The following is a 121,896-nucleotide window of genomic DNA, read 5'->3' as shown; positions in this document are numbered from 1 at the left end:
GCCAGGAAGTCCGGTTAAACATTGCCTGAAACCACCGGAACTTGGACCGCCCCACATGGAACTTATCCTGAGGCGACCGTTCGGACTATAGACGGGTCAATGAGGAAAGGAGAACTAGGAAACGTTCCAAGGTAGAGCTGAAAGCTCTGCTTGACTGAGAACAGGTCCTGCGACTCTCCTCAGTCTTGCCAGTCAGCTGAAAGGAAGGCTCGGAGGATGTGGCAACAGAATCTGGCGTCCCCAGGTGGTCACCAGAATCTGGCGTCCCCAGGTGGTCACCCATCCAAGTACCGACCAGAACCGACGTTGCTTAACCTCGCTGGACGGACGAGAAGCGGGGTTTCCAACGTGGTAAGGCCGTTGACTCAATATCATGGCCAGATACTCCAGATGTTGAGGCAGAGGAAGAGAAGGCTCCAAGCAAAATACCATGAGCCCACACTCATGGTAAGCATCCGGAAGCTTGTCCCGGCGCTGAAGAAGGTCGAACCAGAGCCTACTGGAGTTGACCAGCCCTCCAAACAGCAGAGGAGGCGGAAGCCTGCACCTGAGCGGCCAAGAGGAAGGCAGGGAGAGTTCTCTGGGGAAACAAACCTGCTATGCCACGGCAGGATAGCCACACTGCATCATAAGCAGGAATACTTACAGTCTAGGCTGAATTCGACGAGCTCCCTGGAAGATGGATGGAATGGAAACTGAAAGTACCCGTCCTTCCGATCCAGGGTTTAAGGAGTCCTGTCGCCTCGTTACCAGTCTGATCGATTCTGCTGTTCTACGCTGGCCGAAGTTTGTTCGACAAACTTGATCAGGGCTGAGAGGTCGACTACGGAACTCCCCTCTCACATCCTTCCCTACAAGAAAGGATCGCCTGAAGAGGCCGGGGGTGAAGCCGTCGATGATCCTATGGAGGACCTTCGCCTAAGGTATGGATCATTCTCCCCAACCGGGCAACTCTTGCCGACGCTATGGCATAGAGGTTCAGAGACATTGAATTCGCTGACAGAGACGGCAGGCGCGATATCCTTGGCTGATCACAGAGATTGTGCGGGAATGGGCATCGGGAAGCTGTCATCCGGATGAGTAACCTTAAGCATCCTCCCAGCGAGAAACCTGCAATCCTAGAGTTCGTGAACTCTGCCGCTCCTTTTAGGACTATGCCCCCCTGGGGGAGCCTCCCGTGCCATCTGTTCCTGACAGGAGGAAACTGCAATTGGACACCTTGTCCCAGTTGTCGTAGCCGATAACTTAGGCCGACGTGGTTGAAAGAAAAGGGCGCTGGAGCCCTGCAGAGTCTGGAAGAAAGCGCCTTGGAGGAGTGAAAACGGAAGTCGATTTCCTCCGCACAGCCGCTGTCTAAGTCTCTGTCCTTGGGCACAAACAAACTCTTCTCAAGGATGGAAGGGTGTCTGAGGTCGTCGACCTCCACAGATGAGACACCCGAAGGAAGCCCTTAGTCAGCGCCTCCAGATGGTACAACATCGAGCTTGTCCGCAAGTGAGATACTTAATGACGAAAGGCCAAGGTGCCTGAGCTCGAGAGGAGGAAAGTACCCATGATCTTCCTGTAGCTTCCTTGAACCAAACCTCGGGCCGTAACCGAGGAGGGAAAGAACCTGGTAAGCCCCCAGAGGAAGGGGTAAGCAGTCACCCCTTGTCCGATGGAGAAATTTCGAACGGAAAGCCACCCCCCAAAAATCCTTCCAGGGAATGACGGGGAAGGGCTAACCCAGGTTCTGGAAAGAGGAGTGTTGCTCAGACCTCCCTGAAGTTTCTTCCTATTCTTGCAAGTGCCATGCTCTGCGTTTACGGGGTGAGGCCGTGTTCTGGAAATACGCTCCAGAAGAACTCGCCAGGCTGTGAAAACCCCAATGGGAATCGCAGTCGCAATCGCCCTGGAGCTCGCGCGATGGTAATTCAAAGATTTGCGCGTGGGCGAACGTGGAAGCGCCCATGCGCGGTCACGCAGGAACGCAAACGAAGGTGAGCGAAGGAGCGCAGAAGGAGGGCGAGCGTGGTAGGAAGGGCGAGAGCTGGTGGTCGGCGAGCGATAACCCATAGACGAGCAATGGATACAGCAAGAATTAAGCCGACGTTTGTGCGAAAAAACACCGTCGGTTCGCGCCACGGAACACCGTCGGGCCACGCGACGGAACACCGTCCGTCCGCGCGATGGAACACCGTCGGTTCGCGCGCGGGCGAACATTGGAGAGCATGGGTGCGGACACCCATGAGCGTAGACGTGCAGGCGAATGATCGCGCAGGCGCACAGGCGCACAGGCAAGCGGTCGCGCGGGCGCACAGGCGAGCGGTCGCGCGGGCGAGTAGGCGAGCGGTCACGCAGGCGCGCAGGCGAGCGGTCGCGAGGTTGGGCAGGTGAATGAGCGCGAGTCCGAGGCAGCGAACGCAAGCGATGGCGAGGAAATGCGCTGCCGTGTGGGCGAGGAAGACCGCTGGCGATATGGATCAACAGGCGATCGGTGGTGAGCTGGTGAGCGCTAACGCGCAGGTTGGCGATGGCGCGTTGTGGCATGTTGACGCGTTGGCGAGCGATGGCGAGCAGCATGTGCAGGTGAGCGATCGCGCGATGGCGAGCAGCATGCGAAGGTGAGCGATCGCGCGATGGCGAGCAGCATGCGCAGGTGGGCGATCGCGCGATGGTGATCAGCATGCGCAGGTGGGCGGTCACGCGATGGCGATCAGCATGCGCAGGTGGGCGGTCGCGCGATGGCGAGCAGCATCCGCAGATGGGCGGTCGCGCAATGGCGAGCAGCAGCCGCAGGTGGGCGATCGCGCGATGGCGAGCAGCATCCGCAGGTGGGCGATCGCGCGATGGCGAGCAGCATCCGCAGGTGGGCGATCGCGCGATGGCGAGCAGCATCCGCAGGTGGGCGATCGCGCGATGGCGAGCAGCATGCGCAGGTGAGCTAGTAGCTGGCGAACCATGTTCCTTCAGAAGTGTTGGAGAACGTTGGCGTGCCGGCTGTAGCACACGCGGGCGATCCGGAGATCGCCGAGAGGCAGGTGATCGCTGGCGAGCAGAAGGCAACGCATGGATGCCTGCGCATAGAAGAAGAGTCCTTGACCCAGACCTGAACCGAAGTTCTAGATCACGAGGGCGAACGTAGGCGCATAGGGCGCGTAGCAGGAACCAACAGGAACAGCAGGGATGATCATCATGAGAGCGCTGACGAACAGGAGAGCGCTGATGAGCAGGAGAGCGCCTGTGCGCTAACACTGAGCAGGAGCAGGAGAGAACACAGCAGAAGGGCGCGCAGGGGAACCCTGACACGCAAGGGAAGAACCCCCGTGGGAGGCAATCCTTAGTCCCGAAGGGATCGTTGTCCGTCGGGAGACTGATGTCCGTCGGAAGACCGTTGTCTGTCCGCTGGGAGACTGATGTCCGTCGGAAGACCGTTGTCTGTCCGCTGGGAGACTGATGTCCGTCGGAAGACCGTTGTCCGTCGGGAAGACCGTTGCCCGTCGGAAGACGAGATCAGACTGCTGTCCATCTGCACCAAGGCGGGAGATCAAGAAAAAGGAGTTGTAGGCTGCAAACAGAGATTCAAAAAGGCGCCTCTTAGCACCCTTACAGGGAGATGAGAGGCCCTTACGACGAGGCGGACGGTGAGCCTTACGGCGAAGGAGGCCAACAGCAACAGCAGCAGAAGAATCCTCCGAAGAGGAGTCTCTATGAGTGTACTCTCTCGTGAACGAAAGAGAAACACTTCGTAGAAGAGACTGGTCAGCCAGTGACCTAAAAGGAGCAATCCTCCGAAGAGGGGCTCCTGCAGTTGCCCAGCCCCTTGAGCGAAACTGCAGGTGTGACCGCTCAGCACCAAGAGCATGGTCGCACGAAAAAAAGGCAAGAGAAGAACCCCCCAAAAGGGAAAAAACTCAAGCCTGGACAGGAAAAACTTCCCTCGGAAGGAAAGTTACCCGCCCAAGGAGGCAAGCCTCCTGAGTTCTAAAATGAACTGGAGAGCTGTCCGTCGTCACGGGAGTACTTCCAGTAGAAGGAGACACGCCCCTGACGAAAATACAAGGGGGGAGGCAGCAACAGCCGAATCCCCAGGCCTCAACAAGACAGCTCACACCGTTGCCATATTACATAAACGAACTAGATCGGTAACTGTAGAAAAATAAAACAAAAATCATTAGTACACATTCATTCCCCCGGGAAGGCTCCGAAGAGGAATCCCGAGGGAAAGGAAACAAGAATTACACAACAGGCATGTGCCCTCACAACCACTTACACTCACGGAAGGAGAGCTGTAACCAAAACAGAATTATAACAATTATAATTATGTAACTATGTAATTATGTAATTTAAAAATGAATGAACACTAAAGAAAGAACGAATACCCGGAAAGGAATCGTTCTACAAGCTGAAAAAAAAAAAAAAAAAACTACAATTAGATTCATAAACTAATTGAGACAAACGTACGGCGTAGCAACCCCCCCACACTGAAAGGAAGCTACAAGGGCGTAGTAACACATAGTAAGAGGGTGAACGACCTCAAGAGAGAGAGAGAGAGAGAGAGACCGAAGTCAAACTCGATCGCCACCCATAAAATACGCCGTGGTGGCCAAACTGCCGAGGACACCACGTAGATATCGTACACTACAAACACAACTCTGAAAAGGAAACTTACTGATTTTTATACTCAAATATATATACAAACATGAAAACATGTTAACATATATATTGAGTAAAAGAAAAGTAAGCGATTAAGTAAAGACAAAACAAACAATGGCTGCCAAGAGAGGACCAAGACAGAGACGTCTGTCACAGGCCGAGCCAAAAGTGAAAGTGAGCATTCATCTGTGTGTGAGGGGGGGAGGGGTAGCTAGCTACCACTCCCCTACCCCCCCGCTAACTAGCGCGGGGGTAATACACCCTCGTTAAATTCCAATGGCTCGCCATTTCAGCTGCGCTAAAAGGTAAACCCTTTGTAAATAGCGTGGTTTGTATTTCGGTTACGGAACAAGTATTATCTTTTGTGGATATCTAATTGACATTCTTTGCAGATATTGACAAATGCTGTACCAAATTCTCTGAGAATTGAAATAATAACTCAAGTTGATCAATAATAAGTCTAAGTGGAACAACATGAGTGAAGGGAGATCTGCCAGGAAATAATTAATGTGAACAGGATATTTCACAAACAATAACACATTAGAACGGGTAATGCAGTAGTGCCCTTGTACTTGGGGAAAATGGTCTAGTACTTCAAGAGTCCTATATAGGAAATGTTCTTTACAAAAAGAAAGATATTAATTTCCTATTATGGAGTTGTCTTCTCCTAACTTTTGAAAGAGCGATAATCAGTACCTGTGTGTGCTATTCTTATGTCCTGTCAAGATTCCTTTGTAAGTGATGGAAAATTTAAAGCTTAAAGAAAAGATTTAAGATGGAAGATGTGACCAGACAGAACGTAACTCAAATCCAATAGAAAAGGCTTTCCTTTTCCTAACTTCTAGCACATACTATTAGTCAATGTTTGTTCAACTAACCATCTGACTTCTTTGACAAAGACAAGCTTGATAGAAGCTGAACGGTATTTTGAGGCAAAAGTAAATAAATATGCTTATTGAACTCTTGTATATACTGTAATATTATCTTACCATCCTTTTTTCCTAGGGGAAACTACGGTCTTTATCAACAATGTCTGTATTAGCACAGGGAAACTAATGTATACAGTAGACTTGCCCAACTGAACCCTTTTCAGAGTGAATCTCCTCCAACCTTCTCTGCAGTCTAATAGCACATATATCTTCAGGGTTTAATCCTGTTTACTAAAGGTAGTTTTTGCCATTTCATCTATAATCCTCATCTACGATTCCTTGACCCTGATATATTCTCTCTCAACTAACAAGTTCTGTAGGTGAAGTAGCTCTAAGGTGAGTTTCTTCCTGTTGAGGTGCTCATGAACCTTCCACTTGAGGACGGGAAATAATGTGGCTCTTTGAATTCAAGTTTTGTACCTGAAAGATACAAGATCATTATACAAATATATTACAAAGTTATTGTACCTCACAACAATGTAAAAGTTCTTGTGATATTGAAGAGTTTACACAAAAACACTCCAAGATTATTATCATCATCATCATTATTATTATTACTAGCTGAGCTACAACCCTAGTTAGAGAAGCAGGATGCTATAAAACCAAGGGTTCCAACAGGGAAAAATAACCCAGTGAAAAGGAAACAAGGAAAGAAATAAACTAAAAAGAGAAGTAATTAACAATAAAATAAAACACTTTAAGAACAGTAATAATGTTAAAATAGATCTGTCATATTATATAAACTATAAAAAGACACTTCTGTCTGTTCAACAAGAAATCATTCGCTGCAAGTTTGAACTTTTACTTTAGACATAAGTCTTCTCAAAACCACAAAATCATATTTTAAGGCTGATGAGATTTTCCTAGACTGAAAATTGGTAAACAAAGCAACATGAAGTGAGAGAAGGTGAACATCTTGGAGAGAAGACATCAAATGATGAGGTTCAAAGGCACAAGATAAGATTCTACTGCCAACTGCATTTAGTGGCTTCTACAAATCACTGGACTAAGATCATTTCTTGTAGTTCCCCCTTAGAGGATAAAACACTTCTAGAATCTCTTCATAATACTAATCTGACAGTAATCAAAATACTTTATAAATATAACAGACACAAAGTAAGCAGACAGACATTTCCTATAAGAAAGGCTTTGATGCAGATGAAAGGTTATAAAGAGACTCAGTCTAGATTTAAGAATATCTTTTAGATCTAGATTTGATGGACATTTTTCCGGCTGGATGAAACTCAATATTAGATAACAATTTCTTACTCTAAATAATTTACATAAAGAGAGAGAGAGAGAGAGAGAGAGAGAGAGAGAGAGAGAGAGAGAGAGAGAGAGAGAGAGAGAGAGAGAGAGAGGGGGGAGAGAGAGAGGGGGGAGAGAGAGAGGGGGGGAGAGAGAGAGAGAGAGAGAGCCTTATTGCCTTATTCTAGAATGTTTGGGTTCCCCCAGGTCCCTCAGTGTGAGGCACATCGTACAATATACATAGCCATTACAATTACATAAAAATACTTTGGAATAAGAATATACAACAATATTGATAAAAGTAATTAATTACTGCATCTTATTGCATAATTAAAATCACCCTACAGAGTCAGTTTTTATCATTCACAAACACCTGGTATTTCATATATAAATGCTGGTATATATAGGTATTTAATAAAATGACCAATTCGTAGATAATTTGTATTTTTCCTAACCATACAAACCTTAGCTATTTAATATGGGTATTACTTTCGGCATAGCTGAAATGACGAGCCATTAGAATTTTAACGAGGGTTTACTACCCCCTCGCTGTTACCCTCCCCCCCCTCACACACCTGTGACTAGCTCACTTTGCGTAGAGGTAGGAGTTCCCGGGGGACAGGGCTGGCGGGCAAGTTTGATTAAATAGCTAAGGTTTGTATGGTTAGGAAGAATAAGAATTATCTACGAATTTGTCATTTGTTCCGTAACCGAAATACAAACCACGGTATTTACATTGAGTGACTTAATCCTTAGGTAGGGTGGTAAGTCCCAGCCGTTACTGGCTTTTGGCTTTTTGCCCGGGGACTCAGTATCTGAGTGTTTCAGTGCTCAAGATAAGGAGTCCCTGCACATCGCAAGTGCCTTGCTCTGCAAGGACCGCAGCCTACATATGCTTGTGTGTGAAGGAATGAAGTGTGACTCGTCCTAGGAAGTTGACCTGAAGCCATTTAGATGGAATTCTAGGATAGGACGTTCCCAATACCACCTTGTAAGGGTATGGGGACGTAACAGTATTATCTTAATACTAGGAACACAAGGAAACATGGGTTACCTGCAGTGGTTTGAGGTCAGCTGTGCAGAGAACCCAGGATGCTGCTTTCCCCAAGAGAAGGGAGGATGAAGAAAAGAATAAGGGCCAGGCATACCTTTTCATTCACGCAGACTAAAACCGGGTAACAATGCCCTCAACCTTCTGCTACTTGTCCATTAAGGAGCCTGAGGTTTAAACCAGCTGTTGTGCAGCCACCACAGGGCCGATAGAGAACGTATCGAGCCTCCTGTGGTTCATGTCTTGCAGGTAGTGGGCTGTGAAGGTCGTTTGATGCTTTCACCTGTGTCACCGAGTAATTCTTCTTGAATGCCAGGGACGTAGCAATGCCTCTGACATCATGTGTTCTAGGGCGACGTGACGGAGGAGGGTCGAGATTCAGGGAATGAGGGATAACCCTGCGAATCCACGCTGAGATTGTATTCCTAGTGACCCTCCTCTTCGTAATTCCCGTGCTCACGAGCAATGCTTGCACCCGAGGATGAATTGCAGCTGTTCTCTTAAGATAGTGCCTCAGACTCCTTACTGGGCACAGTAGGAGATGGTCTGGGTCATCTGTTACAGAACGGAGACTCGAAATCCGGAAGGAGTCGAACCGAGAGTCCGGCAATCCTGGATTTTGAGTCTTATCAACAAACTCAGGGATGAAACTGAACGTTACCTCCCCCCATCCCCTTGAATGGGCGATGTCATATGAGAGACCATGAAGTTCGCTGACTCGCTTGGCCGAGGCCAAAGCAAGTAGGAACACCGTCTTCCAAGTCAGGTGGCGATCAGAAGCCTGGCGTAATGGTTCGAAAGGAGGTCTCTTAATAGACCTGAGGACTCGAACCACATTCCATGGAGGAGGTCTCACTTCCGACTGAGATCAGGTAAGTTCATAACTTCATACGAGTAGAGAAAGTTCCAGCGAAGAGGAAATGTCCATTCCTTTGAGCCTGAAGGCAAGACTTAGGGCTGAGCGATAGCCTTTCACTGCCGAGACTGAAAGGCGCATTTCTTCCTGCAAATACACGAGAAACTCCGCTATTGCTGGAATAGTGGCATCGAGTGGAGAGATACCCCTTCCACGACACCAGCCACAGAAGACTCTCCACTTTGCCTGGTAGACCCCTGCGGATGACTTTCACAGGTGTCGAGACATCCTTTCAGCAACTTGTTGCGAAAAGCCTCTCTCTGTGAGGAGACGCTGGATACTCTCCAGGTGTGAAGCTGCAGCGATGCTACGGCTTTGTGGAAGATGTTGGCATGTGGTTGTCTGAGTAGCTCGTGTCGAGGAGTAAGTTCTCTCGGGAGTTCCGTCAGGAGCTGCAGAAGGTCCGGGAACCACTCTGCATGATGCCATAGCGGAGCTATCAAGGTCATCGAAAGGTTAACCGATATTCTGGTCTTGATGAGTACCCTTCTCATCAGACAGAACGGGGGAAAGGCGTAAACGTCGATGTTGTCCCACCGTTGTTGGAAGGCATCTTGCCAGAGTGCCTTGGGGTCCGGGACTGGGGAGCAGTACGGCGGAAGCTTGAAATTCAATGCTGTCGAGAACAGATCCACCTTCGGGGAACCCCACAAAGTCAGGACTTTGTTGGCTACTAGACGATCCAAAGACCACTCGGTACTCACTATCCGAGATGCCCTGCTCAGACTGTAGGCGAGCACATTCCTCTTGCCTGGAATGAAGAGAGCTGATAGTGGAATTGAGTGGACTTCAGTCCATCTCAGTATCTCTACTGCAAGATGGGATAGCTGCTCTGAAAAGGTACCTCCCTGCTTGTTGATGTAAGCCACTACCGTGGTGTTGTCGCTCATCACCACCACGGAGTGACCCGCCAGGTATTGTTGGAACTGTTGAAGTGCCATGTATACGCCCTTCATTTCTAGCAGGTTTACATGGAGGCACTTTTCTGATTCTGACCAGAGCCCTGAGTTCCTGTGGTTCAGAACATGGGCCCCTACCATTTTTTTAGGCGTCCGAGAACAGCATCAAATCCGGGGGGAGGATGAGAAGATCCACTCCCTTTCGTAGGTTTTCATCCGCCAGCCACTACAGAAGGATCGTCCATTCCGCAGGACCCATAGGGACCAAGACGTCCGGGGAATCGTGTCCTTGATTCCACCGGGACTTTAGTCGCCATTGCAGGGATCTCATCCTGAGGCGACCATTTGGAACTAGACGGGCCAGTGAAGAAAGGTGACCGAGGAGACATAACCACGATTGGGCTGGGAGTTGTTCTCGTCTGAGGAAAGGATCTGTGACCCTCATCAGCCTTGCTATCCTGTCGTCTGATGGGAAGGCTTTGTGGATATTGGTGTCCAAGATCATGCCTAGATATACCAGTCGCTGAGTTGGAAGCAGAGAAGACTTCTCGAGAATTACCATGATCCCAAGATCTTGGCAAAGTCCCAGAAGCTTGTCTCGGTGTCGAAGAAGGGTCGACTCTGAGTCTGCCAAGATCAGCCAGTCGTCCAGATAACGGAGGAGACGGATGCCGATCCTGTGTGCCCACGAAGAAGTCAGGGTAAACACTAGTGAATACCTGAGGTGCTGTGGAGAGACCGAAACACAGCACCTTGAACAGGTAGATCTTGTTGTCTAGGCTGAATCTTAAGTACTTCCTTGAAGATGGCTGGATTGGGATCTGGAAGTACGCGTCCTTCAGGTCCAGTGTACACATGAAGTCTTGTGGTCTCACTGCAAGTCTGACCGTGTCCGCTGTCTCCATGCTGAACGGGGTTTGTTTGACAAACTTGTTCAGAGCTGAGAGGTCGATGAATGGTCTCTAGCCTCCAGACGCCTTCTTTACAAGAAAGAGTCGACTGAAGAAGCATGGGGAACCGTCGACGACCTCCTGGACAGCGCCCTTCTTTAACATGGTCTAAACTTCTGCCCGTAGGGCTTGCCCCCTTACTCTTACTCTGGCAGCAAAGTCTCCAGTCCCCAAAGGCTCTTCTTGGGGGGACACATGGATGTTCTCTGCGGGTCTTGTTGGCTCTGGGCGAATTCTTGAGGATGACTTGGTGACTGTCTTGGAGTCCTTAGGTTCCCTCCTGGGAGGAATACAAGACTCCAACAACGATGTCTGAGGGCTCTTCTCCACCCCAACCGGGGACGATTCTCCTGTGCGAGGCGGGGTTTCTCCCATTAGTGCGATGAGAGAACGCCTCACCTCGGAAGATTCCCGAGGACGGAAAATCTTCGTCCACAGGAGAGGGAGAGAAAGTCTGGGGGGGTAAGGAAGCCTTCCTCAAGGATGTCTGAGGAGCCAGCTTGACCCTTGGAGAATTTACCATGACTTCTACTCCTCTCTTCCTCTTCAGTGGGGTCAGATCCGCCATTGATTTGAGGCCCATCTCAGCAAAGGCAGGTTTGACAGCCTGCACGACAGCTATGATGAGGGACCCGAACCATGGCTGCTCACAGACAGCTGTGCTGTCAGAGACTCCCTCTGAAGGGAAGGGGATCAGGCGATCCTTCGGAGAAGAAACGACAACTGGCCCTGCCTAAAAAGAAAGGGAAGAAGAAGAAGGTTGGTTCCTGGACCTATATGGAGACTTCCCTCCCTCCTGCGAGTGCGCTGGTCTGCGCTTGCAGGGGGGGGAAACGTGAGGATGACGACCAGGCAGTTCTCGTTCCTGTAGGCTCGCGCGGTGGCTCGCGTTGTGCCTCCCTAGTTGGCCAGTCATTTTATGGATATACCCACCACAAATTGCAATAGTAATGAAACTTTGGATTTTTGCTTCTTTTGACCAATGTAATAACATAGTAAAAGTCAAGGAAATTTGAGGCATTGGAACACATTCATTTCGAGCAACCACTTTTTGAAAGTTATGCACGAAAATACGCTAATAGAAATGGCATAACATTTTTTGTTATAACAGTGCTTTTGTTATTTCTTTCACATTTCTCAAAAGATGTCAAACATTTTTATTATTAAATAAATAAATTGAGGTAATTAACGTCTAGGCCTAATAGCCCTTGTTTTTTTTTCTTTTTAGGTTAACCAGTAGCATGGACGATTGCGTTTTCTGCAGCGAGTCTCTCGGCAACGGCGAACAAACCACGAAATTAGGTGCCAAGGGGTGTGATGGAATAAACAAGGCAAATGACCTACGGCAGGTTGATATCAGTGTCGCACCTGGACAAGTTGTACACACCAGATGCAGGAAGGACTTCTGCTCCCAACTGTCTATTGAGCGAGACATCAGAAAACGCAGATATGACTGTACTGGTGGTTTCAGCGGCACTGTGCGTGCACGTCGATCTGCCAGTTCTGCGTTTCACAACGGCGAACACTGTTTGTTCTGTGGAACACCAGACAAGTACCAGGGCAGACAAAAAACGCATAAACTTATACCAGTCCGAACAATGGACTTCCAGAGGAAGGTTACAGAGAGCTGTGTTGAACGCAATGATGCATGGTCAGAGACAGTAAAGGCTCGAGTAGAATTCGTCCAGGACTTGCATGCCGCTGACGCAGTCTATCACAATATATGTAGCATAAACTTCAGAACTGGGAAGCAGATTCCACGCCAGTTCCTTACAGTGCCAAGCAAGCGACCTAAGTATGGTAGACCGGCTGATGACACACGGAATGATGCATTCATAAAAGTCGCAGAGTACCTCAAAGCCAATGACGAGGAACAGGCAACGATACCGGATCTCATAGGAAAAATGGGGGAATTTCTTCTTGGAACTGATTGCACACCTTATGGATTCACCTACATGAAGGAATGTATCCAAAAGCACTTTGGTCAGGATATCACCATCGCAGAAATAAATGGCCAAGAGAATGTTGTGACCTTTCACCACAGGGCCTCTGCGATCATTCACGAATTCCATCAAAGGCCAAAGGAGACATTATATGAAACTGAGAAGATGAGACTGATTAAGACGGCAGCAAAACTGATCAAAAGTGATGTGAAATCTAAACAACAGTCGATAGATATGTACCCATGTACGACTGAAATGTCCTCAACAGAAGAAGCCATGTCGTTCCTACCTGAATAACTAAAACTCTTTCTTCAAACACTCTTTGTGGGCCGAGATGCTGATAGAAAAGTCGGTTCTCTAGGGCAAGCTATCATGTAGGCAATTCGGCCCCGAGTGCTGCTGGCACCCTTACAGATAGGACTGGGTGTACAGATGCACCATCATTTTGCATCAAAGTTCTTGATCGACACGCTCCATGCCCACGGATATTGCAGTTCTTATCGTGAGATACAAAGGTATGAACGGAGTGCAGCAGTTGTACTAGGGACAGACATACCAAACTACCGGCCAGAGCAGTTCATCCAATATATGGCGGACAATGTCGATCACAACATCCGTACAATAGATGGCCTCAACACATTCCCCGGGATGGGAATGATTGCGTCTGTCACTCCAGGTACCAGGACATCAACAAGAGTGCCACGTGTGTCTGTGACACTGAAGGATGTTGTAGCTGTGGGCCGAATAAACATCCGACATCTGACAACACCTTGCGATGGGCTAGATACTCTGAGGTATGAGGTTCTACAAGATGAGATGGAAAAGGACAGATCTACCAACCTTGACCTCCTCTGGAAGCTGTCCCTCACATTACGCTCACCACGACCAGCATGGTCTGGCATGATGCAAGCCGTGCACACTGGTGTACATCCAGGTCAGTCTACAGTCTTCCTGCTTCCCATGATCGACATGAACAGCAGTGATCCAACTTGCATCTATTCAACATTGACATTTCTATCTGAGCACGCCAAACAGTACAACGCAAAGGTCATCATCACATTTGACCAACCACTTTGGTGGAAGGCGCTTACCATCATCGAAAGTCAATCGGAGGGCAGTGACTTGCCTAAGATTGTACTGCGCATGGGGGGCTTCCACACGTTGATGAGCTTCTTGGGGAGTATTGGAAATATCATGTCAGGATCTGGACTGCGCTCTGTTCTGGAACTGGTGTATGCCGAGAACACTGTAATGCACATGCTGTATGGCAAGGCATATGACCGAGCTATCCGTGGGCATCTCTTGGTTGATGCAGCACTGAACACTCTCCTCGCAGAAAGGAAACTTGGTACGCTAGTGCCTATTTGTTCGCAGGCTAAGAATGATGGTCCTCAGGGTATTGTAGAAGATGACGAACCAAGTGAAGACGAGATAATGCAAAGCATAGATGATGCACAGGCAGCCATAGATCCACATGATACCGAGTCAGGGTCGCAAAGTGTGGGAGCTGGACCAATTGACCTGTGTGAGCTGCGAGACCTGAATGATTCATTGATGAAGGGTGAGTGTTCTACTGAAGATATCCTTTCAGCCCCGGTTCTGGACTCTGTTCGTGACATCATGAATGTTGCCCGACACTCGATGAAGGATCTACGTACTGCACAGCTATGGCTGCAATACATGGACATGATTGACATATTGAGGACATTCCTGAGGTCGGAACGCACTGGTGACTGGCGTCTGCATGTACACGCTTTGCACGACCTGTTGCCCTACCTGGCAGCTGCAGGCCACAATCTCTACACCAAATCTATTTACGTCTACCTGCAGCGACTGGCACAACTATCTATTCAGCACCCCGAGGTCCACCACCAGTTCCAGAATGGATATCACGTAGTGCGGCGCTCAGATCGGTACTGGGCCGGCTTGTCCACAGATCTTCTGATCGAGCAAGTGCTCATGAGAAGTGTGAAAACCACAGGGGGACTGACAAGGGGCCATGGCATGAGCGAGTCGCAAAGGATCACGTGGCTGCTGTCCACCCCCATATGTGCAGAGGTCAACATGGCCTTGCAAGACTACACATCAGTGCCGTATGAGACCAGTGACCAGCACAAAGAACAAAGAGCAGCTCGACAAGCATGGGACACAGATGACACGCACAAACTCATTGGCTACCTGTCATCAAAGGATCCCTTTGGAAACGATCCAACTTTGCAAAGCATTGACACTGGCATCACAGCTGGAGATTCGGTCAATGCTGACCAAGCAGCGTCAGTGGGCAGGAAGATCTTAGATGGAATGGTTGGCAAAAAGGTTCTTGATCACACGTTCAAGAAAAAAAATCAGGTTGTGACTTTAGACACACGTTCATCAGTGAAAAATGGCAAAGAATCTGTTCCGATAGATCCACAACTGTTGTTCCAACGTCTGAGTACGGCAGGATCACGCTGTGATGACCTCACTGATGTCTTCAAGTACGAACTATGCAGTTACCCACCAGCACTGTTTCAGACCATTGATATCCTGCTTGAGGCCGACAAGCCAGCGCTAGCCGAGGCCATTTGGAAACAACTCCCCCTTGCCGTTCGCAACACAGTGCTGCCACAGAATGTGCAATATGTTCTGGATGGTGGGGCATTGCTACACAGAATTCCTTGGAATTTTGGCGAGACCTATGAAGGAATCTCCAGTCACTACATACGATATGTTGGAGACAGGTATGGTAAAGCTGTCATAGTGTTTGATGGATATGTGAGCGCACCCTCCACCAAAGATGTAGCGCACAGCAGGCGCGTTCGATCTCACAGCAGTCCCCTTGTCAACTTCACAAAGGACATGGTATGTACTATGAAGAAAGATGACTTCCTTGCCAACCAAACAAATAAACAAAGCTTCATCAATCTACTGAGTGATGACCTTCAACGGCAGCACAACGATGTTCTTCATGCCAGGGCAGATGCAGATGTCCTCATAGTGGAGACAGCCATTGCATGTGCAAACACCAAGGACACCGTGGTAGTTGGCGATGACACCGATCTTCTTGTTCTCCTATGTAGTCATGCAGGGCCCACATCACACAACCTGTTCTTCCGACCTGAGCCTAAGCTGACGTCAAGGAGGCAAGCAAGATGTTGGAATATCGAGCAAGTGCAAAAGACACTTGGACGCCTTGTGTGTGACAAGCTCCTTGTGGCACATGGACTCCTGGGTTGTGATACCACGTCAAGACTGTACTCCATTGGCAAATCAGCAGCTTTGAAGAAGCTGAACTCCAGTGCGTATTTCTCTGGGCTTTTGGCAACGTTCAACACTCCTGGAGCGTCGAAAGAGGATGTCATGACAGCTGGAGAGAATTCCGTGGTTTGCTTGTACAATGGCCAGCCCTGGGAAACACTGGACATACTAAGGCTTCAGCGCTTCTGCCAGAAGGTTTCAACAAGCACTGTCAGCGTTGAGCCTCGTACCCTGCCCCCTACATCAGCATCTGCAAAGCAACATTGCCTACGGGTGTATGTTCAGGTTCAGCAGTGGCAAGGAGTTGGCATGGATGCCAATGGTTGGGGATGGGCTATCCGTGACGAGAGAATGGTTCCCGTTATGACCGAGATGAAGCCTGCTCCAGATTACCTGCTAGATGCCATCCACTGTGGCTGCAATACAGACTGCAGCACCCGACGATGCAGCTGTCGCAAGTACAACCTGGAATGCTCTCCCACCTGCAGTGAATGCAAAGGACTTCACTGTTCTAATGTGACCTTGCCAGAACCAGAAAGTGATCCAGAAGAAGAATGCGCTCTTGCTGGTCCTGAAGATGAATAAACATTTGTCAGTGTGGTCTGGTACATGGAGATGTCTTGGCAACATGATTAGACTTGACTCTCAGTTCATTCAACTCTTGATCCTTGGTCATGGTCATCTTAATTTAGCTAAGGTGAATGCCGGTGTCGTAATGTAACATGTATACAGTTGTTTGTCTAGACTCTAGAATATACACTGAAAATTTTATGCAGATTTTTTTTCTTCAAACCTTCTCTTAATGATTGCAAAATTTGGAAATGTTCCAATGCTTCGATTTTCCTTGATTTTTAGTATGTCATTCTCCACTAAATTTGACATTGAAAAATGCATGTTTCATTACTATTGCAATTTGTGGTGGGTTCGACCCAAAAATGACGTAGAATGACTGGCCTAAAATATAACCCAGTGAGGAAAGGAAATAAGAAAAGATAGAATAGTGTGCTCGAGTGTACCCTCAAGCAAGAGGACTCTAACCCAAGACAGTGGAAGATATGAAATTATTTGGTGGTCTCTTAATTAACTGTTTCCTCAACAAAGATTTTCATCTTAGTTCCCTGTCTAACTACTGAATTCTTCTTTGTCTACAGCCTTTACTCCCTTTTTTGTATAAGCCTTCTCCATGATCTTCTATCCAGGCCCTCCCATTCTCTTCATCCCTTTTCCCGCAAATCATTTGCTACTTTATCCTCCCATATCTGACCTTTGCCCTTCCCCTCTTCCTTCCCTCATCCACCTCTCTTTCCACGACCCTTTGGCACTCCTAAATCCATACATAAAATAGTTGTTGTGTTCCAAGCTAGTCTATCATCATCTTACTGAAACAAGCAAAGACGTTGATGAAGACTGACAGCGGACTTCTCTCCTCTTCTTGAAAAGACTCTCTGAGACGGATACTGACTGCTGTTCAACTACAGCAGACTTATAGTTGTTGCTCTACTTATTCATAGGGTTAAGATCTTCAGTTATTGAATATTTAATTTACTGGCATTAACATTACTGTCTGACGTCAACAAAGTTAAGGGTTGAAACTGTGGCATTTTATATTTGATAGACTCGGATACCCCGCTACCAATATCGTAAGAACGATTAGCCACACACTATTGAAATTATAAATCTTAAAAGTATTTTGTGTTTTTCCTCATTATACAAACACAAGTCGTTTAGGTGGGATGGCCGTTGCATCTTTTAACGGGCAGTTAAGCAACGAGTGGGAGCAGACCGAGGTGCTCTGCCCCCTCACCTGTGGGAGTTTCTTCACTTATGACCTCTCGGCTCAGAACTGAGAGTAGCTGAGGAGGGAAGTATAATCTAAAGGACTTACATTTGTATAGTTAGGAAAAGTAACAAACTTGTGAATAAATTGTAATTTTCCTAGCGATAAAAACCTGGAGCTCTTTACGTGTGGGTGTTTATTTCCGCGGAGCTGAATAGGGCTGTTAAAGCTATTTCGAGGTGTAACTACCCTCCGCTAGTTAGCGTGGGGGGTGGAGGGGATAGTGGGGAAAGCTAGCCACCCTGCTCTCACTAGCACTAACGACTGACTGTCACTTTTTATTTCGGCTCGGCAAAGACGTAGTCTTTCTCACCCGTCAACCATTTTAACCGGTTTATGAATGAAAGCAACTAGCCTAAAGATTCATACAATGTCTTTTTCTCTTTCAGAGCGACCTTCCTTAGGGCTCACGGGTTTCCCGTGCAAGGCAGGATAGCCAGAGGCCTTATGGTTGGGCACTCGAAGGGAGCACACATCCTGCCTAGACCAAACCCCCGGCGAGAGTTTGAAGGTCTTCGACTAAGAGTATTGCGCCCGCTCGACTGTTTCGGCCTCGGCTACTACTTGCCACGACGATCGCTCTGCTTCGGCAGGCAGGTGGGAGCAGTCACTGACAAGGACTCCTAACAATATCAGTTACAAGCACTCGGAAGAATTTAATTTACAATTTACATAATTCAACTAACAACTTATTACTCAAATAAACAAGAAATGAATATGGACAGTCAGAGATGTATCATATCTCAATGGAAAAGGGATCAAGTGTTGATCATATGTGTACAGTATATGATCAGGCTCTAGGACAGTCTCGTCCCTTGCCCCTGCCATTCATGAATGACTTTTAAACCTTTTAATTGTCCTTTCAATGTCCTTAGATAAACAAAGAATAAGTTCTTGACTATTTAGCATCCAACACCACCTGGTCATTTTGCTCTACGATGTCCTACCTTCCTGGCTGATGTCTGCTCATGATTACCACCACACAGATAAGGCACTGTTTGTGGAATTCTCTGTTGATGCAACTCTAAATTCAAAATAATTAAATTTCAACCTGAAGGCCCGCTCGTAAATACATTAGTCAATGCAGGTATTTAAAACTGAAAAATAACTAAAACATTCAACAGACAGATAATTGACATGTTTTTGAGGATGCCAACAGCAAGGAAAATCTGAAAAGCATTTCAAACCGCAGTAGAACTTCAAAAGTTCAAAGTTGGAGCAAATGTTTTTATGTTGACCAGGCTGACATGAGGCTTTTTATAGTTTATATAAAACATATCTGTTTTTGACGTTATTAATAGTTTATATAGGGCATATCTGTTTTGACGCTGTTACTGTTTTTAGAATGATTTATATTGTTAATTTATTCTCATCTTTTATTTATTTCCTTATTTCCTTTCCTCACTGGGTTATTTTTCCCAATTGGAGCCCTTATAGGGCTTATAGCATCTTGCTTTTCCAACTAGGGTTGTAGCTTGGCTAGTAATAATAATAATAATAATTCAAAAGTCCATTAAATACATCGAGGTCAATCAATCCAACGTATTTAATATATCTTAAAAAAGCGATAAAAAAGTTCTAACAAACTTAAAAGTAGCAAATCGTAACTGATATTGCGTACAGAAATCCTCAACTAACAAACTTAATAGGTTCAAAGAAGATGTTTACAAGTTGACTTTTGTTAAATTTCGTCCTTACCCCTGCCATGAGGGAAACGTTCAGATGGAAGTACCCATGTCCGGAGATCCTTATAGAGGTGAGTTACTTAGACACTAAATAGTTTTTTGCGTAGTTTTCTCCAAGTCTCATATTCCGTTTTGGGTCAGGAGAACCTAGTCTCCTATCTAGGTACGATCTTATTATCCAGCCGGTCTCTTGGCCCGTAAGACCACCCCCGCCTCCTAAAGTATAAGTCTCCTAAGAAAGTAGTTCGAGGTAAGTACTCCGTGTTGGAACAAATCACAAATTTTAAGTAATTTGTATTTTTCCTAACAGTACTTACCTCGAACTACTTTCGGGTTATGGCCTGCCCATCCTTCCCCGAGTGTCTTAAGGGACTTTGATACCATTTCTATCATAAACATATCATAGACATGGCCACGCGCGCTCACTGACCTGGGTCGCCTCAAGGCGCGTATTCATCCGCTACAGAGGGACCCACTATAGAAAACGGAGACAGGGGAAACTACACAAAATTCTGGTCGGTTGGGAGGAGAATCCCAGATACTCCTAAGAAAGTAGTTCGAGGTGGTAAGTACTCCGTGTTGGAACAATTATAATTTCAGTTGGATTTGTGTTTGTATCTCCACATGTTTTAAAAGCTGAAATTGATTGATTGAATTGAAGTTCTCTGGCATCTTGACATCGAAGGTCATTGACGCCGATATCCTTTACTATAAATACAGATTAAAAGAATATTCAATTAAAACTGGAGAAGCAAATATGTAATAAAAGTTAAATAGCATTAAGTTGAGAAACATCTACATTATTTATACTTTCAATCAAGAATTAGAACATTACATCTTCAAGTTTCAAACGCAAGAAGCACTCACTGCCAGCTGCTTCCCGAGCATTCGCGTGTGCCGATTCAAACTGCGCATGTCCAGGTATTCCACCCGTGGGGTCGTCTACGACTATGTGCGGAGTGGGGACCATCACTATCCCCGTTGCTTTCGTGGCCTTCGGACTTTCAAACTCCCCGTCGAACATCGTCCTCGCCTGACGAGAATTTGATGTTTTAACTGTGATATCTGAAACAAGATAAAATCACAAACTGCTGGTAATAAAACCATCACTTATTTAATCATATAAATTGAAATTTAACTTACAGTGACATCTACAAATGATAAATAAAATTACTAACTGCTGGCAATAAAAACCATCATTTTTCTAATCATACGTATAAATTGAAGGTGTAAGTATCCAAAATCCAGGAATCAAATCATCCGTCAGATAATGTTTAATGACTGGTATCTATAAGAAAAGCTACACAGTAAATACATATGCAATATATGATAAATGTTAACCCTTTTACCACCAAAGGACGTACTGGTACGTTTCACAAAACTCATCCCTTTACCCCCATGGACGTACCGGTACGTCCTTGCAAAAAACTGCTATTTACATTTTTTTTTGCATAATTTTGATAGTATTTTGAGAAACTTCAGCCATTTTCCAAGAGAATGAGACCAACCTGACCTCTCTATGATGAAAATTAAGGCTGTTAGAGCAATTTAAAAGAAAATATACTGCACATTGTGCTTGAAAAAAATAAACCCCTGGGGGTTAAGGGTTGGAAAGTTCCAAATAGCCTGGGGGTAAAAGGGCTAAAGTACCGCTGCGTACTATTACTTCGATGTACTTTATCTAAAATGTCACAGATTCATCCTTGGGTCATCCCAAACATGACTACCAAATTTGGCCAAAATTGGTATGACAGTTTTTGTGTAAAGTTGCTTACATACAAACAAACAGACAGGAGTGACTGCATAACCTTCGCAAAATTTTGGTGAAGGCAATTCATCTGCAAGAAATTCTATTTACCAACATCTAAGTTACATCATTCAACCATAAGCATCGATAAAGCATTACTGTACTAATTCAATTAAAAGAAATTATATACATGTATAAAAATCGTCTTGGGTTAGAGTTCTCTTGCTTGGGGGTACACTCAAGCTCACTATTCTATCTTATTTCTCTTCGTCTTGTTTTCTTAAAGTTTCTAAAGGAAATATGACAAATTCGAAGATAATTTGTATTTTTCCTAACCATACAAACCTTAGCTATTTACAAAGGGTTTTACTTTTAGCGCAGCTGAAATGACGAGCCAATAGTTTTTAACGAGGGTTAATTACCCCCGCGGTAGTTAGCGGGGGGTGGGGAAGGGTAGCTTGCTACCCCTCCCCCCTCCACACACCGGTGACTTGCTTCACTTCACTTAGAGGTAGGACTTGACTTGGGGGTCAGGGATGGTGGGCACATATGTGTAAATAGCTAAGGTTTGTATGGTTAGGAAAAATACAAATTATCTTCGAATTTGTCATTTGTTCCGTAACCGAAATACAAACCACGCTATTTACAAAGGGTGACTTACCCCTTAGGAAGGGTGGAAAGTCCCCAACCTTACTGACTTCGGCTTGCCCGGGGGCTCGATCCCTTAGTGAGCAGCACTAGAGAGAGGGAGCCCCTGTACCTCACAGGTTCCTAGCATCGCTAGGAACGAGTGGCCTACATAAGTAGTGTGAGGAGGAGAGTGTGACTCGTCCTATGAAGTTGACCTTGAGACCTTCAGATAGGAATTCTAGGATAGGACGTTCCCCATACCACCTCGTCAGGGTATGGGAGACGCAACAGTATTAAGCTTAATACTAGGAGCACAAAGAAGCATGGGTTACCTGCAGAGGTCGAGGTCAGCTATGCGAGGACCAGGATGCTGCTTCCCCAAGAGAGGGGAGAATGAAGAAAGATGTAAGGGTCAGACATACTCTTTCATTCACACAGACTAAGACCGGGTATCAACGCCCTCAACCTACTGCTACTTGTCCAAAAAGGAGCCTGAGGTTAGACTAGCTGTTGTGCAGCCACCACAGGGCCGATAGAGAACGTATCGAGGCTCCTGTGGGTCACGTCTTGCAGGTAGTGGGCTGTGAAGGTCGTTTGACGCTTCCAGACCCCAGCTTGAAGTACCTGCGTCACAGAGAAGTTTCTCTTGAAGGCCAGGGATGTAGCAATACCCCTGACATCGTGGGCCCGAGGGCGACGTGACGGAGGAGGGTCAGGATTCAGGGCATGGTGGATAACCCTTCAAATCCAAGCAGAGATGGTGTTCCTGGTGACCCTCCTCTTTGTCCTGCCTGTGCTCACAAACAAAGCTCGCACATGAGGACGGACTGCAGCCGTTCTCTTCAAGTAGTACCTCAGACACCTCACTGGGCATAGTAGCAGCTGGTCTGGGTCGTTTGTTACAGAACGGAGACTCGCGATCCTGAAAGAGTCGAACCGAGGATCCGGCACTCCAGGATTCTGAGTCTTGGCCACAAACTCAGGGACGAACCTGAACGTTACCTCCCCCCATCCCCTTGAATGGGCGATGTCGTACGAGAGACCATGAAGTTCACTAACTCGCTTGGCCGAGGACAAGGCGAGTAGGAAAGACGTCTTCCAAGACAGGTGGCGATCGGAGGCCTGGCGTAATGGCTCGAAGGGAGGTCTCTTGAGAGACCTGAGGACTCGAACCACGTTCCAAGGAGGGGGTCTCACTTCCGACTGGGGGCAGGTAAGCTCATAGCTACGTATGAGTAAAGAGAGTTCTAGCGATGAAGAAATATCCACGCCCTTCAATCTGAAGGCGAAGCTTAAGGCTGAGCGATAGCCTTTCACTGCCGAGACAGAAAGGCGCATTTCTTCTCGCAGATACACAAGGAAGTCCGCTATTGCTGGAATAGTGGCATCGAGTGGAGAGATACCCCTTCCACGACACCAACCAAAAAAGACTCTCCACTTCGCTTGGTAGACTCCCTCAGAGGACCTACGCAGGTGCCGAGACATTCTCTCCGCAACCTGTTGCGAAAAGCCTCTCTCCGCGAGGAGACGCTGGATAGTCTCCAGGCGTGAAGCCGAAGCGAGGCTACGGCCCTGTGAGGGACACCGGAGTGGGTTGTCTGAGAAGCTCGTGTCGTGGAGGAAGCTCCCTTGGGAGTTCCGTCAGGAGTTGCAGAAGGTCCGGAAACCATTCCGCGTGATGCCATAGCGGAGCTAATAGAGTCATGGAACAGTTGACCGATAGTCTGGTCCTGTTGAGCACCCTTCTCATCAGACAGAATGGTGGGAAGGCGTACACGTCGATGTTGTCCCACCGTTGCTGCAAAGCATCTTGCCAGAATGCCTTGGGGTCCGGGACTGGTGAGCAGTACAGGGGCAGCTTGAAGTTCAAGGCTGTCGCGAACAAGTCCACCGTCGGGGAACCCCAGAAAGTCAGGACTTTGTTGGCTATCTGAGGATCCAAAGACCACTCGGTACTCACTATCTGCGAAGCCCTGCTCAGACTGTCGGCGAGCACATTCCTCTTGCCAGGAATGAAGCGAGCTGATAGTGTTATCGAGTGGGTTTCGGTCCACCTCAGAGTCTCTACTGCAAGATGGGATAGCTGTTGCGAAAAAGTGCCTCCCTGCTTGTTGATATAAGCCACTACCGTGGTGTTGTCGCTCATCACCACCACGGAGTGACCCGCCAGGAACCGTTGGAACTGTTGAAGGGCCAGAAAGACGGCCTTCAATTCTAGCAGGTTGATGTGTAGGCACTTTTCTGATTCTGACCAAAGGCCTGAGGCCCTCTGGTTCAGAACGTGCGCCCCCCACCCTTCTTTTGACGCGTCCGAAAACAGAGTCAATTCCGGGGGGAGGACGAGAAGACTCACTCCCTTTCGCAGGTTCTCGTCGGCCAGCCACCACCGCAAGTCCGTCTGTTCCAGAGACCCCATTGGGATCAGAGTGTCCGGAGAATCGGATCCTTGATTCCACCGGAACTTGAGCCGCCATTGAAGGGATCTCATCCTGAGGCGGCTGTTTGGAACCAGACGGGCCAGGGAGGATAGGTGGCCCAAGAGACGCAACCACGATTGGGCAGGGAGTTCTTTTCGCCTGAGGAAAGGTTCCGCCACCCTTCTCAGCCTTGCTATCCGGTCGTCTGATGGAAAGGCTTTGTGGAGATTGGTGTCTATTAGCATGCCTAGATAAACCAGTCGTTGGGACGGCTGCAGAGAGGACTTCTCGAGGTTTACCACGATCCCCAGATCCTGGCAAAGATCTAGAAGCCTGTCTCGGTGTCGAAGAAGGGTCGACTCCGAGTCTGCTAGGATCAGCCAATCGTCTAGGTAACGAAGGAGACGAATGCCGTTCCTGTGCGCCCAAGTCGAAATCAGGGTGAACACTCTGGTGAACACCTGAGGAGCTGTGGAGAGACCGAAACACAGCACCTTGAACTGGTAGATCTTGTTGTCTAGGCAGAATCTCAGGTACTTCCTGGAAGACGGATGGATTGGGATCTGGAAGTACGCATCCTTTAGATCCAGTGTACACATGAAGTCTTGTGGTCTCACCGCAAGTCTGACCGTGTCTGCTGTCTCCATGCTGAACCGGGTTTGTTTGACAAACCTGTTCAGAGCCGAGAGATCTATGACGGGTCTCCAGCCTCCAGTAGCCTTCTTTACAAGAAAGAGTCGACTGAAGAACCCTGGAGAGCCGTCCACGACCTCCTGGAGAGCACCCTTCTCGAACATGGTCTCGACTTCGGCCTGAAGGGCCAGCCCCTTTGCCGATCCCATGGCATAGGAGCTCAACGACACTGGATTCGCTGTCAGGGGAGGTTGAGATGACGTGAACGGGACGCGATCAACTTGGCCGATCACTGAGACCGTCCAAGCATCGGCCCCGAGATGTTGCCACCTGCGGACGCAACGCTGAAGGCATCCCCCCACAGGTGGACACGCAGGGGGACTGCCACCCCTAGGGCTTGCGGCCGCCACCCCTAGAAGTCTTGCCTCCCCTGGAGGACTTACCACCCCTCTTGACCTTGGCTGGAAAGGGCTGGGGCTTAGACACCACTTTCTTAGCTGCCGGTGCCTGTTTGGGAGCCTTACGAGGCTGTTGCTGCTGTTGTGGCGGGGCTGGAGGCTTATAGGGCCGAGTTGTAAGGGCCCTGTGGAGGAGGGAGTCCGTGCTGGATTTCCTCCACCTCTCAGCCGTTCGCTCCAAGTCTTGAGGCTCAAACAGGCTCTCCCCCAGGAGGGAGGCATGTCGGAGCCTACACACATCTACGGCGGGGACCTTCGGATGGAATCTCTCGGACACAGCATCGCGACGCTTCAACACCGAGTTGGCCCACAGGGTGGTAACCTGGTGCGCCAAAAACTCGATGGAGCGGGTGCCCGAGAGCAAGAAGGTCTCTAGGGCCTTCCTATTGGTCTCCTTGGACAAGTCCTCCGATCGCAATAGGATGCCCAGAGATCCTAACCAGAAGTCCAGCCACGAAGTGGCCTACATGGCACACTTAGCGACCTTCTCGTGGTTAAGGATCTCTGCCGCCGAGAACGACACCTGCCGGGCAGAGTTTTTCTCCAAGGGAACTCCCTTCGCCAGCTCCTCCACAGTGATAGAGAGGAAGAGCGAGGTTGTGCTCACCCAGGATCTCGAAATACCTCCTCTGCTGAAGGCGAGGAGGAGGGATGAGTTTGTTCCCGGCAGTGGAACGACTGGAGGAGGCAAGAAGTGCGAGCTGAGCATTGGCCCTAGCTCTGGCACTCTTCAGCCCCCGAGACCAGGGCAGAGCTGCACTGGTCTTAGGGGCCTTCCGAACGTCAAACACTTCATCCAGAATCGTGTCTTTGCCTTCACGGGGGGGGGATGACTGGATCCGTAAGACTGTTAAGTTGCCTTATCAGGCTTAGGACCTACCAGAAGGCATGTTCGGACTCTTGCTGTTCTCCTCCCTGCGGGCTGGCAGCCAAGTCTCCTGCCCCAGGAATCTCTTCCTGGGGTGATACGTGGACATTCCCCTGGGTAGTCGTGGGTTCCTGTCGAATCCTTGCAGAGGATTTAGGGATGGTCTTGGAATCCTTGGGTTCCCTCCTAGGAGGGATACAGGATCCCAACAACGAGGTTCGAGGGGCCCCTTCCTCACGAGACGATTCTCCTGCCTGAAGCGAAGTCTCCCCCCCTGGTGCCGAGGGGAAGACTACCGCCCCACTGGACTCACCTGAGGACGGAAAGGCCTCGTCCACGGGAGAAGGAGAGAGTACTCGTGCAGGAGAGGGGACCCTCGAAACCGACCTCTTGGGAACCAACTTCGCCCTGGGGGAAGTCACCACGAAGTCCACTCCTCTCTTTCTCTTCAGCGTAGGAGAGACAGCCGCTGGTTTGTTACCCTGGCCGGCGAGTGCTGGTTTCATAACCCTCACTAACGCCCGTGCCAGCGGACCAAACCAAGTCTGCTGCTCAAAGGACACAGAGTCCGAAATCCTCGCTAAGGGGAAAGGGATCGGGCGATCCTTTGGAGTGGACACGACGATACCTGCCTGAAAAGAAGGTGGGGAAGAATGCTGTACTGACCTGTCTTCGTCCTGCAATACCAACCTGTGCTTGGATGGAGGTGATCCCGAGTGCCGTCTAGGAGCACGCGTCCCTGCTGCTACCACCGGCTGTGGAATTCGCCGCGAACTATGGTCGCGCGAGGGTGAACGGTCGCGCAAAGGCGGATGGTTGCGCGGTCGCGCGGGCGAGCGGTCGCGCAGGCGAGTGGGCGTGAGGGTGGGCAGGTAAATGAACACGTGTCCGAGGCGACGAACGCAAGCGATGGCGCGACGGCGAGGGATCGTGCTGCCGCGTAGGTGAAGAAGATCTCTGGCGATAATGACCACGTGATGGTAAGCGATGGTGAGCAGCATGTGTAGGTGAATGATCGCGTGATAGGGTGCGATGGTGATCAGCATCCGCAAGAGGGCGGTCGTTCAGGGTTGTGCGATGAGGAACAGCATGCGTAAGCGGGCGATCGTGCAGGGTTGTGCGATGAGGAGCAGCATGCGTAAGCGGGCGATCGTGCAGGGTTGTGCGATGGCGAGCAGCATGCGCAGGTGAATGATCGCGTGAAAGGGTGCGATGGTGATTAGCATCCGCAGGAGGGCGATCGTTCAGGGTTGTGCGATGAGGAGCAGCATGCGTAAGCGGGCGATCGTGCAGGGTTGTGCGATGGCGAGCAGCATGCGCAGGTGAATGATCGCGTGAAAGGGTGCGATGGTGATCAGCACCCGCAGGAGGGCGATCGTTCAGGGTAGTGCGATGAGGAGCAGCATGCGTAAGCGGGCGATCATGCAGGGTCGTGCGATGGCGGGCAGCATGTGTAGGTGATCGCTGGCGAACTGGTGATCGCTGGCGAGCAGAAGGTCGACGCGTGTCCTGTGATAGGACAGGTGGAGCGGCGCGTTCACGAGCAGGAACGGGAAGATCGCTGGCGCGTTGGCGAACATGTGTTTCTGACACACGCGCAGCACGATGTTGCGTAGCCACAGGACCAGGTGGATGGTGAGCAGGGAGTTCAGCAGGAACTATAGGGTGGTCAGAGACCGCAGGGCGATGGTCCTCAAATGAGCGCTGACGCTCGGAAGAGAGCTGACGAGCAGGAGAGCGCTGGCGAGGGGGGCGAACATCAGGAGAGAGCCGACGAGCAAGTGAGCGTCGGCGTGCAGGAGAGTCTTGGCGAGCAGGAGATCGCTGGCGAGCAGGAGAGCGCTTGTGCGCTGGCCCTGCTCGCGTAAGGGAAGAATCCCTTAGCCCCAAAGGGACCGTTGCCCGTCGGGTGACGAGTTCTCCAGTAGGCGAAGATCCGGCAGGAGATGGTGAGCGGTCTGCAGAGAGGTTCAAGGAGGGCGGAGCAGTCGGTTGCGGCAGACGAGGAGAGTCCCCCCCGGAGGACGAAGACCCAAAAAGGCGCCTCTTAGTCCCCCTGTAAGGGGAAGGGAGGCCCTTGTGGCGTAGAGGCCGGAGAGCCTTACGGCGGAGGCGGCCTCGGGAGAGATCGTCGGGACCATCGGTCCTCCGAAGGGGAGTCTCCGTCAAAACACTTCCCTCAGAAGGAAGCTGGGCAGCAGTCGAGACCGAAGGACTCACTTCCCCCTTCGAAGGATGCACGGAAGGAGGAGGAGAGCCTAGAGCACCATCACCAGCAACAGCACCTGCGTCGGAAGGCCCAGCCACGTCGGAGGCCTCTGTCACCACGACGTCGACAATAGACAGAGGGTCTACCTCCGCTACCACCGGCGACTGTTTAACAGCGGCCCCCAACGAGACAAGGTCAATAAGAGCGACCCTGGAGGGCAAGCCCTTAAGCCCCAGGGACGACCAAATCTGTAAAAGATCATCACTGGATAAGGCATTACTATCAATAACCTCCCCCGGAGGAGGAGGGGGAATCGCCTCGCTATGGGAGGCGATGCCCTCTCCCCCACCGAAGGTAGGGAAACAGAACAAGGGCCTGCGCTCCCACTCGGACGACTCTCCTTAGGAGGCGGACGAGGGGGAGCTTCGGAGGAGGTTTGGGCGGCGGAAGAAGAGTCCCGAGAACCTTCCTCCTTCAAGGCTAACCCCGGAGGAGAACGGTCTCTCTTGGACTTCTTCTTACGCCGACGGCCAAACCTCTCCCACTGGGAGGCAGACCACTCCCTGCACTCACGGCACATGTTATCCTGGTCGCACCGTCGGCCCCAACATTGAGGGCAGAGGGTGTGAGGATCCGTAATCACGTCCGACATGAAAGTCCCACAAGGACGGCCGGCAACTCCAGGGCATGTCCGCATATTAAATAAAAGAAAATAACTGAAGGTCAACTTCCAACCAATCACACAAGCTGAAAAGAAAAAGAAGAAAATTAAAGGCTGTCACGAAGGCGATGAACAGACACGTCTGATCACCGCCGAGCCAAAAGTGAAGTGAAGCAAGTCACCGGTGTGTGGAGGGGGGAGGGGTAGCAAGCTACCCTTCCCCACCCCCCGCTAACTAGCGCGGGGGTAATTAACCCTCGTTAAAAACTATTGGCTTGTCATTTCAGCTGCACTAAAAGTAAAACCCTTTGTAAATAGCGTGGTTTGTATTTCGGTTACAGAACAAATTTATTTTAATGTTGTTACTCTTCTTCAAATATTTTATTTTCCTTTCCTCACTGGGTATTTCCCCTGTTGGAGCCCATGGGCTTGTAGCATCTTGCTCTTTCAACTAGGGTTGTAGCTTAGCAAGTAATAATAATAATAATAATAATAATTTCTTTTTGTCATCCGAGATTTACTAACTCACAGAAAAGGTTCCTATGGCATACAGTATTATTATTCAATGGCCGCCAATATACCCGTAAGGGAAGGCATCATGCAGAGCGGCCGAGACTAATAACAAACACAATTATAAAATTAACGTGTGTCGCTACCAAGAATTATGAAAAACAGACAATTATAATACTCAACTTGGGAGAAGGGATCTCCTAAACGACTGACATCTTCATAAACATCGAAACACAAAGCTACGTAAGCAACACGTCCGAATCTCACTGGCGCTAGAAAAGGAATGAGGGAAGTGGTAGTGGTAGTGGTAGGGGTGGGGTGGGGGGGAGAGGGTAGTCGTAGTAGAGGGCAGTGGTTGGATATAAAACGGCACCTCGTAGTATCGGGGGATATTGAGGAAGGAGAGGACTAATTGGTAAGGGACCTCTGGTAGTGGTTCTAACACGCCCCAGTTACTATACCGACACTATTAGAGTGAGCGAGCTGGGTTTATTCCTTGCATTTCATGCAACTTTTTCTCTGGTATATTTAGCAGTATTTATAACTTAGAAATGGTGCTATAAGGAGCATTTCCCGGAGCGACACAGGTCGAACCCAGAAAAACATTTGTTATTATCATTCCTTTTCTGTACTGCATTCTACTTTTTATTATTCATTTAACTATAAATTTCTTATCACATCAATCAAAACCATAAACCCCATGCATTTCAAGTAACCCCTTTCTTTTTCAATGAGATTTTTTCACCTTTCTATAGATGTCTCTTTCCAGCTATTCTCTCAAGGGGTCAACTACTGCACTGCAATCGTTCAGTGGCTACTTTCCTATTGGTAAGGGTAGAAGAGACTCTCTAGCTATGGTAAGTAGCTCTTCTAGAAGGACACTCCAAAATCAAACCATTGCTCTCCAGTCTTGGATAGTGCCATAGCCTGTGTGCCATGGTCTTCCACTGTCCTGGGGTAGAGTTCTCTTGCTTGAGAGTGCACCCATAAACACTATTCTATTTGTTTCCTGACTGAGCTATTCTTCCCTAATGGAGTCCTTGGCTTACAGCATCCTGCTTTCCCAACTAGGGTTGTGACTTAGCTGGTGGTAATACTACGGCTATTCAGATAAACTAGTCTTCCTCCTTTGCCCAATATTCTTGAACATTAAAAACCGGAGGAATTACAGATGAGGGAGAAATTATATATAAAACGAGCCTCTTCGGTCCTTTCTAAGCTATAAAAATAGCACTACCAAGGAACATGTTTAAAACATGTTAAGAACTTCCTCAACAATAGCCCTACTGTCATCACTAACCTGATCTTAAACGAACTGCTCGTAAGTTTCGTAACTGTTGCTTTCCCATCAACCCATGCCGACTGACTTCAGGGCCCTGACCTTATCTGCTGCCCATCAAAAGTTTCACTTGAAAATGGGGAACTAAACTATATAATCTTCGTACTGACAAATAGATTCAAGTCCGGGATGACTTAAAGGGAGATATTTCTTCATCACACTGTTAAAAAGAAAGAAAAATGATATTTTAATTATAAGATAAATTTTTGAATATATAATAGCTGCTGCTCAGCGGCTCGACAGAAAACACACTCAAAAACTCGCGAGCGATCGCTATGAAGGTTGCGGGTGTGCCCACCAGCGCCAACTATCGGCCAGATACCACTCTTGCATGTAAACAAACCCTTCAATTCTTCTCATCCCGCTGCGTCTCTATTGGGGAGGAAGGGAGGGCCTTTAATTTATATATTCACCGGGTAAGTATATTCAAAAATTTATTTTATAATTAAAATATCATTTTTAAATATTTAACTTAGCCGGTGAATATATAATAGCTGATTCACACCCAAGGCGGTGGGTAGAGACCAGAGTTAATTAAGTTTACAGCATATATGCTAAGAGTTTTTGACAGTTATCAATATAACAAAACCAAAATATATAGGTACCTGGTAAGGAAGTTGACTTGGACGATTACTCTGCCTTGTAAGTCTGTCTTCCTCACGAAGCCCAGCGATCCTCTTAGGATGCTGAAGGACTCCCAAGAGCTGAAGTATGAAGGGTTGCAACCCATACTAACAGGACCTCATCAAACCCCTAATCTGGGCGCTCTCAAGAAATGACTTTGACCACCCGCCAAATCAACCAGGATGCGAAAGGCTTCTTAGCCTTCCGTACAACCCATAAAAAACCATATTAAAAACATTTCAAGAGACAGATTAAAAAGGATATTGGAATTAGGGAAGTGTAGTGGTAGAACCCTCACCCACTACTGCACTCGCTGCAACGAATGGACCCAGTGTGTAGCAGTCCTCGTAAAGAGTCTGGACATCTTTCAAGTAAAATGACGCAAACACTGACTTGCTTCTCCAAAAAGTCGCGTCCATGATACTTTGCAGAGATCTATTTTGCTTGAAGGCCACGGAGGTTGCTATAGCTCTAATTTCGTGCGTCTTAACCTTAAGCAAAGATCGGTCTTCCTCATTCAAGTGGGAATGAGCTTCTCGTATTAAAAATCTGATAAAATATGACAAAGCATTCTTTGACATAGGCAATGACGGTTTCTTGACTGAGCACCATAATGCCTCATATTTACCTCGTAATGACTTAGTACGAGCTAAATAGAACTTAAGAGCTCTAACAGGACATAACACTCTTTCCAGTTCGTTGCCTACGATCTCTGATAAACAAGGAATATCAAAAGATTTAGGCCAAGGATGAGAAAGCAGTTCATTTTTGGCCAGGAAACCAAGTTGAAGAGAACAAGTGGCTTTTTCTGTAGAAAAGCCGATGTTCTTACTGAAGGCATGCAGTTCACTGACTCTTTTAGCCGAGGCCAAGCACACTAGGAAAAGTGTCTTGAGAGTGAGATCCTTCAGGGAGGCTGAATGTAATGGCTCAAACCTGTCTGACATGAGGAACCTTAGGACAACGTCTAAGTTCCGTCCAGGAGTTGCCAAACGACGTTCCTTAGAGGTTTCAAAAGACTTATGGAGATCTCGTAGGTCTTTATTGTTGGAAAGATCTAAGCCTCTATGCCGAAAGACCGAAGCCAACATGCTCCTGTAGCCCTTGATTGTGGTAGCTGAAAGGGAGCGAACTTTTCTCAGGTGTAAGAGAAAATCAGCGATCTGGGCTACAGAGGTACTGGACGAGGATACAGATGCTGACTTGCACCAGTCTCGGAAGATTTCCCACTTCGACTGGTATACTCTAATGGTAGAAGCTCTCCTCGCTCTTGCAATCGCACTGGCTGCCTCCTTCGAAAAGCCTCGAGCTCTAGAGAGTCTTTCGATAGTCTGAAGGCAGTCAGACGAAGAGCGGGGAGGCTTTGGTGTACATTCTTTACGTGGGGCTGACGTAACAGATCTACTCTTAGAGGAAGACTCCTTGGAAAGTCTACCAGCCATCGAAGTACCTCGGTGAACCATTCTCTCGCGGGCCAGAGGGGAGCAACTAACGTCAACCTTGTACCTTCGTGAGAGGCGAACTTCTGCAGTACCTTGTTGACAATCTTGAATGGTGGGAATGCATATAGGTCCAGATGAGACAAATCTAGAAGAAATGCGTCTATGTGTATTGCTGCTGGGTCTGGGACTGGAGAGCAATAGATTGGAAGTCTCTTGGTCATCGAGGTTGCAAAGAGGTCTATGGTGGGTTGACCCCAAGTCGCCCAAAGACTCTTGCACACGTCCTTGTGGAGGGTCCATTCCGTAGGAATTACCTGACCCCTCCGACTGAGGCAGTCTGCTAAGACGTTCAAGTCGCCCTGGATAAACCTCGTTAACAGGGAGATGCCTCGATCTCTTGACCAAATGAGCAGGTCCCTTGCGATCTCGTACAGTGTCAGGGAGTGGGTGCCTCCTGGCTTGGAAATGTATGCCAAGGCTGTGGTATTGTCGGAGTTGATCTCTACCACTTTGTTTCGAAGGAGATTCTCGAAGTTCATCAAGGCCAGGTGGACTGCCAAAAGTTCCTTGCCGTTGATGTGCATGCTCCTCTGACTTGAGGTCCACAGACCTGAGCATTCCCGACCGTCCAGGGTCGCACCCCAACCCAAATCCGACGCGTCTGAGAATAGTACGTGGTTTGGGTTCTGAACTGCTAGGGAAAGTCCCTCTCTCAGACTGATATTGTCGTTCCACCAATTCAGGCATGCCTTTACTGGTTCGGAGATCGGGATTGAGACTGTCTCTAACGTCTTGTCCTTTTTCCAGTGAAAGGCTAGATGGAACTGGAGAGGTCGAAGGTGTAGCCTTCCTAGCGAGACAAACTGCTCCAGGGATGATAGAGTTCCTACTAGACTCATCCAATTCCTGACTGAGCATCGTTCTCTCTTCAACATCAGTTGGACTTTGAGCAGGGCTTGCTCTATTCGGGGGGGCAGACGGAAAAGCCCGAAAAACTGGACTGCAAATCTCCATCCCTAAATACAGTATAGTTTGGGATGGAATCAGCTGGGACTTTTCTAGGTTGACCAAAAGTCCCAATTCCTTGGTCAGATCCAATGTCCAATGAAGATCCTGCAGACAGCGATGACTGGACGAGGCTCTGAGAAGCCAGTCGTCCAAGTACAGGGAGGCTCGGATTCCCGATAAATGGAGGAATTTCGCTACATTCCTCATAAGCCTCGTAAACACGAGAGGAGCAGGACTTACGCCAAAGCACAGGGCCCGAAACTGGTATACCACATTGTTGAAAACAAACCTCAGAAACGGTTGGGAATCTGGGTGTATGGGGATGTGGAAGTATGCGTCTCTTAGGTCGAGAGAGACCATCCAGTCTCCCTTTCTGACCGCTGCTAAGACTGATTTCGTGGTCTCCATGGTGAACTTTGTCTTCGTAACAAAGACGTTGAGTGCACTGACGTCTAGCACCGGTCTCCAACCTCCTGTCTTCTTCGGTACTAGGAAGAGACGGTTGTAAAACCCCGGTGATTGAAGGTCCGAGACTTTCACCACCGCTCCCTTCTCTAGCAAAAGAGACACTTCTAGGTTCAGGGCTTGTCTCTTTGACTCCTCTCGGTACCTGGGAGAGAGGTCGATGGGGGAAGTCGCTAGAGGAGGTTTGCGTACAAATGGAATTTTGTACCCCTCTCTGAGCAACCTCACAGATTGTTGGTCTGCGCCCCTCTTCTCCCAGGCCTGCCAGAAGTTCTTCAGTCTGGCTCCTACTGCTGTCTGAGACTGCGGGCAGTCAGACTCTGCCACGAGAGGACTTGGCTCCTCTCTTCTTTCCTCTCTTTCCCTCGGCACGAGTACTTCCCCTGCTGGGAGCTCTGCCACGAAACGGCAGAATAAATCTGGACGCCGGAGTGTCTATCCTAGGTCTAGCAGAAAAGGATGTCGAAGGAGTCCCTTTGCGAGCAGAGGACGCCACCAAGTCATGGGTGTCCTTCTGCACGAGTGAAGAAGCTATGTCCTTAACCAATTGTTGCGGGAACAAAAACTTTGATAAGGGAGCAAAGAGCAGTTCAGATCTCTGACAGGGAGTAACTCCTGCCGACAGAAAAGAGCAAAGGGACTCTCGCTTCTTTAAGACTCCCGACGTAAAAGAGGAGGAGAGCTCATTGGAACCATCGCGGATGGCTTTATCCATATAGGACATAATCAGTAAGGAGACATCTCTATCAGCTGATGAGATTTTCCTACTTAAGGCTCCCAAACACCAGTCAAGGAAGTTGAAAACTTCAAAGGCTCTGTAAATGCCTTTCAGCAGATGGTCAAGGTCCGAGGAGGACCAACTAATCTTCGAGCGTCTCATGGCTAGGCGGCGGGGAGAGTCTACAAGGCTTGAGAAGTCACCCTGGGCAGAGGCAGGGACTCCCAAGCCGAAAACTTCTCCCGTGGCATACCAGACGCTCGATCTAGACGAGAGTTTAGACGGAGGGAAGGCAAAGGCCGTCTTCCCCAAACTCCTCTTGGTTTCCAACCAGTCGCCTAAAAGCCGTAAAGCTCTCTTGGAAGAGCGAGAGCGCACAAGTTTTGTAAAGGCTGGCATGTTAGCAGGTACGCCTAGAACAAACTCAGACGGCGGCGAACGAGGAGCAACAGCGACGAAGTGATCGGGAAACAACTCCTTAAAAATTAACATGACTTTCTTAAAGTCCATTGATGGAGGAACTGTTCTGGGTTCGTCTACATCCGAAGGATGATCATCATGCTGAGGGTCAGCAACGTCCTCATCTGAAGGATCCTCATCTGACAACTGCTGAGAAACAAGCAAAGGGGTTGGCAATGCTTGACACGCAGCGTCCACACGCACTGGTGCATTAGTAGCGGACCAGGACGCAACGTCATGTAACTACTTAACAGTCTGTGAACTGTCAACAACAACAGGTGTGGGAGGACGCTCGGCGTCCACTCGAGACTGTTTTGACTGCCTAGTCTGAGCAGTCAAAACAACTCTAGACTGCGGTGGTTGACGCTCAGCGTCAAAACAAGTCAACTCCGCTGGTTGGCGAACGTCCTGAACGTCAACAGGAGCATTAGGAAGTGGCCTAACGTCCAAATGCGGCTGAAAATCAACACGTGACCGCATCGAGTGAGGCTCTACATATCGTGACTGACGTGACTTAGCTACGCCAACGTCAACAGGACGCACAAAGGTTCGTTTGGGCGGCTGAAGGCCAGGATCTCGATGAGATAAACGGCTAGGCTCAACGTGAACCTTATCGGCAGAAAAGTCTTCCATAAGGGAGGCGAGCTTAGTCTGCATGTCCTGCAGTATAACCCATTTAGGGTCCACGGGAATGGGTGCGGTAAATGACGGGGTTAACGTCTGAGACGGCACAACCTTGCCTACACCAAGACTCTCTGAGCCTGTGTAACGTTGCTGCTTAGGTGGCGAGCAGTCATCCGTTGACTGCAACGGGTCAGAACTGTCCCAATGACTACATCCAGGACGCTGGACCTGTCCTGAAGGGACCGACTTTCGCTTAAGGGGCCTAGAAACCTTGCTCCACGGTTTCTTATGCGAAAAGCCTTCGGATGACGAGGAGAAAATGGGCTCTCTCTCGTCTTATGGTAGGGGCGATCTTGGTGAGATACGCCTGATACCATAGACTCAGAGGGAACGTCTGTTCGCTGATCAAGGCCTCTCGAACCCATAAGTCGTACGACATTACTTCTCCCCTGGGCTTGGGAGCTTGCAAGAGGTCTCGGACTAGGTGAACGACAGGCACGAACAGACGAACCCTCGGTCGCAACACTGTTCACAACACTTTGCGCACTAATCACTTTCCCACTATTTTCCGCTGTGGCACTCTGACACTTGAGCTCTTTAACGTCAGCCATGAGTTGATTACGATCAGTTGCTAACGCTTCAACTCTTTCACCCAAGGCATGAATAGCACGTAACATGTCTTGCATAGATGGTTCCTGAGTTCCAGAAGGGGGGTTAGGTACAACCACTACAGGGGAAGGATTAGGGTCAGGGGCATGTGAAGAGGAAAAATCTACTGACCTAGAGGAACTCCTCCTTACCCTATCTCTCTCTAGCCTACGTGCATACTTATCGTATTCGAGCCAATCGAATTCCGAAAGGCCCACGCATTCCTCACACCGATCTCCCAATTGACAGGTTTTACCCCGACAATTGGAACACACAGTATGTGGATCGAGAGAGGCCTTTGGAAGACGCCTATTAGAGTCCCTAGCATTACACTTACGAAATCTAGGGGCTTGTGAAGCGTCAGCCATTTTGAATTAGTCAAAGAAAGTCCAAAAAACAATCCAAGTCATCAACAATTAAATCTGTCCAATAAAGAGTTCAAGAGTTTAAGTTGAGGAAAAACACCTGCACTGCAAAAGCTCAAACCAAAATGAAGTACTTCACTAAATATGTTGAGTAAACTCCAGGTTATACAGCGAGTATTGATACGTCTTTTCGTCAAGGTCGACAGAGAAGAATTGAAGGGTTTGTTTACATGCAAGAGTGGTATCTGGCCGATAGTTGGCGCTGGTGGGCACACCCGCAACCTTCATAGCGATCGCTCGCGAGTTTTTGAGTGTGTTTTCTGTCGAGCCGCTGAGCAGCAGCTATTATATATTCACTGGCTAAGTTAATATTTAAAAAAATATATTTGTAAAGGTATGATGGTATGAAAACTGTATATACGCAGCAAACACAATTTGACCTACATCTATAGTGTACTTTTCTGTACTACACCATTAAGTAGTAACCTCTACGTGGAGTCAGACATACAGATTTTTTTCACAGCTCACTTGAATTCTAGGCAATTTCAGCTTAGGTCTTCATTTCAACATGAAGTGATGAGTCTGTCCGTTGTTTGCCCCCTCAACGCTTTCCAGTCTAATTCTTCTTTCCTTCTTTTGTCATATGTCTGATTCAAGCTCTTGACTTATAACAAATCAAAAGATAATGGTCATGTGTGTGTGTGTGGGGGGGGGGGGAAGTGCAGACAAGGGGAAGTGTGGTGAAGCACAACTGAAAATAATATGGACGACATATATATTCCAAAAATTGAGGTGATTAGGAAATTGGATAAGTCAATGAAGTGGTTCAAATGGAATTAAGCGGTGAATAACTCATATAATGGCTCAGAAAGCAAGGTAGAGAAGGGACATGTTATTGAAGAGAACTGTAACATAACTCGTTCATTTGAATCACATATAATTTATCAAAATACCGTTTGAAAAGACATAAGGATGAAATACCTTTTCCACGTACAGTACTAGAAGATTTTATATGAAGGAGTTAACGTACTTCAAATGCTGTACCTTTTCCTTGGAGCTTCTCTTCAGATAAACCTTTCTGTGATCCGCCTTATACACTTCCCCCTTGTTGATGCACCCGCCTCCAGTCTGACCAGTGGCGACGAAGCGCGACGTCCCCAGAGCCTGGCGTATGGCGTCGTACATTTTCGATGCCATGGCAAAAGCTCCTGAAATTATCATGGAGAATATCAGCACATAATACAGTACAGTAATCAATAAAATCTAATGTATTAAATACAGTAATATATCTAAACATGTACTAGAGCAATGTATAAGCATAATGAATATCAACATCTTCAAGGTTTTAAATGAATTTGTCTAACCCAGATTGAAAATGAAAAATTTAAAAATTTGTATTTTCCTAATTATACAAACCTGAGTTCTTTACTCACTGGAGAAGGATAACATCAAAGCTGGGATACGGCAGTTAAAACTTTTAACCCTTTTATCCCCAAAGGACGCACTGGTACGTTTCAATTAACTCATCCCTTTACCCCCATGGACGTACCGGTACGCTCTTGCAAAAAACTGCTATAATCTTTTTTTTTTGCATATTTTTGATAATTTTTCGAGAAACTTCAGGCATTTTCCAAGAGAATGAGACCAACGTGACCTCTCTATGATGAAAATTAAGGCTGTTAGAGCAATTTATAAAAAATATACTGCAAAATGTGCTTGAAAAAAAAAATAACCCCTGGGGTTAAGGGTTAGAAAGTTCCACATAGCCTGGGGGGTAAAAGGGTTAACGAGGTATAAACACCCGGAAGGTAGTTACCCTGAAAGGTTGTCTCCCCTTTAGCAAACTGTGACCTCAAGTAGCTGCGGAAGGTAGTTACCCTGAAAGGTTGTCTCCCCTTTAGCAAACTGTGACCTCAAGTAGCTGCGGAAGGTAGTTACCCTGAAAGGTTGTCTCCCCTTTAGCAAACTGTGACCTCAAGTAGCTGCGGAAGGTAGTTACCCTGAAAGGTTGTCTCCCCTTTAGCAAACTGTAACCTCAATTAGATTGCAGCCGGCAGAAGAGGCGGGGGCTTTCCCACCACTACCCAGTATCGACCGCCTACTGCTAACATCTATTTGTACGTTTTTAACTCCCAAGTTCATTATTAAAAAACGAAGGTTAGTGATTGCCTTGGAAAAACTACAGGTTTCCACCAGTCCTCTTTATCAAAATCATTCAAATCTCCTTAAAATACATCATTTAATAGTCTCTTGTTTTCTCCATGTCATTGTACTATTGTATAGTTTTACCATAAATTGTCATCGACGCAGAGGCACATGTATATAGAAGGTCCAAACTTACAAATATTTGGTGAAACAAACAAACACAAATCTAACTGAAAATAAGAAAGATAAGATAGAGAAATACCGTAATAAAAAATATTATATCCTTTAATAGGATAAAAAAGAAAAAACATTTATAATAACCTGATATCTATTTCATATGAAACCTACTTACACTGCCGTATTCTAAGTTAGACATAATACATACAGGTGGCCGCTATCGTACATACACCCCAGGCCAAAATGTAATGAAAATAGACTCAATAACAGCTTCTTGGTACCAATTAAGCTCAAGGGGTGTATGTACAATAGCAGCCTCCTGTATTATTATGCCTTAGTTGGAATACGGCAGTGTAGGTAGTAGGTTGGTCTGGGCACCAGCCGCCCGTTGAGATACTACCGCCAGAGAGTTATGGGGTCCTTTGACTGGCCAGACAGTACTACATAGGACCCTTCTCTCTGGTTACGGTTCTTTTCCTTTGCCTACACAGACACCGAATAGTCTGGCCTATACTTTACAGATTCTCCTCTGTCCTCATACACCTGACAACACTGTGATTACTAGACAATTCTTCTTCAACCAAGGGGTTAACTACTGCACTGTAATTGTTCAGTGGCTACTTTCCTCTTGGTAAGGGTAGAAGAGACTCTTTAGCTATGGTAAGCAGCTCTTCTAGGAGAAGGACACTCCAAAATCAAACCATTGTTCTCTATTCTTGGGTAGTGCCATAGCCTCTGTACCATGGTCTTACACTGCCTTGGGTTAGAGTTCTCTTGCTTGAGGGTACACTTGGGCACACTTTTCTGTCTAGTTTCTCTTCCTCTTGTTCTGTTAAAGTTTTTATAGTTTAAATATGAAATATTTATTTTAATTTTGTTACTATTCCTAAAATATTCTATTTTTCCTTATTTCCTTTCCTCACTGGGCTATTTTCCCTGTTGGGGCCTCTAAGCCTATAGAATCCTGCTTTTCCAACTAGGGTTGTAGCTTAGCATTTAATAATAATAATAATAATAAAGGGGGTGGCATGGGACGTTAACTCCCCCCGCCACCACCCAGTTAGCTAAGTAGGTAAGGACACGGCTTGTAGGTTAGATTAGGGGGGAAAGTTTAAGTACGTTGATGTCCAATTTTAACGAACGCGTGAGGAACTGGCCACTGATGTACAAAGGCTCCAAGTTCAAGTTTAGGACCTTCTGTATGTTGCAATCTCGCTTTCTAACCCAGTCTAATCCACAATATCTTTGCCTGTTTAGGTATTGCGCTTCTGTATCCCACTTACCTAACCTAATCTAGGACGGACGTACTTTCTGAAAGTGATTCGCGGAATCTACGCAACGCGTAAAAAGTATCATCACAAATGAAAAACTTACAGGACCAGAAGTTCATGTTACTTCCAATAAGAGCTAGTTATAAATACTAAGGTACAGCTTAATTCCTAGGTCCTAGTTAATATCAATTTTCAATAGCAAATATCTAAATTCCGAAATAGCTTAGGCTAGCCTACGCTAGTCTCGGCCTTCACCTAATTATAGCTATTAAATAAAATTATACTGTATATCTACAGGTATTTGCTTCGTAAAACATGTATAATATATATTAATTTCTTATAAATATCTATATTTAATTTAAAAGTCTCAGTTCAATTTAAAAACACGTTATGTATGTAGGAAGCGCCTCCAATAACATGCGAGAAATCGTGTTTCAATATCGGTTAATATCTCAATATATAATTAAGCTTTCATGCTTTTAATTAATATAATGACACCTATAACAGTGAATAAAGCTTTAGCTTCATTTATTTTAATTTGACATACTTACAGAACGAAGTTAAATGAAGATAAACATGATAGAGTTCCTAAACAGACAGACATGGCTGCCACTGTGTATTACCACTGGATTATCGTACATGAACATTATAATTGTCGTTTTTTAACCAAATTCATCGTATACACTTTCAACATAATTATTAAGGAATTATATGATTGAATTATTCCAAAATATTTTAGTATAAATGTTTTATTGAACACATACGCACACATATGTATAAACCTAATGTATGTATCATAGATCAAACCGGACCTAAAAGAATCGCACATGTATGATAATTATCGTACAAATAACACCCCTGCGGTCTTGTTTACAAGACATCTTCTTCTACTTCTTGGGGCGAGAATTGAGAATCCGGGTCTATGGAATTTTCAAAATTATCCTCAATTTTACCTAAAAAAAAAAAAAGCAATAATCATACACAGTAACTCTGTGTGGAAACGTATTTAGCAAAGTTATAAGATTATCCATACCATTTTTTACGATTTGTGTGAAAATCTATCAGATTATTGTCTAAAATTGCTACTAATATTACGGTCCTTCAAGCATTTGACTATCTATAAGATTGTTTGATTGATAGAAAATGCTGTGTAAAAAGATTGGAAACTCTCATTCATTATATGAATAATTGAACAGAGGGGGTACCCCTGGGGAGTTTACTGGACCCAGTTTTATTGTGTATCTATGTTATTAGTCTATCAGAAGTACTACAGGAGCATGCAGTGAAGTTTAAACTATTTGCAGACCATATACAATTTTGATGAAAAGGTGGACAAGCTGATAAACATTATGGAATTAATTAAGTTAACATTTCAAACACTGATGGACCCAAACATGAGAAAATGACATTGGCTGACAAAGGAAAAAATCTACTGGTATTAAATTTGTAGATAATATACAATTTTACTGAAAAAGTGGACAAGCTGATAAAGATTATGGAATTGATTAAGTTAACACGTCAAACACTGATGGACCCAAAAGTATAGAAAATTATATATACTGATAAAGTCAAGGGAAAAAATCTACTTGTAATTAGATAAACTAGAATCACTAAAAGGGAATATGATGTTGAACATGCACTGAAGATTAAACCAGTTCTCAATACGAGGTCAACATCAAATGGAATTGCTGGTGAAAAGGTCAGCGAGGAAGAAGTAAAACAAGTTCAAACTATGGTGGCCAACACAGAGATGATAAAAATGGGAAAATGAAACCCTAAAATAATGATTATGCAATGTATACAATGATGAAGATGAAGTGGTAAATTCTTTTATTTTAAAGTGTTACCTGGGCCAGATTTTAATTATGGAAGAGAATATAAGTCTGGTATTCAAGAAAAGTGTTGCAGGTGCCACATAATCACCTATCCCTCACAAAGATAAGGACCTTTTAGAAAAAAAAAAGAGATTGCAAGTTCAAGACTAATGACAAATAGAATATATTAACAACACTAAGTTGAACAAACCTGATGATTATATATTGAATTTAAGAAATTGCAAAGCATATGATTTGGAATTGAAGAAATTGGTATAAAATACGGACCTTGGGACACTATGAAAATATTTAATCTGTTATAAAAACAATTCATATTGAATGATAAATGATAAATATCTCGTTCAAGAAGAAACTGGGGACTTTCTTGTTCTCTTAAGTGTTACAATAATGTGGATTCGACAATAAACGCCAGTTTTGTAGTGTGATATGCAAATTACCTAAGATTGTATACAATAAACTGATTTTATAGGACCTATAGAGAGTAGAGTTCCTCTATACGATGGGAACAGAAAATCAGTCAGAGTGAATTAAGTAAACTTTCTTATTACCAGGATTGACTACTGCAACTCCATTTACCACAAGCTGTACAAAGTGCAACTTGGGAAATCAAAAAACAATAAACAGAGGAGTATGACTGATAAAAGGTGTCCCACACCGAGAAGGATCACCCCTAGTGACCCCTATACTAATTGATTTTCACTGGCTGCCTATTAAAGCCAGAATAGAGTTTAAAATATGTACGATAACCCATCAAGTTATAAGAACCGGACGTCAAAAATATCTAAGAGAATTGGTACATATCGTAAAGCCAATAAGTCGAGAATAGTTACAGATGGTTTCAAATGATTAGAACTTAGATATATGTCTACTTTAGGCTCTAGATCCTTTTAAATATACGGCCACGAGATTATATAATAAGCTTCCACTAGACATTCGAAAGACGGAAGACATTAAGGCTTTCAAGAGGAAACTGAAGAAGTCTTTCTTGTTCTCGAAGTCTTTCGATAGTGTAAATTTGGCAATAAACGAGCTATGGGAGATGAAATACATACGATAAATGATACTGTGTTATCAATGTTGTTACAGTTATGTATCATTGTAATAATGTACTGTAATTTCAAGTGTTACATGTACTGCGCAACATTGCATCATATTGCATGAATAAAACGTTATGCTTTGTGTATAAGTGAAATGATTTATTTTGATATTAGGATTCAAGCATTTATTAGTTACCTCAAAGATAGGATGTAGTTCTTTATAGTTAGTGTACTGGAGTAGGATTTAAGTCATTTGAGAGCGATACTCTTTTGTTATTTAGCAATGTTTTGGTTTTGTCCGATTGTTTATAAGTTATAACGCTCCACAGTCCACACACACACTTGGGAGTTGCCTGTCGTAGAGCAATGTTGTCACAAGCTTTATTTAAGTTGTATTTTAAGAATACAACTTGGTCAAAAACTATTAAAACCTTCTAATTAACTGAACTGTCCCTGTTATAGACTTTAACTCTGATTTCTCTTTCTCTCTCTCTCTCTCTCTCTCTCTCTCTCTCTCTCTCTCTCTCTCTCTCTCTCTCATGTTGGAGCCCTTGCGGGGCTTATAGCATCCTGCTTTTTCAACTAGAATTGTTCCTTAGCTACTACTACTACTACTACTACTACTACTACTACTACTACTACTAATAATAATAATAATAATAATAATAATAATAATCATAATAGTAATAATAGACGTTGAGCCTAAATATCCTTGATCAAAAACTTACATTAAAACTGAAAAAGTAAAACGTAAAGCAAATTCAAAGATTGTTATAAAAACAAATTCAAAATACAGTATATACTCTTGAACATTATCTGTTTAATGGAATGAATTAGCTGGTGGTGTGTGGCATACAATTATGGGTAATGACTTGCCCATACCCATACGTTTGTGAGGAGGGTCGTGAAGACAGGACAAACAGATGAATAACCCCTTTTTTTAACACCGTGACCTTTGACCTCTCTTGATAGCACTATACTTTCAACTACTAAGTGAATTATAAAGCGTACAATGAGACTGAAAGAATAGAAGAAATGATTGAAGAGAAGAAGAAGACGATGAAAAGAACTGCATAGATAATGTTTGTGACTTATGCAAAGAAGGTAATAAGGAAGTTTTGCTTTCACGGAGTTAGGAAAGGTAAGAGAACGAGATGAAAGAGGGGGTGTGGTGTAAATTCCTAGCAGAGAGAGAGAGAGAGAGAGAGAGAGAGAGAGAGAGAGAGAGAGAGAGAGAGAGAGAGAGAGAGAGAGAGAGAGAGAGAGACCATTATACTCTCAATTACTACTAAGCCACACGTAATATAACGCATTCACTCATTCACAAAGAATTACTTTTATATATAAATGAAATTATTGCCTTTCTGTCTGTGAGCAACTTTACTCAAAAACTACTGTACCGATTTGGACCAAACTTGCTAGTCACGATTCACCCAAGGATGAACCTGTAACATTTGCAGATAAGGTACATCAAAGTACATATAAGAAGAAGTACTTTGAATGTTCGTATGTTAATCTTTTTTTTTTAACATTACGCAAAAACTAATGAACCAATTGCAACCAAATTTGGTGGACGTGTGGAGCATGAATAAAGGACAAATCAATTAAATTTAGAAGAAAATACACAGAAATACAATGACGTAGTGGATTTAAGATCAAAATAAAGACTGCTTGACGTGGAGAGGGTATGCTCTCTACTGAGTGGCCCCTCTAGTTATATTTGAAATGTCTACTGACGTAATCAGGCAGAAGAATATAAGAATATCTGTCTTGAATTATATGTGGGTCTCTAATTATCATCATCACACATTATTATCTTTATTATTTTTACTTGCTAGGCTACAACCCTAGATGGAAAAGCAGGATGCTATGAGCCCAAGGGCTCCAACAGGGAAAATAACCCAGTGAGGAAAGGAAACAAGGGAAAATAAGATATATTAAGAACAGTAACAACATTAAAATAAATATTTCCTATATAAACTATAGAAACTTTAACAAAACAAGAATCCCTTCTACCCTTACCCTTAAGAGGAAAGTAACCACTGAACAATTACAGAGCAGTAGTTAACCCTTTGGGTGAAGAAGAATTGTTTGGTAATCTAAGCCTTGTCAGGTGTATGAGGACAGAGGAGAATCTGTAGAGAATAGGCTAGACTATTCGGTGTATGCGTAGGCAAAGGGGAAAATGGGCCGTAGCCAGAGAGAGAGAGAGGGATCCAATGTAGTACTGTCTGGCCAGTCAAAGGACCCCATAACTCTCTAGCGGTAGTATCTCAAACGGGTGGTTGGTGCCCTGGCCAACCTACTACATATAAAGGACTGAAATATTTCTAAAAAATTCCTGCCTGATATTTCGCAATGACAGATCAATCAATTCTATAAGTCAGACAAGAAATAGATCTTTGGGATAGAAGAGAATGTACAAAAATATCATATCGAGTTGTGGTGAGATAAATATCTCAAATAAAACATGTTTTGAACGTGTTATCAGACAGCTTGAAGGTTTAAAGACCTCTCATGAATGACAGAGGCGAGGGATAGTGAGCGAGTGCCCTTAGATTGCAGGACAATACCCTAGAGACTGATCCTCTTACACTTTATTATTATTATTATTATTATTAATTGCTGAGCTACAACCCTGGTTGGAAAAGCAGAATGCTATAAGCCCAGGGACTCCAACAGGGAAAATAGCCCAGTGAGGAAAGGAAACAAGGAAAAGTAAAGTATTTTAAGAACAGTAACATTAAAATAAATATCTTTTATAAACTATAAAAATATAACAAAACAAGATGAAGAGAAATAAGATAGAATAGTGTGCTCGAGTGTACCCTTAAGCAAGAGAACTCTACTCCAAGATAGTGGAAGGCCATGGTACAGAGGCTATGGCACTACCCAAGACTAGAGATCAATGGTTTGATTTTGAAGTGTCCTTCTCCTAGAAGAGCTGCTTACCATAGCTAGAGAGTCTCTTCTACCCTTACCCTTAAGAGGAAAGTAACCACTGAACAATTGCAGTGCAGTAGTTAACCCTCTGGGCGAAGAAAATTGGTTTGGTAATCTCAGTGTTGTCAGGTGTGTGAGGACAGAGGAGAATCTGTAAAGAAAGACTATTCGGTGTATGTGTAGGGAAAGGGAAAATGAACCATAACCAGAGAAGGATGCAATGTAGTGCTGTCTGGCCAGTCAAAGGACCCCATAACTCTATAACTGTAGTATCTCAACGGGTGGCTGGTGCCAGGGCCAACATACTACCTACATATCTACTTGATAGATCGATTAGTAAAGTCAGCCCTGTAGGCATTGTTTCGGCTAAGAGGTATAGGTTCGAATCCTTGTCCAGCCCAAAAGCATTTATCATAAATGAATTTCCAGTGGATATATATTCCCAATAGTGGTTGATATTTACATGAATAGAGACATGGCTGAGGACTTTGTCCTGCAGTGTAGGAGTACCGGCTGCATTTGCTGTTGTTGTTATGTGTGTATATATACAGTATATATATATATATATATATATATATATATATATATATATATTTATGTATATATATAGATATTTATATATATATATATATATATATATATATATATATATATATATATATATATATATATATGTTTATGTATATATATATATACATAAATATATATATATATATATATATATATATATATATATATATATATATATATATATATATATATATATATATATGTATATGTATACACACACACACATATATATATATATATATATATATATATATATATATATATATATATATGCATCAACAAAAACAAATACAGCCATTTCTAATCCATTGCAGGACGAAGGCCTCAGACATGTTTTTATTCATATCTAGGGTTTGGACATCTTTCATCACCACGGTGGTCCCTGCAGACTGGTGATGGTGGGAAACCTCACTCTGATCCCTCACAGCAAACCAACCTAGTATGGTTGGCCCTAACTAGTACGACACCTTTCTTTTAAGCATATTATTGGTATTATTAGCATAAATGCCATTATTAGTAACATAACTAATACCAATATTATCATTAAAATTTATTGAAACAATTCATGACAGTTTCCCTAATCTCTTCTGCCATTAACAAACCTCAACATGAGAATTGATTGACAGGTGGCCTCCCTCCCCCCCCTCCCCCACCCCAAGACCGTGGGAAAAATCGAGCCCATATTCCCACGGTCAGAGCTCAGAGGCAAGATAGGGCTATGCCACGAATTGTGCAAAAAGGAAAAGATTGGGAATGAAGGAAAGGTGACAAGAATAATTGACAGAATAATTGATGGATGATGAATAAAGAGTGATAATACAATAGTTATGTTAGACAATTTGAATTTATATATATATATATATATATATATATATATATATATATATATATATATATATATATATATATATATATATACACTGTGTATATATATGTATAATACACTATATGCAGTATATAGGCCATATATATATATATATATATATATATATATATATATATATATATATATATATATATAAATATTTATTTATTTATTTATTTATTTATTTATTTATTTATTTATTTATTTATTTAGAGAGAGAGAGAGAGAGAGAGAGAGAGAGAGAGAGAGAGAGAGAGAGAGAGAGAGAGAGAGAGAGAGAAATGGTGAAGACTTTTAAAAGATTAATTATTATTATTATTATTATTATTATTATTATTATTATTATCATTATTATTATTGTTGTTGTTGTTGTTGTTGTTGTTGTTGTTGTTGTTATAAAGGAAAAAGAAATAAAGCAAATATGAAAATCGAAGAATTTTTTTACTCCAATTCTTGAAGTCTTCGCTGAAGACATTTGGAACTTCAAGAAGGAACATCTTGAAATTCTAAAATGTCTGCAGGAATTATTTTGACTACGATCTACTTCTTTATTGATTTTCTTCGTTTTTTTATTGATTAAATGATTTATATTAATAATTTATCTTTTAGTAAACCGTAATACATAATAATCATTAATTATATTTAGCCAAAGGTGTGATTAATATGACTATTTCTTATGTTAACGCCGTCTTCCGACTGGAGAGAAAGAATTTGTCCTGGAAATCGATCGATAGAGTCGGTGTCTCCAAAAAGTCTTCAGAAGACTTCTCTGCCGAAGACGAGATTTTTTTTTCTTCAAAATAATGCTGATATGGACCTTCTGATCTGCATCATTTTGATTATGAACAGAATCATGGCCGTAATCAAAGCTTTCAGAATGTTTGGAGGAAATATTCAGCGGAATGCAGAGTGTGGTGAACAAATCTCGAGGATTCAGGAACAACTTCAGAATCTGAAGGAATCGTTCGCCTTCCGATGGTTTTCGTGGGCCCTGCCGGAAGCACCGCGCTTTGAAGAGTGTGCCGTTGCCGCCCCGCCGGACTCCTTCCTCGGAAGGTGGATGAAAAGACTTCCTATAGTTGGGGGCTACTTGAAAGCCTCTGAAGAAGTACAACGGTGCGAACTTGCTTTGGGCCAGATGGAGAAAGCAGCTGAGACGTTCAACGATCAGTTGAAATCTAACTGGTTCCTTCGCAAGATTCTCCCGGAATTTAACCTTGGAACACAAGTGGACAATCAAGTCGTCTCTCAAGGAAATGGTAAGTTTGTTCTTATGGGAGCAGCGGCTTTTGTCGCCTTAGCTGGTGGAATCTATTGGGCTTTCGGTAGAAAGTCATCAAGTGACGAGGTAGGAACAGAGGACAACATCTCTTCAGAAGAAGATTGCATCGAAAACGAAGCTCTTCAGACCGAAGAGATAATTGATGGTGTTGGTTTCGAAGAAATAAATGACGAAAATTGCACAGATGAGGATAATCTCTCTAAAGAAGAGGAAAACATTGACGTCGAAGAAGATCTCCAGAGCAAAGAAATCATTGATGGTAAAAGTGAAGAAAAAGACAAATCTCAGCTAGAAATCCTAGTTAGTGAAAGTGTTCAAGAAATGGAGAATGAAAACGGCAGATCAGAAGAAGATGGAACTGATAAAGAGCTACAGAGCCAAGAAATCATTGATGGTAAAAGTGAAGAAAAAGACAAATCTCAGCTAGAAATCATAATTAGTGAGAGTGTTCAAGAAAAGGAGAATGAAAACGTCAGATCAGAAGAAGATGGAACTGATAAAGAGCTTCGGTGCGAAGAAACGCCTGAAGCCAGTTGTGTGGAAACAGCGGAAGAAGATCTTGCTGCAGAAAAACGTGTTGAAGAAAAGACTCTGGAGAGAGTAGGACCTAATCGGTATGAATTCAAAGTGTCAAAACTTGAATGGCAGATTCTAAACGGACGCCAAAGACGAGAAGAAGTTTCAGAATTTTGCCAATTCTACAACGTGAAACTCATTTTCCCTGATCAAGGAAAGAAAGGAGTTGGCTTGTTGGAAGGAGCTGCTAGTCGAGTCAAGAAGGCCTTGGATCACATGCAAGAAATTCTCAACGAAGACAAGATGGATTATACTAATGAAGAAGAGCAGGACTCAATCTTTCCTCAACTGGAATCAGAAGGAGAAGAAGGAGAGAATCCTGTGCAAGATGTTCAGGAAGAATTTGCAGCAGAAAATACAAGTTTTGCTGCGATGCTCAAAAAGAATCTGGATGAGGATCAGCCTGGACGAGTCTTCCACTTTGGGATAGTGAAAAGAACAGCTGTGGCAGAAACACAGCTACAGGGAGAAGAAGAAGAAGAGGAGATGATGCAGCGGCTGTGGGAGGAGAAAATGGAGCTGTGGGAAGAGGAGATGCTGAGGGGAGATTATGAGATGGATGATGTAAAAGTCGAATATGGCAGAAGGAACACGTCAAAGAAGATTGTCTTCTCTGGGGTCCAATTTGTAAGGGATCTTCAGGATAAGGACCATAAAGGAATGACTCTTTTGCCTCTCAAGGATGAAGAAAAGTTCTTCCTTCAAGAGGAGTAAGGAGTGAAAGTTCAGTGAAAAAAATAGAAAAAAAAATAAAAAAAGAAAAAAAAATAAAAAAAAAATAAAATAAAAAAAAACAAAAAAAAAAATTAAAAAAAAAAAATACAAAAAAAAAATAAAAAACAAAAAACCCAAAAAAAATGTATATGTATATATATTTTTCCACTTTTGATTTGAAAAGGATATTTTTTAAAAGGAACATAAGTTGTGTTAAGTTCAATTTCGGTTTATTTTGTGAGGAAAAAGAGACCCAGACAAGTTTTCCAAGACCAGAACTTCAAGGACGCTTGGATGGACCGCCCAGCTTGAGGAATGCAATGCCTAACTCTCCAGCTTGGACGATGCTTGGAATAATCTGGTGGACTGGTGCTGCTGATGGAAGAAATCTGGCTGATTTCAGAATGCTCTGTACCTTGATGGGGTGTACAGGACCTTTGTCAAGTGTACAAATGGTCGGATATCTAGATCTATTCTTTTGGATACCAACCTTCGGGTGGTTCTGGGGGAATAATCTGGAAGACCGGCTCTGCAGAAAGATGAAGCTGGGTTTCTTCTATTATGCAGTCTTGTCCTTATAGGTTGGCCCAGGATAGTTCCACTAGGGAAGGAAGCTGCGTCTCTGGTGAGGTGCTCATCCGATGGCTGCTGATGGAGGACTGGGAGCAGAGCAAGTTCTGGTTCTGAGGATGCTTGGCTTAATTGTCCGGTTTCATGTTTCTTTGATTAAAGGCTTGGCTTAATTGCCTGGTCTAATAAAGCTTGGCTTAAATGTCTTGCTTCATACTTTTTAAATTTAAGGCTTGGCTTCATTGCCTGGCCCGAAGAAGCTCGGCTTCATCGTCCGGCTTCCTGCTGCTTAGATTTTTTTTTCAAGGCTTGGCTTCATTGCCTGGCCCGAAGAAGCTCGGCTTCATCGTCCGGCTTCCTGCTGCTTAGATTTTTTTTTCAAGGCTTGGCTTCATTGCCTGGCCCCAAAGAAGCTCGGCTTCATCGCCCGGCTTCCTGCTGCTTGGATTTTTTTTCAAGCCTTGGCTTCATTGCCTGGCCGTAAAGAAGCTTGGCTTCATCGCCCGGCTTCCTGCTGCTTGGATTTTTTTTCAAGGCTTGGCTTCATTGCCTGGCCCCAAAGAAGCTCGGCTTCATCGCCCGGCTTCCTGCTGCTTGGACTATTTTTCAAGGCTTGGCTTCATTGCCTGGCCCCAAAGAAGCTCGGCTTCATCGCCCGGCTTCCTGCTGCTTGGATTTTATTGAAGGCTTGGCTTCATTGCCTGGCCCCAAAGAAGCTCGGCTTCATCGCCCGACTTCCTGCTGCTTGGACTATTTTTCAAGGCTTGGCTTCATTGCCTGGCCCCAAAGAAGCTCGGCTTCATCGCCCGGCTTCCTGCTGCTTGGATTTTTTTTCAAGGCTTGGCTTCATTGCCTGGCCCCAAAGAAGCTCGGCTTCATCGCCCGGCTTCCTGCTGCTTGGACTATTTTTCAAGGCTTGGCTTCATTGCCTGGCCCCAAAGAAGCTCGGCTTCATCGCCCGGCTTCCTGCTGCTTGGATTTTATTGAAGGCTTGGCTTCATTGCCTGGCCCCAAAGAAGCTCGGCTTCATCGCCCGACTTCCTGCTGCTTGGACTATTTTTCAAGGCTTGGCTTCATTGCCTGGCCCCAAAGAAGCTCGGCTTCATCGCCCGGCTTCCTGCTGCTTGGATTTTTTTCAAGGCTTGGCTTCATTGCCTGGCCCCAAAGAAGCTCGGCTTCATCGCCCGGCTTCCTGCTGCTTGGATTTTTTTTCAAGGCTTTGCTTCATTGCCTGGCCCCAAAGAAGCTCAGTTTCATCGCCCGGCTTCCTGCTGCTTGGATTTTTTTTCAAGGCTTGGCTTCATTGCCTGGCCCCAAAGAAGCTCGGCTTCATCGCCCGGCTTCCTGCTGCTTGGATTGTTTTCAAGGCTTGGCTTCCTTGCCTGGCCCCAAAGAAGCTCGGCTTCATCGCCCGGCTTCCTGCTGCTTGGATTTTTTTTCAAGGCTTGGCTTCATTGCCTGGCCCTGCTGCTTGGATTTTTTTTCAAGGCTTGGCTTCATTGTCTGGCCCCAAAGAAGCTCGGCTTCATCGCCCGGCTTCCTGCTGCTTGGATTTTTTTTCAAGGCTTGGCTTCATTGCCTGGCCCCAAAAGAAGCTCGGCTTCATCGCCCGGCTTCCTGATGCTTGGATTTTTTTTCAAGGCTTGGCTTCATTGCCTGGCCCCAAAGAAGCTCGGCTTCATCGCCCGGCTTCCTGCTGCTTGGATTTTTTTCGAAGGCTTGGCTTCATTGCCTGGCCCCAAAGAAGCTCGGCTTCATCGCCCGGCTTCCTGCTGCTTGGATTTTTTTCGAAGGCTTGGCTTCATTGCCTGGCCCCAAAGAAGCTCGGCTTCATCGCCCGGCTTCCTGCTGCTTGGATTTTTTTCGAAGGCTTGGCTTCATTGCCTGGCCCCAAAGAAGCTCGGCTTCATCGCCCGGCTTCCTGCTGCTTGGATTTTTTTTCAAGGCTTGGCTTCATTGCCTGGCCCCAAAGAAGCTCGGCTTCATCGCCCGGCTTCCTGCTGCTTGGATTTTTTTTCAAGGCTTAGCTTCATTGCCTGGCCCCAAAGAAGCTCGGCTTCATTGCCCGGCTTCCTGCTGCTTAGATTTTTTTTCAAGGCTTGGCTTCATTGCCTGGCCCCAAAGAAGCTCGGCTTCATCGCCCGGCTTCCTGCTGCTTGGACTATTTTTCAAGGCTTGGCTTCATTGCCTGGCCCCAAAGAAGCTCGGCTTCATCGCCCGGCTTCCTGCTGCTTGGATTTTATTGAAGGCTTGGCTTCATTGCCTGGCCCCAAAGAAGCTCGGCTTCATCGCCCGGCTTCCTGCTGCTTGGATTTTTTTCAAGGCTTGGCTTCATTGCCTGGCCCCAAAGAAGCTCGGCTTCATCGCCCGGCTTCCTGCTGCTTGGATTTTTTTTCAAGGCTTGGCTTCATTGCCTGGCCCCAAAGAAGCTCGGCTTCATCGCCCGGCTTCCTGCTGCTTGGATTTTTTTTCAAGGCTTGGCTTCATTGCCTGGCCCCAAAGATGCTCGGCTTCATCGCCCGGCTTCCTGCTGCTTGGATTTTTTTCAAGGCTTGGCTTCATTGCCTGGCCCCAAAGAAGCTCGGCTTCATCGCCCGGCTTCCTGCTGCTTGGATTTTTTTTCAAGGCTTGGCTTCATTGCCTGGCCCCAAAGAAGCTCGGCTTCATCGCCCGGCTTCCTGCTGCTTGGATTTTTTTTCAAGGCTTGGCTTCATTGCCTGGCCCCAAAGAAGCTCGGCTTCATCGCCCGGCTTCCTGCTGCTTGGATTTTTTTTCAAGGCTTGGCTTCATTGCCTGGCCCCAAAGAAGCTCGGCTTCATCGCCCGGCTTCCTGCTGCTTGGATTTTTTTTCAAGGCTTGGCTTCATTGCCTGGCCCCAAAGAAGCTCGGCTTCATCGCCCGGCTTCCTGCTGCTTGGATTTTTTTTTCAAGGCTTGGCTTCATTGCCTGGCCCCAAAGATGCTCGGCTTCATCGCCCGGCTTCCTGCTGCTTGGATTTTTTTTCAAGGCTTGGCTTCATTGCCTGGCCCCAAAGATGCTCGGCTTCATCGCCCGGCTTCCTGCTGCTTGGATTTTTTTCAAGGCTTGGCTTCATTGCCTGGCCCCAAAGAAGCTCGGCTTCATCGCCCGGCTTCCTGCTGCTTGGATTTTTTTTCAAGGCTTGGCTTCATTGCCTGGCCCCAAAGAAGCTCGGCTTCATCGCCCGGCTTCCTGCTGCTTGGATTTTTTTTCAAGGCTTGGCTTCATTGCCTGGCCGTAAAGAAGCTTGGCTTCATCGCCCGGCTTCCTGCTGCTTGGATTTTTTTTCAAGGCTTGGCTTCATTGCCTGGCCCCAAAGAAGCTCGGCTTCATCGCCCGGCTTCCTGCTGCTTGGACTATTTTTCAAGGCTTGGCTTCATTGCCTGGCCCCAAAGAAGCTCGGCTTCATCGCCCGGCTTCCTGCTGCTTGGATTTTATTGAAGGCTTGGCTTCATTGCCTGGCCCCAAAGAAGCTCGGCTTCATCGCCCGACTTCCTGCTGCTTGGACTATTTTTCAAGGCTTGGCTTCATTGCCTGGCCCCAAAGAAGCTCGGCTTCATCGCCCGGCTTCCTGCTGCTTGGATTTTTTTAAAGGCTTGGCTTCATTGCCTGGCCCCAAAGAAGCTCGGCTTCATCGCCCGGCTTCCTGCTGCTTGGATTTTTTTTCAAGGCTTTGCTTCATTGCCTGGCCCCAAAGAAGCTCAGTTTCATCGCCCGGCTTCCTGCTGCTTGGATTTTTTTTCAGGGCTTGGCTCCATTGCCTGGCCCCAAAGAAGCTCGGCTTCATCGCCCGGCTTCCTGCTGCTTGGATTGTTTTCAAGGCTTGGCTTCCTTGCCTGGCCCCAAAGAAGCTCGGCTTCATCGCCCGGCTTCCTGCTGCTTGGATTTTTTTTCAAGGCTTGGCTTCATTGCCTGGCCCTGCTGCTTGGATTTTTTTTCAAGGCTTGGCTTCATTGTCTGGCCCCAAAGAAGCTCGGCTTCATCGCCCGGCTTCCTGCTGCTTGGATTTTTTTTCAAGGCTTGGCTTCATTGCCTGGCCCCAAAAGAAGCTCGGCTTCATCGCCCGGCTTCCTGATGCTTGGATTTTTTTTCAAGGCTTGGCTTCATTGCCTGGCCCCAAAAGAAGCTCGGCTTCATCGCCCGGCTTCCTGCTGCTTGGATTTTTTTCAAGGCTTGGCTTCATTGCCTGGCCCCAAAGAAGCTCGGCTTCATCGCCCGGCTTCCTGCTGCTTGGATTTTTTTCGAAAGCTTGGCTTCATTGCCTGGCCCCAAAGAAGCTCGGCTTCATCGCCCGGCTTCCTGCTGCTTGGATTTTTTTCGAAGGCTTGGCTTCATTGCCTGGCCCCAAAGAAGCTCGGCTTCATCGCCCGGCTTCCTGCTGCTTGGATTTTTTTTCAAGGCTTGGCTTCATTGCCTGGCCCCAAAGAAGCTCGGCTTCATCGCCCGGCTTCCTGCTGCTTGGATTTTTTTTCAAGGCTTAGCTTCATTGCCTGGCCCCAAAGAAGCTTGGCTTCATTGCCCGGCTTCCTGCTGCTTGGATTTTTTTTCAAGGCTTGGCTTCATTGCCTGGCCCCAAAGAAGCTCGGCTTCATCGCCCGGCTTCCTGCTGCTTGGACTATTTTTCAAGGCTTGGCTTCATTGCCTGGCCCCAAAGAAGCTCGGCTTCATCGCCCGGCTTCCTGCTGCTTGGATTTTATTGAAGGCTTGGCTTCATTGCCTGGCCCCAAAGATGCTCGGCTTCATCGCCCGGCTTCCTGCTGCTTGGATTTTTTTCAAGGCTTGGCTTCATTGCCTGGCCCCAAAGAAGCTCGGCTTCATCGCCCGGATTCCTGCTGCTTGGATTTTTTTTCAAGGCTTGGCTTCATTGCCTGGCCCCAAAGAAGCTCGGCTTCATCGCCCGGCTTCCTGCTGCTTGGATTTTTTTTCAAGGCTTGGCTTCATTGCCTGGCCCCAAAGATGCTCGGCTTCATCGCCCGGCTTCCTGCTGCTTGGATTTTTTTTCAAGGCTTGGCTTCATTGCCTGGCCCCAAAGAAGCTCGGCTTCATCGCCCGGCTTCCTGCTGCTTGGATTTTTTTTCAAGGCTTGGCTTCATTGCCTGGCCCCAAAGAAGCTCGGCTTCATCGCCCGGCTTCCTGCTGCTTGGATTTTTTTTCAAGGCTTGGCTTCATTGCCTGGCCCCAAAGAAGCTCGGCTTCATCGCCCGGCTTCCTGCTGCTTGGATTTTTTTTCAAGGCTTGGCTTCATTGCCTGGCCCCAAAGAAGCTCGGCTTCATCGCCCGGCTTCCTGCTGCTTGGATTTTTTTTCAAGGCTTGGCTTCATTGCCTGGCCCCAAAGAAGCTCGGCTTCATCGCCCGGCTTCCTGCTGCTTGGATTTTTTTTCAAGGCTTGGCTTCATTGCCTGGCCCCAAAGATGCTCGGCTTCATCGCCCGGCTTCCTGCTGCTTGGATTTTTTTTCAAGGCTTGGCTTCATTGCCTGGCCCCAAAGAAGCTCGGCTTCATCGCCCGGCTTCCTGCTGCTTGGATTTTTTTCAAGGCTTGGCTTCATTGCCTGGCTCCAAAGATGCTCGGCTTCATCGCCCGGCTTCCTGCTGCTTGGATTTTTTTCAAGGCTTGGCTTCATTGCCTGGCCCCAAAGAAGCTCGGCTTCATCGCCCAGCTTCCTGCTGCTTGGATTTTTTTTCAAGGCTTGGCTTCATTGCCTGGCCCCCAAAGAAGCTCGGCTTCATCGCCCGGCTTCCTGCTGCTTGGATTTTTTTCAAGGCTTAGCTTCATTGCCTGGCCCCCAAAGAAGCTCGGCTTCATCGCCCGGCTTCCTGCTGCTTGGATTTTTTTCAAGGCTTAGCTTCATTGCCTGGCCCCAAAGAAGCTCGACTTCATCGCCCGGCTTCCTGCTGCTTGGATTTTTTTTCAAGGCTTGGCTTCATTGCCTGGCCCCAAAGAAGCTCGGCTTCATCGCCCGGCTTCCTGCTGCTTGGATTTTTTTTTCAAGGCTTGGCTTCATTGCCTGGCCCCAAAGAAGCTCGGCTTCATCGCCCGGCTTCCTGCTGCTTGGATTTTTTTTCATGGCTTGGCTTCATTGCCTGGCCCCAAAGAAGCTCGGCTTCATCGCCCGGCTTCCTGCTGCTTGGATTTTTTTGAAGGCTTGGCTCCATTGCCTGGCCCTAAAGAAGCTTGGCTTCATTGTCTGGCTTCCTGCTTTTTGGATCAAAAGCTTGGCTTCATTGCCTGGCCTAAAGAAGTTTGGCTTAATTGTCTGGCTTCCTGCTTTTTGGATTAAAGGCTTGGCTTCATTGCCTGGCCTAAAGAAGCTTGACTTCATTGTCTGGCTTCCTGCTTTTTGGATCAAAGGCTTGGCTTCATTGCCTGGCCTAAAGAAGCTTGGCTTAATTGTCTGGCTTCCTGCTGCTTGGATTAAATGAGGTAGTGGTGAGGAGGGTCGTGGGAACCTTGCTGGCTTCTATCTTTCTCAAAAGCGGAAGTTGGCAGAACCCGCCTGATGAGCCCTTTGGTGAGGGCGAAACCCTTATATGATGTGTTTTAATATATATATATATATATATATATATATATATATATATATATATATATATATATATATATATATATATATATATATATATATATATATATATATACCACAATGACATTCAATACCGAATTCTACCTTTGGGAGTGTATATCCTATGGAAATTCACTTATGATAAATGCTTCTGGCTGAGGAAGGATTCGAACCTATGCCCTGAGCCGAAACAATGCAATGGACGATTTTACCATTGGTAAAGTCATCCCAACAGACATTGTTTCGGCTCAGGGCATAGGTTCGAATCCTTCCTCAGCCAGAAGCATTTATCATAAGTGAATTTCCATAGGATATACACTCCCAAAGGTAGAATTCAGTATTGAATGTCATTGTGGTTGATTATTATTATTATTATTATTATTATTATTATTATTATTATTATTATTATTATTATTATTATTATTATTACTTGCTAAGCTACACACTAGTTGGTAAAGCAAGATGCTATAAGCCCAGGGGATATTTTGTATATTCGTAATAAAAGCATTAGAATAATCTTTTCTTTTCTCTTTCAACAGAAAACCTACAAATGGAACATATAAACTACACTAAATTGAACAAACCTGGTGATCATATATTGGTCAAGAAATTGCAAAGCTTATGATTTGGAATGGAAGAAATTAGGATAAATAGTGTCTATGTAAATATTTAATCTGTTATAAAAACAATTCATATTAAATTGATGAATGATAAATAACTTGTTCAAGAAGAAACTGAAACTTTATTGTTTTGTAAGTGTTACAGTAATGTGGGTTTGACAATAAACACCAGTTTTGCAGTGTGATATGCAACATTATTATTATTATTATTGTTATTATGATTATTATTATGATTATTATTATTATGATTATTATTATTATTATTATTATTACTTGCTAAGTTACAACCCTAGTTGGAAAAGCAGGATGCTATAAGCCCAGGGGCTCCAACAGGGAAAATAGCCCAGTGAGGAAATGAAAACAGGAAAATCAAATATTTTAAGATGAGTAACAGCATTAACATAAATATCTCCTCTATAAACTATAAAAACTTTAACAAAACAAGAGGAAGAGAAATAAGATAAAGGAGTGGGCTCGAGTGTACCCTCAAGCAAGAGAACTCTAACCCAAGACTGGAAGACCATGGTACAGAGGTTATAGCACAACCCAAGACTAGAGAACAATGGTTTGATGTTGGAGTGTCCCTCTCCTAGAAGAGCTGCTAACTGAAGCCAAGGAATCTCTTCTAGGCTACCCTTGTATATAATAAACTGATTTTATAGGTCCTAGAGAATGGAGAGTGTCTCTAAATAGGCCCCCCAAAAAGCAGTGCTCAACGTAAATTATGTAAAAATTGTAATAAACAGAAGAGCTAGACTGATAAAAGGTGTCCCACCTAGAGAAAGGATTTCTCCTACACTAATTGATTTACACTGGCTGCCTATTAAAGCGAGAATAGAGTTTGAAATATGTACAATAGCCCATCAAGTTAATAGAACCGGACGTCCAAAATATCTAAGAGAATTGATACATATTGTGCAGCCAATAAATCGTGTTGACATGAAAATAGTTACAGATGGTTTTAGATTATTGGAGCCTAGATATATGTCTACTGTAGGTTCTAGATCTTTCAAATATGCAGCCCCTAGACTAAATTATATAACAAGCTCCCACTAGACATTCGAAAGACTGAAGATATTTAAGGCTTTCAAGAGGAAACTGAAGACTTTCTTATTCTCTGGGTGCTTCGATAATGTGGATTTAGCAATTAACGAGTAATATGAGATTGAATAATATGATCAAGTGATGTTATGGATCATGTAAGGCACAGGAATCCCCGCGTGATAGGACCATAAAAACAGCCTTTAACCCTGGATAGGTACGGTCCTCGGACACCCCTTTAAGGGTATACTCGGACGCGAACGACCCCGACGCCAAAAAAAATTCTTGAAAAATCAGTTTTTGCAGTAACCTCCTTTTTTCTTTTGCCAAAAAAAACTTCAATGAATGCTTAAAACAACTGTAAAGATAAATACTACTCATCTGCAGAAAAACTATTTATTATAAATATTTTAAAAAATTAAGTAGAAAAAAAAAAGACCTGACATAAAAATTCATAAAAAAAAAGTTTATACATATATACACAAATCCTTTTAGGAATTGATTCTTGAATGTTTAGGACACATCTTGATGTATTTTGGATGAAGTCAGACCCATGGAGGTGAAGATCTGAAATGAGAAAAAAAGGGTAACTTTTTTTGGCCAAAAAAAATTGTCCAAATTTCATGAATTTTTTTGGGTACCCAAATGAAATAGGAAGTGGCTAATTTTTTTAGGGAATAAACATATGTTATCCTAAAATAGAAATATGTAAAAAAATCTTCATTATTTTGTAAATTACATTTATATCAGGGGCCATATCTAAAGGTAATTTTTTGAGTACTTGGAAATTTCGTAAAAAAATACATATATTTAATATATAATATGATATTTATGCAGGTAAAAATATGCAAAAATATCACAAATTCTATAGGGAACAAGAATATATATAGATAGGGCAGCTTACGCTTCGGATATGTCCACAAAATGGCCGCCAACCACACTGACTCAGACTCCCTAATCTGCCACTTGAAATGTAGGAAGGGTATGTCAATTTCAAGGTGTTATTTACTAATCTAATTATTATTGGATATGCATAAAAATTGTATGGTGGGTTGCTGGATAATTGTCGATTATTTTACGACTATAAAATTAAAATTCTGACCCAAAAACATTTTTTTGAAGGGAAATAAAATCGAAAAAAAAAATGTAAAACAATATTTTAGCTAAAAAAATTTGATGATATTCAATCAAAAAAAAAGTAAACAAAATTTTCCGACAAATAAACATCTAGAGGAATCATTACTCTGTGATAGTTCCTTAGTACGTAGTAATTTTGAAAGAATTGGGAAAAAACGAAAAAATGGCAATCACCGGAAAATCGAACACATACCTATATATACGCCATATCTGGCTAAAAAAAAGATAGGCATGGGTAGCCAGATCATCTAGAAACACTTTCCAACACTATAAAAATATAAGTTTTGCGACACTACTTGCCAATTCCTTACGGTAACATGACTAAGCAAAAAATTGCAAAACAAATAAAAAGGGGCACTCGTGGAAAAATGGCCATTCTAATATACGGCATTTCAGAAAAAAAAAATTTCAGCCACGTGCTAGGCAAACCATCAAGGCATATTTTCCGACAAATAAACATATAAATGAAATATTACTCTGTGATAGTTCCTTAGTACGTAGTAATTTTGAAAGAAATGGGAAAAAACGAAAAAATGGCAATCACAGGAAAATCGAACACATACTTATATATACGCCATATCTGGCTAAAAAAAAAATAGGCATGGGTAGCCAGATCATCTAGAAACACTTTCCAACACTATAAAAATAGAAGTTTTGCGACACTACTTGCCAATTCCTTACGGTAACATGACTAAGCAAAAAAATGCAAAACAAATAAAAAGGGGCACTCGCGGAAAAATGCCCAACATTCTAATATACGGCATCTCAGATAAAAAAAAAAGACATGCACGTGTTAGCCCAACCATCAAGGCACACTTTCTAACACATAAACATGAAAAAAAAATCAATAATATACGGCAATTCCTTACTACGTAGTAAATTTTTACAAATATTGAAAAAAAAAACAGAAATTGGCAACCGCAGTTAAATACCCAATATACCAATAACTACGTCGTATCTGACAAAAACAAAATCACGCATGGGTAGCCAGATCATCTAGACACACTTTCCAACATTAAAAAAGCAAAAGTTTTACGACACTATTTCGCAATATCTTAGGGAAAAATGACTTGGCAAAAAAATTAAAAAAAAATTAAAAAGGGACACTCGCGGTAAAATGCCCGAGATTCTAATATACGACATCTCAGATAAAAAAAAGACATGCACGTGTTAGCCCAACCATCAAGGCACACTTTCTAACACATAAACATGAAAAAAAAATGAATAATATACGGCAATTCCTTACTACGTAGTAATTTTTACAAATATTGAAAAAAAAACAGAAATTGGTAACCGCAGTTAAATACCCAATATACCAATAACTACGTCGTATCTGACAAAAACAAAGTCATGCATGGGTAGCCAGATCATCTAGACACACTTTCCAACACTAAACAAGCAAAAGTTTTACGACACTATTTGGCAATATCTTACGGAAAAATGACTTGGCAAAAAAATGAAAAAAAATGAAAAAGGGGCACTCGCGGTAAAATGGTCCTCGTGGTGATGAACGACATTTTAACTAAAAAAAAAAACATGCACATGGTAGCCAAACAATCCACCAAGACTTTCCACAACTGATAACCTATATAAGTTGCACCATTCTACGACAATTTCATAATACGTAATAACTTTGATAATTATGCAAACTACCTCAGAAGGGTAAACTCGGACGCGAACGACCCCGACGCATCTCAGAAATCGGGGAAGGAGTACAGCTACAGCAATGCACATCTGGACACTACTAGAGCGTGTAGGGGAGACACCTCCTGCAGGTCGATCACCCACAAATTCAGTCACAGGGGTGAGTCACGTGAGAAAAACCTGTTTTTTTTTGACGCTCGGGGTCGCAAACGACCCACCGTACCTATCCAGGGTTAAAGTAAAGTAAGTAATACTGTGTGATTAATGTTGTTACTTGTTCAAAAACTATTAAAATTTTACGTAACAAGAGCGAATGTTCAATGGTACTTTATTAAAGTCTTCTAATATACTGTACTGTCCCTCTAAACTTGAACTCTGATCATAGATTGCCATAAGATACAACTAGAGGTACCTCTCTCTCTCTCTCTCTCTCTCTCTCTCTCTCTCTCTCTCTCTCTCTCTCTCTCTCTCTCTTCACCGTCACCCTGTTGGAGCCCTTATAATAATAATAATAATAAATGCTAAGCAACAACCCTAGTTGGAAAAGCAGGATGCTATAAGCCCAGGGGCCCCAACAGGGAAAATAGCCCAGTGAGGAAAGGAAATAAAGAAAATCCTTATACGGCTTGTAGCATCCTGCTTTTCCAACTAGGGTTGTTGCTTAGCTAATAATAATAATAATAATAATAATAATAATAATAATAATAATAATAATAACAGATGTTGAGCCTAAATAGCCTTGAGAAAAAGCTTCCATTAAAACAGAAAAAAAAAACTTAAAGCAAATTCTAAGATTGTTATAAAAATAAACTCAAACTACCGTATGTAATTTAAGGCACATTTATTCAATATGATGATTTAGTTGTGACACATACAGCTATAACGTCACGCCCACATAGATTGCACGCACATACGCACACACGTCTGAGGAGGGGCGCGAAGAGAGGGCTAACAGCTATGTGCCCCTTTTACCCTCTTGAACTTTGACCTCTCTTGGTGGTGTCTCTGACGAGAGACATAAACAAGATATTATTATGCTTTCAACTACTGCTACTACGTCTATTATTATTATTATTATTATTTTTATTATTAGTATTATTATTATTATCGTTATTATTATTATTATCATTATTAATTGCTAAGACACAACCCTAGTTAGAAAAAAAGAATGCTATAAGCCTAGGGGCTCCAACGGGGAAAATAGGCTAGTGAGGAAAGGAAACAAGGAAAAAATAAATACTTTAAGAATAATAAAATAAACATCTCCTATATAAACTATAAAAACTTTAACAAAACATGAGGGAGAGAAATTAGATAGAATAGTGTGCCCGAGTGTACCCTCAAGCAAGAGAACTCTAACCCAAGGTAGTGGAAGACCATGGTACAGAGGCTATGGCACTACACAGGACTAGAGAATAATGGTTTGATTTTGGAGTGTCCTTCACCTAGAAGAGCTGCTTACCATAGCTTAAGAGTCTCTTCTACCCTTACCAAAAGGAAAGTGGCCACTGAACAATTACAGTGCAGTAGTTAACCCCTTGGGTGAAGAAGAATTTATATATATATATATATATATATATATATATATATATATATATATATATATATATATATATATATATATATATATATATATATATATATATATATATATATATATATATATATTAGTCCACATAATGAAAATTAAAAGATGAGTATATGTAGAAATGCTCTACAGTTACGTCCACCACTGGACCTCTTTTTGGAGCGTTTATTATTATTATTATTATTATTATTATTATTATTATTATTATTATTATTATTATTATTATTATTATTATTATTATTATTATTATTATTATTATTATTTTTTAAAGATAAAAGCTCCTTTGGCGGACGAAACTGTAGAGCATTTCTACATACGCTCATCTTTCAATTTTCCTTATGTGGACTACCATATATTAAGTAATCTTCGTGCTAAGGAAGATTACACACACACACACACACACACACACACACACACACATATATATATGTATATATATATATATATATATATATATATATATATATATATATATATATATATATATATATATATATATATATACATATGGAATACGAAAAAGAGAATGTGACCAAGACTACATATGCAAGTAAGTTGAAATCAAGAAACACTTTGGTTATAAAATCTACGGAGCAAAATACGAAGGCTTCAGATATCAAGAAAACTATCATGAAGAAGATAACCACGAATGTCGAACAGGTCAAAACCTCTAAACAAGGCCACTTGGTAGTTAATTTTGCGGATAAAACTGGGTTAGAAAAGGCTGAAAATGACTTAGAAGAGGTCAAGAATGACATTAAGGGAGAAGTGGATAAAAAGGATCTACTTAAACCGAAGATCAAGGTCTGCAATATTGATGAAAATGAAGATGATATAATTGCCAGCATAATGGAGAAGAATGAATGGTTGAATGATATATGTGAAAATGAAGAAGACTTTAAATTGATCAGGAAGTTTAAATCAAGACAAAGCGGTAAATTACACGTCATTATAAAGTGTAGTCCAACTGTCAGGAAAGTCTTCCGTAAAAGAGATGATAGAGTATATACCACGCTTGGAGGATGCTGTAAAATCTATGATTCCTACAATGTATTTCAGTGTTATAAATGCCAAGAATTTTGTCATACTGCTGAAAATTGTAGCAAGACTCAGGTATGTGCCAAGTGTAGCCAGGATCATCGAACCACGGATTGTACTGTAAATACGTTAAAGTGTCATAACTGCACAATGAGGAATTACAATGATACGAATCATAAGACATATGACGATAACTGTAAAGTATACAAGGAGGAGCTTACCAGGATAAAAAATAGAACCGATCATGGAGTCTAGCCCATTGGTTAAGTGTGGTCTGATAAATATTCAATCGGTGGGGAATAAAACCTTAGAGATTAGAAATCTTATTAACGAAATGGAATTAGATTTATGCTTATTAACGGAAACTTGGTTGCAGGGAAATATTAGTGATAACTCAAAGATTCAGGAGATGACGCCGTGTACTCATGATTTCTATCAAGAAAGGACAAAACTGGAGGAGGAGTGGGTGTCTTAGTGTCGAAAACTTTCTCTAGGGTTTCTATCATGAATGAAATGGTATTTGAAACGTTTGAATATATCTGTTTAAAACTGACAAGAAACAATAAGGTATTGAATATAATATCATTATATAGACCACCAGCGAGTAATATGACTAAATTCATTGAAGAATTTAGTATTCTTGTGGGTGTGGTGGACGATATTAAAAATACATTAATTGGTGGAGACTTCAACTGTTGGGTAGAAGATGAAAATGATAATAAGGCTAAAGAACTCAAGGAAGTATTTGAGATGTTTAATTTAATAAACAGTGTTTTGGTATCAACGTCAGTAGGTGGTCATACACTCGACTTGGTCATATGTGGAAAAGACTCAGACCTAATAAAAAACCTTGAAGTGGAACCAGACTTTGAGATCTCAAAAACACATAAACTCATCACCTTTAATGTTAATATAAATTGCACCAGAGTACTGAAAAAATGGATCACATATAGGGAACGGGAAAATTTTGATGCTGAGAATTTTATTGAAGCTAGTGTAGCGCAAATGTCTTGTGTGAACACACAATGTGAACATATGGTAGACATAGAATGTGTTGGGTGCTATACCAAGAAATACAACGACAATTTTGGAAAAATGTACGATACCATGTGTCCCATAAAGAACAAACAAATAGTGGTACGCGAAAATGTTAGATGGTATAATAGTGAGCTATTAAAGGCAAAAAGACACAGACGTCAGATGGAAGGTAGATGGAAAAGAGCCAAATCCTTACAAGCCAGAAATCTATATAATAAGGCCAGAAATGACTATAACATCCTGTTAGAAAAAACAAAAAGAAAATTCTACAACGGCGAATGTAAAAAAACTAATAACATGAAGGACTTTCATAAAAACCTTGATGATTTGATGGGATTAAAGAAAAAATATGTCTTGCCTGACAATGTTTGTGCAGAGAGTTTTGCTATGTTCTTTAGTGAAAAAAATTGATAAAATCTATAGAGGCTTCCCCCAAAATCACTTGGGAGGACAGTCAGCTATGCCAGTGAAGGAGGGAAAGAAGTTAATAAAATTAAGGAAATATATTTGTGCGACTTGTTAAAGGTTATGAGAGAGATGAAGAATACATATTGTGGAAACGACCCTTTCCCAAACAGTTCAATAAGTGAAGCTCCAAACAAGCAAGTTGTATATAATATTTACCTGAACATAATTAACCTAAGTATATCACAATCCTGTTTTCCTAGCTGTGAAAAAACTGCGTTGATCAAACCAATTTACAAAGGGAAAGGTGATGTAAACGAGCTAAATTCATATAGGCCCATTTCAAATTTATCCTACGTGTCAAAGCTTATTGAAAAAGTCATAAGTGAGCAATTATGGGCTCATATTGACGAGTTAGAGGTATTCCCGGAAAATCAATCGGCCTACAGAGCTAACCATTCTACAGAAATTACTTTGTGCTCAATAATGAATAATATGATAGGTCTTCTTGATGGGTGAAAGTGTGGAATTTTGATTATGTTAGATCTTAGTGCTGCTTTTGACACTGTTGTGCACGAGTACTTACTTGACGACTTAAAGTCTATTGGAGTGACTGAGGAAGCACTGAAATTTTTGCGAAGTTACTTAGTGAACAGGAAGACTATTGTAGAAGTTTCTGGAAACCGATCCAATGAGAGAATTCTTGAGAAGGGTGTACCACAGGGTAGTGTCCTGGGCCCTATCTTGTTTAACATATATACTATCGAGCTATCACACATCTTGAAAAAACAAAAAGTGGGTTTTAAGCTATATGCAGATGATACTCAGTTTTACCTCTCAATTTCAACAACACAAGATACAAAGAAAAAAATTGATGAGATAATGACTGAAATAAAAACATGGATGCAGAGGAAAAAGCTCAAATTAAATGATGATAAGACAGAATGTATATTCTTTGGCACAAAGGTGGCTTTGAAGAATTACCAGTTAATTCAAAGTATAAAAATTGGTGATGCTGATGTTGGGATTGTGCCTGTTGTGAAAAATTTGGGTGTACTGATAGACTGTAATTTGTCAATGAAGGACCAAATTGTGAACACAATGAAAGTGTGTAACTATCACCTGAGAAACATAGCATTTATTAGAAAATATTTAACAGAGGGCAGTACAAAAATTTTAGTGATGAGTCATGTAATATCAAGGCTTGATTATTGCAATTCTCTGTACTACAAATTGCCCAATACACTACTAAGAAAGTTTCAAAATGTGCAAAACCGGGCGGCTAGACTGATAAAAGGCATTAAATTTCGGGAGAGAATAAATCCTGCACTGATCGATCTACATTGGTTACCTTTTAGGGCTAGAATTGAATTTAAAATTTGGTTGTTGACTCACAAAGCACCTACAAGTGATAAGCCTAAATATCTTCGTGATTGCTTGGTCCCCTACCCTGAAGCTACCAGCGCCGCTGTAAGAGTTAGACATGCAGATGACCCACATAGACTATTCGAAATTAGTGTGAATCATGCAATAGGAGGAAGAACGTTCAGCTATGCTGCACCGAGACTCTTTAACAACCTTCCACTTGATATCAAGAATAGCAATAATGTGGCAGCTTTCAAGAAAAACCTGAAGACTTATCTTTTTAGAAAGTGTTATAATAGTGACCTGAAAACTATTAAGCCTGAATACAAATGCTAGCGAAATAACTGATAACGATACAGAGCAAAATATCAACTGGAAAGAAATTATTTTTTTCACACACCAAGGCCCGCCTGAACAGACCTTTAGTGTTTGATGGAGGGCGAGAAATAAACCTGTAAAAGTAAAGTATATATATATATATATATATATATATATATATATATATATATATATATATATATATATATATATATACGTATATATATAAATTTAATTATTGTCTTTGCCAAAATTGAAGATTTTGCTTATTTGTGAGAAACTTTACACAAAAACTGGACATATGGAGAATGAATCAAGGACAAATCCATTAAATTTTGAAGAAAATACATTGAAATACAAAGACGCAATGGAGTCAAGAGCGAAATAAGACTGCTTGGCGAAGGTATGCCTTCTACTGAGTGCCTCTCTGGCTATATCTGAAATGTCTACTGCCGTTATGTAAAAAAACATCTTCTGGTACTAACTACATAACTACACACAAGATCATAGCAATGTACATAATCAGACAAAATATTATCAGAATATCAGGATGCTATAAGCCCAAGGGCTCCAACAGGGAAAATAGCTCAGTAATGTAAGGAAATAAGGAAATTAATAGAATATTTTAAGAACATTGGTATCATAATAATAAATAAATATTTCATAGATAAGATAAAAAAAAATAAAAAAAATAAATAAGAAAGAATAGTGTTCCCAAGTGTACCCCCAAGCAAAAGGACTCTACCCCACCCAAGACAGTGGAAGGCAATGGTACTACCCAAGATTGGAGAACAATGGTTTGATTTTGGAGTGTCCTTCTCCTAGAAGAGCTGCTTACCATAGCTAAAGAGTCTCTTCTAGCCTTACCAAGAGGAAAGTAGCCACTGAACAATTACAGTGCAGTAGCTAACCCCTTGGGTGAAGAAGAATTGTTTGGTAATCTCAGTGTTGTCAGGTGTATGAGGACAGAGGAGATTGTGGAGAGAATAGGCCAGACTATTCGTTGTATGTGTAGACAAAGGGAAAATGAGACGTAGCCAGAGATAGGATCCAATGTAGTACTGCCTGGCCAGTCAAAAGACACAATAACTCTCTAGCGGTAGTATCTCAACGGGTGGTTGGTACCCTGGACAACCTACTACCTATAAAGGACTGAAATATTTCTACAAATTAAGCAATAATTCTGTAACATAATTCCTGCTTGAGATTTCCCAATGGCAGATCAATCAATCAATCAACCAATTCTATCAGTCAAACAAGAAATAGATCTTTGGGATAGAAGTGAATGCACAAAACTATCGTATCAAGTTGTGGTGAGATAAATTTCTCTAAACGAATATGTGGTGAACGTGTTACCTCCAGACGAACATGTTGTGAACGTGTTACCTCAAGACGAACATGTTGTGAACGTGTTACCTCCAGACGAACATGTTTTGAATGTGTAATCTCAAGACGAACACGCTTTGAGCGTGTTACCTCAAGACGAACACATTTTGAACGTGTTACCTCAAGACGAACATGTTTTGAACGTGTTACCTCAAGACGAACATGTTGTGAACGTGTTACCTCCAGACTAACATGTTTTGAACATATTATCTCAAGACGAACATGTTTTGAACGTGTTATCTCAAGACGAACATGTTTTGAACGTGTTACCTCAAGACGAACATGTTTTGAACGTGTTACCTCAAGACGAACATGTTTTGAACGTGTTATCTCAAGACGAACATGTTTTGAACGTGTTATCTTAAGACGAACACGTTTTGAACGTGTTACCTCAAGACGAACATGCCTTGTGCGTGTTATCTCAGTGTTTTGAACGTGTTATCTCAAGACGAACATGTTTTGAACGTGTTATCTCAAGACGAACATGTTTTGAACGTGTTATCATGAACACTACATAACATGTTTACATCAGCCACTATATAAAATCAATCAGAATAGGTCAAAGGTCAAAACTATAAAACAAAAAATAAAGAAGAGAAGCGTGTGTGTTCATAAGTGCGTGTCCCACACTTTAAAAAAACTATTTACATATCCATTAGTTTTTTGTATTTAATAATTAACAGCTTTTTATAATTTTCTTTATTTTAATCTACACTTTAGAAGGAATTATTCATATCAGATTAAAACACAAAACATTAAAACAAGAGATAAAAAACAATGTTTTTGCTGACTTGATAATCAGTTTCTCTCCCTAGAAGACTTTCTTGGTGTAATAGGCCCCGCCCCCTGACACTTAGCCCCGCCCCCTGACACTTAGCCCGCCTCCTGACTCTTAGCCCCGCCCCCTGACTCCCAGAGTCACTGAACAGCAGTGTTTCCCCTTTAGGGGAAAATACCCCATTTTAGGGGAATCAGGTGGTGTTTAGGGTTGAGCCTAGGGGAATCCTAAAAAGGCCAAAATCTAAGGGAATTTCGATGTCTTTAGGGTTAATTGTTTATTTTCTAGGGTGTTAAAAGATTCTCTCTCGATGAATATAAAAAATTCCTATTTTTTCATTTTTCTTAGTTCATGAACAAGAAAATATTACTATAAAAAAAAGGTAAAGAGGGGCTGTTCTAAAGACAAAGGCTTCTCTCTCCGACCAAGTCCGACGGGAAGCACATGTTGGTGGTTTTCCAAACACATTTCAGTTTAAGTTCAAAGCGACAAGATTCTCTAAAAGAATTCCAGAATTTTGTAGGTGCAGCTCCTAACAAAATTTTAGCTCCAGGCCGGACCAAGTTTCTTTCCTTGGAAAACTGCGTCAAACGATTACTGGAACAATGGGAGGCTCTCAGATTATATTTCACTGATATTGTGTTTACAGATCCACTGGACAGTAAGGACGCCATTCTGCAATCTCTCAATAATAAATTTACCCTTGCCTATCTAGAATTTTTGGCCGATAACCTAAGTTGCCTCAATAGTTTCAATACACAATTTCAATTAGAGATTCCAAATTTTTATTGTCTAAAAAAAGAAGTTAGCAATTTAATAAGGAGCATATGCTCAGATTTTATGAGCATTCCATGTGTTGAAAAGTTTAATATAATGTACTGGATCCAAAGCATTCATTATTTTCATCAAGTATTGTGTCAGCTGAAAACATATATTTAGGAGTGTTGGCTATGGAGACAATGAGAGAGTTAAAACAAAAAAGCAGTGCCCATGATATAAAAATATTTTATGAAAGTTGTTTGAATTTTCTAATTGAATCTGTAAAGGAGATTCAAAATAGATTTTCCCTTAGTGAGCCTATTCACGCAATAGTTCAGTGTTTGAATCCAATGAATGCTGCTAATCTTGAGCCTAAATCACTGGCATCTGTCTTTGATGCTATACCACAGCTGTATAAATATGCAGATAGAAGCAACACAGATGAAGAGTGGAGATCCCATTGTTTCAGTGAGGAGTTGAATGGCCAGTTACCATGTTTACAGTACTGGGATATTGTATTAAACAAGAAAAATGCTGCAAACCTTCCATGCTTTCCAAATTTAATGGTTGTTATCTCTGTATTGTTATCTTTGCCATTTTCTAATGCTAGTGTGGAGAGATTTTTTAGTAAATTTAATCTAACAAAAACCCCACAGAGGACTAAGTTAAAAAATGAAACACTTTGTGGTTTAATGCACATGGTTTACCATCTAAGTAATAAAGGTATAACTACAGATGGTCTCAGGATTTATGACCGAATAGTTTCAGCAGTTAGGGCAGTATTATTATCATTGTTAATAGCCAAGCTACAACCCTAGTTGGAAAAGCAAGATGCTATAAGCCCAAGGGCTCCAACAGGGAAAAATAGCCCAGTGAGGAAAGGAAATAAGGAAATACATAAATGATGAGAACAAATTAACAATATATAATTCTAGAAACAGTAACAGCATCAAAACAGATATGTCCTGTATAAACTATTAACAACGTCAAACACAGATATGTCATATACATACAATAAAAAGACTCATGTCAGCCTGGTCAACATAATAACATTTGCTCCAACTTTGAACTTTTGAAGTTCTACTGATTCAACTACCCGATTAGGAAGATCATTCCACAACTTGGTAACAGCTGGAATAAAACTTCTAGAATACTGTGTAGTATTGAGCCTCATGATAGAGAAGGCCTGGCTATTAGAATTAACTGCCTGCCTAGTATTACGAACAGGATAGAATTGTCCAGGGAGAACTGCATGCTGCATGTAAAGGATGGTCAGAGTTATGAAAAATCTTATGCAACATGCATAACGAACTAATTGAACGACTGTGCCAAAGATTAATATCTAGATCAGGAATAAGAAATTTAATAGACCGTAAGTTTCTGCCCAACAAATTAAGATGAGAATCAGCAGCTGAACACCAGACAGGAGAACAATACTCAAAACAAGGTAGAATGAAAGAATTAAAACACTTCTTCAGAATAGATTGATCACCGAAAACCTTGTAAGACTTTCTCAATAAGCCAATTTTTTGTGCAAATGAAGAAGACACAGACCTTATGTGTTTCTCGAAAATAAATTTGCTGTCGAGAATCACACCTAAAATTTTGAAAGAGTCATACAAATTCAAAGAAACATTTTCAATACTGAGATCCGGATGTTGAGGAGCCACAGTCCCATTCCAGTCTGCTTGGGATTTTATATAAATTTTACAAGAGTATGATATATCAGGGACAGGCTGCTCAGTCTTCACTACTAATGAAATCAAGGCATGATCAGATGTCCCGACTGGAGAACCAACCTTACTAGTTATAACGCCAGGGAAGTCAGTGTATACGAGGTCCAAGCAATTACCAGACCTGTGAGTAGCTTCATTTATGATTTGCTCACAGCCTGATTCAGAGGCAAAGTCTAAAGCTGTTAAGCCATGGCGATCGGTTGGAGAGATAGAACTTAACCACTCCCAATGGGGAGCATTAAAATCACCAACAAAGACAAAAGAAGCCTTTCTATCATCTTCTTTTATCTTAGCCATAATGGTAAGAAGACAATCGAAGATAGAATTATCCATGTTTGGATTCCGGTAGATCGAACACAAATAAAAGTGATTATGCCTGCCACAAACTATTACCCTGGCCCTAGGGATGGCATCAAGTTTCAACATTATTGCTTCTTAAAACCAGTTATAAGGAGCTCAGATGAGTGTCTCATATTAGAAACCAAAGTTTCTGAGCACAAAAGAATATCATACTGTCTGGACGCAACTGTAAGGTCTTGGATATTTGCGTGAAGACCACAAATATTGCAATACAGAAGGCGACATTGATGAAATCTAGGACGTACTGGTCCCGGATTTCGCTCAATGTCTCCAGACAGCATAAGAATTAATAGAAATAAAAAAAGACATCATACTTAAAAACTAGATTAACAAGAATTATGACAAAAACAATATGTACAGAATTACAAATAAAGTGATTGATGATACCCATAGACTATAGTAACAAATCGGAAAAACTGGTCAACATGGAGGAGCCGATACACCATGCAAGGCTAAATACCCTCCAGGATAGCCACTTCAACTGAAGGGAGGACAGAAAGGATGGTTTTGAGAAGAAAAAGGAAAAGACAACCTCTTGATAAACCACCAGGCATCTATGGCCCTTCTGTTAAGCCTGCCCAACACACCATTTAAAAAAAATAGAGGAAAAAAAATAAGATAGCATAGTGTGCCCGAGTGTACCCTTAAGCAAGAGAACTCTAACCCAAGACAATGGAAGACCATGATATAGAGGCTATGGCACTACCCAAGACGAGAGAACAATGGTTTAATTTTGGAGTGTCCTTCTCCTAGAAGAGCTGCTTACCATAGCCAAAGAGTCTCTTCTACCCTTACCAAGAGGAAAGTACACTGAACAAATTTCAGTACAGTAATCAACCCTTTGGGTGAAGAAGTGTTAAGTATCTCATTGTTGTCATGTGTATGAGGAAAGATGAGAATGTGTAAATAATAGGCCAGACTATTCTGTGTAAGTGTAGGCAAAGAAAAAATAAGCCGTAACCTGAGAGAGGGATCCAATGCATTACTGTCTGGCCAGTCAAAGTATCCAATACCTCTCTAGTGGTAGTATCTCAACGGGCAGCTGGTGCCCTGGCCAACCTACTACCTACAGAGTAATGCAACATGTAATGACAGTAACAGGAATGTTTAGATGAAAGTTCAATAGTAGTTTATGATGATGTGAGGCAGATCATTTGCTGAGCAATAAATAACAATTGTTTACAGTATGCATATATGATATGACCATAGATGTATTTTATGCTATTCCTTATGAAGAATGAAAGTTTTGTTACTTAACAGTTTCATGGATATTGGATTTTTGCTAAAGTCAGTGATTATTATTACAAAATACTTTATGCACAAGCACTGTGTGGTACTGTTTCAAAGATAGTGTTAAGGTAATAATGGTTTTGGGCATATCTTGACAGGCAAAGTAATTCTACATTTTGCTGAAGTCAGTAATTATTGATGGAAACTAGTTACTTCATAACCCCTGTGTAGTACTGTTTCACAGGACTAAGGACATACAATATTGGCTTTTATATGGAAAGAATAATCTTGTAATATATTGCAGATGTTACATGTCATTGGAAATAATGGTACTGTGTATATTTACTGTAGGCATATATGTGATAATGCTGCTGCAATCAAATGGTACTGCATATGTGATATTTACTGTCGGCTTATATGTGACACTGCTGCAAAGATAGTGTTAAGTATTTATTTTTCTTCGCATATCCCTTTAAAAAAAGTGAACGTTGTGTTTATTTTGTGATTCTTTTCTACATATATCAGTCACATGTCACTAGATTGAAAGTAAACTATGATGCCATTATTATAGGCCAGTTTATAAGAAGTGCAATTACTTTATTTATGAAAAATTACATTATTATGTTTGTTTTGTTAGAGATTATTTTCTTATTACTGTGAATAAGAGAAATAATAAAATTTCCAATGTATACTCCAATATATTGTATTTTTACCAATGTTACCCTATCTTTATTGGTAATTCTGAAGAATAACTGCACATGGACCGCAAGGAACGTAACCGAGACTACAACATCCACTAGGGATTTTGGCATCCAATGTATTTCCCCGTGTTTAGTACTGGCCCCTGGTGCTTATTTACATTTGACCACCTAAAAATAACGGTAAATTCTTAATAAGCAACCCGAACACTCTAGGAAACTGTAATTTTCAAATACCCGGCGCGGAGTTATTATTAAGATTTATACCTTTATTGATTTAGGGGAATCCGTGCCAATCTAGGGGAATTTGAGGCCCAGATCTAGGGTAAAATAAATTCAGGCCGTGGAAACCCTGACTACAATTGACAGTTTTCTAATCTTTGGAAGGGTATATATACTCTTATAAATTGTAAAGTCTCTTCCCAAATTAGTGTGTTGATCGGAAACACCATTTATTGTTGTTGTTGTTGTTGTTGTTGTTGTTGTTGTTGTTGTAGAAATCCCTCGTTGATAGTCCACAAAAATTTTATGCAAATACAAATCCTTTGTGGGTTTCTATTGCATGAAATGTAACAAGTGTGACCTTAGCAAGTGTCTACATGAAACATAGGCCTAGGTGATGTCTTATATATTGTTTTTTTATTCAATTTTGTATTTCAACATGGTTTTTTTTAACTCTTATTATCAAAATACAATTATATTTCAATAAATTACACAAATGTAGTTATGAACTTATACAAAGTGAAATATGTGATTTAAACATTCTTTTGTTAAACAATTCGAAATATTACTTAGTAAATTTACTTTCATTTAATATTATCCAATTAATTTTCTCGCATTTTTTTTCATTTCCATCTGAGCATTGTGAGATTTTTGCATCACACACACACACACACACACACACACACACACACACACACACATATATATATATATATATATATATATATATATATATATATATATATATATATATATATATATATATATATATATATATATATATATATATATATATATATATATATTTTCATTTTTTATCTTTCGTAAAACATCAAGATGAAAATTGCAGATAAAAATTATTGGAATAAAGTTATTTTACTTTTACCAACTAATACTTGCAATGAACCTTTAATATAACAAACTTTAAAGATAAATAGAGAATTGTTGGTATAAAATATCTATTTCTATTAGCTTTTGAAACTCATTTACTATATATTTCATAAAAGTAACATTTGATGGACATAATTTTAACCGTCAATAGCTGTCCATAGCTGTCCATAGTAGTGTACGTGTACATAGAATTTCTTTAGATCCCAAGCCTGAAAAGTATATAAAAACACAAAGAAATTATATAAACATACCATAAAACTAATAAAATTTATTATTAGTACCGTCGAATATTTTCAAATGATAATTTAGATATGACTTTCAATATGATATTTTGTATTTAGGCTTGTTGACATAGATTCTTATAGGTATTTCTGTCATGGCGTCTGGGGAAATTGTCCCCAAATAAGAAAAATCTGGGGATTTCTGGGGCAAGTTTTGGGAATCATTTTGACAATTTAGGCAAAATTTCATTTTTTATGGCTACAAAAATTCCTGAAGGAAATTATATAACACAGTATAACAAAAAGATAATACATAACACGTAGGTTAGACTGTGTTGAAGAATGCTAGGGAGAAAATTTACTTTATTTTAGGGTAATTTTGATATATTTTTGGTTTGTTTAGGGACTTCCCTTCATTGGCAATATGACTGATGGAGTGGTGGCACTAGACAAAATGTCTTCCTCAGTCAACAAGTTTTTATATATTTTTGTGTGTTTTAAGTGACTTTGCTATAAGTATTAGTGTTTTAAACTAAGTTATGTAACTTTATTGTTAACTTAACCTATAGTTAGAGGTGACAAACTCAGAAATTATCTGTAAAATGAAGAAGAGCTCTGGTGTGCTTCATTCTGTGCCTACTTCAGTAAAGTCATTCATAATCCAGGCTTCTTTTAGTCCTCATGTTGTATAAAGGTCAAATTACAGTCTATTTTAGGTAGAATTGTAGTTTTAGTTTAATACAGGACAAAACTTCTATAGGGGAAAACCCTCTTTCCCTTCATTAAATATCCACAAATGAACCGTTCTGCCATGGTCCCTTCCCAACTGACACGTGGTGGGAACCGGTGGTTTAGTTGGAAGGAAAACAGGAAAATCCTCATTATTGATGATTTAGATAAACTTGAAATTAATTACAAACAGAAGGAAAAACAGTTTGTTCCTCAAGGAAATTTGTCCTGAAATAAAATATAAAATTTGAGGTTTTGCACTATTGACAGTACTCCATAAATTCTGCCCTGTATGCATTATTCAAGGATCTTGCATTCTATACGTAATCTTATCCTGTGCTTTAACCGACTGCTTTTGCCGTTGTTTTATTTGCAATGACGTCAATGGGATGTGTCCTGGCTTAAGGTACCTCCACCTAACCTTACTGAGGTCATAACCTCCCCCCCCCCCACTTGTGTCAGGTACAGCATTTCAAAACAGAATACACCGTAGGCTGTGTCTTCTGTTGTCTGTAGCAAATGTTGTAATTAAGAGAAAAATACAAAACTCTGAGGCTCCGTCCACACAATGAACTTTAAGGTGACGTCAGAAGCGTAGAAGCAGCAAACAAAGATCTGTAAAGTTTTTATCAAATTTTGGGAGTTTTTACCACAGCAACGAGACTTGTACCTGGAGGATAAAGATTGGAGAGATGGTGAGTTTGATAAAATCGTTGCCTTAAGTATGAAGTTAGGTTTTATCACCAATTCTGTATAGACAAGACAAATTGGTTTTATTTTTTTTATAGTTTCGGTCAGAACAACATTTTCTAATAAAAAAAATACTCTTTCAACAGGAAAACTCCCAATTTTCAATATTAACCTTACCCGATAATCATGTAGCTGTCAACTCCGTTGCCCGACAGAATTCTACGGAAGGGATACGCCAGCGATCACTATACAAGAAGGGGGTGTACTCACCAGCGCCACCTGTGGCCAGGTACTATAGTACTTCTTGTTGACACCACTTCAATTTTTCCTCTGTCGTGCTTCCGGCAAGACATTCATGGATACGCTCTTAATTTTGGAGTCTTTTCACGGTTTTTGGTGAAGTATTTCTCTAAGATTTCAGCTTTCGCTATACAGGATACTTGTCTTTTAGCTTAGATAGCTTTTAGATTAGTTTTGATTAATGGTTTAACGATATTTTGCCTTATTTTGGAATCCCCCCTTGACTGTTCTTTGATTCAAGATGTCCGACCTTGCTCAAGCTCCTCCCCATAGGCGATGTAGGACTTGTATTAGGCGTATTCCGAAGGCCTCGGTTGATCCTCACTCCGTTTGTTCCAACTGTCGGGGAAAATCCTGTCAGTTGGAAGATCGATGTGAGGAATGCGCCGGACTTTCGGAACTTGAATTTGTTCGATTCCTCAAGTACACTACTAAGTTAGAGAGAGAGAGAGTTAGGAGGAGTTCGGCTCGCTCTTCACTTTATTCCTCACCCCATGATCCTCAACCTTTTCCTCCCCCTGTAGTGGCTACCCCCGATCCTACTATTTGTGCTCAGCCTGATATGTCTGATGTTTTGCGTGCCATTCAGGCTTTAGGTGACAAAGTGGAATCGGTAGTGTGTGACCACAAGTTCCTTTTGGCCGACGTCAAGGAACTTAAGGTGAAAAGTGCGGTGGGAAGTGGTAGTGCCAGTGCTGTGCCGAGTGCTAGTGTCAGTGTCAGTGTTGTGCGTGAGGGTACTTCTGTGCGTGCCAGTCGTCCTCCCAGTCCGGGACCTCTTGCAAGCTCCCAAGCCCAGGGGAGAAGCAATGTCGAAGGGCAAAAGGGTTCGGCAGGACTTGATCGGCGCACAGCAGTATCCTCGGTGGTTGCGGGCGTATCTTACAGAGATCGTCACTTCCACCCTCAGACGATTGAGCCCTTATTTTCCTCGTCTGCAGAAGAACTTTCGGGGAGAAAACGCTGGTCTCAGGTCTCAAGACCTCTTAAGCGCAAAGTCCAGACCGCACAACCCGGATGTAGTCATTGGGCTAGCTCTGACTCGCCGCAGTCATCAGGTGACTGCACGCCTCCTAAGAGAAGTAAGGCGAGACCTCAACAGACCTCAACTTCTGTTAAGGCTCTGCCTCAACAGACCTCAACGTCTGTTGATCCCAAGATGGCTGTGCTACAGTCTATGCAGTCGCAGCTTGCGGTATTGATGCGTGAGTTTCAGGCAGAGAAGGTTACACCTCCTCCTGCGAGCGCTCCTCCTCCTCTACGCAGTCCAGTCTGCCAGACGTACGAAGTTGAGGTTCCTCAAGCTACCTCCATGCGTGAGCTACCGCGTTGGGAGTTGCCAGCTACCAGCGTTGTACTGCAACCACCTCCTCCTTGAGGCAGGAACCCCTTACCTCGCGGCAACCTCCTCAACAATGGGGACAGGAGTCTTATGCCTTACAATCTCCTCTTCCTGTGAGGCAAGAGTTTCTTACAGTTAGACCTTCCTCTCGGCAGCAACCTCTTGAGGTACGACAACCTCTACCATCCTTGAGGCAGTCACCTCAGCTCTCGCAGCTGATACCTCCACCTTCCTCGAGGCGAGAACCTCAACTCTTGAGGCAAGCACCTCAAGAACCTCAACTCGTGAGACAGGAGCCGCTTTCTGCGCAGCCGCCACCTCAACTCTCGCTGCACCCACCTCAAGAACCTCAACTCGGGAGTCAGGAACTGCTTACTGCGCAGCCACCTCTACCCTTGAAGCAAGCGCAACTCTTGAGACAGGAACCTCATGCAATGAGTCAGCCACCTCAGCGCATGCATCTACCGCTTTCTCCTCAGCTTGAGCAGTCTTTGCAGCCTGAACCTCAGGTTTTACTACAGTCACCTCTCGCCACACTTGCTCCCCAGACTCCCGCAGAGCCTCCTTCTTCCCAGCCTCATGACTTTGTCATTACTAGCCCTCATCCTCTTCAACAGAGACTTGAGGATGAATCCGCAAGTGTTTATGCACCCGCTTGTCAGGATTCTGCCGTTCAGCATACCGCTGTAACTTTACCTCTCGCTTCTCAACACTCAGGTGATGAGGTTTCTGAAGAGGAAGCTGCGCACCTGGATTATCCCTCTTCTGACGTGGAGGAACCCAAGTCGTTACCACCCTCCATTGACTTTCGCAAGGTCCTGGCTCTTTTCAGAGAAGTTTACCCGGATCACTTTGTTTCTGCTACCCCTCGCTCTCCTCCATCAGAATTTTCTCTAGGCATGCAAACTGTTAAGTCTGCCTACACTAAGCTCGTCTTCGCTAGATCTTCTAAGAGAGCTTTGAGAATGTTAGGGGAGTGGTTACATTCCAAGCAGCAACTAGGGAAGACGTCATTCATGTTTCCTCCTACTAAGCTGACATCTAAGGCGGGCGTATGGTATGCCACAGGAGAGGAACCAGGCTTGGGAATCCCTGCCTCTGCCCAGGCTGACTTCTCAAGTTTGGTTGACTCTCCACGAAGGTCGGCTATGAGGCGCTCTAAGGTCTGCTGGACCTTTTCTGACTTAGACCACTTCTTAAAGGGAGTCTTTCGCGCCTTTAAGATTTTTAATTTTCTCGACTGGTGCCTGGGGGCCTTGAGCAAGAAGACTGCCCCATCCGACAAGGACTCGGCCATGCTTATAATGTCCTGTATGGATAAGGCAATTCGCGATGGTTCCGGCGAACTTGCCTCCATGTTTGTTTCGGGAGTACTCAAGAAAAGGGAACAACTCTGCACCTTTCTTTCCACTGGTATCACCTCTTGTCAAAGGTCTCAGTTACTTTTTGCTCCGCTTTCTAAGTTCCTGTTTCCTGAGGACCTTATCAAGGAATTGTCTGCGGCCCTTATTCAGAAGGACACTCATGACCTTGTGGCCTCTTCAGCTCGTAAGGCTAAGGTTGCTCCTTCGGTTCCTAGAACTTACCGCACCCCAGTGACCGATACTCCTGCTTCAAGATTTATTCCGCCCTTTCGTGGCAGAGCCCCCAGCCGAGGAAGTACCCGTTCAGACGGTTTCAGGGGCAGGTCCAGGAATGGTTCCAAGCCTTCGAAAGGCAAACATTGACTCTCCTCCTCTCCAGACAGCAGTAGGAGCCAGACTCAAGATCTTCTGGCAAGCTTGGGAAAGAAGAGGTGCAGACGCCCAGTCTGTCAAGTGGCTAAGGGAGGGTTACAGGATACCATTCTGCCGCAATCCCCCTCTGACCACTTCTCCCATCAACCTCTCTCCCAACTACAAGGAAAAGGAAAAGAGGCTAGCGTTGCACCAAGAGGTGTCGCTCCTGTTACAGAAGGAGGCAGTGGTGATAGTCCGGGACCATCAATCCCCGGGCTTCTACAACCGTCTCTTTCTGGTGGCCAAGAAGACAGGAGGTTGGAGACCGGTGCTGGACGTCAGCGCGCTCAATGCTTATGTCACCAAGCAGACGTTCACTATGGAGACGACGAAGTCGGTCCTAGCAGCGGTCAGGCAGGAGGACTGGATGGTCTCATTGGATCTGAAAGACGCCTACTTTCACGTTCCTATTCATCCAGACTCCCAACCTTTCCTGAGATTCGTTTTTGGAAAGGTTGTGTACCAATTCAGAGCCCTGTGTTTTGGCCTAAGCACGGCTCCTATGGTGTTTACGCGACTGATGAGGAATGTTGCGAAATTCCTCCACTTGGCGGACATCAGAGCCTCCCTTTATTTAGACGACTGGCTGTTAAGAGCCCCCACAAGTCGTCGCTGTCTGGAGAGTCTCAACTGGACTTTGGACTTGATCAAGGAACTGGGTCTTTTAGTCAACTTAGAAAAGTCCCAACTTATTCCTTCCCAAACTATCGTTTACCTGGGAATGGAGATTCGGAGTCAAGCTTTTCGGGCTTTTCCGTCGGCCCCAAGAATCAGCCAAGCCCTAGAGTGCATTCTGAGCATGCTGAAGAGGAACAGATGCTCGGTGAGACAGTGGATGAGTCTAACAGGGACCCTGTCATCGTTAGCCCTGTTCATCGAGTTAGGGAGACTCAACCTCCGCCCCCTTCAATTCCATCTAGCAGCTCACTGGGACAAGAATATGACGCTCGAAGCGGTCTCTATTCCTGTTACCAAAGAGATGAAGGCTACTCTCATGTGGTGGAAGAGCAACATCCTTCTCAAGGAGGGTCTATCGTTAGCAGTTCAGACCCCCAACCTTCATCTCTATTCGGACGCATCAGACTCAGGCTGGGGCGCGACCTTGGACGGACAGGAATGCTCGGGAACATGGAACAAGGAACAGGAAACGCTTCACATCAACTGCAAGGAGTTGCTGGCAGTTCATCTAGCCTTAATGAACTTCAAGTCCCTCCTGCTAAACAAGGTGGTGGAGGTGAACTCCGACAACACCACAGCCTTGGCTTACATCTCCAAGCAGGGAGGGACCCATTCGAGGAAGCTGTACGAGATAGCAAGGGACCTCCTCATTTGGTCAAGAAGTCTAAACCTCTCTCTGCTAACGAGGTTCATTCAGGGTAACATGAACGTCTCGGCAGATCGCCTCAGCAGGAAAGATCAAGTCATCCCCACGGAATGGACCCTTCACAAGAGCGTGTGCAACAGACTTTGGACCTTGTGGGGTCAGCCAACGATAGATCTGTTCGCCACCTCCATGACCAAGAGGCTCCCCTTATACTGTTCCCCAGTTCCAGACCCAGCAGCAGTTCACGTGGATGCTTTTCTGCTGGATTGGTCCCATCTAGAGCTATATGCATTCCCGCCGTTCAAGATCATCAACAGAGTCATTCAGAAGTTCGTCTCTCACGAAGGGACACGGCTGACGCTGGTTGCTCCCCTTTGGCCTGCAAGAGAATGGTTCACAGAGGTACTTCAATGGCTGGTCGACGTTCCCAGGACTCTCCCTCTAAGAGTGGACCTTCTACGTCAACCTCACGTAAGGAAGGTACACCCAAACCTCCACGCTCTTCGTCTGACTGCCTTCAGACTGTCGAAAGACTCACTAGAGCTAGAGGCTTTTCGAAGGAGGCGGCCAGAGCGATTGCCAGAGCAAGGAGGATATCCACTCGTAGAGTCTATCAATCCAAGTGGGAAGTCTTCCGAGGCTGGTGCAGAGCCAATGCAGTTTCCTCTACCAATACCTCTGTAACCCAAGTCGCTGACTTCCTGTTACATCTTAGGAATGTGAGATCTCTTTCGGCTCCTACGATCAAAGGGTACAGAAGTATGTTGGCTTCAGTTCTCCGCCACAGAGGTTTGGATCTTTCCTCCAACAAGGATCTACAGGACATCCTTAAATCTTTCGAGACTACTAAAGAACGTCGATTGTCCACTCCAGGCTGGAATCTAGACGTAGTCTTAAGGTTCCTTATGTCTCCTAGGTTTGAACCTCTCCAGTCAGCTTCGTTCAAAGACCTTACCCTCAAGACTCTTTTCCTCGTCTGCCTTGCAACAGCCAAAAGAGTTAGTGAGGTTCACGCCTTCAGCAGGAACATAGGATTCACATCCGAATCAGCAACATGTTCCTTACAGCTCGGTTTTTTAGCAAAAAATGAACTTCCTTCACGTCCTTGGCCTAGATCGTTCGATATTCCTAGCCTTTCCAACATGGTGGGTAACGAGCTAGAGAGAGTTCTTTGCCCTGTCAGAGCTCTTAAATACTACCTTAAAAGGTCAAAACCTTTAAGAGGACAATCAGAGGCCTTATGGTGTGTCATCAAGAAACCTTCGATGCCTATGTCCAAAAACGCAGTTTCGTATTATATAAGGCTGCTGATTAGAGAAGCTCATTCTCACATGAAGGATGAAGACCTTGCTTTGCTGAAGGTAAGGACCCACGAAGTGAGAGCTGTAGCTACTTCGATGGCCTTTAAACAGAACCGTTCTCTGCAAAGTATTATGGATGCAACCTTTTGGAGGAGCAAGTCAGTGTTTGCATCATTTTATCTCAAAGATGTCCAGTCTCTTTACGAGAACTGCTACACCCTGGGACCATTCGTAGCAGCGAGTGCAGTAGTAGGTGAGGGCTCAGCCACTACATTCCCTTAATCCCATAACCTTTTTTAACCTTTCTCTTGAATGCTTTTATTGTTGTTTTTTGGGTTGTTACGGTAGGCTAGAAGCCTTCCGCATCCTAGTTGATTTGGCGGGTGGTCAATTCGTTCTTGAGAAGCGCCTAGGTTAGAGGTTGTGTAGAGGTCCTTTAGTATGGGTTGCAGCCCTTTTTTACTTCAGCACCTTAGGGTTGTTCAGCCTCCTAAGAGGAACGCTGCGCTCAGTAAGGAAGACGAACTTGTTAAAGGCAGAGTAATGGTTCAAGTCGACTTCCTTACCAGGTACTTATAATTTCATTGTTATTTTGAATAACTGATAATATGAAATACGGGATACTTAGCTTCATGATATACTTGCTCACTGGTTTCACCCACCTCCCTGGGTGTGAATCAGCTACATGATTATCGGGTAAGGTTAATATTGAAAAATGTTATTTTCATTAGTAAAATAAATTTTTGAATATACTTACCCGATAATCATGATTTAATTGACCCACCCTTCCTCCCCATAGAGACCCTCTTAATGAGAGAATGCCTTGATGAAGTCATTGAGCTTCAGCACGGCATTTCATTCCCGTGCTGAATCTTGGTGACGGGCAAGAGGGCTCTCGAACTTCGGGAAATTGCTCCCCCAGTTCGAATCTAAATTTCTCTCTTTCATCTTTTTCTTCTGCTTAATATTACTTCGACCTTCTCTTAATTTTATCAACTTTCTTTCATCTTGCTGTCCTATCTCTATGATTATTATTTTTCTTAGTTATATATATATGTAGATGTATGCATATATATATATATTTATTTATTGTATTTGTTCATTTATTTATTTATCTATTTTTTTTTCTATTTTATTTAAATGGCGTGGATATTTCCACATTCGTTATTACTGCCTGCTTAGATGAATGGGAGAAGGGATCACGGTTGGGAGGTATTCGCATTCAAAGCTATATATGAGAGTATTGGATGATCTCAGCCATCCCAAAGATGGTTTGGACCTTTTTGGCGGAACTACTCTCAAGGGTTGGGTCATCGGAATCCAGGGGGATCCAATCCTTGAGGTGGGACTCTCGGCTTTTGGCCGGAAGCCCATCATTACAGATATGGGGAGGATGATTCCATATTACTTTGGTCTCAGTCCTAACAGGCGGGTTTAGCTTACACCTGTGCCTCTATATCTGTTTTGATGCTATCCTTCGGGTAGGGTATGGAGTGGACCATCGGGGAAATATACTCTCATTGTGCCGATAGTGGAGAATGCAAATTTCCTTTCCAACGTATGATACTTTCTTATAATTCTCAAGCAGGTACCCCAACAAAACAACAAAAAACCTGAAAATCCCATCCTTAAATATGGACCCTTCAAATACTGACTCCCCATCCCCTGGATTTGCTGACTCCCCCCCGGCACTGTTGACGACTTCTGCTACTGTAATTAAGGAAAACTCTGTTGACGACCTTCGAACTAAAAAGGACCACTCTACTGATGTTAAAAAATCTAGCAATTTGGGTAACACAGGGAAACTACGATTCCTTCATGTTTCCCAAATCCCATTAGAGACAAATTATGATGATATATATAGAGCATTTGAGTGCTATGGATTGATAAAGGAAATAAGGATGAGACTTGGAGATGAAAAATGGGACTCTTGGATATCTTTTGAAAGTCACGATGAGGCGTTTAATGCCATAAGTAATATTAGTAGTATCAAAATTAACGAATTGAACATCATGGGAGCTCTTTGTGATAAGGTCCCAAAGGAATTGGATGTGTACAAACCTGCTGATTGGTTTGAAAAAGATAGAAATGTACCCATGCCTTCACAGAGAAAACCCAAACCACCAATGTGGCTCTTAGCTGAACCTAAAGGGATAATAGGGAATTATTTTAAGATATGTAAGTTTATCCAAAAAAAAGTAGGAACCATAGCACCTGGAGATATATCTCGTTTTGGGAAGAACAGTTATCTCATCCATGCCAAATCTTCGACTCAGTCTGCAATACTGTCTAACTTACAGACAGGCAGTGATGAAATTACATTGGAAATGAAACCTCATCTTAATTTTAGTTATGGAAGGGGAGTGGTCTTTAATAAGGACCTATACGAATTTACAGAGGAGGAGATACTTTCTATGTGTCCATTAAATGTATGGAAAGTGCATAAGATTCCTGGAACTTCAATGATTATACTCACTTTCCAGGATGCTGATGTACCTTTCCATATTTTTATTGAAAATGAAAGGATTAAAGTTCGGCCTTTCAAACAAAAGCCCCTGCAATGTTTTAATTGTTTTAAATTTGGACACCCATCCAAAGTTTGTAAAAATGGAAAATTGTGTGGTATTTGCTCCAAAACTTATCATGGAGAATGTACACTTGAGGCCAGGTGTTCAAATTGCAATTTGAATCATAAATCAACTGATAGGAGATGCGAACTGTATAAGTTGGAGGAAGCTGCCCTAAACAAATCAAGTTTAGAACACATAAGTGTGGGACATGCAAAAAGATTGTTGAATAAATCAACCAGCTATGCAAAGGCCTTAAAATCAAAGGTAAATTTACCACAGGAGACAGCAACCCCACCTAGCACTGCCAGTAATCCTAAGAAAAGAAATACAACCTCTGATAATAAAGTACTGCATGACAAGGTAATCATATCGCCTTCTGAGGCTTTGCCACAGCATATTAAAAATGGGTCATTGCCCATTTCTGTACAGCCTTCGTCCCCCATTACCAGCAATAGTACTAACCTCTCCCAGGCTATGTCCTTGCCTGATTTGATGGAGATGCCACCTGACACCAAGTTACCAGGTGCACCTGTATTGGGGAAGGTGCAAAAACCTGGTAGCTCAAAACCTACTAATCGGAAAAGAGAGAGACCTCCATCTCTCTCGCCCCCCTCCATAAGAAATATCAAAATTACGACGTCAAATAAGTATGATGATTTGTCAGTTGATATTTCTGATCTGGAAGTCAATTTAAATAAATCGGAAATTCAAGTGGAGGTCCACCAACCTCCTCAACAATCAGATCAAAAAGACAAAAAGAAAATCATAAATTCTAAACCCAATCTATCAAGACCCTCTTTAATAAAACCACCAAAAAATAGTGTTAGATCAAACACTGCTAATGGGAAGACTCCATCCAAGGGGTCTACCAAATTATAAACCATAGTTTTTTCCTCCATTTTGCAATGGAATTGTCAGGGTTTAAGGGCCAAATATGAAGAACTTAAGCTCCTTATTCATGAGCATTCCCCCATAATTATTTGTCTACAGGAGAGCAAACTTGATCATAATACCCCTTCCCCTCGCGAATACATTAGTTATAGGACACCATATGATCACCAAGTGGGGAGCCATGGCGGAAGTCTCATATACGTTCGTCGAGATGTTCCCCAAGTTTCTCTGTCTATTCGTACACCTCTGCAGGCAGTGGTTGTACAGATCGACATAGGGCGAAAATATACAATTTGTTCTCTGTACTTGCCTCCAAATGATAACATTTTGTATGACAACTTAGTGGAGGTGATTCAACAACTCCCTCAACCTTTCCTTTTACTTGGAGATTTGAATGGTAGACACCCTTTGTGGGGTGATGTTTTAGCAAACACGAGGGGAAATATCATATCATCAATTGTGGAAAATGAAGATGTGGGACTCCTTAATACAGGAGAGCCCACACACTTTCATGTCCAGACAGGTACCTTGTCATGTATTGACCTATCAATCGTAAGCTCTAATTGCCTTCTCGACTTTGATTGGAGAACATTAGATGATTGGCATACTAGTGATCACGCACCAATCATTATAAACACCAACAATGGTCCACCTTTACAGGGATCGCCACGATGGAATCTTGACACGGCGGACTGGGATAAATTTCGTGAACTAAGCGAAATTGAGGGGGATGCAGGACAAGTTGAAAATATCGATGATGCCATAGACTTACTGAATGGAACTCTCCATACAGCAGGAGTCAATTCAATTCCCAAAACAACAGGGTTATTCAAACGACGACCCGTCCCGTGGTGGTCTTCAGAACTAACTGCCCTCCACAGAGCCACAAGAAGATCTCCAACACGATTGCGTAGACGCAGAACTGATGAGAATTTAATTATGTACAAGAAATGTAGAGCACAGTTCCGTCGTGCCATGAAAGAAGCAAGGCTCCAGTCATGGATGTCTTTTGTTTCCTCCATTAACAGTAGGACACCACCATCTGCTGTGTGGAGGAAAGTAAAAAAGATAGCTGGCAAATTCACCCCCAACCCACCACCAGTGTTGAAGGTGAATGGCCAGTATGTAACCGAAGCAAATGATGTTAGCAATGCCCTGGCTAATCATTTTTCAAATGTATCCAGCAAGTGTGAAGGAGCCCCTGGTCACCAGTATAGGAGCACTGAAGAAAAGAAAATTTTAAATTTTGCAACAAGAAGGGAAGAGTCGTATAATTCTCCTTTCACTGAAAGAGAATTTGATTCCGCACTTGCTCATTGCAATGATACAGCCCCTGGACCCGATGGAATTCCATATGCAATGATTAAACATGTACATTTTAATACAAAGCTATTTATTTTAAGTATTATTAATAGAATATGGCATGATCATAGTTACCCAAGTGTTTGGGAACTAGCCATTATTTTAGCCTTTTTAAAACCCGGTAAAGACAAGTTTTTAGCAGCAAACTATCGTCCAATTGCATTGACATCTTGTTTATGTAAAATCATGGAGAAGATGGTCAATGCAAGGCTGGTGTGGTACCTTGAAAAGAAAGGTATTTTATCACCGATTCAATGTGGATTCCGAAAAATGCACTCAACGACTGATGTGTTGATACGACTAGAGTCTTCTATTTGTGAAGCCTTTGCTTCCAAACAGCACCATGTTACAGTATTTTTTGACCTTGAAAAGGCCTATGATACCACATGGAGATATGGTATTCTTAAAACCATTCATGAATTGGGATTGAGAGGAGAGCTGCCACTATTTATTCAGGCATTTCTTTCACGTAGAGTTTTTCAAGTGAGAGTGGGGGAAACTCTATCAGAGAGTAAGTGCCAGGAAGAAGGAGTTCCTCAGGGTAGTGTGCTGAGTGTAACCCTTTTTGCACTAGCAATTAATGGGATATCCTCAGCCATTCCCCAGGATGTTCTCTCAACATTATTTGTGGATGATCTCTCAATATCATTTGCTGGCACTAAAATGGCAATGGTTGAGAGAAAAATCCAACTCTCTATTGATAAAATTATCCAGTGGGCTGACATGAATGGATTTAAGTTCTCGACAAGTAAAACTACCATTGTCCATTTTTGTCGTATCCGGGGAGTACATCCAGACCCGGATATATACATTAAAAGTCAACGGATACCATGTGCAAGAGAAGCTAAATTTTTAGGTTTGATATTTGATTGTAGGCTTACATGGGTTTCTCACTTAAAAGCATTAAAAGCTAAATGTGTTGAAGCTCTGAATATCTTAAAAGTATTATCCCATACATCATGGGGGGCAGACCGCAGTACTATTTTAAAATTATACAAGGCCTTGATTTTTTCCAAAATTAGTTATGGTTGTGAGGTATATTCTTCAGCCACCTCAAGCCGGTTAAAAATATTAGACTCGATACATCATGCAGGTATTAGATTATCTACTGGAGCTTTTAAAACCTCGCCTATCCCAAGTCTCCTTGTTGATGCTGGAGAGTTACCTCTAGACCTTTACCGAATGTCTTCCGTTCTTCGGTATTGGTTTAGATTGCAAAGACTCCCTAACTCTCTAGCCTTTCAGACTGCAAGCCTTGTAAGACACGCATCATACTTTGAGTTGCACCCAAAATCTCCTCAACCCTATGGCTTTCGGGTGAAACGATTATTAAATAGTCTGGATATAATTAGAAATAAGGTACTTCCATTCAAGGTATCATCAACGCCTCCATGGAAGTTACCAGAGATATCTTTTTGTAAATATTTTATTGGAGATAAGAAGAATATGTCAGACCTAGAAGCCAGGTCTCTTTTTAATGAACATGTTAAAGAACATAGAGGATCAACTTTTATCTATACTGATGGCTCCAAATCTGATGCTGGCGTTGGATTTGGAGTACATAGTAATGGTTTTAATTGTAGAGGTGCACTTCCTCTGACCGCTTCCATATTTACTGCCGAACTGTATGGCATATTAACCGCTATTGAGAAAATAGCATTGGAGAAGGAGGGTAATTTTACAATTTTTAGTGATGCAAGGAGTGTCCTTCAAGCTATGGAAGTTTTTAATTCTAATAACCCTCTAGTTTTAAAGATTTTAGAATGGCTTCTCATTATTGGACGGAGAGGTATAACAGTTCAATTTTGTTGGGTTCCAGCACATGTAGGTGTGTCTGGGAATGAGAAGGCAGATTCACTGGCTAAGGAGGCTGCATCCGAGTTGCTGCCAAGAAGGTATCCCATTGCCTGTAATGATTTCTTACCTGTCATCAAGAACTTGGTTTGCAATAAATGGCAACAGCAATGGGATAGTCAAGATGGCAATAAAATGCGAGAGATAACAAATGACATATCTCCTTGGAGGTATAATATGATGCCCCGAAAATGGGAGACGTCTCTTTGTCGTCTCCGTATTGGTCACACTCGGTTGACACACGAGTTTCTGCTGAAGGGCCAACACCAACCGTATTGTGATGACTGCTTAGTACCTCTAACAGTAAGGCATTTGTTGACCGAATGCCCCAATTATAACAACTTGCGGAATAGATATTTGTTTGAGGCTCGAGGTGAGGGTGGCAGGTTCATCCTTGCCAAGATTCTTGGAAATGATGTGTCCTACCATGCAAGTGGCATTTTTAGATTTATTTCAGAAGCAGGTCTTCTGAAAAATATTTAACTTTTATTACATTCAACTTTTATGATTTTAATTGAATACTCTTTTATTTTTTATTTTATTTTATCTTTTATTTTTGTATACATAAATTAAATGTTACCGGCGTCAATGACCTCAGATGTCAGGATGCCTGAAAACTTTAAATCAATCAATCAATCCCCATAGAGAACCAGTGGATCGAGGAAAAATTGAAGTGGTGTCAACAAGAAGTACTATAGTACCTGGCCACAGGTGGCGCTGGTGAGTACACCCCCTTCTTGTATAGTGATCGCTGGCGTATCCCTTCCGTAGAATTCTGTCGGGCAACGGAGTTGACAGCTACATGATTATCGGGTAAGTATATTCAAAAATTTATTTTACTAATGAAAATAACATTTTAAACAAAAAAAAATACATTTACTTTTGGTGCTAATGAATAATCAGTGATATACCCTAATATATCCGCCGTTAATGGCCGACACCGGAAATCCTTTTATTGTATTGAAGTGGTGCATAGTTGCATCTTGTTAACAGGAAAAGGAAGGTTTCCTGTACTGGGGCTTCAGCAGAAATATCCAGTTTCGAGATGAGATTATTAAATGTATTTGGATCCATTCTCGTATAATATGTGAAATCTAGTTCCTATTCGCTTCCCAACTCCCACCAGTATTACTGTTACAAGACTTCCCAAATTTTCTTATCTCTGCACCCAATTTTCTTCCTTATTTTTTCTATTACACTAAAAAAAAGAAATCTTTTTGCTCGTACGACTATTTTCTCGTTACTCGTACACCAATCACTTGTGCTGCCATCACTAGTCACCACCACCAGGAGGCTCTCACTGTCCAACTGTCATTGCTTGGACGCAAGCATAAAGGCCCTTAGTGATCTTTGTTCGATGAGATGAAAAGTTCAGCGAACAATGTTCTGTTGTGTATTAATATTTGGTCAGCCAATGTCACTTGTTAAGGTTTTGAAATATACAGAGCAATTAATATTCTATACAGTTATGGAATAGGGGGAAAATACGATGAAATGGGAGGAATTATCCGCAAATAAATATAATGCTCGAGTATCCTTGTTATACTGTACTATACTCTCAAATAGCCGAGTACTTTGTTTCATGAAGTTGTAACTTTACAAAAGTTTCCAAAATTTCCAGAATGTACCTTACCCTTTCCCTTACCCTTTCCCTTACCCTTTCCCTTTACCCTTTCCCTTACCCTTTCCCTTTCCCTTTCCCTTACCCTTTCCCTTACCCTTTCCCTTTACCCTTTCCCTTACCCTTTCCCTTTCCCTTTCCCTTTACCCTTTCCCTTACCCTTTCTCTTTTTCTTTCCCTTTCCCTTACCCTTTCCCTTTACCCTTTCCCTTTCCCTTTACCCTTTCCCTTACCCTTACCCTTTCTCTTTTTCTTTCCCTTTCCCTTACCCTTTCCCTTTCCCTTTCCCTTTCCCTTTCCCTTACCCTTTCCCTTTCCCTTTCCCTTTCCCTTTCCCTTACCCTTTCCCTTTCCCTTTACCCTTTCCCTTACCCTTTCCCTTTCCCTTTCCCTTTACCCTTTCCCTTACCCTTTCCCTTACCCTTTCCCTTACCCTTTCCCTTTCCCTTTCCCTTACCCTTTCCCTTAACCTTTCCCTTACCCTTTCCCTTAACCTTTCCCTTACCCTTTCCCTTAACCTTTCCCTTTCCCTTTCCCTTAACCTTTCCCTTTCCCCTTACCCTTTCCCTTTCCCTTACCCTTTCCCTTACCCTTTCCCTTTACCCTTTCCCTTTCCCTTTCCCTTTACCCTTTCCCTTTACCCTTTCCCTTACCCTTTCCCTTACCCTTTCCCTTTCCCTTTACCCTTTCCCTTACCCTTTCCCTTTCCCTTTCCCTTTACCCTTTCCCTTTACCCTTTCCCTTACCCTTACCCTTTCCCTTACCCTTTCCCTTTCCCTTTCCCTTACCCTTTCCCTTACCCTTTCCCTTTCCCTTTCCCTTTACCCTTTCCCTTTACCCTTTCCCTTACCCTTTCTCTTTTTCTTTCCCTTTCCCTTACCCTTTCCCTTTCCCTTTCCCTTTCCCTTACCCTTTCCCTTTCCCTTTCCCTTTCCCTTTCCCTTTACCCTTTCCCTTACCCTTTCCCTTACCCTTTCCCTTTTTCTTTCCCTTTCCCTTACCCTTTCCCTTTCCCTTTCCCTTAACCTTTCCCTTACCCTTTCCCTTACCCTTTCCCTTTCCCTTTCCCTTAACCTTTCCCTTTCCCCTAACCTTTCCCTTTCCCCTTACCCTTTCTCTTTCCCTTTACCCTTTCCCTTACCCTTTCCCTTTCCCTTTCCCTTACCCTTTCCCTTACCCTTTCCCTTTACCCTTTCCCTTTCCCTTTCCCTTTACCCTTTCCCTTTACCCTTTCCCTTACCCTTTCTCTTTTTCTTTCCCTTTCCCTTTCCCTTACCCTTTCCCTTTCCCTTTCCCTTTCCCTTACCCTTTCCCTTTCCCTTTCCCTTACCCTTTCCCTTACCCTTTCCCTTTACCCTTTCCCTTACCCTTTCCCTTTCCCTTTCCCTTTACCCTTTCCCTTACCCTTTCCCTTACCCTTTCCCTTACCCTTTCCCTTACCCTTTCCCTTTCCCTTTCCCTTTCCCTTACCCTTTCCCTTAACCTTTCCCTTACCCTTTCCCTTAACCTTTCCCTTTCCCTTTCCCTTAACCTTTCCCTTTCCCCTTACCCTTTCTCTTTCCCTTTTCCCTTTCCCTTTCCCTTTCTTAAATGTGATGCATTTCGAACTTCATTTTCACACCATGTTCAAACCTCACTTCTAAGCTTCACTTCCAAATTTCACATCCAAACTTCATTTTCAAACTTCACATTCAAACCTCACTTACAAACTTTACTGTCTAACCTGACTTTCAAACTACATTCAAACCTTGCTTTCAAACTATGTTCAAATTTTGCTTTCAAACTGTATGCTCAAACTTTGGTTTCAAACATTACGTTCAAACTTTGCTTTCAAACACTACGTTCAAACCTCGCTCTCAAACACTTCAAACTTTGCTTTCAAACACTTCAAACTTTGCTTTCAAACACTACGTTCAAACCTCGCTCTCAAACACTACGTTCAAACCTCGCTCTCAAACACTACGTTTAAACACGATGTTCAAACCTCGCTATCAGACATTAGGTTCAAATCTCTCTCAAACATTAGGTTCTAACCTCGCTCTCAAACACTATGTTCAAATCTCGCTTTCCAACATTAGGTTCAAACCTCGCTCAAACACTACGTTCAAACCTCGCTCTCAAACACTACGTTCAAACCTCGCTATCAAACATTAGGTTCAAATCTTGCTCTCCAGCATTAGGTTCAAACCTCGCTTTCAAACATTACGTTCAAGCCTCATTTTCAAACTGTATGCGCGAATTTTGCGTTCAAACCTCGCTTTCGGACTTTACATTCAATCCTCACTTTGAAAGATTGGTATAACCTCGCTTTCGAACACCACGTTCAGACATCAATTTCAAACTTTGTTCTAACCTTGCTTTCAAACATCTTCAAACCTCGCGTTCAAACTATATGTTCAAATTTTGCTTTCAAACATCATGTTCAAACCTTCCCTTTGAACTTTACGTTCAAACCCCGCTCTCAAACTTTATGTTCAAACCCTGCTTTCAAACTACGTTCAAACCTCGCTTTCAAACTTTACGTTCAAACCTTGCTTTCGAACTTTACGTTCAAACTTTGCTTTCAAACTACGTTCAAAACTCGCTTTCAAACTTTACGTTCAAGCCTCGCTTTCAAACTTATGTTCAAACTTCGCTTTCAAACTGTATGTTCAAGTCTTGCTTTCAAACATTACTTTCTAACCTCGCTTTCAAACTTTAGGTTCAAGCCTCGCTTTCAAACTTATGTTCAAACTTCACTTTCAAACTGTATGTTCAAGTCTTGCTTTCAGACACTATGTTCAAACCTCTTTCAAACTTTGTTCTAAGCTCGCTCTCAAACATTATGTTTAAACCTTGCTTTCAAACTTTATGTTCAAACCTCACTTTCAAACATTTGCCTTCAAACATTTCGTTGTTTTGTGGACAACTGTTGGTGGATTCCGATCAACTGGTTTCCTTTCCTATTCCTGTCTTCCCTGTGTCTTTTCAGTTTTCCACATCTTAAAATATGTTTTTGTCCTTTTTTTTTTAATGTTGTATACAGTATATCATCCTGAGAGAATAGTGCCACCAACACACTACAAGTGGTTCACTGTAGGCATCCTTTTTAACCTTCTGCTATACAGTACCTCTTTCCCACTTTCTTTCTTGCATCTTGCTCTCCAACCTCTCTGCTTGTCCTTCATACTGCAACTATGGGATTTTCCCACATGTTACACGTCTGCTTGAAGGCTTCCCAAGCCCCAATTCTCTAATCCAATCTAACCAGATTATCCTTATTACATTATGGTTTGATTCTTATTTTTATTCTCCAGGGAACCAATTCAATGTTTATCAAAAGCAGAAAGGAAACAAGCCACGACACGACATGGAAGCTGCTGCCGATGGCCTCGGGTCACATAGAAGCTTGGTCTAGTCTAACCTCCTAGAACTACTTCTCGATTGTGAACCGAACGTCACACCATCTCCTGTCTGGACTCTTGCCAGTATCAGCATGTGAGTATCACTGGGTCTTATTTCTGTAACTGTACACATTCTCAAGCTCTGATTTCCTTCTCAAGTTAGGTGTAACATTTTATCTGCACATACTTGCATTCTCTAAAGATCATAGATATGTTCCTGAAAATCCAGAATTAAAACGCCACATAATGTGTTTCATGCAGATGGAACCAAAATCTTCTCTGGTTTAGAATCTCTTTTCTTTACTCAAAAGTGCAAGTGATTTTGCAGCATAATTGTTGACGATATGGCCATCAATTAGGTTGATTAAAACCTGCTGGTACAGAATTTGTTTTATTATGTACAGTAATAGAAGCTCTTTGAAATTATTTTGCTAAAAGCTCCATTTGTTCCTACGCAAATACAAACCCTCATCATTTATATGGGTTACACTCTATTCCTGGTTTGCTATGACCAAAATAAAGGGAATCCTGTGGGTCTAGAAACATTGTATGGTTGTCCTCTGCTCCAACTTGCGCGCGCTGGGTAGGCGTGTAGGAGCCGGTGGCTCAATCTCCACTTCAGTCTTGGTTGCTGCCTCAAACGAACCTCTGCTTGACCGGTGTCCACAATGTGCTTTTCCTTTTCAATTCTTGTGATCATGAGTGCTTCTCAAGTATGTACGGGAACCTGCTCTGTCCCTGAGGTCATCCTTATGGTACCTTCATGAGTCGGTTTATGGTAGATCCTTATTGTTTGTGTCCTGCATGTCGAAGTAATCCTAACAGGAGAAATTCAGTAGCTGTTATAAGAGGAAAGCTAAAATAGATCGTTCCCTTCTGCTTCTTCCTCTTAAGAAAACAAGAAGCAGAAATCTTCCCTTAAGAGCCAATATTTTTCCCTGTCTGACCCTTCGTTATTGGATTTTTCAGAGACGCCAATAACAAAGGATGGCATCAATTAAAAAAAAACAGGATTGTTCCGTAACCGAAATACAAACCACGCTATTTACATTGGGGGGTTTACCGTTTAGCGTAGCTGAAATGGCAAGCCATTAGAATTTAACGTGTGTATATTACCCCCGCGCTAGTTAGCAGGGGGGTAGGGGAGTGGTAGCTAGCTACCCCTCCCCCCCTCACACACACCGGTGAATTGCTCCACTTTCACTTTTGGCTCGGACATGGACAGATGTCTCTGTCTTTGTCCTCGCTTGGCAGCCATTGTTTGTTTCGTCTTTACTTAATCACTTACTTTTCTTTTACTCAATATATATGTAAACATTTTCTCATGTTTATGTATATATTTGAGTATAGAAATCAGTAAGTTTCCTTTTCAGAGTTTGTGCTTGTGTGTGTAGTGTACGATATCTCTGTGGAGCCCTCGACCGTTAGGCCACCATGGTGTAATTTCATGGGTCGCGATCGAGTTTGACTTCGGTCTTTCTCACTCTCTCTCTTGAGGTCGTTCACCCTTTTACTACGTTTCTTTACTACGCCTTTGTATCTTCCTTCCCGTGTGGGGGGGTTGCTACACCGTACATTTTGTCTCAATTAGTTTCTGAATCTAATTGTATTTGTTGATTTTTCAGCTTTGTAGAACGATTCCTTTCGGGGTTTTCGTTCTTTCTTTAGGGTTCATTCATTTTTAAATTACATAATTACATAGTTACATAATTATAATTGTTATAATTCTGTGTTGGTTACAGCTCTCCTTCCATGAGTGTAAGTGGTTGTGAGGGCACGTGCCTGTTGTGTAATTCTTGTGTTCCTTTCCCTTGGGATTCCTCTTCGGAGCCTTCCCGGGGGAATGAATGTTAACTAATGATTTTTGTTTTATTTTTCACAGTTACCGATCTAGTTCGTTTCTGTAATGTGACAACGAAGTGAGCTGTCTTGTTGAGGCCTGGGGATTCGGCTGTTGCTGCCTCCCCTATAGATCTTCGTCAGGGGCGTGTCTCCTTCTCCTAGAAGTACTCCCGTGACGATTAACAGCTCTCGAGTTCATTTTAGAACACTTAGGAGGCTCGCCTCCTTGGGTGGGTAACTTTCCTTCCGAGGGAAGTTTTCCTGTCCAGGCTTAGTTTTTTCTCCTTTTGGGGGGTTCTTCTCTTGCCTTTTTTTCGTGCGACTATGCTTTTGGTGCTGAGCGGTCGCACCTGCAGTTACCCTCAAGGGGCTGAGCAACTGCAGGAGCCCCTCTTCGGAGGATTGCTCCTTTTAGGTCACTGGCTGACCCGTCTCTTCTACGAAATTTTTCTCTTTCGTTCGCGAGAGAGTACACTCATAGAGACTCCTCTTCGGAGGACTCTTCTGCTATTATTGCTGTTGGCCTGCTTCACCGTAAGGCTCACCGTCCGCTATGTCGTAAGGGCCTCCCATCTCCCTAAAAGGGTACTGGGAGGCGCCTTTTTGAATCTCCGTATGCAGCCTACAACTCCTCCTTCTTGATCTTCCGCCCCTGGTGCAGATGGACAGCAGTCTGACCTCGTCTTCCGACGGGCAACGGTCTTTCCGACGGACAACGGTCTTCCGACGGACATCAATCTCCCGACGGACATCAATATCCCGACGGACAACGGTCTTCCGACGGACATCAATCTCCCGACGGACAACGGTCTTCCGACGGACATCAATCTCCCGACGGACAACGGTCTTCCGACATACATCAATCTCCCGACGGACAGACAACGGTGTCCCGACGGACATTAGTCTCCCGACGGACAACGATCCCTTCGGGGCAAAGGGTTGCCTCCCACGGGGGTTCTTCCCTTGCGTGTCAGGGTTCCCCTGCTCGCCCTTCTGCAGTGTTCTCTCCTGCTCAGTGTTAGCGCACAGGCGCTCTCCTGCTCATCAGCGCTTTCCTGATCGCTAGCGCTCTCCTGTTCGCCAGCGCTCTCCTGATCGCTAGCGCTCTCCTGTTCGCCAGCGCTCTCCTGATCGCTAGCGCTATCCTGTTCGCCAGCGCTCTCCTGTTCGTCAACGCTCTCCTGATGATCATCTCTGCTGTTCTGTTGGTTCCTGTTACGCGCCCTGTGCGCCCACGTTCCCCTCGCGATCTGGAACTTCGGTTCAGGTCTTGGGCAAGGACTCTTCTTCTATGCACAGGCTTCCACGCTTTGCCTTCTGCTCACCAGCGATCACCAGCTCGCCAGCGACCACAGACACGTCAACGTTCGCCTGCTCGTCAGCAATCTCCTACGCGTCAACGATCGCCATCGATCTGCATGCGTGTCAGTTCCCCTGGACACCATCAGTAGCGATCTAGCGCTCGCCTGCTGCGGACCACGATCTCCAGTAGCTGAGTCTTGCCGTAGATCTTCCTCCTGCTCGCCAGCGCTCATCTTTACGTCTGTCCTTCTGTGCGCCAGCTTTCTTCAATCGCCATCGCACAAATGCGCGCCCTTTTCTGCCACGCACCTATGGGTGCCAACGGTTTTTTCTGACCGTCTAGGATCGCCTGATTAACAGCTTGCTTCAGCGCTCACCTTCCTGATGCACCTGCGCGCCTTCTGTTAGCGCGATGCCCGCTAACCATCACTAGTCTCTTACGCGTTAGCGATCGCCTACCCGCCCGCGCGATTCTTCGCCTGCGAGCTAACATTTTGTTAACGCACCACCGCTTGACGACGCGCCATCGCTTGCCAACGCGCCGTCAGTCGTCTACGGGCCATCGCTCGCCAGAACGCGCCATCGCCCGCCTACGCGCCATCAGCCTCCCAACCGCCTGCGCGTCCACACTCCCACGTGCCCGCGCGACCGCAAGCCCACGTGCCCACGCTCATGCGCGACTGCGCACATGCGCCACAATGTTCGCTCGCTCGCGAACCAACGATATTCTATCGCGCGGACCGATGGTGTTCCGTCGCGCGGACCGATGGTGTTCCGTCGCGCGGACCGACGGTGTTCCGTCGCGCGGACCGACGGTGTTCCGTCGCGCGGACCGACGGTGTTCCGTCGCGCGGACCGACGGTGTTCCGTCGCGCGGACCGACGGTGTTCCGTCGCGCGGACCGACGGTGTTCCGTCGCGCGGACCGACGGTGTTCAGTCGCGCGGACCGACGGTGTTCCGTCGCGCGGACCGACGGTGTTCCGTCGCGCGGACCGACGGTGTTCCGTCGCGCGGACCGACGGTGTTCCGTCGCGCGGACCGACGGTGTTCCGTCGCGCGGACCGACGGTGTTCCGTCGCGCGGACCGACGGTGTTCCGTCGCGCGGACCGACGGTGTTCCGTCGCGTGGAACGTCGGCTTGATTCCTGCAGTATCTATTGCTTGCTTACGGGTCATCGCTCGCCGACCACCAGCTCTCGCCCTTCCTACCACGCTCGTCCTCCTTCTGCGCTCCTTCGCGCACTTTCATTTGCGTTCCTGCGTGCCCGCGCACGAGCACTTCCACGTTCGGCCACACGCAAACCATTGATTTACCATCGCGCAAGCTCCAGGGCGATTGCGACCGCGATTCCCGTTGGGGTTTCGCAACATGGCTAGCCTGGCGAGTCTTCTGGAGCGTATTTCCAGAACAAGGCCTCACCCTGTAAACGGAGAGCATGGCACTTGCAAGAGCAGGAAGAATCTTCAGGGAGGTCTGAGCAACATTCTTCTCTCCAGAACCTGGGTTAGCCCTTCCCCGTCATTCCCTGGAGGAGTTTTGCCAGGGAGCTTTCCGTTCGAGATTTCTCCTTCGGCCAAGGGGTGACTGGTTTACCCCTCCCTCTTTTCCATCTCGTCAAAGGGGCTTACCAGGTCCTTTCCCTCCTCGGTTGCGACCCGAGGTTTTGTACAAGGAAGCTCCAGGAAGATCATGGGTACTTTCCTCCTCACGGGCTTAAGCACCTTGGCTTTTCATCGCCAAGTTTCGAACTAGCGGGCAAGCTAGATGTTGGACCATCTGGACGCAATGACCGAGGGCTTCCTCTCGGGTGTCTCATCCGTGGATGTCGACAATCTCAGACACCTTTCTATCCTTGGGAAGAGCTTGTTTGTGCCCAAGAACAGAGACATAGACAGCGGTTGTGCGGAGGAAGTCGACTTCCGTTTTCACTCCTCCAAGGCGCTTTCTTCCAGACCCTGCAGGGCTCCAGCGCCTTTTTCTTTCAGCCTCGTCGTCCTAAGTTATCGGACCGGCTACGACAACTGAGACAAGGTGTCCAATAGCAGTCCCCTCCTGTCAGGAACAGGTAGTACGGGAGGCTCTCCCGGGGGGTCATAATCCTAGAGGGAGCGGCAGAGTTCACGGACTCTAGGGTTGGCAACCCCCCCTTGCAGGTCTCACGCTGGGAGGATGCCTAAGGCTACTCATCCGGATAACAGCTTCCCGATGCCGATTCCTGCACGATCTCCATGATCAGCCAAGGATATCGCGCCTGCCGTCTCTGTCAGCGAATTCAGTATCACTGAACCCCTATGCCATGGGGTCGCAAGAGTTTTGCCCGTTTGGGCAGAATGATACATGCCTTGGGAGAAGGTCCTCCATAGGATCGTCAAAAACTTCACCCGTCGGCTTCTTCAGTTGATCCTTTCTCGTAGGAAAGCATCTGAGACGGGAATTCCATAGTCGACCTCTCAGCTCTGATCAAGTTTGTCGAACAAACTTCGTCCAGCGTGGAACAGCAGAATCGATCAAACTGGTAACGAGGCGACAGGACTCCTTAGGCCCTGGATCAGAAGGACGGGTACTTTCAGTTTCCATTCCATCCATCTTCCAGGAAGTTCTTGGAATTCAGCCTAGACTACAGGTGTTCCTGCTTAAGATGCAGTGTGGCGATCCCGCCATGGCATCGCAGGTTTTTCCCCAGAGAACTCTCCCTGCTTTCTTCATGGCCGCTCAGGAGCAGGCTTCCGCCTCCTTCGCCTTTTGGAGGTCTGGTCAACTCCGGTAGGCTTGGGTTCGACCTTCTTCAACGCCGGGACAAGCTTCCGGATCCTTACCATGAATGGGGGTTCATGGTAATTTTCTAGGAGCCTTCTCTTCTTCTGCCTCAATATCTGGAGTATCTAGCCATGATGTTGAGTCAACGGCCTTACCACGTTGAAAACCCCGCTTCTCGTCCGTCCAGCGAGGTTAAGCAACGTCGGGTCTGGTCGGTACTTGGATGGGTGACCACCTGGGGATGCCAGATTCTGTTGCCGCCTCCTCCGAGCCTTCCCTTCAGTTGACTGTGGCAAGGCTGAGGAGAGTCGCAGTACCTGTTCTCAGTCAAGCAGAGCTTTCAGCCCTACCTTGGAACGTTTCCTAGGTCTCTTTTCCTCATTGACCCATCTAAAGTTCCGAACGGTCGCCTCAGGATAAGTTCCCTGTGGGGCGGCTCAAGTTCCGGTGGTTTCAAAGCAACGATTAACTGGACTTTTTGGCCCCTATGGGACCAGCGGAACGATTAGACCTGCAATGGGTGTTGACCTATGGAACCTCTTGATGGGAGTGGATATCCTCGTCCTTTCCCCACATTTTTGATGCTGTTCTCGGACTCGTCTAAGAAAGTGGGGGGGGGGGTGGCATGTTCCTGTTCAGGCCTATGGTCAGGACCGGAAGGATACCTCTCCATCATTCAGGCAGGCTTAGGGGCCATAGTCTGGCCCCTCTACAGATCCTATAGCTACTGCCGAGTCGCTCCGTGCGCGACGACTTCAAGGTACTGGCGTGTTCCAACCAGCAAGGGACGCATTTTCATACCATCGCATCTTGCTGTAGAGATACTGAGATGATTTGAGATCCTCTCAATACCACCATTGGCTCGCTCATTCCGGGCAGAGGAATGTTCTCTCCGAATATCTGAGCCGAGCCTCGTAGAGAGAGTGTACCTGGGGGTCTTTGGCCTTTAGTAACCAGCAAGTCCTGGCCTGGGGGACCTGATCGCGACAGCTTGGAACCTCAAGCTTCCGCTGTTCTTCCCCCCAGTCTCAGACCCCAAGACTGGCAAGATGCATTCCGGTGTTGGTGGGACAACATCGACCCCTGCGTCTTCCCACCATTGTTGTCTGTTGAGAATGGGTCTCAACAAGACCAGGTTGTCTGTCAACCTTTCAATGGCCCTGAGAGCTCCACTGGGACTATACGCAGAACGGTTTCCGGACCCTCTGCTTCCCCTGACGGAACTCCCGGGAGAGCTTCTCCCACGGCACAGGCTACTCAAACAACCACACTGCAACATCTTTCACGAGCCGGGGCGTCGCTTCAGCTTCATGCCTGGAGACACTACGCCTCCTCCTCAAGAAGAGACAACCCTCTACAGTCGCTGGGCAGAGGTCGCATCATCTGCGCTAGTCATCCGCAGGGGTCTACCAGGCGAAGTGTAGAGTCTTCTGTGGTTGGTGTCGTGGGAGATATAGCTTTTTCCTTGAGGCCTCTTCTCCAGCAATAACGAACTTATTGCTTGGCGGCGGGAGGAAACTCCTTTCCGTTCTCGGCAATGAAGCCTGTCGCTGGACCTTTCCTCGCTCATGCGAAGCTGCAAACGTCCCTGCCCTAGTCGGAGTGAGACCTCCAACATGGAGCATGGTTCGGAATTTTTAGTCCCTTAATTCTCAAGACCCTTTACGTCAGGCCTCTGATCGTGTTCCGTCTTGGGTCTCCTGCTCACTCTGGCCGCGGCCAATGTGTCAGCAATCTTCTTGGTCTCGTACGACTCCGCCCTTTCTAAGGAATGGGGGAAGGCAACATTCAGGTTTGCTCCTGAGTTGTTGGCTAAACTCAGAATCTGGGGGTCCCGGCCCTTAAGGTCCAATTCCTTCAAGATTTCGGGTCACCATTCTGTATCAGATGACCCAAAACCTTCTCCTCCTTGCCAGTAAAGGAATCGAGGGGTTATCTTTGGGAACAGCTGCAGTTTGTCCTCACGTGCAGCCGGGTTGGGAGCACAAGAAGGACACGGTGGAGAGTCACCAGTATACCTCTTCAGCTCGGACTCAAGGACATTCATCTCGACCTGAATCCAGACCCTCCCCCGTCGCGTCGCCCTACAGCACTATGTCGGATACTTCGCAACGTCCCTCGCCTTCGAGTAATACTACTCTGTGTGACGCAGGTGCTACAAGCTGGAGTCTGGAAGCGTCTAATGACCTTCGCAGCCCGCTTCCTGCAGGGCGTGACCCACAGGAGTATCGATACGTTTCTATCGCTCTGTGGTGGCTACACAACAGCTGGTCTAACCTCAGGCTCTTTTTTAGACAGGTAGCAGAAGGTTGGGGGCATTGTTATCAGGTTTTAGTCTGCATGAACGAACAAAGTATGTCTGGACCTTCCTTCTTTCTTCGTCATCCCCTCTACTGCTACTGGGAAGCAGCATCCTGGTCTCTGCATAGCTGACCTCAAACCTCTGCAGGTAAACCATGCTTGTGTTCCAAGTATTTAGTCAATACTGACGTGTCCCCCATACCCTGACGAGGTGGTATTGGGAACGTCCTAACCCAGAGTTTCTTCTGGAACTCCAGGTCAACTGCCTAGGACGGGTCACACTTCTTCCTTCACACATAAGCTTATGTAGGCCACATGGTTCCTTGCGGAGCAAGGAACTTGTGAGGTGCAGGGACTCCTTTTCTCGAGTGCGACTCACTTGGATTCTGAGTCCCCGGGTAAAGCCAAAGCCAGTATGGCTGGGGACTTTCCACCCTTCCTAAGGGGTATGTCATCCAATGTAAATAGCGTGGTTTGTATTTCGGTTACGGAACAAATAACAAATTCGAAGATAATTTGTATTTTTCCTAACCATACAAACCTTAGCTATTTACATATATGTGCAGCCCTGTCCACCAAGACAAGCCCTACCTCTAAGTGAAAGTGAAGCAGTTCACCGGTGTGTGAGGGGGGGAGGGGTAGCTAGCTACCACTCCCCTACCCCCCTGCTAACTAGCGCGGGGGTAATATACCCTCGTTAAATTCTAATGGCTCGCCATTTCAGCTATGGAAAAAGGTAAACCCCCAGTGTAAATAGCTAAGGTTTGTATGGTTAGGAAAAATACAAATTATCTTTGAATTTGTCGTTTTGCAAAAGACTTGAAAAGCCTGTCTCACAAAGACATGTCTACGCAAAGGGAAGCAGTGCACGAATAGCTCTTCCTGCCACTTTTAGGTAGGAATTATGTAATGGATTTCTCTGAAACTCCTGATCAGGACTAAAACTCCTGAAATTCATCTTTACAATCATCAGGAATATTTTTCAACTGATAATTCAAATGGATTAACTAACTAAATCCAGTTTATCATCAATGATTTCAGTAATATATCTGCTGGAATCACTTTCTGATGTCATCAAATGCTGAGAAGTATCATTCTTTGCACCTTGTCTTCTCCACCAACAACATATACGGATGACATTTGATCAAAAGCTGATACATTTCTCACATTGACCTTCTCTTCCCATTTTCCATCTTTTTCGTCAAAGCTTTCAAGGCATCTATGAATTTCATTATGTTTGCATTCCTTCCTTGCATCTGAAGATTCAGCTGCTCAAAAATATCAACTTAATAGGCAAGACGCATAATCCATTCCTAATCATTAAGTAAGGCAAAAAATTCACTCATATTTGTCAAACATCAATTTGAGTTCATCTATAAGATTAAATACTGTATTCACTCGGGCAAAATTCACAATTTGAATAGTTTGATCCAAACCCTTCCCTAGCATAGCTGGAAGTGTTTTTGAGGTTACTGGCTAACAATGGGTCATACAATGAATGCCTTTTACTTTTGAGTCTCACTTCTTCACACAAACTTGGAATCCCAATTTTGTCCCTAACATTACGAGTGCTCCATTTGTACACCACCCACATATACTATACCACAAACTATTTTATCAAAAAAAAAAATAAATAAAGATGGAACATTCTAAAAAATGTTGCTATGACAAACCTTAAGATTAATATCTTCAGATCAGGAATCCCACCACCAAAAACCACAAGATTGAGACTTACACTTATTTTACAGGTAATCGTTACTTTAGAGTCGCCAGGTAACTCCTGCTGTTACCTGTTCCTTTCGAGAAAGGAGGAAAATGGAAAACACAGAATGACCGATCTGGCAAAGTCTTTCGAGACTTTGGCCTATTCCTGTGCAAGGTTTCGTGGATCTAAAACTCAACCCCCTTGGAAGGGTTTTCAGTATGAAGTACAAGAGCTTAAGCTCTTGTTTCAAGCAATGGGCCTAAGCACAGCTGGTTGGGACTTGTGAAGCTGCCCCTCATCTCTTTCCTGATGTTGGACATTCCATAGAATCTTCGGTGACGCCATCACTCGAGATTGCCTAACGGACCTATACTGCTCCTTGGTATAGATCTGCCCACACTCATAGCTCCATGACAGAGTTTTCCCAGATGCCAAGACCTTCAAACTTGGTTGCAAGTTAGAGTTTGGAATGTGCCTTTTCAAATCTATTCTTTGCATTCAAACAAGCACTTGAGATGCCATATCTTGCTCTTCAGATTGTTGGCAAGAATTCTCTCCAACCAAGGACAGGCATTCTATCCCTCCTTTGTGTCCTGGGGTTGTCTGGTGAGTCTCCTGGGGGAGGAAGAATTCTTCGATTGGAGCTCATGCACCTGCTGCCTATGCTCTATTCCTACATGAACCAGCTCATGCACAACCAGTAGTAATAAAGGTCACTGGCCTTCTTTCCCCTTCCTGGCCATTTGACTTTTCTCTCTCTTCAGGAGAGTGGGAAGCTGTGACAGATAATTTGCAAGTAGTTTCAGAGACATTTTCAATTAAAATTTATGGTTTATGAGGGCTAAATGTCCATAACCTACTGACAGTCATATTTTGGGTTTTATGTGTATAGGATATAACTTTATCCATCTTGATATAAAATTAGTGAAAGACCCACTCACAGAGAAGGAAGAAGTCACCGAGGCACAGATAGAAGTTCCTCACAAGACATTGACCGATCCTTCTGCAGGGTTTTGTGGGAGGAGCAGTAATCTACCAATACTCACGCTCCCGTTGGCATGCTAGGCCTTGAATGAGATTGAACACGAGATGTTGGCAGCCGCAATTCTCTCTCTCATGTCTCCAAACATATTCAAGACACTTTGGACACTCCATCACAACTGTCCATTGATTCAACAATGTCTGTACTGACAACAGGGATCCAATGTAAGACTCAGGCACTCCGACACTTTGATCTTGCGCCCAGTCTCTCTTTCCATAGAATCTACTTCCATCATCTGCTGAGCATCCTCTTATGCGATATTTTGTTGGATGCAGTCATATACTTTGCATCAACTTGGATCTTGACATTCACAAAGAAGCAGAAACAAGGGGTGGTACCCATCAACATGGGGACACCTGTTTAAATGTGTAATAGCAGCTTGAAGTCCGTCTCCAATCTATACCTGACCACAGCCTGCTAACCACTACAGTTTGATAAGTATTTTTCTTGGTAGTAGACTGTACAGTACTTGGTTCCCGTCTTCCTCTTGAACAGGAAGAAGATTGGTCAGTGAGCCTCAGACAAATTTCCCTTTAAAAGAGTTGATTGTGAAGACCTGCAGAACCATCTAGAGGACTTTTAGTGCATTCCTCTTCCTTGTGTTTCTTCGGGATACACAAGACCATTGGTAAGGTGGCTGCTATGTCAGAATTGTAATTGCCTTCTGTCTATTTGGCCACTATGCTTTGATTTACACTAGATGCAGACGAGCCTCACAACAGAGTTAACTTTTCTTGAGAGATAAGTTTTGTATTGTGAAGTATCACCTTTATCCTTCCAGACAAGGTAGAGATGGATGAAATGTATGCAGTCCATTTCTTATAATAATCCCACATTCAGACACCATACCCTTATGAATATAGGTTCTTACATGACCTCCTTGTAGGGAGGGACCTTGCCTGACAACCTGCGACATCTTCATGCTCAAGTAGTTAGGAGGTTGACAGTAGTCATGACTTTGCTCCAATGCAGGACCAAATTATGTGACATTTCCCCGGTCAGTAATCAGCCAGCTCGGTTATTGGGACTTCAACCTCTTACAATTAATCTCCTTTTAAAGATCTTAGGTTTGTAGGTTTGTATAGTTATGGAAAAAACAAAATGATTGTAACATCTTGATATTAGGTAAGGCTTTGAGGACATGATTCTACAGTAGATTTTGTGTGTAATTAGTTCTGTTTTGACTATTGACACAACCATGCTGGGTGAAATTTATTGTCTTTTTTTTAACTGTAATTTATAAAAATCACATTGTAGTACACCTAAAGTTCATGAATGAAATAGGCAGACCTAAGAGACCTTACAATTCATGGGGTTTAAGTAACAAAGCCTTAAAATGTGATTGTGTGCTCTTCAGAAGACTAAGTCAAGTAAAAGTTCAAACATATATTTAATGATTTTTATGTTGAACAGGCTGACATAAGTCTCTCTATAGAATATATATGACAGTTGTTACTGTTTTTAAAATGTTTTATTTTGATTGTTCATTACTTCTCTTTTAGGTTATTTCTTTCCTTGTTTCCTTTCCTCACTGGGCTACTTTCCCCCTGTTGGAACCCTTGCTCCTGTAACATCTAGCTTTTCCAACTTGCATTGTAGCTTAGCTAGTAATAATAATAATGATAATAATAATAATAATAATAATAGCAATAATAATAATAATAATAATAAATTTGTGTTTTTGTGTAAACTTTTCAATATCACAAGAACTTTTACAGTGTTGTGTGGTCATTAATGTGAACAATAACTTTGTAATATATTAGAATAATTCTCATCTTGTATCTTTCAGGTACAAAACTTGCTCGTGTATTACTCCGTCCTCATGTGGAAGGTTTCTGAGCACCTCAACAGGGAGAAACTCACCTTAGAGCTACTTCACTTACAGAACTTGTTAGTTGAGAGAGAATATATCAGGGTCAAGGAATCGTAGATGAGGATTATAGATGAAATGGCAAAAACTACCTTTAGTAAACAGGATTAAACCCTGAAGATATATGTGCTATTAGACTGCAGAGAAGGTTGGAGGAGATTCACTCTGTAAAGGGTTCAGTTGGGCAAGTCTACTGTATACATTAGTTTCCCTGTGCTAATACAGACATTGTTGATAAAGACTGTAGTTTCCTATAGGAAAAAAGGATAGTAAGACTACAGTATATACAAGAGTTCAATAAGCATATTTATTTACTTTTGCTTCAAAATACCATTCAGTTTTTATCAAGTTTATCAAGCATTATGTCTCAATGAAGACTTGTGATGGTTCTTGTGTCATTAGTGTGTGTGCAGTCAATCAGTATAGTATGGTTGGGGTTTTGAAGAGTCAAGTCATAACTGGTTCTTAATACAGTAAATACAGATTCTAAACACGAAGGTATACATTGCAGATATGTCTGTGAAAAGCTCTTGTAGGTTACTGTCCTATTATTGTAGATCCTTTTTGAAAGTGAATCCTTTTGATTGACTTTGTTTTCTAACACCAGATGAATTGCATGGCCAGTTGTCTGTCAGGTGTTGAGGTTGGTTGAAAATTGAAGCTTGTCTTTGTCAAAGAAGTCAGACGGTTAGTTGAACATTGACTAATAATAGTATGTGCTAGAAGTTAGGAAAAGGAAAGCCTTTTCTATTGGACTTGAGTTACGTTCTGTCTGGTCACATCTTCCATCTTAAATCTTTTCTTTAAGCTTTGTGAAATTTTCCATCACTTGCTAAGGAATCTTCAGAAAATTCTGTCGTTGACTTGACATAAGAATAGCACACACAGGTACTGATTATCACTCTTTCAAAAGTTAGGAAAAGACAACTCCATATTAGGAAATTAATATCTTTCTTTTAGTAAAGAACATTTCCTATATAGGACTCTTGAAGTACTAGACCATTTTCCCCAAGTACAAGGGCACTACTGCATTACCCGTAAAATGTGTTTATGTTTGTGTGAAATATCCTATTCACATTATTTCCTGGCAGATCTCCCTACACTTATGTTGTTCCACTGGATACCATTCACTTAGAAATGTTATTGCTTAACTTGAGTTGTTATTATTTCAATTCTCAGAGAAGTTGGTACAGCATTTGTCAATATCTGCAAAGAATATCAATTAGATATCCACAAAAAATAATACACTACTGAATCACATCACATACTGTATACCAAGGCACTTCCCCCAATTTTGGGGGGTAGCCGACATCAAACAAATGAAACAAAAAAGGGGACGTCTCCTCTCTATGTTCATCCCAGCCTGACAAGGGACTCAACCGAGTTTGGCTGGTACTGCTAGGGTGGCACAGCCCACCCTCCCACATTATCCACCACAGATGACGCTTCATAATGCTGAATCCCCTACTGCTGCTACCTCCGCGGTCATCCAAGGCACCGGAGGAAGCAGCAGGGCCTTGGAACTCTTTCACAAACGCTCGCCATTCATTCCTATTTCTAGTACGCTCTCTTGCCCCTCTCACATCTATCCTATCACCCAGAGCTTCCTTCACTCCATCCATCCACCCAAACCTTGGCCTTCCTCTTGTACTTCTCCCATCAACTCTTGCATTCATCACCTTCTTTAGCAGACAGCCATTTTCCATTCTCTCAAGATGGCCAAACCACCTCAACACATTCATATCTACTCTAGCTGCTAACTCATTTCTTGCACCCGTTTTCACCCTCACTACTTCGTTCCTAACCCTATCTACTCGAGATACACCAGCCATACTCCTTAGATACTTTATCTCAAACACATTCAATTTCCGTCTCTCCGTCACTTTAATTCTCCACAACTCCGATCCATACATCACAGTTGGTACAATCACTTTCTCACAGAACTCTCTTTACATTAATGCCAACCCTCTATTTTTACTACTCCCTTAACTGCCCCCAACACTTTGCATCCTTCATTCACTCTCTGACGTACATCTGCTTCCACTCCACCATTTGCTGCAAAAACAGACTCCAAGTACTTAAACTGATCCACCTCCTCAAGTAACTCTCCATTCAACATGACATTCAACCTTGCACCACCTTCCCTTCTCGTACATCTCATAATCTTACTCTTACCCACATTAACTCTCAACTTCCTTCTCACACACCCTTCCAAATTCTGTCACTAATTGGCCAAGCTTCTCTTCTGTGTCTGCTACCAGTACAGTATCATCCGCAAACAACAACTGAGTTACCTCCCATTCATGGTCATTCTCGCCTACCAGTTTTAATCCTCGTCCAAGCACTCGAGGATTCACCTCTCTCACCACTCCATCAACATACAAGTTAAACAACCACGGCGACATCACACATCCCTGTCTCAGCCCCACTCTCACTGGAAACCAATCGCTCACTTCATTTCCTATCCTAACACATGCTTTACTACCTTTGTAGAAACTTTTCACTGCTTGCAACAACCTTCCACCAACTCCATATAACCTCATCACATTCCACATTGCTTCCCTATCAACTCTATCGTACGCTTTCTCCAGATCCATAAACACAACATACACCTCCTTACCTTTTGCAAATTAGTTTAGTTATATTGGTGCATAACTTTCATGCTTCTTTGTAGTACTACAAACATCTTCCCTAATTTAACTCAAACATTTGAGCTCATTTAATTATCTGTACAACCACTAGAGGCTGTTTTATGAGTCTTCCTCTTTGCTTACTCTTTAGGTCCACAAATTAATGTATCTTTTCACTATTGGTGTCTGCAAACTACTTATCCAGGGGACCTGAAACTTCAGACTGATGCACTGAATTGTCTAATGAAAATTCTGTCTAAGGTTTGATTGCAAAGTATTCAACTTGCAACATTTTGAAAACAGAAGTTACAAGACTCCGCTTTGTGTAAAGGATTCACATGTTAACATACAATTTCATTTATGATTCCTTTATAGGTTTACGTATTTTACATTATGTTTAATGAACACATTGTCCAACTGAAAGATTGTGCGAGATATCCCACACTTAATGCATCCAACACTAGCATGCACCGAAAGCTCCATCTTAGATTACCCTTTGCCTGAATACAGTACTTACACCCCATACCATAAGACAGGCTCTCATCCTGCGGTTTGTTTGAGGCCATAAAACCTTTCAAAAACATCGCACACTTTGTGTATCACCCTTATTACTAATTTGTATTCATAAGACCTTTTTAGAAATATTAATCCTTATTAAAGGTCTCTCATTTTTGGTTGTTAATAATCATATGTGAATCACAAGCCATTATGTTATCAAACTTTCACGTAAGCTGAACTTAGAAATGGATGTGTCAGTCATATATTGAAGACTTCAGGTTAGCTTAAAAGTCAAATCTTTTCAATACCAACATCCAAGATTCGTTTGTAACATTTGAACATTCTGAGAATTATTGTCAATTTGTACTTTATTTCTTTAAGGTTTTTATAATTGAATCCTGTTTTGCATAAAGTGTTAGTGAACAAACATTAATAAGAGCATTGATTTTAAGGTTATGACGTAAATAAAAGATTGTTTTTATGTTTATTTACCTTTGTAGTGAAGAAAATTGTTATTTTTACTATACCATGACAATATCATGAAACTGGTTTCCTTTGCAGGTAGAGAATTTGGGGTTTATATCTTTGGTTTTAACTTGTGAAATGAGATGTTCTGTGATGTTATATATTCTTTGATTGTTAGGTTAGGGATAGAAATATAGACTCAGTAAGTTTAAAGACTGTATAACCTTCTCTTTTGGGTCATTGGGAAGAATCTTTGTTGTCTTGGTGATTTGGTGCAAGAACTCTTCCAACTAGATTCATGAATAATGTATCAGGAAAAATTGTAAAATAGAATTTCCTCTGTAAGAGAAGTGAATTTAGTTTTCAAGGATTTTCTTTTGAATATTCCAGTTACAATTCAATTTTAAAACTTGTAGTTCAATGTATGTGAATATTGTGAAATAGAGGCTATGTTTCAAAACTCCTTGATTAAGTTAGTTTTAGAAATAGCAGAAGTTCCTTAGATTTTATAAGGGAGTTTAAAGTTCCTGGGAGTAGTTTTGATAACTTGATATTTAGTAGACTTTTGTCTGGTGTTCTGTTGAAGGAAAGAAATTGTTCATTATTTTGTGTTAACTGTTTCCTTCTCTGTTGAGCCATAAAACTTTCTTCTCTCTCTTTTCCTATATATCTTTTTTCATGAGGATTGCCAGAAAATTTACACATCTTCAATTTTTTTATTATCGTAATTTTTCTTCTATTTTGTTTAGTGATGATCATTCCCATCTATCATATTCTACTCTGTGGTTCACCTTTGGCCTTTATTACTATGTATTGTAGTCTGTGGACCTCCTTCTCACTGATTGATATCGGCCTCTTCTGTTCTATGACATTTTTAAATCAACTTTGTTAAGGAAATTCATTATGTCTAGGGTCAACACATCGATAATTTCTGTCGTCTGCACTTCCAATCGCATTCTAGATGTGAACCTTTTGTATAGTTACACTTTCAACCTGTTGGACGAATCTTTGTCATCATTGTGAGTGTAAATGTTTTTATGTCCTCCATATTTCTTACGTGGTTCGACTTGAAATGATAGCTCTTGTTTTTCTGTATCCGAGTTCCTTGTAGGTCTGTATTTATATCGATCCTCTTTTTCCATGATTTCTGATTTCTTGAGCCTTTTCACAGGCCTACGTCCTGCTATTCCCATATCTACAGATTTCATAAGAAACTCCCAGACATTTCAAGAGTATAAAGTCGTGATTTCATCTTGTACCAAACTGGATGCTATAAAATTTTGTAATATCACCAACGTGGATTTCTTAGTTCGACAAAACTTTAGTCAGAATAGTACAGTATTTTTAATTAGTAGGGTCATATCTGTATGTGTATAGTTATAGGCTCTTGCAAAAAGTGTTTCTTTTAATTGTATTTTTAGTTGGAAAACTCTTCCAAGGCAGATCAGTTCATTACCGTACACTTTTATAGGCGGTTGAAAAGTTGAGGTCATTTGTAGTTTCATTCTTCTGTTAATATTGTAAGGGATTCATTTTTCTCTGGGTCCAATTGTCTTTTTCAATTGTTTCATCAAAGAGTTTCATGAAAAATTGTCAAATGGCAAAAGGAAGGTCTAGATAAACCATGGTTTTAACATTTAATCTTATTTTTGGGAAAGAATTTATGAATAATTGTATCTAGAGGAAGTTAGTCATGAGAGTATACTGTATATTTAAAAACATGAAATAATTATTTGGTTGTCCTTTAGGAGTTTGCAAGGTGAGGAAGAAACTACACAATTGGTTCTTGTTTTCTGTTTGCATATTGCAATCTTAACTGGTTTTGACAAAACTGATGGATTTGTTGCACTGAAGTGTAACTGCATTTGCCTTACATTGGTCTCCTGCATTTGCCTTACATTGGTCTCCTGCATTGGCCTTACATTGGTCTCCTGCATTTGCCTTACATCGGTCTCCTGCATTGGCCTTACATTGGTCTCCTGCATTTGCCTTACATTGGTCTCCTGCATTGGCCTTACATCGGTCTCCTGCATTGGCCTTACATTGGTCTCCTGCATTGGCCTTACATTGGTCTCCTGCATTGGCCTTACATTGGTCTCCTGCATTTGCCTTACATTGGTCTCCTGCATTGGCCTTACATTGGTCTCCTGCATTTGCCTTACATCGGTCTCCAATGCAAATGGACAAAGTTGTGGTGTACACTATGTTGGGATCGATTATAGTTAGTATTTTTTCTTCAATATTTCATTTGATTCCTAAGGATGGGCGAGTGGTGCTTTTTCTACATTGTATTTTGCGGCCTTTAAACTTTGTCTCCTTACACCTTGAACGATGGTTTTTCTCTCTGCCGTTTTCTGACAATATGAGGATATCACTTCTTGAGATGACTCTTGTCTTTTATCCTAAAGGAATGACCTGGTAGTTTGAGTCCTTTGAGGTCCCTTTATGGACGTGGGATCACTTACAGTGAGAATATTTTCATTATTTGAGCTGGAATAAATTCAGTTACTCTCCCAAGAATCCATTCTTTATCTGATATGACATTGCCTTCCTTCCTGCATTACTTTTAATAAGTAAGAAATAAGCTTCTCATGAACCTCTTTACCTGATTTGCACAACATGACCCTTTTTAGCATCATTTCCTGTTGCACTTTGGTCTTCTGTTGTCCTTTGGGATCTGATTTGTGTAACTTTTTTTCTTTTGTTGGTTTTCTCTGGTCAAATTATTGCTCCTTGGAACAAATTGGCCATAGAACAGCAGTTGTCAGTTTCTTACAAATCTCAAGGTATTTTTTAATATCTATAAATTTATCTTTCTTTATTCTTTACTTTTTGTGGGTTGTGCTGCTTTCGTTCTGGGTCTGGTCTCTTGGGCTTGTAGCCATCTACTTTCCCAAGTAGCTCTAATAATGGCCAGATTAATCTGTTGTGACTCACCTTCTCTGCAACCTAATGAAGTGATCTGTAATTACCCAGGAAACTAAAAAGTCATTGTCCTGTTTTACACCTTTCTTTCAGGGCAATGAAAATCTCCGCTTTGTAGTACAACCTCACGGTTTATCCCTTGGTTGCAACTCTTATGTTAAGTGTACTCCTAGGTCTGAACACTACCTTACTGACTAAATTCATTGTTAGATAGACTTTTGTTGTAATCTATCTTGTCATACATCTGTCAATTTATGTAGCACCAGTTACTTTGTTCCCCATTATATGGATTCCAGTGTTTCATAAGTTATTTCATTGCTAATGGGTCACATTTGTAATACTTTATATCTTAAGAATAGATTTGAAATTACGAAAGCCAAAATATTGGCCATTTTCAAAACATTCCGGTTGATAATGGTATTATAAAATGAAGAAGAGTAAAGGTAATATTCCAGAAAGGTTAGAAACACCAGGTCGTATATTGGGACTACCTTTAGTGCAAGTTAGTGTGGTGCTAAATCAATGTGAACAAAAGGAAGATGAACAGCATCATGGTAGCCGTGAACAAATAAATTTTCTTGATATAGTGTAGACAGAATTACAGTGAATTGATCATTTACTTTTAAACATGAAAGGCATTCTATTTGGAAGGGAAACTCTATGTAATAAATTTAATGCATTATACATAATGGAAGAGGATACAATAAATATTCATGAAAGTACATATAATTTTATTTAAAACCTAAATACATTACAAAAAGCCAAATAGCACTTCTTGGGTTGCATGGGGCAGGGAGTGCATTGTGGCCGCCCACCTGAAAAGGAGAAGGAAAGAAGAGTTGGTGGGGAGGAGGTATGGGATCCCACACACTTCTTTTTCATTCCCCCCCCCCCCCCCCTCTCTCTCTCTCTCTCTCTCTCTCTCTCTCTCTCTCTCTCTCTCTCTCTCTCTCTCTCTCTCTCTCTCTCTCTCTCTCTCTCTCTCTCTCTCTCTCTCTCTCTCTCTCTCTCTCTCTCTCTCTCTCTCTCTCTCTCTCTCTCTCTCTCTCTCTCTCTCTCTCTCTCTCTCTCTCAGCTTCTGTTCCAACCAGTTTCATCCAGATATTCAGTTCTGTAACTTTAGTCTGGAGTTTAACGACCCTTAGTATTGTTGCCTCGTTAGGCGGTTGAATTGGCCAGTTGGAACATGGTGTTTGAGAGAGTGACCCTTGAAGGATTCTTTTCAGTAAGTTTAAAGTGTCCATCTAAAAGGGCTTAGTCATGTTCCTCTTAAGTGAAAGTGGCTGAAATGAGTTTTGCTTTTGCAAGAACCATAAACCAGTTACTTATATCATTAAGAACCACTTATTTTGGTACAGAAGTTTCCTAATAAATATTCATCAGTTTTAACCTGTGATTTTCTTTCTGTAGTTTGATCAAAGATCTAGAAATGATGGTGACAGAAACACAAGCACAAGATTTGATGTATATTTGTATGAGAAAATAAAACAGACTTTGAATGGATAAGGAAATGTTTGAAATCCTTCTCGTTTCCCAAAGGAACACAAAAGCATCGTCTCCAAAACTTTGCAAGATTTTCTTTTGGATAAAAAGAGAAAATGAAAACCCAACCAAGGCCCTCCCCAAGTCCCACCTAGTAACGAATGATTGAAGCCGTTTCTGTTCTTGAACAAAAGGTGTCACTAGGTCCTTGAATGTTTTCATTTTCTCTTTTCATCTTTCTTTTTTTATCAATTTATTTTCATAAACAGATTCACATGAATAAGTTTAAACTGATAATTTAACTACTTACATTCTAACCTTAAATCTCTCTGGTTGAACAATCTTATAATAAACTCTTTAATAAAATGAATTACGTTTTCAAAGTTAAGTTTTTAGTCTCCAAATTTCTTTGGTTGCCAAAATGCCACAATATATTCAGAAGAGATAAGATACACAAAAGTTATTTCTTAAAATATCATTCAAAGTCAAATGCAAGTCAAAGTCACTTCAATAAAATGGCATCAAAAGACCTTAAGGCATTTCTTGCATTTGCAATAATTGCAAAAACATTTCTGTCTAATTTCCATTAAAAGTTGCACGGAAACCATAAACACCAAATTGTGCAGACAAAGACACACAAGACTTCATGGGTCACACGCTTCCATCTCTTGAGCCAAGACAACTTTCCAAAGGGAACCACAGTCTGCAGTCGACCGAATCCTATGCCAACCTCTTACACTAGACTTGTAACAAATCCTGAATAGAAGAACCATGGTATCCCCAAGCGCTTGTCAGAGCTATGCAAGGAAAACACTGTTGGTTGAATATGGAGCACTGTAGGCTTGGAACTATTAGATTAGCATCTTAAATGCCTTCTAGTCTTGTACAGTGGAATGCTGTATGTACAGAGAATTTGTTCACCTCTGTACAGACAATGACATGTTTCTGAGTCAATGTTTCAAAGAAGAAATGTACAGTACTGCAGTTTACTTCACCTACAAGATACCAGAATGTACAGTAATTTCATCTGAGTACAGACACCAAAAGTAGCATCTCAAATGTTTCATCACAAAACCAAGGATGGATTCCAACCAATTCCTTAGAAGTAGTTGCTCTTGACATTACCACATATCAATGCTCTTTAGTTGCTTCTCTACTGAAATTTTGTTGAACAAAATCTATTCCTTCAGGATGGATAAGTCCAAAATCCATAAGGGAACTGTACGAAGGACATGACTACAAAACATGATCATTGAGTTGCCAATATCCAATTAGGCCTGATTTGTGCAACTAAAGCAGAAGAGACTGACGCGTCAAGAAGCCCTTATGAACAACATACAAAGAATGTCTCTAAGAACAAAAGAGAATCAATTCAAGCATTTTTCATAAGAGCATCTGTCCTGCAAAGAAAGGGCTAAAAGCCAAACTTGTCCAAGATGTGAACTTGGTTGAAAATCATCTTCACATTATTGCATTGAAGGATACTTAAAGGAATCCCACTTGGGACAAAGAGCGTCTGCATTGAAACACTTTGATTTCTCAATTGGGAAGAAGTTGGAGGAGGAGGAACATAGAGAAGAGAGAAAAGGATATCCAAGTTTAAGTGAGGAAAACCATAGTCAATACCAATGAGGTTTTCTGGGTTAATCCCACAAGAATATGAGGCTGAGATTGCACGAGGACAATACTTTCTCAGTGCCATAAGTGAATAAAATTAACTTTCTAAATGTCTGTTAGGAGAAAGATAAAAGAGGAACTGCTACTTCCAGTTAACTCTCAAACATCACTGCTAAGCAAAAACCACTGTATGATGCCAGCAGTGAACTGAATCAGTTGAGACTCCAAAATTCTCAACACCTTGCCTGGCAAACATGATCTACATTGATAAATACCTCAAATCTCTATGATTGAAGTTACCTCAAATTCTGAAATGTTGAATCAACACGACTCGAGTTTACCTCAAAGGAACTAAAGGTCTCCTGGTACCTTAGACTTGAAACACAGCTTTCCACTGACTAAAATGATTTTTAAACTAAAGCACAAATATCACCTCCTCTTTCTATTTTTTTCTTGCAACCAGAGACTGTGGTTCATCTGGTATTCTTGAAAGTACCAGATGCATAATAAAGGAACCGATGACCCTCATAAATATCTAAATGGCGTAGACGTCCTCATCAATATTTGAAAACCGTATGCCTAACTGAGGAGACAGATGTTAACCAACATTCAAGGAATGGAAGTATGAGACAATTCAGAAGATTTTAACTTCCTGATCAACAAGATGTACAAAGACACTTCTTCCTCCTTCAAGGCTTCCTTTCAAAGGATCCTTCTTTGGCACCATTTCAAAACAGCACAAAACCAAACAAAAAATTCATTTACTAAGAAACAAGGAGTAAAGGAAGAGGACAATAAACTTATTACCAGAAATGGCTGTCTACCAATAGAATCCTTTCACCAATTACCAAAAGAAAGGCCATTTCTATCAAAGAACAAAGGGAGACAAACAACATTCAAAGATAACGTCCTCAATATTCCAAATTCAAAATTTCCTTCTTGTCTTTCTACAGCTGGACTTCCAAAGAGATTTTTCATCTCTTATCGAAACATGAAAGTTCCACTAGAGCCTAGAGAAAGTAGGAATTAGACTTGGCTGTCAGGAGGTGAAAATAATTTACAATATTAATAACAATATTCAAACAGGAAACCTTTCTAATCATCTTCAGTTATTTGACAGAAGACAAAAGATCCCAAACAATCTTCAGATTAAAACAGACAAAAAAGAAGACTAATAACCTTTGCCTGATTCCATTTCAAACCAGCATCAAGGAAGGCAGAAGACCACCAATGATTATCACAATAAAATTCAAATTCATGCAGTTTTGAACCTCCATTTAGTGGCTACAAATCTTATTCTTTTGTATCTAGCCAGGTTGGACACGAAGGATTTCTCCCAAACGGAAGAAATATTTCCATCATCAAAGACTTGACTTTCAACAAGAAAGCTCTCATGAGATTGGCTGACAAAAGCCAGACTCATAAGACTATACCAGATTTCTTAAACTTAAAACCTGTATTAAAGAAGAGAAAAAGATGATGAGATAACAAATCTAAGGAGGATATTTTAAAAGGACATAAGACATAGGCAGAGCAACCTCCTCTCAAAATACAATGTTCAAAAGCTTTCAAGAGACCTGAGGAGGCTTGGAAATGCAGCCTAAGAAACAATTGCTAAAGAAAGGTAAAGGGAAGAACATGAACTTGAATACAGAGCACAATTGCAAATGCAATTTCCAAACTCATTTAGAATTACAAACTGCAGGAAAGCAGTGTAATAGGAAAATAAGTCATCATACACAGATAAATGAACCATGTATGGCATCCATCAAAATGTTCGGCCTTTTTATAAAACACAATAATCCTTTGCCATCCTGTTTACAGTAGACACTTTGCAATTGGCAGTATGTTTCTGTGAATATTGGTTGGCTGTTTGGTTCCTATAAGTATTTCCATTAACCTTTTCCAATTCTTGCAATTTCTTCATAAAAGAAAAGTATCTAATCAATAAGAAGTTTGTTAACTAAGAGACATTTTGGTTTGTTCCAATAACCAAATATCTCATAACAACATTCAGCAGTTTTCTTCATCTTCAGAGGTACATTGTACAGATCTTTAAATCTAAAATGTAGATGGAAATAGGAAGGTCGTCATTTCATTTGATTCTAAGATTCTTGAAGACAATGTTCAGGTAACAATTCAAGTGTTCACCAACTTCATTCACATACTGACTTGTTCAAACACCGAAGTCTACATCAACACTTGCAACATACCAGTGTTGTGCTGGAAACTGGAATACTGTACAGTCTTTGTGCTTCCTTCTTTGGTGAGAGAGAGAGAGAGAGAGAGAGAGAGAGAGAGAGAGAGATATTCACATATCAGATTGTCACACAAAGACAAAAGCTTAATATACCGTACTTTCTTTCTCAGTGACGACAGAAGAGGAGCCTCTTCGAAATGATTTTAGAATTCCAAGGGAAGAACTTTTTAATCAAGTTCTCTCAAATAACTCCTAAATTAATCCACAATAGAAGATAGCTAATGCTTTTTTTTTTAGTTTGAAAAGTTGAACAAGATTCTTGTACGGACTATTTTCACAAACAGTGTTCATCATGATTTTAGAGAAAGCTGCAATCAAGATAAAACTTCAATCTTGAGGTATGAAAGAGGCTTTCATCTTATCCTGACTTATTGGATACAAGAATGAAAGGGACAAAATTTAGGAGTTTTACTATTTCCTAAATTCAAAGGTTATTGGAATTTATAATCTTTTATAGCCAAGACTCAAAGCAAAACAAGATCAAGGAAAAGAAAGGCAGAGGTTAAGGAAAAGACAGACCTTTGGACCTCTTGAGGAAAGGAAGGTTATCTGTCAAGAAAAACATATAAATTCAGGAAAAACATATGGAGAGAATTCCTCACAGTGAGTCTTCAATTAAGACCAATCACAGAAATCAGGAGAAAGATCATTTAGGCAACTTCTATTGGTTACAAAAAATTTTCAGGTAATTTTCAAAACCTTCTTTGAAGAACACAATAGCTGTGTTCCGTTGACATCCTGAACACAAAGCTTTAAGAAACTGCCGGTAGTTTGTGACAATTTCAAAGATTAAACCTTGTGGATATTGATACTATATTGTACAGTACTGTAAGAAGTGTATCATTTGGCTTAAATAAATTTATCACCATTTTATCAAATGGAAATACTTTTCCTTTTTCAAAATACGATATTTTATTTTAGAATTATTGTGGAACTGCTCAATTTCTCACACTCTGTTTTTGTTCTCATTTTTAATAACAGCTTCAAAATAATACCAACTGTGGGGAAAGAGGGAAGGACCTTGACAGGGCCGCTGTTTATCACTTATAATGAAATGCATTTCCCTAGAATTATAAAATTTATGCAAAATGCCGGCATTGGAACCGGTTAGATCATTCAATGCCATCATTTAGTAAAAGAACAATTCTTGTGGAAATATCTTTTGCACTAATGTATTGGGATAAAGACTTGTATCAATGGCCAAAGTCAAACAGTGAACCAGAGTCATCAAGGGCTAAGTCTTTACTGTAGAAACTGTTGGAAACTCCATATGCATTTAATGTTGTCCATCAGAGCATTACTTAAAGATTATCAACTGACTGAACATTGAAGCAGGTTACAATTTGCTCAAATGGGTTAGCAGGACATAATACTTGCTTGCTTCTTTTCTTACAGAACTCTGTACATTGGGCTCTTTGAAGCAACAATTTGAACACCCCCTCGAATTTGAAAGGTCCTCTGCTCTCTTAATTCCATCTGGCCTCCTCACACACAGATGTGTAACATCTCAAACTTTGCATTGTTCCAGCACTCAATTCTTATTTCTAGGGACAAAGTCAACAGAATTCTATGACCCCACTCAAGCAGTCCGTTCAGCTGCGATAAAATACTGTTAGAATCTCGACTTGATCCCAACAGTGGAAAAAGGAAAAAGACCTTGACATAAGTCACAACTTATCGCATGTAATGAAAGGAATTCAACTTGTGCGCTGAAACTTCTGCTGAAGGCCACATACTAGAACCGATGAAGTCAAACAGCATCTTCACAAATTCATTAAAAGAACAATTCTTGTGGAAATACCTTTTACATAGTATCTGGAGGTAAATACCATTTTCTATGGCTGGACTCAAACAGTGA

General features: G+C 42.9%; 2 long non-coding RNA genes and 2 pseudogenes across 2 annotated transcripts; 2 read left to right on the top strand and 2 right to left on the bottom strand.

Moving 5' to 3' along the window:
* Positions 1 to 246: 246 nt before the first annotated feature.
* Positions 247 to 365, bottom strand: LOC137619350 (5S ribosomal RNA; annotated as a pseudogene).
* Positions 366 to 20,223: 19,858 nt separating this feature from the next.
* Positions 20,224 to 41,367, bottom strand: LOC137619285 (uncharacterized). The gene is made up of 3 exons (XR_011039888.1): positions 41,300 to 41,367; positions 38,200 to 38,363; positions 20,224 to 20,395 (listed from the first exon to the last, which is right to left on the bottom strand). It is a non-coding gene; the product is annotated as an uncharacterized lncRNA (long non-coding RNA).
* A 35,262-nt stretch (positions 41,368 to 76,629) lies between these two features.
* Positions 76,630 to 109,512, top strand: LOC137618718 (uncharacterized). Its single transcript, XR_011039824.1, has 3 exons — positions 76,630 to 77,619; positions 95,254 to 95,434; positions 108,081 to 109,512. It is a non-coding gene; the product is annotated as an uncharacterized lncRNA (long non-coding RNA).
* Positions 101,385 to 101,503, top strand: LOC137619337 (5S ribosomal RNA; annotated as a pseudogene).
* Positions 109,513 to 121,896: the final 12,384 nt, after the last annotated feature.

This window comes from Palaemon carinicauda, chromosome 25 (assembly GCF_036898095.1).
Source record: "Palaemon carinicauda isolate YSFRI2023 chromosome 25, ASM3689809v2, whole genome shotgun sequence".
In the NCBI taxonomy this organism is placed as follows: Eukaryota; Metazoa; Arthropoda; class Malacostraca; order Decapoda; family Palaemonidae; genus Palaemon; species Palaemon carinicauda.
This window is presented reverse-complemented; position numbering and strand designations above follow the sequence as displayed.